The sequence below is a fragment of the Typopeltis vanoorti genome, chromosome 14 (assembly GCF_054136105.1).
Source record: "Typopeltis vanoorti isolate ZY-2024b chromosome 14, IOZ_Tvanoo_1.0, whole genome shotgun sequence".
Taxonomy (NCBI): domain Eukaryota; kingdom Metazoa; phylum Arthropoda; class Arachnida; order Uropygi; family Thelyphonidae; genus Typopeltis; species Typopeltis vanoorti.
Window position 1 is genome coordinate 68,395,522 of NC_143562.1, and position 133,177 is coordinate 68,528,698.

The window sequence follows — 133,177 nt, forward strand, 5'->3', positions numbered from 1 at the left end:
ATACGGACAGGTACAGGTGTGTTGGATTCCAGGTGAATGTGTTTTGTAGACATGGATGTCTCCACACCTGATTAGCATCCATATAGCCCTGATGTCAACCCTACTGAACATCTTTGAGATGAACTGGAGCGTCGGCTGAGGTCATCGGCACTGCAACAATCCAGGACTTCATTATATGCCTATCGGAAGAATCGTAAAATTTCCATTGATCATTATCATACACGTGTGGAAAGTTATCCCCCAAAGGATTGCTGAAGTGATGGCAGCGAAAGAAGGTCGCCATCTTATTAAGATTGGCGCCATGGCTGTTTGTTCCCAACATTACTGTGTGCGGTGACTTTTCTAAGCAGTGTACATTCCTTAATAAAAGTGTATATTCAGTGTATATTCAATAATGTTATCAAATTAATTTTATTCCAGAAGAATAATAATATACTTTTTAAAATAACTTCACCGATCATGGTCAAAATCTCTTTAAAATGTTGATGTTGTGAAATCCTATATGTAATGGGAGACACACTAACAGAGTCATTAGATTACTCTAAATAGTATCAATTACTTATATTAAGAAAACATGTGAAAAGAATTAAGAAATCAACGAATAGTAATTAGAAACTTATAAACTAATATTAAAATTAGCTTCCTATATTCACTTTATAAAGGCGGCATTATCAGTACTTGCGATATAGAGGATACTCATAAATTGCTAGAATAACCTCCCATATATGGATAGTCTAGCATCTCAGCAGCGAAAAGCAGACCACACCATAACTATTTAGTTATGAACTACCTGGACAAACTAAATTAGCAGACCGTGCTGCACACTTAAAGTTCTGCTAGATGGAGAAAACTTGTTGCCCAAAAATTACTACTGTTCAAAGTGACAGATTCTTCTGGGAATCTGCCTATTATTTACATAATACGCCTAACCTAAAGTACAACAGATGTGTAAAATGTATAGACATTTCTTGTATGGGTTTATGATCAGCAATATTATTTTGATCATTTCTAGACGGTGTTCATCGACAAAGTAGTACTGAGTGAACACAATGCGGAAAGACTCATGCGTTGCAAAAGTTGTACTTCGAACAACCTTTTTACTCTGAACGCAGTTCAACTCGAGATGAAGAAAGAATATGTTTTAAGTCAGAGTTTAGTTTATGTAAATTCTAAGTGTATATGTCTGTTAGCGAAATATATTGAAAACTTGAATCTATTTGCTTTAACTAAAATGATTACATTTGAGCATTTCAATTTTTAAAATTTATTTATTTATTTAATTTTAATGAAAATTAATCCATTTTACAAATTGAAATAAAATTTGTAAATTAAAATAAAAGTAAAATAAAATTACATATAATTAAATAAATAAATACAAATTTAAACACTGCAGATCATCGTAAATCACAAATAAATAAAAAACTAATGAAAATAATTTTAAACGCAAAATAATTCTTAAGAGCTTTTATCCCTTTGTATAATTTCACATAAGAAAATCTTCAAAAGATACCCACGAAATTTTAAAAGTGTTATGAAATATGACGAATGTAAATTCTCGTATTGAAACGATATTGCTGTAAACCAGTGTTTCCCAAACTGTGGTCTCCGGATCCCAGGGGATCCGAGAGAAATTCAAAGGGGGGATCCCCGGGATAGTTTATTTTCATTAAACTTTATCTTATCAGGTTGCTCATACCTGTTTTTTACGCCTGGCCTAATTGATATGTTCATATTCTTCCGAATATCTCCATTTATAACAGTATTTCATTGTCATAATTATTTAGTGTTGTAAAATTATAATTTATTACTTCAACTTTATGATATGTAAAATATAAAAAATTTCAATTTTGGATTTTATATGCCGAGTGAGGGTCACGGTGAATTATCATTCGCTGAAGGGATCCGCGACATCAAAAAGGTTGGGAAAGCACGGTATAAACAGCCGTATTACTTACTTCGCTGTGAAATGTTTGGCGTTAAATAATCCATTTAAAAATCTCATATGGATAGCCTGAATCGCAATGACATTCTGACTCTTCTACTGAACGGTAATCCAGAATTTTCCCCAGTCTAAGTTCAGCGGATAACTTTCGTAACTTTCGCAACACTTCTTGGAAAATGAGACGAGAGTGGTAAGCTCCAATTCTCATAGTAGCACCAACCCAAAAAATATAAGCTGCCTTATGTTATTACAATAGTAAATATATTCAATAAATTTATTGAACAGATTTCTCTCTCTCTCTCTCTGTGTGTGTGTGTGTGTGTGTGTGTGTGTGTGTGTGTGTGTGTGTGTGTGTGTGTGTGTGTGTGTGTGTGTGTGTGTGTGTGTGTGTGTGTGTGTGTGTGATATCACTGTAAACGATACCCTTCAAAGGACATGTCAAACATATTCTAAAAGACACCTTTTTTCCGGAAAAAAATAAAATTTCAAAATATTTCCTTATACTCGATTACTTGAATTGAACCTAATAGTAATATAGTGGAGACTTACTGACTATTCAGTGCACAATCCTTCTCTCTGATATACACTGCCAACATAATCTCTGCAGCTGTGCATAATGTACATAGAGATTCTGATTTGCATTAGGAGGAGGTTCTCCGAAGATTTAATGCTTTGGCTGGGATACTGAGGGATCTATAATAGGTGACAAATCCAGAACTTTATCATCTTCATTATATAAAAACTCGTTTTCCAAATAAAAAAGAAAATAAGTCAAATAATTACAGTATTAGTTTTAATAGGTATAAAAATCACACCAGTAGCAATAAAAACGCATAAAAAGGAAAACGATTTGAAACGGAAAACTACAGCAAAAACCTACAACAAACATCGAAGAACAAACAACTAAAATTATACAGAATCTTCTTGTGTTGTGTTTAAGCTTTAAAATAATGCAATTCCTAACTTTACTGCTATAGCTACTGTCCCGAATTGCTCGCAAAACATAAGTATCGTACCGTCCTTTTACATACATAATTCAGTTTACATACATAATTCATATTTCATAATTCATACATAATTCTTTACATAATTCAGTCTTACGCACACTGCGGCATCAGAAGTCTTTTGTCTTTGAACATTTAAGGAACAAAACAATTCTCGTTCCCTTTTGTTGTGGTTTCTATTCCTATAGAAAATCTGATATTCATTCCAACAGTTTCAAATGTATTTTAATGAAGCGTGATGTTATGTGATTTAATTATTAATACAATGAAGTCAACTTCCTCTACGATCTCTCTGCTAAATTCGTTTCATTTCTCCAATGATACTTCTGCATGAGTTGCCGAAGTGAGAGATATCTTCCTGAATGTTATTCATCATAGTATTTTAAGACTCTTGATCTTCTCTTAAGGAGTTTTCTTTTGAAATATACGAGTGTAGAAATCAACTATCAGCATACTATCATTAACCGTCTATCCGATTCGTCTTTCTTTGTCACAGTAACAAAGCAGTTTGTTATTCATACTCAATATTCATGTTTCAGCTGTCCAGTATTTGTGCACCTTCATTTCCATTCTGATTGCAGTCAACAAAATATACAAAAATCATAGAAATCCAAATTTTCACCTGAAAGGACCAAATGCAGAAACTTCCCTCTCTTTCAAACAATCGTCGCTCGCTACGTTACTCTGATCTTTGGCCTATTGACTTCTGACCTCTCCAAAGTAGGGTATAACATCTGGAGATTCACCTCTTCATTAGTTACAACAGGTATGAATTGTGTTGTTCTTTATACTGAGCTAAACTCCTTGTTTGTAATTTTCTTTTTTTCCCCTTTTCTTATATAAAATGTTTCTTGGTGAACTATTATCCTACATCTTATCTTCCATGCATGCTGATATTTAATAGAATAACCGTTTTGTTTTATTCTGGTAAGAATGAAATTGAAATTTCAGTTGCAGTATGAATCTCCTAAATGCAGGCTTGCTTTTGTTATTAAATAGCCTTATCTCACTGAAACACCTTTCATATACAAAACTTCCTTTACGCAATATATCGCCTGCATTTCAGCTTCATTCTACCGAATTTTAGAATCAGTTCGGGGGCTTAAATTGATGAAAATATCTGAACGAATCCTTCAGGATGCGAAAAATCTTCCAAGGGTTTTCCTTACCAAACGAAGGTGACTTAGCGGGTCTTGTATAGGTATAGCAGGCTTTCACATTCGGGAAATTCATATTATTTATCATATGAAAACCGGACACCTGCAATTAATAGCTAATACATTTGCACCGTAGATTTAATTGTTTATGCTGAAATACCGACAAATTAATTCAACTCCAGCTCTTAAACTTTAGCGATCAATCAGACTATGTTATGTACACATCTGAAACTAATCTAACTTCTTCTCTTTCTCACATTTTAGAATGATTTTTCTAAATTTTTTTCTTCAAAACAGACCATATGATTTCTGGTCTGTACTACACACGAGCGTCATACTATTACTACATACGAGCGTCATCCTATTAATATAAGCACATGAACAACAATTTAAATACTTCATCAGTCCGAAACAAATGTTGTACAATCACCATTTATAAGCATCTCTAATCGCCTATTCATCTGATAAAGGTCAGCAAATTGTTTATGAATTTTTGAAAATTACGTAGAAGCCATATTTACGTAATAGTTCTTTCTTCACTGCAGTGTGTGATTACTGGTAATTTGAACAATTTTGCCAACTTTCCTGAATCTTCTCGCATCACTTGGTAGAGTCTCTAAAGGCGACAAAAACAAGAAAGGAGTATGAGTCCCTACCCCCAAAGCAGACAAAGTATTAAAGATAAATATCTGTAAAATTATTGTAAATAAGGAGATTTAAACATAAAAATGAAAGTAAATTATATTAGAGATTGCACATTTATTAGTGAAATTTCGTCCCGAAGTTAGAATCTGTGATTCAGCACTTTGTTTATAAAATAATTTGAGGATATTATAAAGTAGTTATAGAATTCGATAAAATATTGCTTTGAATGTATGCGATCACACAGTGAATATGACTGCAACAGTTGCAGTCAAAATTTTCAGTTACTTTGCACAACAACTCTCGATTGTTACACTGAAACATAACATTCATGTGATTTTTAAATATTTTCTTTGTTTGCGTATCTCACGTCAGCGTATTTGAGAAGAATATATTTAATGCACGATGAACGTTTTTTCGTAAGCTTAAGTGTGTGCAATTTATCTCATATATTTATATTCTTTGAAGAGGTTGAACAATCTCTTTTAAATGGGACAACCATTAAAAAATTATCATATTTTTTAGCTTTCGTATGGGTTTCAGTTTTGAGAATATTCAACAGAAATTTAATGAACAGATTAATTTTTAAATTTGTTATTAAATGGATTTATGGAAAGAGAACTATAAAATACAAAACGTGCGTGGCGTTTAATACAGGATCAGTGAATTTTACAAGGATATTCAAAGATATATTTAATAGGACATCATGCGTGTAGCATTGAATGAGCTTAAGACAGAATTAGGATTGGTGGTAGGTGGATCAGTAGTATGAGGTACGCTCGGGATACAGTACGCCTTTATTAAAGAAAGATCTAGGAGCAATCCTTAGCAAAGTTAATGATATTAATGTGAAAAAGAAAATAAAGGACTTCGGCTCAATCGCAGCAGAACAAAGATTATTGTTCTCAAAGGAAATGTAATCAGAGAAGCTCTTGAGAAACAAGTGTGTCTTAATGGAGAAAAAATTGTGCAGTGTTCAAGTACCTGGAGTCTATTATTAATGTGAAGAACTGCTGTTCAGAAGACGTCAAAACGAATGGATAAAACAAAACAACAGTCAGAGAAATTCTAAAATCTGGAAGAATAGATCAATTTCTACAGAAACAAAGTTGAGGATTTTGGATGTAATTGCTTTTCGAACAGCCAATTATGGATGTTAGACTTCAAACCTGAAAACGTGTGATAGGAAACGATAGCAGATTTTGATATGTGGTGTTACAGGAGGTTGTTGAGAATATTATATGCTGAAAGGATCAAACTTACGAGTGCTAGAAAGGATTTTTCGAACGTTGAGGCTCCTTTAGGATATTGATAGAAGAAAGTTAAAATATTTTGGGCACATTGAAAGGATGGAAGGAGGACTTCTCAGAAGGTAAAGCTCCTGGAAACAGATGAAGGTAGACTCTCTTTGAGAAGGATGGATGGTGTTTGGAGTGACCGAATGTGTACGCGTCCGGAAAAGTGTACAACAGCACCACCTGATGAGGACTGTCTTACACATAATCGAGCAAAACGTGTGACCATACGGTATCTAGTTATGCCCAATGAATTGCTAGATGGATTTAAGATTACTGGTATAGCCCTCTTATTTTAATTACTATGTATTGTAGAAATAAATATTTTCTCACAAACTATAAAGGCTACTGAGAGTACTTTTGCTACGTATTATTGTGCAAAACCACATGCAAAGGAATTACCAGAATTTTCTGGCAAAGCGTAAAATTAGGAATAAAATAAACCATTACGATAATGAAGAGAGGTAACCTTGCTCCTTCTTGTATTCAGGAAAATATAATGATCTACTACACGCACACAATAGGATTACTGTTTATGATATGACGTGCAGATAATCATTTTTCAAACGATGATTTGCTGTAGAATTATTTCATGTTTCCTGATGTATGAGCCAAGAACATCATAACTGTTTTGCTAAAATGCGTCATTTGCAGATGATGGAAATATTTTACAATAAATAATTTGCAATAAATTCAAAATAAATTAGAAAAGAGAAAACAAATTAATTTTTTTACAAATAATTGAAACAAATTAGAATAAGAAGTGGAATATCAGTGGAAATCTAAATATCAATGAACTGAATATCAGGGGCACCGCTAAATGATAAGTAAGCAGTCGATATTAATAAAGTGAATTAATAAAGCAGTCATATCATGAATCGGTGAATAATATTTTTGTTTTAGATATTTTCAGTTTTCTACTATTTTCCTGATGATATTCCGAACTACATTGTTTTATAATTAGAGAAGATATTTATCGAAAAACATCTGATGGTCTGAGCTCAAAAAAAAAATTATTTATGTCCAAAAGGGTCATATTTGTGTATACACGGAATTAACATTTAAATTTATGAAGTTTTAATACGGTTGAGAATATGAAAAATATACGTGAACAATATGTTTTGGGATAAGAAAATTTACGTAACTTAAAGACATAATAACACAGCTGTTATGAAAGGTATTGTTAACAACAATGCAAGTATAGCGATAGACTCGTTAATCTGGCATTGTTGAACTTGTCGATATTGTTCTGTGTATAAATGTATGTGAAAAAAGAAAATAAATCAAAATAAAAGGAAAGAAGTGAGAGTGAGATGATAAGCTGAGTGAATTTACAGAAGATATCCCTGAAGCTAGTTTAATACGTTTATTCATCGTAGTTGATCATCATTCTATGGTTCACTTCTGTTCAAGTTTTTTCGAACATTTTTAGTCGGTTCATTTCTGGCTGTAGGATTGCTTTTTCCTTTTTAACATACACTTTGACAGATTTTGGTTTACGTTAAGTGTATATCATGATGGAAATATGAATTTATGTATTTTGGGGAAATAATTCCGTTGCCACCATAAACCTAGATGAGTCTGTCGAAGGCTGATAATTATTACTACTACTACTAATAATAATAATAATGATGATGATGATGATGATGATGATGAGCGTTAAACATTTTGTTTTGTTTGATAATATCATTCAAGAAAAGCAATCCAGTTGTAGTACATTTACTGTCCTTCCTGGAAAAGAAGGATTCATAAATACCATCAAAAGATATTCTTTCTCTGTCTCTGCTATAACCTAGTAACAATAGAGACTTTGATAAACAGATCAACGGATATGGTTGTTTCAGCAACCAGTATATTCGAATACGCATCGATAACTATAAAACATGTTGCTGTTCTTTCCTTCTCCATTTAAGAAATAGGCGCTTAGGTGTTGGAACGTACAGAGAATATTAGTGTCCAATTGATAATGCGATAGCTTTATTGCTCAGGCGAGGGTAGCATGGAAGTAATTTCATATGAATGAGAAAAAAATTCATTCCAATACAAGAAGAATATCAGCAGTTCAATACATTTGCAACAACAAAGACATGCCATAATAATATATGTTATAGCACTATGTTATAGCAGTGAGAGAAAGAGAGAGAGAGAGAGAGAGAGAGAGAGAGAAAAAGCGATTAGACAAAGAATGGAAGATAATTAATGGAAGCAAAAAAAAAAAACATTGTATCATCCTAAATAATGCTGGAAAATCCCACGTAAGCGTCAAACTAATGGGAAACAGAAATATAACCCGGTTACCAAGAGCACCGAATGCTTTTCTGTAGTGTAATTATTGCCAATGGAAAGAACAGAGTCCAATTACACTATCGAAGGATCAATGTCTCTGAAGTGAATAGAAGAAATAATATACTGAAGAATGTATTGTCTGAAATAATAAAAAGATTAGATGAAACGAATATGTAATCAATGCAGTACTTGTAAGTTTGAAGACTGAATGTCACACTTGTAATGAAGTAGAATAAATGCGAAAAATGAAATATATTAGAATGAGGGAAGGACGTGGAATAAAATACATAGAGTAGAGCACTTGAGATAAAATGGAATCAATAAAAGTGCTGTAATAAACGAAATAAGTGAATAATGGAGATTACAAAGATTACAACTATTATTTATGCACTGGGAATGAGTACGTAAAAATGCGTTTTTAAAGTCAATAGAAGAGGCAGTAGTGAAGGCCAGTGAATTAGGGGATTAAGTTGTGTAAGGGGTCTAAAGGAATTAAAAGATATCTACACCTTTGCACCTTAATGTATTGATTAATGTGCAGATGATCTGCAAGGAGGCTGATTCTTTCAGGAAATGCCCCGTATCGCTATCAGTATACAACCGTCGATAGAAGATTAGCAATCTAAGATAATATATTATATTGTACCTAATGTATGGATCTGGCGATGCAACGGAGAATAGAGGTGGAGGAAAAGAAATTATCCATATTGGTGAGATGCTAAACATTCTTCAGGAGAAACCTTGTTCAGAATATAAATGAGAAATGAAAATAATATTGCAAAATAACTGTCAATGAAGAAGAAAATACAAATTAAGTGTGAATGATAGTTAGAAGAACGATAGCTAAACAAATAATAGACCTAGAATGCTTCAAAAATTAAATGAAACGAATGAAAAAGTCTGTGGAGCAGACAGCTACTTGCAGATGTGTAGATTAAATACAGATTATTCATTGAACAACAGTCTCATCCGGAGTAGAATTTTTCTAGCATCGCTTACTTAAGCGTAGTTAAAAGTGCAGTCTTTCTCAGTTAAGAAACTTTGGTTACATAAAAGATCTTTTCAACATGAGTCTTTCAGTGGGTCCAGTTTCAACGGAGTGGAAAGAGGGTAAAATTGTTCCAATTCATAAGGCAGGTGATAAGAGTGGGCCTTTGAATTATAGTCCAGTCTGTATGTCTGGATTGTGGTTAAGGTATTAGAGAAGTTAGTTAGGGCAAAGATTTAGAATTGCGTTGAAAACATAAAAATGCTCGTTGGTGGACAGCATGAATTTACTAAAGGAAGATCCTGCTTTATCAATCTGCTTACTTTTTATAATAAAGTGACAAATGCGTTGGATAAGGGTGTTGCATATATAGTGGTATATTTAGATTTTGCAAAGGTATTTGATAAATTGCCACATGACAAGCTAGTAATTAAATTGGAACGAATGGGGCTGAACAGTAGATTAGTTCGCTCGATTAGAGATTGGCTGTCTGATAGGCATCAGCGAGTTGGATGAACAATATCCCAGAAGAGGAAAGTTACTTGTGGTGTATCCCAAGGGTCTGTTTTGAGTAAATTGCAGCTTAATGTTTATGGAAATAATATTTGGTGAGGTTTGAATGGTGATATGCAGTTGTTTGCAGATGATGCAAAGTTGGGGAGGGCTATCAGGAGTAGAGAGGATGCTGCAGTTTGCAAGAGACCTTGAATACACTGGCTGAATGGGTAAATAAGTGAGGATTTCAGTTCAATTTGGGAAGCAGAGATTGGATTACACAATCGATGGAAATATCTTGGAAGTGGTAGAGGAGATGAGAGATCTGGGAGTGATTGTAGAAAAGGACTGAAAATTTCGGGAACACATTACTAAAACTCTGAGGATAACACAGCGAATAATGTGAATAATGCGGAGGGCATTGACTTGTAGAAGTAAGGATGTAATGATTCTCTTGTATAAGATTTTGATCAGGCCACATATGGATTACTGAGCACAGATTTAATCACCTGGTATTCAAAAAGATTAAGGTGAACTGGAAAAGGTTCAGAGACGAATGATTAAGGTGGTTTCTGGTCTCTGGAATATTGATTAGGAAGAAGGTTGACAAAATACAATTTGCAGAAATTGGTGGATAGAAGAAGGACAGGGGATATGATCGAAACATATAAGCTGTTAAGACGTTATTACCAGATTAATGTTAGGGAGATTTTGCACAGATTGAAAAAGAATAAGAGGTCATCCCTGGAAGCTGTATAAGGTGCGTGTGAGCAAGGGATTGAGGTAGAGGTTTTTTTGCATGGAGAGTGGTGAGTGATTGGAATGCATTGCCCGATAGTGTGGTGAGTTCAGAAACAGTAACTATATTTAAGGCGCGGTATGATAAACTGTGTATATAACAGAGTAATAATAATAATAATAATAATAATTCCAGCTGATCTGAGCAACTCATAGGATTTTAAAGAAGGACGGCTGAAAAATAATAGCAGCAAATCAAATTGATTAACACATATAATTTGGCCAACAAAACAATTGCTGAAGTTACCGAAGAGCTAAAACAAAGAATTACAGCGACTGCACAGAAAATTAAAAGATATGAAACAAGAATAAACCAATATGTACAAAATAAGCGATTTCGACAGAACCAATGTCAGTTCTTTCAGTCTCTCCAGAGAAAAACAAATGCAAACCATAATTCACCAGGAAAAGAAGAAACACTCAAATTTTGAAAGTCAATCTGGGATAATCCTCTTGAACACAATAAAGATGCCTCATGTATTAAGGAAATAGAATCATAAATGAAACAAAAACAAAAGCAAAATGACATTATAACTAAAGATATGGTCAATGCTCAAGCTAGAAAATAAAAAAACTGGAGTGCACCTGGCAAAAACGAAGTAAATGGATTTTGGTTAAAACATCTAACCAGTCTAGATGATCGAATAGTTGAACAATTAGTTATTTGTCAGTCGAGCTCAGTGGAACACCGGATGATATCTGAGCGCACATTTCTCTTTATGGAAGATAAGGATAAGGGTGCAGACCCAAGTAACTATCGTCCGGTAACATGCCTACCAACTATGCTTAATGTGTTCACTGCAATCATAGCAAATTCCATATACCACTTCTTATCAAGTAATCAGATTTTTCCAATTGAAGAAAAAGGCAATTTTTAAAAATCTAGAGGAACAAAATACCAAATATCTATTATTAAAATGATTCTCGGAAACTCAAAAAGACGGAAAACTAACTTAAAAATGGCATGGATAGACTATAAGAAAGCATTCGATTCCCTCCCACACTCCTGGATCCTAAAATCACTAAAAATATTTGGAATTCGCAAAAAAATATGTTCGTTTCTGCCTGTGGCTATGAAATCATTGAAAACAACTTTAATAATGAATAATGAACAATTTGCAGATATCAGCATTAAACGTGGAATCTTCCAAGGTGATTCCTTGTCAAAACTGCACTTCAACATTTCTTTGATACCTTTGTCTATGATTCTGAAGAAAACAAAACTTGGATATGAAATTCCTAAATGTGATATTAAAATTTCCCATCTGATCTGTTGTATATGGATGACTTGAAGTTATATGGAAAATTGGCCCAGAAAATAGATTCTTTATCGAACACAGTTCGTATTTTCAGTCAGGACATTAGAATGGAATTTTGTTTAGATAATGCCCAATTTTATATATTAAATTAGGAAAAATTAATGACACTAGCAGTTTTAATTTTAATCAGGAGGAATATATAAAAGCAATTTCAGTTGACGAACCCTATAAATACCTAGGAATATTAGGAGCCAGTGATATTCTCCACTCGAAAGTTAAACAACAGTCGGCATCAAAATACATCAAAAGAGTTAGAAATATTCTGAAAACAAAACTAATGGATTAAACACAACTAAAGCAATGAATTCTTGGGTTATACTAGTGATCCGATACACAGATGGCATAATAGATTGTACTAAAGAAGAACTGGACAAACTAGATCGCACAACTAAAAAACTAATGACTATGCACGATGCATTACATCCACGAAGTGATGCTGACCGGTTGTACCTAACGAGGAGAATAGGTGGACGGGGTCCGCTACAAGTAAGACAGATTGTGGAAGAAGAAGAACTTAGTTTAAGAAGTTATATCTTCAATATCTCTGAGCCAATGCTTTAAGCAATTACTCAAGAGGGCCTTCTAATAAACAAATCCGATTACAACAAAGAACAGCAAACTAACTGATATGTGCGCTAGAAAAATAAAACCTTGCATAACCATTTTCTTCGAGATACTGAAGGAAAAATTGACGTGAAAAAGACATGGCAATGACTTCAACACGGATACATTAAAAAAGAAACAGAAGGATTTATTCTAGCAGCTCAAGAACAGGGCATTATAAAGTATTGCAATCAAAGCGAAACTTTTCAACATCAATAATAACAGCAAATGCAGATTATGCGATCAGAAGGATGAAACTGTAGCAAAATAGCTCAAAGTGACTATAAATACCGCTATGATCAAGTGGCCAAAAGAGTTCATTGGCATGTATGCAAAAATTATGCCTTTCCTAATTCTGATAACTGGTGGCAGCATATAATAAAGACTGTATTGGAAAACGCAAATATTCTCCAGGACTTTAGAATACAAACTGATCGGCATGTGGAACACAATAGACCTCACATCACAATTATCGAACATCGACAGGTTTAGATTGTCGATATTATAGTGCCCAGTGATGACGACATTAACAACAAAGAACTGGAAAAAAATACTAAATATCGAGATCTGGCAATCGAAGTTGGCCGACTGTGGCTTAAACACACCAAAATCATCCCGATAGTTATCGATGCACTTGGTGCAACTTCAAAGAAGCTATCCAACTATTTACAGCAATTAAACATCAAAGAAATGGTCCTATATGACCTATAAAAAGTATCATTACTTGGAACAGTTCATATTTTACCACGCTACTGACGGACTATTTTTTCATTCTTGGGTAGGATCTGAAGTTTTGCTGTTTATATGATATCCTATTTTCACTGTGTATTAATCATGTGAATGAAATAAATAATAATAATAATAATAATAATAATAATAATAATAATAATAATAATAATAATAATAATAATAATAAACTACCGTGGCCGGCTTTGAAACATTTCATGGTAGAGCACAAATAAGGAAAAACACGGTTTACAATGGTTATATATCTAAAGATGGAAATAGTAGGTAAAAGGAGAGGAAATTACATGTGACAGTAAATGGTGTTAGAAAAATATGTACTCTTGTTAAAGAAAAATTCAGAAAAAACCTTGCACTGTTATCAGAAGTGGAGAAGCACAGCCAGGGAAATTTAATGTGAAATTAAAGACCATCACTATATTTAGTCTGTCTGCAGAGAAGCATTACGAATTTGATTTCTGAGGGGCAGAGTATTTTCTCTCACCCCATCAGATAGTTAGGATTATGGTGAGAAAATGACAATGGCAAAGACGTGAACGTGTTAACTATTGTGCTTGATATTATTGGGGTTCTGACAACTGAAGAAAAGAGGAAGTTAAATTGTGGAGAATGCCTTTTATTGCTCATGGAATTCTCTTTTTGACGAGCTCGGAAACAGAGGAGAGTGTTTGAATTAGAAGACAAAGGATGAACATAAGTAGAAATGAAACAGAAACTTGCTCACAATTCATGGAGATATCCAAGGGAATCATATTCGCTTTGTTCGTATTCAGAAAGTAGTAAAGCAGTTTATTTAAATGAAACGCATCGAGTTAATATTGGAGAAAGACTGACAACTGATAAGGGAGAAGTGAGAACCAGAGTGACGTTGGCTGGATGTAAAATAGGGGAAAAAAACCATAGCTGTGTGTTCTGCAAAAGACGACTGCAGCAGAGGGTAATCTACAGTTATTCGCACAGTTGTCAAATACGAAAATAATGTGAGTGACTTTGCTAATAACAAAATTTATAAACTTAACTTAAACTGTTGTAGAAATGAAAACGTTGAAATTGGCTTTAGAGTTAGCAGAAAATTGAGGATTAATAAATAGGTTAAAACGGATTTATCTTACGCATATATTTTTTATTTATTAAAATAAAGAATTAGGAACGAAGGGTTAAAAGCAACAGAATGTTCTTAACAGATGTTAAACAAAATCGCAAAAAAAGTATTAAAGAGATTCTGAAGAACAACAAGAATTAAAATTGTGACTGAATAGGGAGGTATTATACGGAGGATAACGGAGTCACAGACGAAACAATGAAAATCAACATTTGAGATAGAATGAGCGTACAAACAACGTAGGAAGATCAAATGTGTTGTTATATTACGGAAATCTTCCATTTCTACTTGAATACGACTAAATTTGAACTACACATGAGAAAGATCTCGAACAGCTTGCCAACTTAAATAGAAGACGAAAAGGCTGAAAACTGAGTTTACGTGTTGCTAGTATATTGAAATCCACGTAAGTTACGCGCAAAAATAAAAAATACATAAAAATTAAAATTTTTATTAGTTAAAATTAAGTTCACAGAACCTAAGCAGCGACGCCAGTGTTTTATTTATCCTTATTACTTATGTCCCTGTATCTTTGTTTTGATGAGCATGACACCAAAGTTTTCAAGTCGGCAATGGATGAACACATTTAGTACTCTTCCACTTCTCCAAGATCATTCTAGGTTAAATAAGACATCACATTTTACCTACCTCTCTCTCCAGAGGAAGGTTTAAATATTGTATTTCTATGTCTGACAATATATAATCTAGCATTTTTCTCGGCATGAGTGATAATAGCTTTTTCTGTTGGTACGATAAAGAATTTATATATCCATTAATATTATTTGCCAGATTCAAAATGTATCTAAGAGTTTATGACAATATAGTGCCTGGCAGGTGATTGGAATGTTTATCATAACTTAAAAGACATAAATTCAGCTTTTGAACTTATATGTTTGCCTTATATTACTGCATTTAGGTTTCACTTGCCCGATACCTGTTTCGAAATGTTGGTTTTCAGTGGAGAACGCGCAGGAACCAAATGTTCAAAACAGTAAGTTCTATATACTGAAACGGCTACCTTTAGATAGCAGAAACTGCAAACTTATCAATGCCCCTAAAGATGTCTCAAATAGATTACTAATCATTGTACAAAAAGGGTAACTACCTGGATTCTAGGAAACTCCACCCGAAAACAGCGGGAACTCAGCTCTGCAAAACGCGAGGCAATTATCGCAACCGATATATCCCAAGCCTTGGCTAAACGGCAGACAATCCCAACGGCGTGCATGGGAACGCTATTCTTGTCAGGAAGTAGCCAATTAATTATTCAAATTGCACTTGGTAAAAATCTTTTGAGCCATCTCTCTGAATGACGACCAGATCCCTCCATCATGCACGCAGTTCAGTTCTTCTCAAAGACTAGGCAATAAGGTTGTTCAAATTACCTAAGATCCAAACGCTTGTGAGCGAGTTATAAAAATTAGTTTCTAAAGCAGCTTTAAAACTAGACCAATTATGACTCTCGGTGCTCTCTCACATAACTGAGCCGCTGCTGCCTTGAGCTCAAGTTTGACGGAGTAATGGACTTTGCCTGTGTCCATTTTAGTCCAACATGGCCACAGGCAAAGTCCGAGTTATCAGGATTATAAGACAAATCCCAGTTAGTCATAAGAGATCTAGTCTTGCAGCAACGTGAAAAACAGTGTGCGTTTCAGATCACTAACATTTTTTTTTTTTTTGGATTTCGATAATATGAAGAAACTTATTACATGGACTCTGACAAGAAGAGTTGACTCGTGCACCGAGGATTTATGGTTTATCTGCTGTTTCCCTGAGCACAGGAGTGGACCGGAAGCCTTTGGTTGTTAAGAAACTGGCTTAGTTTTCTGTTGATATTTTCCGGATTCTAGAAAGTGACCCTCTTCAGCACTAATTAGTTGTCAACATCGAGCTCATGAGGCCTTTGTAGGAAATGACAAACCGGCAGATACTTGCGGGTTGCCTTTTAGTGGTCGCTTATTTCAAGATTTTTGAACCTGGATGGCTTGAACATTTAGTTGCTGCCTGGTCTCTACAACTAACTGTTCGAAACTGCTGTCGAACTAGTGAAACCTAAATGCACTAACAACAGATAAGTTCATGGTCGTAGGAGAGTGCTTGTTTTTCAAATAGGGCTAACCAAATCAGTCAGCAAACCAAAGGTTACATTTTCATATTTTCTCAGAAAAAAATTGTCTTAAAAAATAAAATAAATAATTAAATAGTATATATACAACGTCTGTCCAAAAAGAAACCGAACTTTACTAAAATAGAAGAAACTATTGGCGCCACCTGCTGCATCTTTTTCTTGTCGAAAGCAGCAACTTTCTTTAGTTTTGTGTCACTGTTTATGATATGTGTTTCATTAGAAGCCGAGTTATAGTGACAGTTTGTTTTGACGAACGGTCGGTCGTCAGGACATTCATGTCGTACGCGACAAATTCTCGCTCTCAGTCACTTCAAAACTTCGAGATAAAATTCATAATTGATCGTTTATCCAGGTGGAAAAAATTCTTCGTGGATAATGACCTTGGAATCGTAGACACAAATCAGCATTGTCCTTACTTTTGACTTCTCCAAGCGACTTTTTTTTCGAACGCCCCTCTTCTGCTAGTCTCCACTCAGCACTCTGGCGCTTTGTTTCGGACTCATACTCAAAACGCCACGTTTCGTGGTGTTTTGAGTATGAGCCAGAGCACCAGAAACGATCTTTTCAAGGAGGTCTGAGTCCTTACGGGTGGGTTTAATGAGGTCCTTGCAGTGTTCAATTCGATACATTTTTTGGTCGTCGGTCAACTTGTGGGGAACAAATCGCGAATTCGATTTACGAAAGCCCAAACACTCGGTCAAAATATTGTGCACAGTTGATTGTGGAATATCAAATTCATCGTCAATCAATCTGTCGTGCTTTTTGAAACATTTAATGTATTTCGGTAAATCTTTTACCAAGTTTAGCACAAAAGTCAATCGCAGCTCTCTGTTTGAAACTCATTTTCCGACCGTTCGTCCAAACACACTGTCACTCTTGGCACGACAACTCGGCTTCTAATGAAACAAATGTCGTAAACAGTTGGCAGAACACTAATGCAGGTTGCCGCTTTCGACAACAAAAAGATACAACAGGTGGCCACACTAGTGTCTTCTGTTTTCGAAAAGTTCGGTTTCTTATTGGACAATGGGTATATGTAAAATATCCTTTATAAAAATAACGAAATTTATGAGAACGAAGCCTTTAGTCTTTTTATCAGTAATTCTTCCCTTAGTTTTCATTTATTTCGTTATAAGGCAGGCCCACTTTGATTAATATATTATTACACGAATCTAACTTATGTTTCTTCCAAGGTCGACTTATATCATTGGTTCATTTTTCATTGAGTTAAAATAACCTCGACAGCGTATTATATTTATTCTTGCGTGTAGATCACCTAGAGCTTTTTTCCTCATACATTGCTTCACTCGTTGTGCCGAGTTTCGCTTTGATAATGAATGAAATAACACTATTAAATTTCTTTTCGATAGCTAATTTTAAATATTTCAATCTGAGTAGTTATTTCTACTGGATATTTGTTGGATTCTTATTAGTATTTTTGTTGAAAAAATGTTTACGAATGTATAAATACCAACAAATGATCTCTAAAATACCAGGACTTCGTGAAAATCACATTCTGGGAACAGACGTCATATTGTGGCCACCCTCAGTTAAAGAGAGCATCCCTAGAAATGTATGTAAGTATAGTGCTGGTTATGTTTCTGATGACGGATATCTTGATATACATTTACACGCATTTTGACCCGAAGATAATATGTAAACTTTTGTACATGCATATACATCACGATATTTTCCGCGAAAATTAAGGAAATATTTAATTAGAGCAAAGATTTTAACATTACCGAGTTGTTAAATATAAACAAAAATGCCGAATACGAAACATTATTCACGAATCCAAAGATTGCAAGAAACGACCTCGACGGGTGGAAAGCATTTCTGTCGACGACGAAGACGATGGGGCAACGAAAACCAGCTTATAAAATAAGTTGAAATGAAGCCCTAATAACAGCTGCAGAAAGGTTACTTCAATTCGTTGACGTATAAGTAAAATAAAACAAAAAAATAACGCTACAAATTAAACAAACACAAATCACGGACATACTTTCTAAATAAAAGGTTCAGTTTTTTTTACATACATAATATAAGAATTCTTATGTAATGTGTTTATAAGTGTTTTATGTATTTAACCCAAGGAAACGTAATGTGGATTAACCATGTTTTTCAATTATCCGATATGTAGCCTCCAGTTAACACGGATTGCAAGTTTTTTGTTTTATTGTACTCACAACATTTATCAACAATCGATGTATTAATAAATATTTAATTTTCATTTTGATTTAATATTCAATCACTTCTCTGAGGATTGTTGTACTTTTTGTATGTTTGTATGTTTTATATTCATAATATTTCACACTAACATGTCTTTCAAAATAGAAAGTTCATTAAAATAAAAATTAGCTTCTAATTTAAATTGGAATCAAAAATATGTATACGTCCGTTTCACATTGAGTTCGGTTCTTTTCGCGGTCTATTGTTTTTCCGTGTTCGATAATAACTGTTAATTTTTTGCTAATTTACGTAATTATTGTTAATGATATTCTGTATCCCGTAATAATTGTTAATGTTATTCTATCTATTTTCTATAATTATTTGTAATGATGTTTTGTTTTCATAATTATTGTTAATATTCTATATTTGATAATAATTGCAACTAATTTTCAGTTTCCGAAGCGTTTTTTTTTTTTACACTAAAGCTGTTTGTTACAAATCAAATACTTAAAAAGAATATTTATGACACTCACCTTTGATTAGTAAAAAATAAATATATCAGGAAATTATAAAAATATATTATGAATAAATTGGATTTATTTTTCTATTTGTTTTAAACCGGTTTTTTAGATGTTTCCATGGTTAGATTGAAAAGCTTTGTGCAGAGTGACATATTGACTGCCTCACTCAGATTCTAACTAATCGCATTATTCAGTCAAAATAGAGTCTCGGCGATGGAGCAGGTGCATCAAAACTATATTAGTTAGTGACGATGCATTTCATTTCACATAGTATTTTGTATGTTAGAAAATTGCAAAATGAATAAAGAAGCCTATCATAATAGATTAAGCAGTAAAAGATTAAAAGATGAAATAGAATATAAAAGTATAAGAGCCCGTGGTAAAAGAGAAGTCAGAAAAAGACACAGAGAATCATGGATCAAATTTGTTTCTAATTTAGAACATGATTTATATAAAATAAGACCCAATGTATATAAGATTTTGAAACACTTAAATACAGATACTAAAGAAAACATAAAATTAAACACCCAATTGAAATTAGAAGAAATTCTAAATTTCTATACAGAATTGTGGACTGATAAATATTTTAAAAAGATAACTGGCAAACATTTAATGAAAATGAAAAGGAAATAAATAAAAAGAAGAATTAGAAAACAGCCTGAAAAAAACAAGAAACGGAAAATCGCGTGTAGAAGATAGGCTTGGTTCAGAACTATATAAATATGCAGGAACAAGATTCAAAGAAAGACTATTTTATTACTTTTAAATAAAATCTATTCCATTCTATTGGTAGCCCCCCAATAGAATTGAAAACGTAATTGTGATTCCTATCTTCCAAAAGGTAGTAGAGATGACCACAAAAACTATAGAGGTATAAGTCTAGTAAATTCCTGTTACAAAACATATAGCAGAATTTTAAATAACAAATTAATAAAGTATTCTGAAAACTTTATTTTAGATGTACAGAATGCATTTAGAAAAGGACGATCATGTATAGACCCGGCCTTTTCACTAAAATTAATCATAGAGAAAAGAAGAGAATACAATTTAGAAACACATATTACATTTATTGACTTTGGAAAAACATTTGACAAAGTTAAAAGAAGCATTTTATTTAACATATTAAAAGAAATACAAATATCAAATAATATCCTAAAAGCAAATAAGATTAAATCATGAGCAGCTATGATATTCGAGAGAGATAAACCAAGAAATCCTACAGGGATCTCCTACTCTCAGGAACTCATTTTAATATTTACGTAAATGAAATAATAATAAAATGGAATAAACAATTCCATCAAGTATTAAACTTTCTTCTGTGAACTTAAACACTTTCCTTTTTGCCGACGACCAATAATAATCACAAATTCTGAAGATGACTTACGGAAAGCTATTTTAAATCTAAATGAGATAGCCAAAGATTATGGTATGATAATATCAAAAGAAAAATAAATAAAAAAACTATGGCCTTTAATATCCAATAAGAACTAAAATAGTAATGGATAACAAGATTTTAGAACAGGTGAATTCATTTATCTACCTAGGTTGTATCATTACATTTGAAAATAAAAAAGATATAAACATAAAATTGCAAAATATTTAAAACTAACAAATGTAATTAACTCTATATTAAACCAAATCTATTTAAATAATATATTAGCCCTACCAGTCCTATTGTGTGGAAGTGAAATCTGGACAATAAAACAAAAAGATAAACAAAAATTATAGCAATTGAAATGCAGTTTATGAGAAAAACTGCAAAGTATACTCTATTTGATCACAAAATATACGAAGATAATATGAAAGAATTAAACCAGGAATAAGTAATAGAAAAATTAAAAAAACATAAACATAAATGGGTGGAACACGTTCAAAGAATGAAAACAGAAAGATTACCAAAAACGCCTTAGAGTACAAGCCATTAGGAAAATGAAAACCAGGACGTCCTCTTAAAAGGTCACCAATGATGACCTTTTAAGAGGTGATGATGATGATGCAAAATTCATAATTCAGGTTCCAAACATTTTGAACGAAAATCATTTCTTAAAAAAATGGTTATTACTGCAATAGCTTTTAACAGCTCTGAAATATCTCAATACCCAGTCGAAATGAGTTCAGTGAAATAGAGGTCTCAACAGTGGTTTTAGTTTAAAAAATTTTAAAGAAGGATAAAATTAAAACAAAAAAAAAGCCGAATGCTCCTCTAAAATATACACACCCTTATTGGACAAATATGTTATTTATTCCAACAATATGATATATAATCGTCGTAGTATTAATCATATAATGTTTTTAGATCTATTTCAGGTAATCGAAGGATTATGTTTTTTGTTTCAAGATAAAGGTATCTTCAGATTTCGTGTGGGATGGGCTTCTTCAGTTATGTTGTGTAGAGCATCAACAATTGAGGTAAGAATCTTTTTTTTTCTTTAATAAATTTTGGATTTTACGATTCAATGAATATATGAGATTATTGACTTGGTGAATGTTCACTAAAATTATTACGTTGTATAGTCACTTTCTTCCATGATGCACTGTTGCATTCAGCTCAGGAGAGAAAGTACAGAGTTTCAGAGGTTCGCCTTATACTATAAAATAAGATAGTCGTTACATAAATATCCAACCTGCACAGATGCAGACCATTTGAAAATCAAGTGAAAGTTCAGTCACTGAAAGCGCTTCGCTTCAGTGTTTGACAGTTTGATATAAATAACCTGTATTGATCCTTACGTAAAGGCTACAACGGTTTCTAAAATATCTTTTCATCGCTAGAGCATATTTCCCTGATGCACATGTATGATCTACCTGATACACAATGAACATTGAGAGTGAAACATGCCATAGCAGCCACAAAAGGTTATACGGAGACCAGAATATTATGGATAAGTAGGAAGATCTCGCTACATCACACTATTAAATGCTTTATAAATAACACGTGGGACCACATGAGTTCTACAAGTCATTCGCTAGTTTTGTCTAAGCCGATGCCTATATCAATGGCTATGTCTAATTTGATGCAGTCGATATCAATATATAGCAATTTTCATCCTGCATAGAATTAACACTTAATACTAGAGAATGAATGCATATCCAAAATCGGCTATATCAAACTAAGAGATAGACAATCGGTGTTTCGAACGTGAAGCACATTTTTAGCATAAAAGTTTTATAGCACCTAGACAAGGAGGCTTATTAACATCAAGGTTACTGATTATTTTAATATTCGTCTTACAAAAAATACGACGCGGGTTGTTGATTATTTCATGGAATAATGAGCGGATATGTGCCTTCGTCATCTGGGCAAGAGTTAATAACGATGCCAAGAAATGCACGTTATCTTTAGGCGATGTTACCTTTGTTTCATTATCTACTGTATTACTGAAATATAAGTTCCCATTATTTCCTGGATGGGAATATCATTAAAAAGTTCATACATCTAGTACATCGTATAATATATTTTTGGGAAAAAATGTACAGTTGTTAAAACCAGAAAGGTGCTGTAAGCTATTAAAACTCTGAAAAATTATATTTGATGAAAGCTAGCTACTTAAAAAGAAGTACATTATAATATATAATTATATATCTTTTTTGAAGTTTCACAGGATCAACAAAATTGAAAAATACTTATCATATGTATCCTGTCTATCTACTTACCTGTTTATCTATCTATCTACCTATCTTACATGAAATTGAATATTATGTCCAACAACGTTTTACTATGGCAACTTCTATATTTTATGGAACAGGACATGGTACATATATATATATATATATATATATATATTTGTACCATGTTGCATTTTTACATTTGTTGCCATAGTAAAACGTTGTTGGACATAATATTCAATTATGTCCAACAACGTTGTTATTAATATATATAAAAAATATATATTTTTTTTTATCATAATATGTATATATTATGATAAAAATCATAATATATATATATACTATTAAGGAAAATAACGATTGTTATTTTCTTAAATAATGCAAATGTTGTGCGATGATGTAGGCGAAGATGACATTTTTAGAAATTCCTGTTTTACAGTATATTCATCAAGTGGATGCAAGAAGTTACGTACCATTCATTTGAAAAATCCAGAAAATTCCTCAGCAGTTCTTCTTCTTCTTCCTAACATGGATTTTAGGCCATCTCTTTCTTACTCTTCTGATTCTTCTTTTTCCACTTATTGTATATCTTTATAATATTTTGGTAGTCAGTTGTTGTCCATTCGATTTAATTCTAGCCATTTTTGTTTATACTGTCTTATGTAGTAATTAACTGGTTTCATATTAAGGGATTGTAAAATTTCTTCATTTGTTTTATGGTCCCACTTGGTATATACAGCTGTTTTTTTTTTTTTTGAGAAACTTCATTTCTGCTGTTTGAATTCGTTTTTCATGTTTCCTTTTTTTATGGTCCATGTTTCGCTTCCGTATAGTAGAGTTGGTTGTGACATGACATTATATAGTCTGATTCTAGTGTGTTTTTGTACTAGGAATGGCTAAAATATTTTTTTATCACAGAAGTTGAGCTTGACATTTGTGTGGGAGAGTTATTTATTGAGCTTCAACACCCCATCCATCCCTTATCCACCAAGATATATATTATAGTAAGACCATAAGAATGCAATTAATAATATTCTAACTAATCGGGTTAATTAGCTAAAATGGGATCTCGGCGATGGAGCATTTGCATCTAAACTATATTATTTAGTTTCGATAAATTTCATTTCACATACTATTTTGTACGTTACAAAAAATACAAAATTCATAATTCAGGTTCCAAACCTTTCTAACGAAAATCATTTTCCCCATTTTTCATGTGAACACCATTTTTATAGAGGTTAATGTTTTTAGTACTTCATTGTTTAAAAAAATACGAATATCGTTTGTTCTTTCTGTGGGAGCCATTTTAGTAGGAGTGTCTGCAACCAGAACAGACCATTTGGTCGGTGGTTCATGAGCAATGACGTCGTTATTACTTCGTACATAAAGCATTGCAAGACTTCATCGGCGAATAATAACAGTGGCTGAAACCCTAAATTGAATGACAGGGGTCGTCGAACACTAACAAGGATTGCGCTACTGCAGCAATGTGACATCTGAACTCAATTCCACCTTGAAGAGCCTATTTCCATAAATTAATCCGCAGAGAACTTTACAAAGCCAACATACATGAACAATCTGCGATTGCTAAACCTTTAATCAGAGAATCAATATTACACACAGGACATCCAGAACAGTTCAGTCTTGGTTTGAGGAGCACCAAAAACTTTAACATCCGCCCTGGCCAGCGCAATCACCAGACTTGAATATCATCGAACCACTGTGGGCAATATTGGAGAGCAGAGTGAGAAGCAGATTCCCTCCACCAACATCTCTCAAGCAATTGCAGATATTCTGATCGAACGAATGGTCAAACATTATAAGAAGATTGTAAGAATCTATTCCAAGTCAGTTAGTAGCTGTATTAAAGGCAAATGGTGGTCCCACACCTTACTAATAAAGTCATGTCGCCGATTTCCTATCTGTTCACATTATTTTATCCAATCCCTGCATATAATACACTTCGGTTGTTGTTTCAGTTGTTTCGTCCTTAATCTTAAAAAATAATGTCAAAGTGACTCAGGAATGGTTCTTATAGAAAATAATAGTGCTTATGGGGATGGTTCTTATAGAAATAATAGTGCTTATAGGAATGGTTCTTATAGAAAACACTAATAGGTATCATGTCTTACAATGCAGTCCTAAGTAAATTCCCCTAAAAATATTAAAACGTTGTGTAAAGAATATATATTAATATATAATATATCATCAAATACATATAATTCGTCTGGGGAAAGGATATTTAAAGAACTATCAACTTTATAATCAAAGCTAGTGAAAAAAAAAAAAGATAAAAAGCTAAACGGGACACATAGCAAAATGCGGAATAGTTTTCAGACAATATGGAATATCTCATTGGATGTGAAGTATAAAACCTAAATAGCAGTGTATTTTAGGATGTTATTATTATATACATAAGTTATTTCATTTTCTTTTTACTCAAGTTCTGTCTCTCAGTTTTCGACTACTTACTAAATTACCATATAATATACATTGTAATTTTCATAATATTGAAAAAAAAATGTTTGTCTTCATTATAGAAAATTCTATGTCACAACAATACGCTAGAAAAGGGCAGTTTTTATAAAATTTTCCATCCGTTGGCAGAGGAAGGATTGATTACCTGGTATGTACTTCCATTTTCTGATAAAAGTACTAATCACATCAAAAAGAACAATTGGGAAAACTTAACTAAGACATCTTTAAATTTGTGACATTGCAAATTCGAAGTATTTTTATTATAAATTTAATTGTCTTTTCAATTAATTAATTTAATTTCTTGGAACTAGTAGTTAATTTGTTCTGTGTGTGTGAGAGAGAGAGAGAGAGAGAGAGAATATTAGATGAATGATCGAACTGGCCAATTTAAACAAATTTATTAAATCTTTATTAACTGATATGTATAAATATTTAGTATGAATCAAATATTATTCGGTTTTACATTTCTCATGATTATGTAAAAGCGAATTTACTTAACACATTATGAACGTGTTGATTTGTATTTACGAAAGGAATAAACGGCTAGCGAAAATTTCGAAATGTTATTAACTTTTTTTGTTTTATATTTCTTCAAATTTGTATCAAATACATACAACGTTTTATTTTAAATTCCATTTTTTGTAAAAATAAAACATAGGGTATACGTATTTCTTTATTTTTTATTTTCAAATTTTCCCAGCAAGACTTCTCACTTTTATATTTTTATTATTATTATTATTATTATTATTATTATTATTATTATTATTATTATTATTATTATTATTATTATTGTTATCTATTCATTTTTGAATAGAGAACTACATAAATATTCATATAATAACTCATGGAGATAAACTTTATTACTTGAGAGTAAGCCGAGTTGCACTGTTTTGCGCAAAATGGAAAATGTCAGATATTTCATGAGGTTCATTCATATTCAAAAGGAAGTTTGATTATGAATATTCAAAACTATTTTCTTAGCTTTATTTTCATCTGGATCCATTTCTTGGCCTGCAGAGAGCCGGAGTGTAAATTTCGATGCAGTAGGATTTTTCCTTTTTTTTTTTTTTTTTGCATCGACTTTTACAGAGGTCGCAACTCGCCAACAAGCTAAACAATTTTTGTATTAACGTTGTAAATATTATAAAAGCCCAAGTATTTAACTCTAAGAAATGATCGTACAAGTTTATGCAAAACAGTAAATGTTTAAATTGTAAGATTCAAGGTGAAAACCTTTGAAAGAAATCAGCGCAGTATTGATGGAGGAATTGTATACAATTTGAGTAATTTTAAATGTGCTTGGTTCAGCCAGATACCAGATTCAAGGACAGTGATAAAAATCAGTTTAGTTCTGAAGCAATTCCGCTTTTTGAAAACAGGATTGTGTGTGTGTGTGTGTGTGTGTGTGTGTGTGTGTGTGTGTGTGTGTGTGTGTGTGTGTGTGTGTGTGTGTGTGTGTGTGTGTGTGTGTGTGTGTGTGTGTGTGTGTGTGTGTGTGTGTGTGTGTGTGTGTGTGTGTGTGTGTGTGTGTGTGTGTGTGTGTGTGTGTGTGTGTGTGTGTGTGTGTGTGTGTCGTGAGAACTAAGAGTGAACATTAATGTGAAGATCAAGACCGCTGAAATGTTCGGGGACCTAACCCTCAGTTCAGGGTCTTCTCCGGTATCGGAAAACTACTAATTCTTAGAGTAGAGATAATAAAGGACAGAGAAATATAATTAAAGATAAACTACAGAAAGGTAAGAGAGAAATAAGAAACGATAGAAAGTACTAGAGTAAAGAGAATAAAAAATAAAAATAATTAAATATATGATACCAATAGGAAAATATTACAAAGGCGCAGAAGCAGTAACGTTTACAAGAACACTGATCGTAGGTGAAGATGGATGTCTAATTTTATCTGCCATCCACCTTAGCTGACTTTTTTAAACTGCTTCCTTTCATAATGGTAATTTGAATATCTCAGTAGGAACTAAGGAACTGAAAAATCATTTTCTTTTTCTATCCCCCCACCCCCCCCCCCCCCCACCCCCCCCCCCCCCCACCCCCCCCCCCCCCCACCCCCCCCCCCCCCCACCCCCCCCCCCCCCCACCCCCCCCCCCCCCCACCCCCCCCCCCCCCCACCCCCCCCCCCCCCCACCCCCCCCCCCCCCCACCCCCCCCCCCCCCCACCCCCCCCCCCCCCCACCCCCCCCCCCCCCCACCCCCCCCCCCCCCCACCCCCCCCCCCCCCCACCCCCCCCCCCCCCCACCCCCCCCCCCCCCCACCCCCCCCCCCCCCCACCCCCCCCCCCCCCCACCCCCCCCCCCCCCCACCCCCCCCCCCCCCCACCCCCCCCCCCCCCCACCCCCCCCCCCCCCCACCCCCCCCCCCCCCCACCCCCCCCCCCCCCCACCCCCCCCCCCCCCCACCCCCCCCCCCCCCCACCCCCCCCCCCCCCCACCCCCCCCCCCCCCCACCCCCCCCCCCCCCCACCCCCCCCCCCCCCCACCCCCCCCCCCCAATTATAGCGAGAATGAAAATTAGAGCAATTCCTGTCTCTCTCTCCTCCACCACACATGCACACACACACACACAAACCTATGACAACCCCCCCCTCTCAAAAACTATCACTACAAGAACACAAAGAAACAAACACACCACATCTAAATACAACCCTATTTGCACAAAAATAAAAATAAAAAAATAAAAAATAAAAAAAAGTTAAACTGTAATAGCAGTCGAAGTCTTTCAAGCACGTACCAACAAACAGTAAAATCAACACCTGGCTTGTGACCAGTATAGGAACACAACCATGAAACCACCACCCTCTGTCATCTATTATCTTCCTCAGATAAGCTCTGCTAAGCTTTGAGGAAGAAAATTACTAACTTGCAAGAATCTGTTATACACACTTGTAATGCTTTATAAATATTATATATATATAATTACTACAGCAACTATGTATGCAATATGTATATTCTAAAATCAAAAATTCTGTATAATCCTATAGTAATTACTGTAAATATTATTATTGTATGTAACTTATACTGAGACATAATAAATTGTTTTTTTTTCTTGTTTTTTGTTTATAAAAAAAAAAAAAAAATTATTACGAATATACTCAAGATAACTATTGTATATATGTGTGTGTAAATATTTTAGCAGTGAACAAAAATATTATTTATTTAAAAAAAAAAAAAATTATTACACTTTAAAAACATTAATAACTCGCCAGTATTTGTTATTCACAATTGTAATGTATTAAAAATATTATGTATATATATATATATATATATATATATATATATATATATACGTGTATATAAAACTATTGTTGAATCTATGTATGTAATTTATCTGAAACAATAAAATGTTTAAAATGTTAAAAAAAAAAAAAAAAATATTATTATTATTATTATTATTATTACGGGACCCCTACAAGGAGACCAAGGACTCATCGCGGGATGGCACTCATCTCTCTGCTACCTCCGTATGAGATCAACTAACTCATCTTCAAATTAAAAAAGCTCATATAAAGATTCCTCTCATAACGACAAGAATAAAATTCAGGCATTTTCAGTCGAAGGACCCAATATACCGTCTTTCTTCCAACTGCGCTACTCAGCCTTTAAAATATGGCTTCTCGCAGCCTTTAAGATATTCTATGATGTTTTTCTTATAATAATTAACGTATGCCTTCGTAATATGAAGGTAACTTTGCAGTTTGATTGTTTCCTTGTAAATTTGATGAGTGATTTTGTTTTAATTAATAATCTTTTTAATATTTTTAACTATTGGTATTTAATCTTTGATTAAAACAGTTTATTATCTCATGAACTAAGAACCAACTACGTCAGGGTAGTACTACTACTACTACTACATTTCCTCTTCTATTATTATTACTACTACGATTACTATTCTGCTTGTACTACTACGACTACGGTATTTTTACTATTACTACTATTCTTCTTGTACTATTACTGCTTCTACTAGTCATCATAATAATAATAACAAGATATCAGCAATAACAAGGTAAATTTCGTGATTAAATAATCAAGAGTTACAGTACAGTTGAAAAAGAATAGTCCAATTAATCCGTGTACTGATAAGTCGCACCACACCTGGTACATTTACATGATGTTCCTCCATCACATGCGGATTCTCAGGTGCCCAGTAAGTGCAATTGTTCTGGTTAATTGACTCATTTAATTTAAATGTGGCCTCATCACTCCCCACAAATCGTCTTGGAAATTGTGCGTCCTCTTGATATTTTTCCAAGTATACCACTCAAAAAACTGCATTCTCCTATCCGAATCATCGTCGTTGAGAGCGTGTACTCTTCTTGGATTGTAACTTTTCCAATGACTGCCCTTCAACATGCGATACACACTTGATTTTGATACTGCTATCTCACGAGACGCTTGTCACACAGATTTTCTTGAACATTGACGATACGTTTCAATCAACCTTTCTTCTTTCTTCTGCTGTTCGTGTCTTCCTGGACGTTGCTTATGGACATTTTATACAGTTCAATCTCCTTCAAGTGTATCTCTAATTCGAGTGATAGCTAGTCTTGTATGGAGATCTCGTTGAAAGTCTCTTCTAAACTGTCTTTGCACTTCCACTAAGTTTTCATACTTCCAGTAGCATTTTAGAATATATTTTCTTCCCTCGAAGCTTAGTCTGGTTTCAGCCATTATTTCAAATCCATTAAACCTGCAAAATAACGATAATTAAGTGAGTTATCAGCTGTTGAAATGTGTATACATTTTTTGAGACCCCCTTTATATGTTATCAACTGGTCGAGTCAGTGAATTTCTGAATATCATTAATTTTGTCTTATCTGAGTTTAGGTGTATGAAGTTTTTCGTGAGCTAGTCTGTGATCAGATTTATGTCATGTTGCATATTTGTTTGGGCTATGCTTGTGTTATCATGGATGGATATTATAGCTGTATCGTCTGCGTATTAGAGTATCTTATTTGATGGATAGATGATTAATATCGTGCGTGTAAAGAGTTGGGGAGAGTACAGTTCCCTGTGGCACTCAACAGGTTACTGGTAGCTCTCTACTTCAGTTTCACCCGATACGTGTGATATGCTTTCTATTTTGGAGGTAGTATGTAAACCACCTGTGCAGAGGCCCGTCTATTCCAACATGCCTTAGCCTTAATAACAAGGTTTGGTATCAAATTAAACAATGTGTGTGTATCACATGCTTTTGTTAGATCAAAAAAGACTACCATAGCAATTTTGTTTTTGTCTAAGGCGGTATTAATTACGCCTGTAAAGTCTTCCAAGAGAGATGTTGTTACCTTATTTTTCTTAAAATAATAATAATAATAATAATAATAATAATAATAATAATAATAATAATAATAATAATAATAATAATAATAATAATAATAATAATGAACTAACGCCTTTTATTCATTTTATGGAATATACGAGGCCTTTTAACTATATCTATATTTTGGAAACTGAGTGTGCCCTTCAATCTCCGTCGGTAGCTAATCAGAAATAGCTCTCCCAAGAATATTATAATGTCAACCGATGAAGAGTTTGGAAACAAGTGCTGCAATGTTTTGGTATCTAATCCTAACAGGATATTTTATTTTTTGAAATAATGTGGGTTCTGCGGTCGATTTTCTTCAGTTTACGGGACCAAAACCCGAGTTTCTGGGAGAAAAAACCTGGTTGCCAGTGCCAGAGATTTCGCTGCGGAGCCAGTTAAGGAAAGGCTTAGAAAAGTCTCTCCTTTAGACGACTAGGCTTGAACTTAAGTCTATCTTCATGCGGCCTAACGCCGAGGATGCAAGCGACACTTTCATTGAGCTGCACAGACTCTATTTTAAATATAGTAATATGATGATATCAGCTAAGTAAACGCTGATAATAAATAAACAAAAATAAATAATAAACATTTTTGCAATGTCTTTGCATATATTTCTGTGAGAGTGTCAGTAATTCATGTTTATACTTTAACAAAAGAAGGAAGGCATGCTTACCAAACTCGATATCTTCTTCAAGTTGCCTTCCAATTATTGGTACAGTGGGATATACTCGCAGCGTTTCCTTTGGAAGAGAAAATAGTTTACTACGCACTGGTTCAATGTAAACATATTTAGCATATCATATTACATAATATATTATATACAATATTAAAAACCCACACAGTGCAATAATGTTAATTTTGAGAGAATAAAATTAGGGCAAAACATCAGAACTTTACTGTTCACTTCTTTAATCAGTCAGATTTCTTTACCTTCAAACTTCTCATAAGAATATTACAGGTTTTTGAGTTTCTCAGTACTGCTTGGACCAGCATCAGCCGACTTCTACCAGATTGAGTTAATCATTTTACTACCTTTCAGAAAATGATGAACGAAATATTCACATGTGCGCATTATGATCTTTCTAACATTCTAAAGTTATTTAATATACTTATTTTAATGCAGACAGTTTCTTGTCTTTGTTAAGGTTAGATATACTCGATATGTATACTTGAAACGATAGCAGAAATATTCTAACTGTTCTATCGACTGATGACACCGTGATATCCTGTGATGACTTGTTCTCTCACTTCTCTTTAGGTGCAAATAAAACGACATTTTATTTATATTTAAACGTCTAGTGTATTCGTATAATTTCATAAATGAAGTGGAGAGGTTCCTCCCATAAATGAAATGGAAGTTTCATCCCGCAACTAGAAAATGTTTTTTCTAGTTACGGGATGAAAAACCAGTAGAATAATTTTACTTGGTTTTAGATATCTGATTAAACAAAAGACAATTTGCTGGTGAAGTAATGTAATAATTCATCATTCAATCGACTGAAAAGTATTTACCGAAATACTTCACTTTTCAGTCCTTTGTCAAAAGGGAAAAAACTTTTAGCTTACTCCAATGTACGTCTGTGTTGTCTTATTGTTAGTAATATGACAAATTCCAGAAATGAAATACTGGATAGAGAAATAATATCGATATTTTTTCGATAAAATTAAACCTAAAAATTAACCTAAATATGATACTCTCGTTTCCACAAATTAAGAAATAAAGAAAACCAAATTGCAATATTCTGTAAAAAAGCAGTATGATATGAGATGTGAAAGAAATACCCACAAAAATTGAAAATTAATAGAATTATTGGATTGTCGAGTGGATAGCGTATCCGCTCTCCAGCCAAAAGGCTGCGGGTTCGAATCACGCAGTGGGCATGGATGTTTGTGATTGTCTGGGGAAATAACAGTGGTGGTCGGCGGTAGATGGCGGTAGTGTAGTGTAGTCGCGGTCAGTTGGTGATTGAATGGTTCAGTTGGCGTTGTAGAGCACGTGCCCTCCTTCGATGAGTCCTTGAACTCCCTGGAGGTGTCAAATAATAATAATATAAAAAAAAATTAATTCAGTACCAAGTGTATTGGCACATAACGATAACTGTTAGTATGTCTCAATAACAACTAACAACGTAATAACAACTCGGAGAGGGGCTTAAGAGCAGCAACGTATCCATCTAGAGCATCCAAGACATAGGATTAAGGAGTTAAGGTCATGAGAACTGGCTAGCTAGTCGATACGTACCGCAGTCTCTTTTTTTGAAGATATTAATCCACGAGTTTGGTTACATGAAAATGAGCGTTACCGTCTATTAGAATAAATGTCTCTCCTATCGCACCGAAATACGTACGAAGACAGGTGTCTAGGTCTTCTTCTCTATAAGTTGCAGCATTCATGGTGTAAGTAGGAAGTATATACAGTAGGTGCGTCCACCCAACTAGATACTTCCCCAAACCATCACACTATCTCTACCATAAGTGTCCCTTCACTGATATTAGAGAGACAGATGATAATATATCCCAGTTTCTCTCTCTCTCTCTCTCTCTCTCTCTCTCTGCAAAGCGATATCAGGTCATGCTCTGATCTGGAGAGAACTACAGGGACGTTAACACTTCTCTAATATCCGAGAAAGGAGAACTTATGGGAGATAATGTGATGGTTTGGGGAGGAGTGCTTTCGATAGAAAACAGTATGGGATTTCCTGCGTGACTGCTGCAACTTATAGAGAAGAGATGCTGGGCCTCTATTCCATTTTCGTACCTTCTGCCATAGGAGAGACATTTATCCTACAAGACTATAATGCTCGTCTTCACGTAGCTCGTGGATCAATATCTTCAACAAGAGACTATCGTACGTATGGAATAGCTACGCTATTATCATATCGATCATCTCTGATAATGCTCTATGTAGACGTGTTGCAGAACTCAAATCCTCTCTTCAAAACCATCAGAGACTTAGAAAAAATTTGACAGAGCAACGGTTGTTATTACCGGCAGAACTGTATTATGAACAGTATAAATCATCCTTGTGAGTGCTGTATTGCAATTAAGGGTTATCGCATTCCTTTTTGAGGCACTTTGTCAAACTGACTTTCAATTCTTGTTTTTGTATTCATGTTGCCATTCGTCACTGAACTAAATTATTCATTTATAATTTTTGTGTGTATTTATTTTACATCTCATATCTTATTACTTTTTGACCGAATTCATCAAACGCTTTTTTGGTTTCCTTAATTTATGGAAACCAGTGTATTATTTTTTCAATTATGAAATTGCAAAAATTGTAAAGTGGATAAACTAACAGTTCGGTCAACTAGGAATGCATCACTGAGCACGGATATATCTGAAAAGTGCGCAACTTGCTAATAGTGTAATAAAAGTCGGGGCAGATTTAGTTTAAAATGGCATTTAAACAAATTTTTAAAATTGTAAAATTGGAAAGAAAAACTTAGCTATTTTAACAATAGAGACGTTATATATATATAAAAAAAATATCCTAACATGTTAAAATTAAATGAGGTTCGAGGTTTTAATTAAAGGGTGTTAATTTACATATCTGTGTAAAGTTTTTTAACATAAAGACATTGAAACAAGACTTGATCAGAGTATAGACGGTATATAGCCAAAAGCGAGGAGAAGAATATACCAACAATTGAGTTAAAAGCATCCAAATAAACAAAAAAACGTAAAACCATTGACGCACGAAATCAACGCCGAAATGACGATTTTCGTATATTTCAGAATTTTAAGCACCGAGAATAAAGAAAGCGAATAAAAACCCTGTTTTGAGAAATTATTGTTTAAAATTTAAAACTGCGAATATAAATAGAGTTCCGGTTATTTATATTCCAACTTTAGTTTATATTAACCATAAGTCGTTTACTAAAATTAAGAACGTAATATATAAATACAAAAATTAATGTTTTTTCCTCTAAATATTTCTTGTTTTCTCTGGCGGCACCTGGTTTCTTAAAAATTTCTTAGAGGTATTATGCCGACTTCCGATGTTATATATGTGATGACTAAAGTTTTGTTTGTCTGACATAAATTCCTACCTTTATTACACATTCCAAATAATTCATTTTTTTGTGATCGTCGAAAATGACCTCTCGATTCATATTATCCTGGAAAATGCTGTATAATTCTTCTTCAATTTTTTCTTGCACATCTGGATACAGTCCTATACAGTACAGACACCAACTGATGGAGGTTGATGTGGTCCCAGAACCCTACATAAATGAAAAAGTTTAGAAAATTAAATACTATTATATAAAGACAAAATGATTATATTTGTTTCCAGTCTGGCTCAACCTATTTATCAGATACGTTTGTAAAAATAAAATAAAATATTTTTTTTTTACAGTCGTCAGAAATGTCTGTCTTTCCTCGTTAATATCTTGAATAGTGAGAATATTTTTTTCAATATGAAGGTATAGTAAATGGTCAAGAAACAAACTACTGGACAACACGTTAGTGCTTTCATTTTGATTCAAACTATTTATTAGATAAGTTTGTAATAATAAAATAAAATAATTTTCGTTACCGCTGCCATAAATGTCTTTGTTTCCTCTATGACATCTTCAATGGCGAGGATATTTTCTTCAATATGCAGGTAAAGTAAACGGTCGAGGAAAAAATTATTAGACTTGTTCATTTCTTGAAGATCAGCTTTCTCAGTGGTCATGAGTTCCGTCTTTTGATATGCAGTCTTCTTTCCATCAATTACCTGAAAAACAAAAACCATGGAAGAAGTGTATAGTTTTATAGAAGAAGAAAAATGGAATTCTTGTCGAAATAGAGCTTTACACAGAAAACCAATGCTGTCTTTCCTTTAGTTTCTTTATTCCACACTCAACTGACAACCATAATACACTATAGAGATAGAATTAACTCCCTTATCTGAGCATTAATTATATTTCAAACACACCAAGTTACTAGACAGTGACAGGTCATTGAGCATAATACACTAAAGGAAAATGCAAATTGCGATTATTAATGAAATAAGTACGACATTAGTAACATAATGACATAATTATTAATGACTGTAAATGATATGATTACGATAATACGTATAACAAAGTTTTCCTAACTAAACCAATATCTAATTGGATGCTATAAAAGCATGAATTTATTTAATTCGTATTCCTAAATAATTATTACTAGAAAATAAAAATGTACAATAAAATATAATACTCGTGTTGTTTTATTTTTCAATAAAAATGGTTCGAGCGTTGGATAAGTATGATTTATTTATCTATTTATTGAACTGCTGTATCACTTTTTACAACTGAATATTGTTGGGTACTCTGATTAACGTAAATCATGTTATCATGCCACCTGGATGACAAGTTCGCAAGCCAAGGTCGTGAGTATATTTTATATGCATATATCTTTGAAGTATTATATAAATCTTATAGCGATATGTCATTAGTTTTAATAATTAAGAATAATATCTATATGATCTTCTATAAAAATATATTCTAGGATAGAAAGTTCAGCTAAAATTAAATTATTATTGGTTAATGGAATTTGTTTTTGTTTTATCAATTCACTTACCCGTTCCACAAACTCGAATAAAATTCTTACACTTTCGTAGTAGAGTTTTCCACTTGCAAATAACGAATAGATGAAACCATTCCAGTACATGGGTGTAAACATTCTCTCAACGGCAAGTCCTTCTAGCCTGTATACAAATGAACACATCGTGTAGAATTGCAATCAAATTATATAACATCGTAAATTAATGGAAATACTTAAATGTATTTGGACAGTTTGTGATACACTGAAAACAAATGACTTTCTTCATAACTGTACGTAATATTAATTTAATATGGATACCAAATGGAAAAGATAAGACTATGAAGCTAAATCGTGAATGGATGATGACCAGCAGCTGTCTGTGTTTGCACATGATTATAACACAGTGAATAGATGGTAGGATCCAGTTCTGTGAGGCAGCACACATGGAAATCATCCAGTTCGATTAGACAGCCTACAATATTGTGTTGAAATAGCGAGTGGAAGAAAGAGAGCGGTCAGTTATTAATATAGAATATAAACTGAAGCGTACTGAGAGAGTTGATGGGGCCTATTCAAATATAATTGGACACGAGAAATGTGATGCTATTGGTTCCTAACACAGCAGGCTGTTTTAATCTTTGACAGCAAGGTTATAGCTGCTAGATCTGTTGGAATTTATTTAGCAAAAATAAAGACAACGAAGTCACTATAATCTTACCATCTGTTAACAGTGGGATTGTTCTCTGGACAGTTTGTTTGATATTGAGAGCACTTCCAAAAGTAATCACAAGGAAGACCAACTGCGTTTGAATGGAAAGATCTGGATCTGCATTCCATATATAGTTGACCCTTGAACAATGCGGGGGATAGAGGCGCTGACGCTAATCGTTCGAAAAAGTCGTGTATAACTTTTGACTCCCCCCCAAAACTTTAGTAATAGCCTGCTGTTGACCGGAAGCCTTACCGATAACATAAACAGTCGGTTGACACATATTTTTGTATTCTGTGTGTACATGAATTATATATTCTTATAATAAAGTAATAATCTAGAGAAAAGAAAATGTTATTAAGGAAAATCATTAGGAAGTGAAAATACATTTACAAGTAGTATTGTATTTATGGACACAGTAAGTTTACATATCTGTATACAAGATGAATTGTCTGTCCATCAATAACTACATCAATATTATTTTATATGATACTAAAAATGTAGATGTTTTACGATTACATTTTTGGACGAATTAAAAATTAAAAGAAATAACGTGGAGAAAAATTCATATATATTTACAGGTAAAACGATTCATGAATTGATAAGAAAGAAGCATCAATATGATTGCTTTATGGTAGCCTAGCCTACACACCAATGAATGAATCGTTATACTATTTTTGTTTTATTCTAATTAATCAAGTAAATTTAACAAAATTCTCAATAACAGTAGATTTAACGCTAATGATTTAATACTGGATCTTTACGTTTATTTATATTTCTTTCGCTCGAATGGAGCCATATGCGGTCTGTGAGTGTTTGTGTGCGTACGTTTTGATAGATTTAAACTTTTTGTAATAGATTTGTGTATATTTATGGTAGTAAATGTTAAAATAGACTAGTAGCTACATAATGAATTCATGAAATACTTAACTCTTTCTTAATTTTTTTTTTCGATATTTCTAGTCTATGCTGTTCGTCTGCGAGTTTTTCAAATTGTAATAAATCTCTAAACCAGCTAAGTTCAAACCCAAATTTTTCAAGGTCAAATGAATGCGATTCAGATTCGGATTCAGTTATAAACTTAATTGCTCGGGCATGAAAGGAAGGGTGGGTTTCCTCATAGAAATTCCGAATCCATAAACCAAAATGGTAAGAAAAGCAAAAGCAGATTATGAAAGGAAATTAGCAATGCAAGCTAAAGTGAATCCCAAACAGTTCTTTCGATATGCTGTAAGTGAAAAAAAATATTTATATTTTCTTTCACTTGCAGAATATTTACACTTGCAGACAAAATTATTTTAAGGAATGCCGATGGCAGAGAGCTAACTGAATTCAGCTGAAATAGTAGAATTACTAAGCGGACATTGCAAGAGTGTATCATCCAGGCTGTGATATTGCAGGAATGAGAGAACGAATGGATGATACAGGAATTGAAGTGAATGAAATGGAGGTTAATAGTATATTACAGAACCTTAATGTAAATACATCTGAGGGATTGGAAAATACACCAGTTCGAGTCTTACGTGAAGTTGCAAAAGAATTATCAGTTCCTTTAACCATATTTTTTAATTTAAGTCTCAGTTCTGGGTTAGTCCCGAGGGGATGGAAAGAGAAAAAAATAGTTCCATAGCATAAAGGAGGTTTCAAGACCGCTGTTGCAAATTACCGACCGATCAGTATATCAGGAATCGTTGTCAAGGATTTGTAGATATGAGTCAAAAATGGATAGATGAAAATGGCATACTGTGTGGCGGACAGCATGGTTTGGTGAAGAGTAGATCATGCCTAAGCAACTTGCTCAAGTTTCATAAAACAGTCACGGCTGAACTGGATTAGGGTAATGGATTTACGGTGATACTACTGGACTTTGATAAAGCCTTTGACAAGATACCACATGGAATTCTAATCCGTAAACAGCAGCACAAGGGGATGGATATAGGGTCGGTGAGATGGACAGGAGTGTGGTTGATGGAGAGATATCAGAGAGTAGTTTATTCAGGAGTTGAGTCCAAAAGAAAGCCTGTTACTAGTGGTGTGCCGCAGGATTCTGTTCTTGAACCATTACTATTTAATTTGTTCATTAATGATGTAGGAAAGGATCTGAGAGGAACTGTGCATCTGTTTACGGATGATGCAAAGTTAGGTAGAGCAATAGTGAATGTACATGATGTCAAAATTTTCAGGATAATTTGGATAGACTGACAGTCTGGGATAATGAGGATGAATGTCAGTTTAATGTAGCAAAGTGTAAGGTTATTCATTTTGGAGTGACAAAAATGCAGCAGTATATAACATTGGTGGAACTGTACTCTAGGAGGTTGACGAAGCCAGAGATTTGGGTGTGTTCGTGGATAGGGAGTTTACGCTTAAGGGGCACATAGCAAAAGTGACTAAATCAGCTCATCAGATCACTTGGTTACTGAAGAATACTTTGATGAGTAGAGATAAGCAAGTTATTGTTCCTCTTTATCGAGTCTTCATAAGACCCCATCTTGAGTACTGTGCCCTGATCTGGGCCCATGGCTTTCTTCTTGATGGGGAGGAGGTACAGGGGAACCAGAGGCGAGTGACCAAGATGATAGCTGGTCTATGGAATTAACCCTACGAGAACAGGTTGATGATCTGTGGAATACGAAACTGGTTGCTAGGCGGAAAAGGGGTGATATGATTGAGACATTCAAATTACTGAAGGATTTTTACAAGATTAATTCAGAGGAAATTTTTCAGAACAGGTCTGGTGATGGGAGAAGTAGGGGCCATCCATGGAAACTGAGCAAGAGTACACTTGGCAAGGGTGTTTCAACAAGTTTTTTTTTTTTCTTAGAGTGAGGCGAATGAGTGGAATAAGCTCCCAGTGTTTATTGTGGATGCCATGACTGTAAATGAGTTCAAAGCAAAGTATGATAGATACTGTGCGAATGCTGAATAGTTTGTTCTTGATATGATGTTTAGGGCCCTCATCGATGAGTTTAAGGACTCCTTGGAATTGCCCGTAATAATAATACTATATTTTTTTAAACATTGTTATTTAATAAACATTAATATTTTCAAATAATATATATTTTTTTTCTGTGTATAATGTATTATATTTTATCTTTGGGAGGCATTTCTGATTTCTTCCTCGAAACTTAGCGGTGCTTATCCGAGAAAGATAATAGATGATAGACGGCAGCAGTTTCATGGTTATGCTTCTATACTGGTCGCAAGCCAGGTGTTGATTTTACTGTTTGTTAGTACGTGCTTGGAAGACTTTAACTGCTATTACAGTTTAACTTTTTTTCTTTTTTCTTTTTTTTTACAAGTAGGATTGGATTTAGACATGGTGTGTTTGCTTCTTTGTGTTCTTGTAGTGATGGTTTTTGAGAGAGTGTTTGTCATAGGTTGTGTGTGTGGGGGGGGGGGGGGAGAGAGAGAGAGAGAAAGAAAGAAACAGGAATTGCTCTAATTTTCATTCTCGCTGTAATGTTTATATAGTGCCTGTTTCAGCTCTCTGTATGTTCCTAGGTTTCTGTTGTCGAACGGCAGTTCGTTTATCATGTCGGGTACATAGAAGTTTCGGGTGACTTTGCCGTACTGATTGTTGTACTTATATGTTATGAAGTTTGTTGACTGTGGTCTTGTTATGTGATACGTTGTTCTGGTTACTCTATAGGTTGGGCTGTAGCAATATTTTAACATGACTGTTTAGTGGAAAAAGTGTTTGACCATAAATATTTTGTGTTTTGTCCGTGCTTCCTGCATAAGACTGGGTTGTTCCCAGAATATCAGTTTTATCATTTTATCCTGCAACCATTGTAGCCTGTTTAAGTCTGTAGTCTGTGCAGAATGCGTATGATGTGATTGCATATCTTAAAATGTTTTTACATAATGCTTTATAGATAAGTATTTTATGTGGGTTGGGGCAATGTCTTTTAATTTGTGTAGCTTGCTTGCTATTATCCTAAGCTTGGTATGTAGGTAGTTTGTATGGCTATTCAAACTTTGATCAGCATCCAAGTGAAGTCCGAGATTGCGTGTTGTTTTCACCTGTTGTGATTTAAGGTTCTGCGCTTTGTGTATAGGAGGATGAATGTCGGATAGTGAGATATTTAGTTTCTATTGGCAGTGTTTGGGGGTTTTTGAATATCATTAGTTTTGTTTCTCCAGGGTTTATATATATGCCGCTTTCGGTTAACCAATTAATGATCTGATTGTTGTCGTGGTGCATATTTGTGTACGCGATATTCGCATTGTTGTGAATGGATACTATGGCTGTGTCGTCTGCGTACTGGACGATTTAACTTTTTAGAGGGAGGTGGCTTATATCGTGTGTGAATATGTTAAATAGAATGGGAGATAGGACAGCTCCTTGCGGTACTCCACACGTCACGTGTACATCTTTGCTGTATGCTGATCCTATACGTGTGGTGTGCTTTCTGTTTTTCATGTATGCTTTAAACCTCTTTAGTAAACGACCTCCAATTCCGATATGCGTTAGTTTCGTTAACAAGGTTTTGTGTGTTAGTGTGTCAAATGCTGTTGTTAGGTTAATAAATACCACTAATCTTATTCTGTTTTTATCCAATGCAGCATTTATTAGGTCTGTGAAATCTTCCAGGAGTGTTGCTGTTCCTTTATTGTTTTGAAAGCCATATTGTGTTTTGGTTATGATTTGAAAATTTTCAACGTATGTGGAGAGTTTGTGGTGCACGATGCGCTGCATGATTTGGTTGATTACAGACAACGTGTCGATGGGTCTGTAATTACTTAGGTTTCTTTTTCCATGTTTGTGTATGGGTGTGATTAATGCAGTCTTCAGTGTTTCAGGTATGTGTCCCGTTTCGAAGATTTTATTTAACAATTTTTGTATAACTGAAAGTAGGTTGGGTTTAGTGTTTCTTGATGTCTTTTGGTCTGATCCCGTCTATCCCCGATCCTTTGTTAGGGTTCATTTGTTGAATTGCCAGTGATATTTCTTCTTTTGTTACTGTGGGGAACCACATCGACTGGGTTGCTCGTGGACCTAGTGGAGAATGTTCGTTTGTGTGAGGAAAGGTTGTTTCTTGTAGTTTTTGAACAGAGTTCACGAAGTGCTGATTAAATTTGTTTGCCAACTGTTTGAGGGATTTGGGGTCGCAAGCAAAGCTGTGTTTTATTGCTTATGAGGCACTGGTTATGTGTATATTGTCCAGCATTTCATTAATCAGGTGCCAGGTTTCCTTTATGTCATTCTGAGCTGTTGCTAATTTGTTGCTGTAATGGTCTCTTTTTGCCGTTCTAATCTGTGTTGTTAGGAGATTCCGTTTTCTTTTGTATTTAGCTTTTAAAGCGATATTGTTCGGTGACTTCTTAAGTTGTTTCCATATGGCATCGTTTCTTTGTATGTCTGTTAGTATGTTGTCTGTTATCCATGGATTTTTTTCGTTTGGGGGCGTATTTTTAATTTCTGTTAATGCGTTGTTATATATTTTGTTAAACGCAAGTTTAAGATTATTATATACAGCTTCAGCAGCATCTAAAGATGCTATCCTCATCCAGTCTGTTTTTCTGATTTCATCGTTTACTATTGTTTCGTTTAGAATGCTATAATACTGTTTTGTAGTCTCAGTGAGTTTTATGGGTTCTGGTTCAGTGTGTAACTGTAATGCTGTGAAATAAAGGTCTGCCAGTTTGCATGTTATGACGGCTGCGGTGGGGCTGTTTGGAGGGGCCCTTATATTTATGTGATCAATGCAGGTTGTGATTGTTGTATTTCCGACTATCTCTTCTCGTGTATAAGACTGTATGGATGGGGTTATGTTATATGCCGATAAGAGGTCTAGATATTGTTCTTTGTGTTGTTATTTATTTTCCTAATGTTTATATTCATGTCTCCTATTATTATCAATTATTCTGAGGCGCCTTCTTCTTTGGCTGAAAGCCATCTGTTTAGTTCATGTAGAAATTTTGTAGTGCTTAAGTTGGGTGGTCTGAATATTGCATCAAGTTTTCTTGTTTGATGTGTTTAATTTCGATGGATGTGTTTTCTGCGTATTGTAATATATAGTTTATTTCTGTTACTTCTAGTTTATGTTTGGTAAATATTATTATACTCCCCCCTCGTTTTGTTTGTCTGCAGTGTTTGTGTTGGAAGTGTGGAATTTGGTAGGTGTATGCCTCTTCGTTTGTCGTAGATACTTCAATCAGTTTTAAAATGTCGATGTAGTCTATATCTTCCTTCAGATAAGATTGCAGGGTCAGCCAGTATTTTTGAATGCTTCTGAAGTTGATGTGGAGAATAGATAGTCCTCCTTTTGTGGGGATTGTCATTTGTTTCCATTCTGTTATTGATTTCAGAATGTGGCAATTATCATGTTCCGGAGTGATTACGTCTGCTTGATGGTCTGCATTCATGTTGGTTGGTGTGCTGTTCCTTTCTTACGAGTTGTCAATATTCCTTTCAATATGGCGGCTTTTTGAGGTCGCCAAATTGAAATTTCGAGCACCAATTTTTTTGTTTAGTTGTATTGCGATGTCTCTTAGATGTTCCGTTGCAATTTCTGGGAGGCCATCAATGATTAGATCATTTTTGTGCAGCTGTTGGTTTAAGAGTTCGTACTGTTGCTTTAAAGAGTTTAGTTCTTGTCGTAGTTTCGTTGTCTCTTTTATCAGATTATTCTGTCTTTCCGTTAGCTCTTTAACGCAGTTTTTAATTTACCTAAATGTCTCCAATACATCTTCTACCGAGTTATTATTAAATTTAATAAATTCCTGATATTGGTTGAATTTTTGTGTAATTTGTGCAGTATGATTTTGAAACAGTTCTCCAACAAAATCGATTAAACAGTCTTTTAGGTTTTGTAATCTATTTTCAAATGATGCATTTAAAGTTGGTTCACCTGGTTTCTTGTTGTTTTCTTTGTTTTTAATTACCTCTGCTGTTGATAGCTGTTTACAGGCTCCGGTTGTTTTCTGCATTAGCTGTTTTCCGCCTGCAGTCGAAGGCGACATTCCTTTGTTGTCTCTGCAATGGAGACACTTCCACTCGTCACGATTCTTGTTTGATTTTCGGTGCCAAGTTACCTCGGACAATCCCGAACATAGAAAATGCATGTTTCTCTGGCAGTTCCTACATGCTATGTGGTTTTTCTTCCCCCGTTAAGTCTTCTTGGCATTTGTAGCACTTCATATTTCTTGTTTGACGATCTTGCTGTAATTTCTAATATGGCGACTTGCATTGTTCTCTTCTCGCCTGACCTATGTATACTTCAAAATTTGAATAATTGTAATTTACTTATTGCTTAACAGATACTTACAGTTTTTACATCAATATGTTCAGCTTGAAGAATGGAATTCACTGATATACATTAAATTTTAATTCACTAGAAAAAAAATCTACTTTGCAACTTAAAATATGGGAGCATCGAAATAGCGTGCTTGTGACCGCTTCCTACTAATCGCCCTCTATTGCTCTATTGCTATAACAATAATAATAATAATAAGAAGAAGAAGAAGAAGAAGAATCTTTCATTAATCATGATTTATAAGTCATATGACAATGACCTTAATTACTGATAGCATTGGTTATTTTGGCTTGCAATTTTAATCACATCAAATCAAACGTACTCTGCTGCAAATAACCCGAAACTTCTTGGAATCAAAACCAATATCTCTCAAGCGAGAGACTGCTCAAATCATCACTCATGGAAAAGTTATTATGAAAAAGTTGCTCCTGAAATAGATGGAAATCTAAATAGCTCAGATTAGACGGGACGAAATCTTATCAGAATTGAAACAACTTTTCATGGGTGTTTTTCAACTGAAAATTCTTAAAACTTAATTTTCATAATCTTACAATTTTTATTGAATATTGTTAAAACTTTGTTTTAGCAATTTTGTTTAACAAATTTAACTTCAGCTGCTTATAATTGTTGCTAATGTAATGAGAACAATATTGTCAGTATAATGATTAGCTCTTTGGTCTCATTCTATGTATATTTTGCAACTATGCCATCTCTTACTCTTGAATGACAGTGTTCCAACTCATCATCACTGTTACAGTGTAATAAACATTTTTATGTCGTGGAGAAATTTGAAGCATTCAGATTCTTCTTATCGAGATTACGGCTATTGTTTGTTTGTGTATTCTGGAATTCTGAATTGAACGCAGTTCCCAACAACCTGTTTTAATTTTCTCATTCACTCCACAACCGTTCTCTGAATTTTACTTTTAATGGCTTCCTTTTCTCTGTATACAGTTTTATGTTTACAGGATATTATGTGAAAAACTGGCAGCTATTTTTGTAAGTCACAGTTTAAGCAAACCGCATTTATTGAAGAAAGTATCAAAGAAGCAAACACATTTTAATTTCTGCACTTATATCCAATTGATTATCTCACCTTGCATATGCATAATGTGATGCGCGTGTGTGTGCATACATGTGTTTTATTATGAATAGATTACTGCTTAGTAAGGAGTGCAAGAATGAGCAACGACACAATTTGCAGATATTTACCTTTTTGCGATAGTCGTTATTTCAAATGAAGGGTTGTTCTGCACTCCAAGCTGAATTCCCATCACTGATTCTGCAGAGGAAATATACATTTTCTATTTAAAGAAACTTGTATCGACACAGCAAGTGTTATATACTAAATTTCCACTATCACTACGGCACAATATTCATCTTTACAATTATTCTTGAGATACAAATTAGGCGAATAAATACATTTCTCATGTAATGAACTAGACCAAGTAAAGGAGGAAGGAGAGGCTTAACTATTTAGAAATGATACTGTTAAACAAACAGTATTATTTCTAAATATTATAACCTACTTTACTGTAATTATTATTTTAATAATTATTGCTATTGTTATTACCATCTCTCCCTTTCAATTGAATAAAATTGCCATAATGATAAAGCACAGAACTGAGCACAGGTAAATCAGCTTGTATATTTTGGCCCACTAGTAAGTAACTAACCATAGTACTTGACTTAAGAGTTCCCTGCTTTAATTGTTGATATTACTCTGAGAATTCTATTGGTATAAAAATGACTACAGATATTGTAGAGGGAAAATATCATCGTTGGAAACAAGCTATCGATATTATCTCTATATTCCACACTGTAAAGACATACAATATTTATAGTACCGTGGAATATTGTCATTTTTTCCCCAATTATTATTAATCAACTGTGTGCCGTGGGCTTTGCGAACTTACCTCCACTTGTGAGTGCGTTGGTGTCGGTTTGAAGTGGTGTCGGAAAAAGTTTGGTTATTGTTAGTAATGAAAGTGAATGAGATACTGTGCATTTTACTGGTTCAAAGTTGAAGTAAAGTGAATTGAAAGAATGTAACAAAGGAATTATATTGCAATTGTTGAGTATACAGAGTTTTGTGAGTAACATTCTATCCCATTTACTTCAAACGTGCACTGAAAAGTTAAATTTCGATAAATGGCATTGTCACACAAAAAAAAAGAGGTATATACCCGTACCTACAGAGCGGTTTCATGACTTCGATTACTCCTTTCACTGGAAATCTATATAGTTAAGTACACATAGAATTTGTATTCATATTTTCAAGGATAACGATGATGTGTCCATCTTTTTATAAAAACAAAAACATCAAGCCTCAGCTCTATGCACAGATACTATTATCCTGTTGCAAACGTGATTATTATGTATTTTCCGGATACGCATAACAATATATGCTAAACAGAACGAAATAAAATTAAATTGCGTGACTGAAATAATTAAAAAAATCCTATATCAAAATTATACATTTAAACTCTTTAATTGTTTTTTTATAATGGAGATGAGATTAATACATCCCATGAGATGGATATTTTTGTCATCCCGTTTACATTAGGTTCAGTGACCAGCCATGACAGAGTGACTTGGCTTGTTAGAAACCGAGTGCAACATATGATGGGACATTTAATTGTATCTGTATTATCTGCCATGCGGGTTTCTTCCGCGAGCTGAAAGCTCCGAGTTTCCAGGAGAAATTTATCTCTTACCTGCATTTATCTGTGATGCCCATGGCAGAATTCAAACCTCTGGGTTGGAGAGCGAATATGTTAAGCATTCAGGCAAATTACAGGACGGTAAATACAAAATACAGGCCGGTAAATTATGAATGTGGAGTGGCTGCAACATGAACTACAGAACCCAAATTCACATATTTACTTCGATATACATGGACTTACTAACGATTATATCCAAAAGTTGTTTTATGTTTGTGGGTAAGAAACCAAAAGGAAAAGCCAAAATAATTAAAAAGGAACAGCCGGTAAATTATGAGCTGACTAACCGGCACTGCGGCCAAACATATAAGCTGATACAAAATTTTCTACCACTGTATAGACTGGGTTGCATATACAGGTAATTTCTAAAAGATGCGACCAAACTCTCGGTGTTGTCCTACCTCCTAGTCTAATGATAAAAGATCACATAAACGTAACGATAGAAACGCTTTCTAATAAGGTATGGCAATTATGACAGCGGCTACATCGCAACAAATATTCAAAATGGAATCCATGAGCAGCAATACATGATGCCCGGTGTCGGCTGAAGGATTGTCTCAGACGGTCAAGAAGTCCACAGTACTCCGTCTTATAAAACTATCCACGAGCATTCGATACATACACGCACGCACGTGTGTGCGTGCGTGCGTGCTAACTTTGGAGTGTTTCGTAAATTAACCGTAATGACAACATACATTGAATTTCAAGTTAGCAATGGTCAACAAGTATAGGGGAAGAGTAATGAGTAATACATCTGAAATAATTATTAATTAAATCAGTACCCGGTTTAACAGTTCTGTTCATTACAAACAGCGTATTACTTACCGCACACAATATCCAGAGCACATAATTCAGAATACTTTGTGATGTTCATCCATTCCAAGTGTGAAGCTGCTTCTAATTTCTTTATCAGGATATGTGATTGTTCATTGACCACCGATAGCGAATTTTTGATCATTTGATAACCGAATATCGGATTCAACATCTTCCTTCGTACTTTCCATTTATTGCCTTCGCTAAAACAACAATACATTATCATCACAGGTAAAGGTTTTATAGAATTTAAAATATTTTAAACCGTCGTAAAAAACATTCATATTAACTCCTTTACTCAATTCTTGCGTAGATAATTACCTCTAATTTCTTATTTCATCTAATTATTACTGAACATATTTAAACCGTTATAAACAAAAGAAAAAAAATCAGATTAACATGTTTCGTTAATTGTCGGTCTTGCATACAGAATAACTTCTGATTTGTTAAGAATTGTTTCCGTTACTTACTTTTTCGAAGTTTATTATTGGGATAAGAGAGACTGGATGATGGAACTCTTTGTAAAAAGCTAAAATGTAAAACTAATATAAGTAACTCTCATAAATCTTTTATAAGAATCTGAATAACTAAATATCTTTGGGATAATCTCGCTGATTCAGATATGCATGGGATATATCTCGTAAACCACGAAAGCAATGGCATTCGTTCATTTACCACTTCATCCCTTCAGTAATCGAGGTAGTGGTGATTTCAATCACTTCGAATTAAAACATAAAATCATTTAAGAAAAGACATGTAAACGGGAGGTGTTTGAACTGTTAAAAATCATCCCATCAGGAAAATCATTTTCAAATCATTTACTGCAAAAGTATTGGCTCTCACAGCAAGACATCGTTTCAGCAGATAATTGCAGGTGCGAAAGAATGAATTGTAATTTACGTTCTAATGTTTAAGCTTTAGAATACTGTGGTTATTTTGGGCATTGAAAAGGTTTCGCTAATAAAACGGCTGACCGAAGTGCAGTATCATCAGTGAAACTGTATTGGAATGGCAGTCAGCTGGTGTAGATCGTTGACACTGTATATAGAGCGTGGTGTGATTTGGGAATTAATTGCACAGTTAAACGATAAATAAGCATCCACATCACATTGAGTGCGTACAGTTAGAAAGTAGTTATCCGGGAAGGCGGAGAAAAATGACGGCAGCTTGGTAGTAGATACATGTGCTCAGTCAAAATTCATGGAGATATCAAGAGCAACCACTAGATATTCGCTAAATGTTTCAATATTATTCATCCATAGAATTACTATATCGTTCATTATCAGGAGATCTCCTTTCAGTGGTATTCAATTCATAGAGAGTGACGGTCGTTTATTACTCGAGAATCTCAAAATCAAAGTAGGTATTAAGTATCGATGGTGGATGTATTTGGACTAGATCCCAAAGTTAATGTTAAATCACAGTGGAATAAGGGAGCGTAAAAGGATTACATAAATTTGGACTCAACTCTAGTGGAATCCTTTCAACCATAATAGGAATGCCATCCCGATTCAAGAGGTGTTTTAGACCAAAGACCGGACGGGGAATTTAGTGAAGGGTGTTCGGCAAGATTCGAGAAAATTTATAGATTAAATTGTTCAAATGTAGAAAGTTGAAGAGCACATTGGAATTAATGACATCGTTTGAGACTAACATTTTCCCGTCACCAAATATAAGCGACATGAGAGAGTGAGACTGAGATAGAAATGGACTCCCACCTGCAAAATATAGATCGCAGATGAAAATGCAGGATCTTACTTCCATTGGCAAACTTTGCAATTTATTAAATACATCTGTGTCCAAAACCTATGGAACCAGTATTTCTGAAGACTAGGAATAAATTTGCAAAGTTGGATGTCCTGTAATTTCTCAACGACATGATCTAAATGATTTCACTCCGGAAGGATTATTGGAAAGCTTGAAGAATGCTTCAGAATTAGTGATATTGACAAAGAGTTTGAAATCTCACACAGCGTTGTATCTGGGCTCTGGGCAGCATTTCGTTTTTGGTTATAACAGCAAAACGTAATCGACGCAACACGGCAGGACCGCTTGCAACTCGGCTTCATTCAAGAATAGGTACGCGGATATCTCTACAAACTGTGTCAACGACAAGTAGGGCTATACGCTCGATGGCCTGTAGTTTGCGTACCTTTATCTACAGCTCATCGTAGAGCACGTTTTCTGTGGTATCCATAAAAATTAGATCAGATACCGATGTGCTAATGTACTCTTTATAGATGAGAGTCTTTACCTTTCCTCCGATTTTAGACGACACTTTATCTAGCATGAAAGTAGTAATGTTATCATCGCGAGAAAATTTACAATTGTTCTAAGAAAGAACAATTGTAAATTTAAAAAAAATTTACAAAAGAAAATTGTTCTAAGGAGATGCATACGGTGGTGCTGGGATCATGGGATTGAGAGGAATGTGTTTAACGGACGCACTGAATTACAAGTGCGGTGAAAAGAGACTATGATTGTCGAAAAATATTGCAACGAAATACTTCCACGTGAGTTGAGAGTTTTCCGTGGTGCTGCTGTAGGCGAAGAATTCATTTCTATCTGTGACAATGACACATAACATCGTCCATAAGCAGTGGGAAGACTTTTGAAGACCGAGGATACTCGAGTTGAGTTACCAGCACGCTCGCCAGATCTCAATCTCGTAGACGACGTTTAGGACGCAGTACGGGAGATGAAATGCTGCTCGAAATTTCCCATCGATAAAACAGACAAAGCCTTATTTTTGCTCAGAATGTGGATCCGGGAATTCCCGAATCTCTTCGTGCTAAGCATTACACGACCTTGTGCGACTGAATCACCGTTCGGGGTGGACATATTCCATGCTGAAATGCGTCTCCACATATTTTTCTCTAAACACTGTACGTTAATTCATTTACTACGTCCCTAGAAAATCTGTAACCTTTGCCAAAAATCGTATTGTAATTTTAATGTGCGAAATTTATGAAACATTTTTGTGTAATATAATTTATTAGTATAATGTAATAAATTTATGTCCGCATTTGTCTGTAGTCATGAAACGTTTTTACATAGTAATAATGTTGTTCTTCCTTAGCTGATGCACTCAATTATACTATCATATACACTCTTCATATATGGCCAAGAGCAAATTAGATTTAATATAATTGTTAAAATGCTGCTTAAATAGGAAAAAAAAACATCGTGCCTTTCAAGTGTTAATAAAATAAATTGACGTGAAAGAACAGTGTGGGAACAATTTACCTTTTCCAGTTATGCCGATCCAGATTTTCTGTTTTCCAGCAAAATGTTGTAGCCTTAAAAGAAGCTGAAGGCTGGTTCCCCAAACATTGTATTTTTGAGATTTAATTTTACTTCGTTGTATCATGGATATTATATCACTTATAATTTATAGTAAATTACTAAATGCTGTAAAAGGAGATAATAAGGAAATGCGGATTCCAAACATAAATTAAAGCATTTATTGAAATGCAAATTAATACCTTGTCAATAAGCCTTCGCCAAAAAAATCTTTCAAAACTTTATACAGATGGGACCTGTGAGATCGTGTTTTGGGACTGAAGAGTACCTGGAAATGAATAAATAAGTTAATATAAGTAATTATTGAATATGTTATGTTTAATCCAAGAAAAATGTTTATTTTTTTTATATTTCTCTCTATTATGTATATCCTTTTCTCAAACTTATATTGCAATCAACATAATTAATTATTTATCGAATGTCAACTTTCCTAATAGAAATTAGAACCACAGATTCAACGTAAGAAAATCACTGTCTGTCGTGATGCACCATATAATACATACCCAAGTTTTAACTTGGGTATGTATTATGTACTCAAGATACCAAGTAATTTTATAAGAACTTGGTTTTTAATCCATCCTATTTCCCAAGAAGCAAACAGAGAAGAAAGTCAAGTTTGCGCCTGCAGGTCTAAGGCAACTGATCCCTAAGGTAGTGTCAGTTGAGCCAACTCGTGGTAAATGTGGATAAAACTCCGATCATTATTCTTAGTATTTTCCCTCTAATATAAAGCACATCCTCTTGCGGAGATATATGATGCTAAACATTAAAGGTCACATTAATGGTCACTACTCATACCGGTTTCGACCTTTGTTGAGGTCTCGTCAGTGAGAGCTAGACCTGAAATGCTAAGAGTGAAGTAATGCAGTGCTAATTATGTATTTTACCAAAACCAGTTGCCACAAGGTGTTTTAACCTTATAAATAAAACCTCAGGATGAGAGATAGATGTAGAAAATTTTAACTTGGGTATATATTATGTATTATATATTTTTTCATAAAATATATGTAATACGTGGAGCATATTATAAATATAAACGTTTCTCAAAATATATCTCAACGTTTATATATATAAACCTTGAGACGTTTAATATACTCCATCTTTCTCCTGCATATGCAGGATGACAGAACAAGAATCACAGCTCATTTTGAGAAGAGGGTAACTGCAACAGGTATGGTTTATTCTATAGCAGTATAGTAATCAGAGGTCCTTGTAAGCCAATTCGTTTTATTTTCAAAATTATGGAACAAACCTTTTACTATTCGACTGAAAAGAATCGGAATCGAATGTTCTATAGCATTCACTGTGTGTGTGTGTGTGTGTGTGTGTGTGTGTGTGTGTGTGTGTGTGTGTGTGTGTGTGTGTGTGTGTGTGTGTGTGTGTGTGTGTGTGTGTGTGTGTGTGTGTGTGTGTGTGTGTGTGTGTGTGTGTGTGTGTGTGTGTGTGTGTGTGTGTGTGTGTGTGTGTGTGTGTGTGTGTGTGTGTGTGTGTGTGTGTGTGTGTGTGTGTGTGTGTGTGTGTGTGTGTTATATCAAAGTGATTTAGGAGTTGCTTCCCTCCAGAAACTCTGTATTTCAGGTGTGCAAATGTGGCTGTTAGGGATGAACATATTGTATATATACAAGTTAACAGGCATACACACACTGTCTTAAGCCAGTTTCGACCAGTGTGCGAATTTTTTCTTCTGCTGTAACAGTTCTAAATTAAATTAAAAAAAAAAAAACGAACTAAACTAAATCACTTTTTTTTCTGAAATTTCGTTTCTACCTAAATTCTGTTCCTAAACTTTATGCACAGTTAAAGCAACGATTAGCAGCTATACTTCCCTGCCTATCTAAATCATGATTATCATGTACTGTTATACAATTTAATACTGTAGACTATGCTATTATACAACACAGTATCATACTCAATTAAGACAACTTATTGCATACCTTTTCACAGTTGTATATATCCATATCACGAGTGCCCACTTATCTTAGCTATTCACTGTTCTTCCTTTAGAAACAGTCCTTTGTACTCAGTGAAAGTTCCGTCAGGATACCTCGTTCTTCTATCTTGATTTTGAGGTTTCTATTTCTCACTAGGACATCGCGGCAATGCACTTCATTCTTTATGAGTGCTCGATGCGAATTATGAGTGATGTCCCTCTTTTCCTTCCTTACAGTAGTTGACCCCTGGAATCTTTTCTATCAGGATAATTTCTGAGGAGATGTGGATTTCATTGGCGAGACGTTTCCTTCGGTTCCCGGTCATAGGTGCCGGTGATCGCTGAGAGCCTGGCAACTTCTCTACTTCCGAACTTCTTGAAACCTGGGAACGCCCGGAATCTTCAATGAACACAATTTCTACACTCTAGTTCGCTTAAATATCCTTTCCTTTCTTTGTCTTTACTTCAGTATTTTTCGCGCTTATCCTCAGGCATCTGGACGTCACTTTCGAGCGCTTTCACCAACCTCTTTGTTTTTGATTATTTATTTTTTGCCTTCGCAAGTCTCTGCAACTTTTTCCTTCAGAGCTTTCCTTTTGTTCTTTACTTTGTGTTGAGCGCAATTGTTTTACAGGGAATAATTAATCATACATATATTATATATTATAACTCATTTTTCATATATACTTTACATCAACTTTACATTATATCTCTTGCACTACTCTAACTTAAGACCCTTGTAAAACCAAGCATGAAAAGTTATAGAATAACTCTTCGTGTGAGATTTTACAGCTGCACACAAGAAATTATATTTCTCCATGTACGCCTTCTTAGGCGACGAAAATCTCATTGCTGACAGAATTTCTTAGGACCACACCTATGTCTCTCAGGCAGTCAATGTGGATTATTTTCCCGCTGATTAAACACCCATGATACCATACGTTTTGAGAGACCAGTCAGTTTTGCTCTTTCCAAAATCCTTGTTTGAGCCAGACGGACACCCACAATAGGTCCTTTAACGAACTCGGAATGATCCTGATTTTTCCCATTGTGATCAATGCTATTGACGATCACTGACCAGAAGAATTCTTCAAAAATTGCCTAGAACACGTGGTGACTCAACTGACCAAGTATTTTGCATATGTGGTGCATAAGTAACACGTACGTACATCTGCATAAAGGTTTCTAATTCAGTGGGCGGTGTGTGTAGTATATTGCCTTCAAAAATTATTCGGCACTGCTGAATTCTGCATTGCAAAGGATTATCTTAATATAAGATGAACAGGAAAGTAGTTTGTGATGTAGCATAGTAGTGCTATAGACATTACACACAAAATATGTAGCTGAGTATCGTATCTTCGTAGATTGCAACAAACATTTAGAAGCGCGTGTTGGATTCTAAATGAAGAGAAATGAAAATTGTTAATACTTCTTTTTCAGAATCCAACATAAGCCTCCATGTCAAAGGCAAGACATGTAAATATAATTTATTGTTTGTCTCTTGCTTATAGTGTTTTATTCATATAATTGCCTTGAATTTTGTTTATTAGTATTTAATAATATAATCTTAAGTAATGTAATAATTACAAAAAGGACTCTGTATAAAAATGTCATTAAATTTATTTAATTTATTCCTATAATAATATTGTAAGGAATTATATATATGTAAGTTTAATGTACCCTATATTAACTATGATATTTTTTATTTAACATTACTGAAAGAGAAAGTAATTTTATGTAGTTCTGCTGATTGAATTTGATTGGCTGTGGTCAAGGAAACGGAGTTAATTTTAGATAGCGCGTACATGGAGCGTGAGCTTTGGTATTCGAAGGGAGAAGGAGTTGATATGAGCTAAACTGGCTAGAACCGGATTTTAGCGGGAAGATTGATGGTATTTTATTGGAAAACGAAAGTAAACAGGGGAGAAGCATTCAGCACAGTAAGAAGTAAAGTAACGGGTGTCATAAATAGATTAAAAAGGAACTGGGAAATTAATAGGCAATTAGGAATATTTATACGGAATACTAAAATTACGAAGAATTCCAATTGTTTTGAGTAAGAATAGTGCAAAGCTGAATTTAATGCATAAAAGAATACAACGAATAAGTAGATTACCTAAAACGAGTGCGGGAAGAATTGTGAAGCTCTATGTTTAATATTTCAGTTATTATAGTGAAGATTTCTTTTGAATAGTGTTACTTCAAAGTGATAGTTAACTATAGTTTTAAATGTGCCTATAGTGAATCCAATGTGTAAACGATGTAACCCGGTAAGAGCAGTCCATTTTTTTTTTATATTTCAGCGTGAAGAAATAAGAGTTAACTCCTCTTGATATATCTTAACATTAACTGTGACGTTCTACTAAGAATAGCCAAATTATGGAGCTTAAAAGTGTTTCCTCCTTGAAGTGATAACTGCCTCATAATTGAATTAAGTGTTTGTTGACTAAGAGAGAATTAGAGAATTCTACTCTAAGAATATTTACTGTACGATTCTGTAACATTGAACTGTGTGAACCATTTTTAATTATTCGGAAGAATGTAGAATTGACAGCTGAATGTCTGATGCCTAATGTTTTATGTTTGTTATGGATATTTGAACTAAGTTGATTTGCATTATCTTGTTTTCAAAGTTATACTTAATGTACATGTTATATAACCGTGCATTAAATGTTTTGTTTTATTCATTCCAATTTGGTGTTTGCCTGATTCTCTTTCACTGCACTGCTCATAAAGTTTACCGAACCTTAATTAAAAATTAAGTTTTTAATTAAGTAAATGATAATATTAACCTCGGCCTGTAGAAAAGTGAGATTGCAAAAGTTAGTTGATGATTGATTCCACTATATTATGTAGACTAATCTGAATATAGGGTGGCGCAGGATAATATAAATTTCTCTATAATTGGATCAGTAAACAACCAACAATTAATAAAAAAAACGGATAATTTAAATAAGAATAATGTTCCCACAAGATGGCAGATTCAAAGCCTGGATGTACGATCCAACACACGTTTCCATGTGAAGGTAAGATAATTAGTTTCCGTGGATTTGGAGTTGAGCTGCGAGAGGATTTTGATTAGCTGTTGCATGCGTTGACCGATTTGGAAGAGAGTGTTGATATTATTGACGCTAATTTTGATGACCATTAGTCACAGAAGGTAGTTATAGAAGATGCAGGCTGCAGAGACTGAACGCTTATCTGTGGAGTGTATTCCTGAGAGAGGGGTTGTCAATCAGCTAAATCATAAATTGCCTAAAACTGAATTTTTAGGGACCTTTTACTTGCACCATCCCAGATGTGAGAGTAGTATTCAATTGATCATCATCAACATCATTAACATCATCATCAAATTCCTGCCATGTACCCTCAAGAGTTGTACAGGATATGATACTACTACATTAATACAATCACATCATTACTAACTTCATATCTATAATTTTCCTCCAAATCAGTCTGTTACTTGAAAGTTTATTTTTCACTTGGTTGGAATATAATAAATTTAGTTTAATCATTTATCCAAGTGTGAGCAAACAATGTTTGCTCCAGAAAGTATCTTCAGGACTGGGGTAAGGTGGTACAACACCAGGGTACACCTTGCAAAGGTGGAGCAAGCTACCAACACTCCTATCTCAGTATCTCCCATAATGCAAAACACATCACATTGCCGATATGTCTAACGTTTTGAAGATACTTTCAGGCGCAAACTTTGTTTGCTCACACTTGGATAAAGGATTAAACTAAATTTATTACAGTCTGTTACTTGTAAAAACTCCAACGTTATCAGATCTTATATTTCTATCGTCTAAGGCACTTTGTACCGTATCAATTCACCTATATATTTGTCTTCCTCTGGGCCGTTTTGCTGCCAACCTGGCAGAGAACACTTGTTTAGCTAATCTTTCTTCGCTCATTCTGTTTAAGTGACCATACCACCTGAGATTAGCTCTGCTAACGCATTCCTGGATACTGACAATGTCAAGTTCTTTCCTAATATCCTCGTTTTTAATATGATATTGCCATTGATGCCATCTCTTCACGCCTCTAATCTTTCTCAGAACTCTCATATCTGCGGTCGCTATTCTTTGGCCAAGTGTTTTACTTCTGACCCGGCTCTCGGATCCATAAGTTAGAACTGGTTTGAACACTGCACTGTCTTGTATACAGCTAATTTAGTGTTCTGACTAAATTCTCTCTTATTCCATATGAATTTATTCAATTGACTTCCCACCATACCAGCTTTGCTGATTCTGTTGTCTATTTCGATATTTAATTTACCATCTTCACAAAAAATCGTGCCTAAGTAGCCGAAATGTTTTACTTGTTTCACAGGTTCTCCATTTACAACACTGTTGACATTTTCAATGATTCTGCCTATTTTCCTTGTCTTTTCCTATTTAATGCTGACTTTCATACCATATCTATTACAACAGTTATTCAATATAGTCAGAGAATCTTGTAGACTTGTAGCGGAATTATTTAGAAATATAGCATCATCCGCATAAAGCAAAGAGCTGACAGTAACATCTACGATTTTGATATCATGTTTAATACCACTTTCCTTCATAATGTGATCCATATGGATAATGAATAACAGAGGGGATAGCGCATATCCTTGTCTCACACAAGATTTAACATTAAACCATCTTCCTGTACTTCCTATAATTCTAACTGCTGACTTACAACTCAAATAAAGACGAAGTATTACTTCATATAATGCCCCATTGACACCATATAACTGAAGCGTATTCAATAAGTTTTCTCTTGTCATATGCCTTTTCCAAATTGACAAAATTTAAATACTTAAATACAGATCCTTGTTATATTCCCATGCTTTCTCTACTATTTGTCGTAAAGTGAAGATCTGATCCCGACAGCCTCTATGTGGGCTGAATCCAGCTTGTTCTTCACCAAGCTTTTCTTCCACAATTCTTCTCAACCGTTTCTCAAGTATACTTGCATAGATCTTTCCAGGAACGCTCAGTAGGGAAATATCTCTGTAATTCTCACATTCAGTTTTATTTCCCTTTTTATATATGGGTACTATGAGAGCTCTACTCCAATCATCGGGAATTCGTCCAGGTTTTACATTATGAGAAAATATTAAGGATAGCGAGGAAGTTTGCTCCACCTTTGCTCCGAGTTGCCCTAGTGTTGTACTACCAGGTGTAGACTTAGCTTGGACTCGCCGAGTCCAAGTCTTCGTCTTGAAACTCTTAGATTTCGATCTCCAAGTTTCGTATCCGGTTTTAAAATAATGAAGGATGTATTATCCCCTTAACTTAATTTAGGCCTGCGAAAAAAATTGCCTCTTGGCTCTTTATCATAGTAATAACATATGAGTACACCTTTGCATGCAATTCGTATAGTAAAGGTATGTAAGTTCGGTTCACTTAAACCTTGGTATTATCTAGGTCTACCTACTCACTGATGAGACCCCAAGGAGGGTTGAAACCGGGGCGGCTTAGGCTTGGGTTCTGGAAGGCTTTGCTTGGGGATAGGTTTTTGCTTATCTCTGAGTGTGGCCACTGCTGAGATTATGGCTCTGTCTGGTGGTGGGGTGAGCCTGCCACTGGGTAGAGTCAATTCTGAGAAGTTCTTCTCTGTGACTGGATGAGCCTGTCATTGAGTGGAACAACGCTCAATTGGACGATCTTTTGGGATCGTCTTATTTTTAGAGCCCGCTTCACCTATACATAGGTTGAAACCGGTCTGGATAGTGACCTTCTCTCATAATGTAGAACAGTAATACATCTCCTGGGAGCTCCGTTTACATCATGAGAAAATATTAAGGTTAGTGAGGGAGCTTGCTCCACCTTTGCTCCGAGTTGCTATAGTGTTGTACTACCAGGTGTTGACTTACGCTAGGACTCGCCGATAATTCTTCGACATGAAACTCATAGATTTCGATCTCCGAGTTTAATATCCGGTTTTAGAATAATGAAGGATTTATTATCCCCTTAACTTAATTTACATATCACCTTCTTCAACGTGAAAAGAAGAATTACGTTGCGACGCCTTTAGATATAAAAAAGAATCGCAAAAACTGACAGATACTTGGTTGATCGAGTCTTAGCACATTCGTTGTCTAACCGACGGACTGCTGGTTCGAATGGCGCAACCTGTTGTGTGTGGTATTTTAGTTTTCTTACTTTACGAACTTGACATCACTTGATGAATGGTTTGATAAATTTCCTTGTTTGGTTTTTGTAACACGGTTTCCGCATTAGATAAAAGTAAGAAAAAAAGTTAACAAAAAAAAAAAAAAGAAGAGTAAAGAAAAAGAAGGTTCTTAACGCAGCTCTCGTGCTAATGTACTGTTAGATTGAAAATTTCTGTGGGTGGGAATCATTATTTAAATATGGTTACTTACATTAGTAACCTTTTGCGATTGGATCTGACATAGGTTATTCAAAAAAAATAAATAATTTCGACAAAATAAATAAGTAAACAAAAAATGCCTGCATAATGCTCCTGATCATTAACTCATTATTATTATCGAAGGATTGTATTTTATCTATATCAGGCTCTCTGTTGGCGTCTTTGTTCTGACCTTAATTTCCTTTGTGTACGTAAATAACATAAATACAACTTTTAGAAAATCTCTATGTGATGCTTTTGGAAACCGTATATTGTGGGTCTATTATATTATGTGATACAGCACTGATACTCTGTGATAGATGAATGATGAGCGATCTCACAAATCCCGAAAATGGTGCAATTTTTTCCGGAATTCGAAATGCAAGAAAAACAGAATTTATTACCTTAATACTTTCAGGTTTGGAGAAAATAACGAATGGACTCCAGCCTACCCACATTTTCGTGATACCGTTCTTTCCGAAATGTGCACTTAGGCCTGTTATAAGCTGGCAAATATCTGTCAGAAAAGAACATTTTTTGATAAATTACCAAAATATGCTTATATGTTTAAGATCAAAGTATTCAGTTCTAACAAATAATAATTTAAAATGAAACTCAACATGTAATTCTTTAATATATATGTATATATGTATATATATATATATATATATATATATATATATATATATATATATATATATATATATATATATATATATATATATATATATATATATATATTTGTATTTTTTTTAATTTAGACAAATAAATGCAACATCTTCTTAAAGCATTCGGAAGCACGTCTTTATCCACGGTTTAGATTACTGAGCTGCATTTATCTTTACAATGAAGAACAATTAGCAGGTATTTTCAACTGAAGATGATGTCACTCACCTCAAGCAATGATAGTAGGATTTCTTTTGTATAAATAAAACTTTTCATTCCTCATTAGTTTTGATAATAACACAACGATCAATTATCACATCAGTTAAAAAAGTTAACAAAAAAAACAAGGATGAAAATTTTTTTCATTATACTCTGCATGATTGTATCGAAATTATAAGGAAATTAATATGAATATCCGTCTATTTCGTTTATTATTTCAAAAATAAAAACGAAATAAGCCGGTTTGCGTCTCTGTATGTCAGAAGGAGAAGGAACAAAACTATAACATTTTCGTAATAGGTAGCGAAAGATTATTCTGCATATCAAAATAAATAAATAATAATTATAATATAGCGCGCGCGCACGCACACACCCACACGTAGATCTTAGTGCGTTGTTCTATTCCATTTGCTGATTACTCGATTTTTTGATATTTGTATATCGCATTTTTGCATTTTTAATTCCTGCAAAAGGAAAATCTTGATCAATATAAATATCTCATCATTTTATATTGCTCGAAGACAGTATGAAACTAACACTTGGAAATTGTTTGATCTGTGATATGTGTAGTAAATCCAATCAAAGTAAATCGCTCTTGTACTCGGACAAACTGGCTTCTCTCGTTCTCAAGCAACAGTAACATGATTGGACGTGAAATGTAAAATGAAAGCAACGCAGATCCTTTGATACCTATTGCATCCCCATATATTCGTGGAAAAAGTCAAGAAAAATGGAAAAGATATTATTGGGGATGCATAAAATCCGTACCCTCGTTTCATTTAAATGTCTTCATATATGCTACATAATTTTATTTGCATGGCGTAGAATAACTACTGGTCTGAGTTCCTAAAGACATCCCTGTGTAAGAATTTCTGATTTATCTAAATCTGATAAGTCTGCTTTGGTATGGTGCAGAAGGTTAAGTGCGTTTTCTCATTTTTAATTTCTAATATCAACTTAATCCACCCTCCCACTTTTTTTTCTTTCAAAATAAATGTTATTTCATAGCAGCAAAAACAGTTATAAAGTGGGCATTATCTCGAAAAGAAGTGAAAAAAAAACTAGTAGTTCAGAGAAAATTAGTATTTTAAAATTCAAATGTCGTTCCAATTCTTGAACACATCGACCACGTACTCTCCAGAGCAACTCGATAATTACCCGTTGGACAGATCAGAGTTTTGGTCTCTAGTCTATGAAATTTTCATAGACTAGAGACCAAAAACTCTAGTCTATGAAATTTTCATAGACTAGAGTTAGATTACAAATTTGTAAGCGCCGAGCTGTTCCCTCCATCCGCAATTGAGTCTTTATCTAAAAACAATCGATATGGCCGTAGAAAATTTTAACTCGAGCTGTAATTCTCTCAACCAACCATATCACATTTCTCTAACAAAGAGGTGTACAGCTATTTTGATTTCGACAATAGAGCCAAACTTAATATATTTCTAATAAATAATTATGCAACGATGAGAAGTCTGGATATGCATTCATTATTTTTAGCATTATTGTTCAGGAGGAATTTCTAGCATATAATAAGATTCAGCTGCGAACTCAGTGTGATTATTAAAATTCGGGTCAAATACATTGACCAGTTGAAAGCAGAGTAAAATGATCTTTTGTAAGGCCTACGAATTCAATACCCACAAAAACTGTTGACTATAAAAAGCAAGAATGATTCAAGTTATCAACCACGTTCATTAGAACAAAATACGAAGAAAGACAGCTGGTCTACATAATCAAATAAAAGTGAATTGAGATTATCATCTTAGTTTTATTTTCTAATTATATTAAATATCATATTTTCTGTAACTGAAATAAAGAGCCCAGAGGCTTCGCTTCGGCGAAGCAAAATTATACAAATTAAGTGGATATTGAATCCAATATTATTTCAAAGCCGAATAGAGAAACTACAAGAGTTTCGTAACGAATATGGAAACTAAATGTTTCGGCTGATCCAAGCGTATGCAACCTTTTAGGACAGAGGCAACTTGAGGCAAAGGGGAACTGAGTTCTGATCACTTTCCTTAGAATTTTCCCTACTGCAAAACACATCTTCTTGCGGACATGAATGATGCTATGCATTATGGGAAGGGGTCACTACCCAGACCGGTTTCGGGTGAGAAAGTGAAGGTGCCATCATCGGCCTATTGAAAATAAATGGGGTCAGAGTGTTCCCGAAGAGAAGAAAAAGAAGGGCAAGGAAGGGACAGAGAGGTTGATGTGGGATTCTGTGGGGTTTCTTACCCGAAACCGGTCTGGGTAGTGACCCCTTCTAATAATGACCCCTTCCAAGGTATTTATAATATTATTATTATAAATATCCTCTGGCTATTACCTGGATATTTTAGTAGATCATCACATAAGTTGAGACAAATTGTAACAGCAAGTCTCCACGAAATATTAGTTATTATTATTATTATTATTATTACATTTTGTTCACTACAAATACTCAGTACATAATGTAAGTGAATATCTTATTTCAATGTGTAAAAAAAATAATACTAACAATGTATTTTACATTTTTTCCATTATATTTAAAATGATTCATGTTATGTGTTAAGTTACAGATATTTTTCATATTATCGATATTAGATGTGGAATGATTTTATATAAATATACATAATTCCTTTCTGCATTTTGCTATTTACAATTATATTTCGATCTGCACTTTATTTTAATTCACAAATTTTCTTTACAGTTTCTTTTTTTGTTATCAGCAGGGAAGACTGAATAGATTCATTCAGCATTCCCTACTAGTTCACGCGTCCACAGACTAATATAAATTATAAATAACACTGGTTCCAGCACATAATCTTGAAGCACAATATATTTTAGCTGAAGATATTCGCTATACCGTTTCTTTATTTATTTTACGTCTCCATTATGGCTTGTGAGTAATAGCCAGATCAGAGTGCCGATAGTGCTAAGTATAACACGCGGTATGTCCCAGACACCGAAGGTTATTCCCCGTTCAGGCTTCCATCTTGCTTTCGAACACCTGTACGACAAATGTAAATATTGTGTGGAGTTGGAGGGAGATTATTTTGAAACACTGTAATTGACAATTGCAAATATAGTTCTTTGTTTTCATATAATAACTGTTGTCGCATTACTTAACAAACACAATGTGTATTGTTTAATACAATGCATAGTTAATTAGTCAATGTAATCCAGAGAACAACGGTTGTTGCTTATTGATCTGAAAATATGTTTAACACGTTCCTTTCCAAAAATATTATTCCCGAAACATTAAATAAGACAGAATAAATAAGATACAATAAATGTGAAACTTTAGAGGAAAATGAAAAATATATATATGTGTCACAATATTTCTACAGACTTCGATGTGTGGAGGAAATTAAAGAAAGATGTCGTTTAAATTAATTAGCTCAATAGGTATTTTATTGTTGATTTTAACGGATGTAGAATGAAAGGTGGGGAAACGACACATTTATTAACAGAAGGGCATCTACAAATTAGTTGACGGATAATTATCTGAAAATGCCTGAATATCCTTATAAATACCCTCTAGCTATTTCCTGGATATTTTAGTAGATCATCACATAAGTCGAGATAAATTGTAACATCGAGTCTCCACGGAATATTAATTAGTGTTATTACTCCATACAGACTCTCAGTGTGTCCGAAATGCATCGATTTAGGCTCGTATTACAAACACATCAGATATGATACTTATTCTGGAATTTATTCTCCCTACTTGCACTGAAAACCTCCAAAGCTAGTCCGTCTCAATCGCGCATAGTTGTATAGGAGAAAATTCTCTCTCTGTCTGTCTCTCTCTCTCTCCATTATTGATGTAAAAATGAAATATAAAATGTGTTTTTTACCCTCTTGGTATACTGTAAGACTCTTTCAGGAGTTTTTCGGTTTCTCCCTTATCACTTCTCTTTCTCCTGTTTGATCATGAATGCAGTTAACAAATTCTCAATCTCTTCTCATAACTGACATTCAGCAGTGCGATATTATTTACGAGTATAACAGTCTACTATATACTTTTCTGCATATACATCACCTCCTAAAGCAGGAGACCAGATCTTCGCATAAAAGATCTGATCTGAGCTTTGGTTGCAATCCTTGCTATATGATCCTTGATTTTTATTTATAAAAATTCCAAGATCTGCAGAATGATCAATTTTTCACTCATATTGTTATCTTCATGACACTCCATCGGATATCTCTTTACAACAAACTGATTAACTTTACGTTTATATAAATTAAAATGACTTTTAACTTGGCCACAGTTCCTGCCTTTTCAAATACATTTGACAGAGCTACATGCCATTAGCATTCTCGATTAACTTGTTTAACTTGATTGCCTTGATCTTGATTACCTTGCTCACCTTGATCTTGGTTACCTTGATCTTGATTACCTTGAACACTTTTGCATCATCAGCAAACGGCTGTATGTCACCTGCCAATTCCTACAGAATGTCATTATTGTAAAAACTGAATAACAATGGATCAAGAACTGATCCACGTGGTACAAGAGTTACTTAAAATCTTGCAGATTCATATCCCTCCGTACACGAATTTTTGATGTTTATCAGTCACTCGTACTCTTATTCACGAAACAGACTTTGGCGCTGTCGTTTCAAAAGAATTATTAATTAAAATATTATAATGGTCAATAATACTGTGTATTATACACCATTCTATATTGTATATTTTAACGGTGTATATTATTCCCTGTTATAATATTGTATATTATACTTCCCAAAATATAAGGGTGTATCCATTTTCCCTGTCTATCATAACCGTAATATTATTATAAAATGAGAACAGTTCAAACAACCATTACTTTTACTCAGTAAACTCATGCCGTTCTTTCAAAATATAGGTTCAATGTCAAAATCCATTTCTGCATGCGAACTCTTATAAAACTTTCCTACAATCATCAATACCACTTCCCGTCTACCAATGGATACCATTGGACAGAACTTAAAATACTTCTCTGGTAATATTTATTGCTTTGTAGTTCAGCATGGATATGGAGGTTCTTTGGAGGTTCTATTCAGCACCTTTCTGAATAGAACCTCCATATGGTTAACTAACTCTCAGGTCAATATAGCATGGTAACTTTCAAAAACTGGAGGAAGATCAGTCACACCATCAGGAAAAACCTCATTTGATGTAATAATCGTATCTGGTACTCTTCAACTTCTATGAGGAAAATATCTAGCAGTAGCTGATTAAATTCAGTTTCTTTCTTTTAATTTCAGCAACTTATAAACTAGGGCGTCTGCAACATTACCTTTCCAAAAACGTATTGCAATTTAATTTGTTGAAAATATATAATACATATTTTGTGTAGTATAATTTTTCAGTATGCTTGCAATAAGTTATGGCAACATTTGGCTTTACTCATAAAATCTTTTCACATACTGGAAAAAATATAGTTTTTCCTTAGCTTTTGGACACCAGTGTATTTCACATCTGTTTTAAGTTTGTATGATAAATTTTCTTTCAATTTCTTCCATTTTTAGTCTTTTAAGACAAAATGTTTTCTTGGCGTGTAAGGTGTAGATAAGGCAGATAGTATACAATATCTCTTTTGTACATTATGTGCATTATCCTACAACGAATTTAAGCATTTGTTACAATCTTAATTTAAGAATGAGATTGCTAATAAAAATATCGAAGGAGGAACTCACAGGTAGTTACGTTAATTGAATCAATCGCATGAATAGAAAATTATTAGCGTAAAATAGATACAAATTTAGTACTTACGAACAGTGAAAGGAACTTTGTGCCTTTGAAGCCAGAAGGAAAAAAATATATCCAAGTTGCCAAACAAAAAAGATCCGCCAAGTCCTGAGATCCTTGACAGAATATTTAGCCACTGCCGAATTCTGATTAACTTCACAACGAGCCACATGCAAGTGAGTATTGCAATGATGAGGCAAAGTAGAAAGTCGTACGAATTCATCTTTGGATATCTTCTTCAATAAGAAATGAGAGACAAAATTATGATCCGTATGTGATGATTCACCAATGAGCTTATCACATGATCGATTTTCTGAGTGCTCATTTGTTATTTATACTCAAAATCGCTGTTTAGTATGAAGAATAACATTAATGACGCCAAAATGAATACAACCAATAGCATCTATAGAGGTTTTAAGCTCACACTCATAAAACGTTACTTAACTAAGTAGTCGTCTTTCTGCTTACGAGAAATATTAAGTTTTGAGACGATCCCGAGTTTTTCTATTTAATTGGAAGATCAAGGTAATCCACTTTTCTTCATCTGTTTATATCTTTATTTAAACCTTTATATAATATCTAGCTCTAGAAACTTCCCCTTTGATACGATGATTAAGGAATTCTGAAGGAGAAGAATTAAACTTGGGAAAACTTCAATTAATCCTCATTTGGCTAGTCCTTTTAATTCAGCCATTAACAGGTTATAAATATTCTGTACACAACCTCTTCCAATTAAGGTGACTCGAGGTCGAATGATAGGCTTAGTTCGAGGTTATGTGATCCCGTACGCAAGTATTGATGTCAGGGGAAACGAAAAGTAATCACGCTTCTTGGAGACGACTTTCATCTCCTAATGAAACACCGACGTCTGATTATTGGATGCATGAAATGGCTATCGAATATTTCGTCTACAGAGCAGGTACCTCGTTATCTATCTCCCCCCCCCCCCCCACACACACACATTTTTCTCATGCGGATGATGCCTTGCGGGATATATCCAATACACACATTTATTAACAAATTATGCAGCCGATCTTCTTTTTCCGGTTACAGTTTTTAAAACGATTTCTGCTGGTCGAACGCTAAATAGTAAAATGGAAAGAAATGGATGTTTAGAGAATTTCAGCCGTACTACCAATAATATTGTTTTGAGTTCTGCTCGTGTTTGGAGGGAGACCAGATAGAGTAGCGAGCAGTGGATAATGCCAAGTTAATGATTAGTTTGCAGGCTACGTATTTCTTATGTAGGATTATAAGATCTTGAACTATAAGTCAAAGCATGAACTGAATCATGAAAAATAATCATACAGGGGTCCCTACGATATACACCAATTCCTATAAATTAAAGATCAAAGAGAAAAATGACGATAACATAACAACTGTATGATGAATTGTTATGCAATTCGGCGCAACCTAATCAGTACGATAGAATATTTGAAAGAAACACACAAAAATTCTGAATAGCTTAATCAGTAATAAACGGATACATGAACAGAACGGTCAAAATTAAGGAGTCAAAATGATAATTTTTTTTTTTAAATAACGAAACCTGTGGTGCGATCATAATTAAAAGAAACTCAGGTATTAACCACAGTGAAAATTATTTAATTGTTAATATTTCATCCTAACCTAAGTATGTTAGGACATCTTCAGTACAGTAGTTTAAAACAATAATAGGAATAACATACAGTTAGGGCTCATGTTTACAATAGAATCTCATTAAACGTGCGAAACGTGTTTCAGAAATAAAAAATAAAATAAAATGAAATTTTAAAATTTCTTTTCAACTGAATGGCTTTATATGCGGCAGCATAATTTTGCATACGGGAAACTCTGGTTTTCTCTCCCAAAATAAACAAACTGGCCACAAGAATATCCTATTAATGGGTAAAGAATACTTCTCATATTGCAACAGTTGCTTCTGAACAAATCCAGATAGAATAAATATGTGGGTTTTGTAGTGATGCTTTTTCTTGTAAAAGCTGTGCTCTTGATTTTAAGTTTCAATATGTGTGCGTGTGTGTGTGAGTGGGTGGGTGCGTTTGGGTGAGAGAGAGAGAAAGAGAGAGAGAGAGAGAGAGAAACCGACACTGAATATGGAAATATTCATAGTTGATGGTACATATTTGCCAATGATCATGACATAAATTTTAGGTTTCCCTCTGCATTACCATATTGTAGTGATCAGAATTGCAGTGCCTTCTTTTTTTGGATAAACATTAATAATCTGAATGAAGGAAATATTAATTCTGCATGGACATCAACTTTTTCTTTACTTTTCATTTGTAATTATTTTAAATTCTTGCGTAATTACTAAAATATCACCTTCACTAATTTTGCGTATGTGTCCTGCATCGTTTTGTTCGCTTGTCTTCCTCAATAATTCATCTTGGCTTAGATTTTATAATTTATATTTGATTACTACTATTGCATTTTAATCTTAATTACTATTTAATAGAGCGATGATTAATATGAGTTCATTATTTACAGAAGGCATGATACTTTGTGACTTTCACAAAGATCTCTAGGAGAGAGAGAGAGAGAGAGAGAGAGACCGACGATGAATATAAAAATGTCCATAGCTGATGGTGCTGTATTTGCCAATAACCATGACATAAATTTTAGATTTTCCTCTGTAGTAGTAACATACTGTAGTGATCGAGGTATCGTAATGCCTTCCTTTTAGGATTAACATCATTACTCTGAATGAAGAAAATATTATTTCTGCAATGACATGTATTTTCCTGTACTGTCATCTGCAATTTTAAATCCTTACTTAGTTACTTAAATATCACATGCACTGGGTGTGTGTATGTTTCCTGAGTAGTTTTGTTCGCTTGTCTTCCTCAATAATAATTCACCTTGGCTTAGATTTTAAAATTTATAATTTATATTTAATTAATACTATTGCATTTTAATCTTAAGTACTATGGTCAATATGAATCCGTTCCTTACAGAAGGTAAGATACCCGTGTAGAAATTTACATGGACATGTTTTGGATATATATATATATATATATATATATAATGAGTGAACGTTTCTACATCAATCAAGTATTGATATATAGTTCTCATTTCATTTATATTTGGTGTTTTCTACCTTAGTACTCTTTTTAATGCTCTGAGTGAACAATCTTTGAAAGTAATTTAATCCAGACAATCAGAGAGTCTTTATTATCCCTTTATATTTCCTAATCTTTAATTCCGATTCCTTTTAACTATTTGGAGCATTTTAAGGTTTACTTTTCGTAGACTCAAAAACAGTGGGGTATCCCGTTGATATTTATTTCCATGTTCTTAAATAAGTCTTCCCCATAATTTGTGTTTAGCTATCTTTACACAAAATTTAGCTTTGTTACAGTTCCATATCTGTTATGAAGAACGCTTTATATTCTTTGTTAGGATCTTTAGTTCAGATTCCTTTTGTTTTTTTGGAATGTCTCTATTGGTTAACAAACTTACGGCATATCGCCTTTTAAAATCTGTAGACGTTACTTGCAGATTTTTCACTATATTTACACCTACCTTATTCATACCTTACTCAGATAATAATGTCTGAATGTCAGATAACCTGAAACCTATCGAGAGAGGTCATGCAATTAGCACCAGCTACCACATCTGTTCTGAATCCATTCACGTTACTTGCACAAAGATCATTCAATGGCAATCCAGTCCAATCACGAATCACTCCATGAAATAAAAATCTAGTTCTTATACCCATCTTGATAGCATTCATTTTCCATTTTCAAGGATTCCCTCGTCCTTTCTCCACCCTCCATAATGCGAAAAATGCCATTTACAGAAATTCTGTTAAACCCTTTCAGAAATTTGTAAGTCCCAATCATATTACCCCCTATTTCCTGGTGTCTTCAGCCTAAAAATTTTCCTTCTGTCTTCATAATCAGTATTCTATAATCCTGATATCATTATGACACTCTTCTTTGCACTTTTCTTTCACTGTATCCGAATCAATACTGTAACCAGGAGAACACATCTGCGCGCAGCAGTCCAAGTGCGGTCTTACCAAGTGCTTGTAAAGAGGAAAAATGACTTCTTTGGCTTTAATTATTATCTTTCATTTCAGTATTGCAATTATATTTTAGTTGTGTTTACAATTTTCGCTATATGACCCTTGAACGTCAGTTTCCTGTATACTAAAAATCCAAGATTTCTAGCCTGATCAGTTTCTTCTAGCACAATCCCACCAATATATTAAGGCATTCGATATCTAATCACACTAACGTTATTACATTTATTTACATTTAAATGACACCATTTTCACATGCCCACAATTTTAACCTGTCCAAGTCATTCTGCAAGTACTGCATATCACAGCATTCCTGATTACTCTATCTATCTTTTCATCACCAGCAGAGAGCTGTACGTTGCCTGTCAAATCCTTCCCAATATTATTAATGTAGAGATGGAAAAAACAGTGCACCAAGGACTGAACCTTCTGGTACACCACTAGTTACTTAAATCTTACAGATTCACATTCCCCGTATACTACTATTCGATATTTGTCAGTTCGCCATACTGTTATCCACCCCAATAGTTCATATTCCAATTCATGTTCTCCAATTAATGCAATAATCTTCTATGGTGTATTCTGTCAAAAGCCTCAGCAAAATTCAACAGTATCGGGGTGTATCCATTCCGCTTATCTAGTTTAATGGTAACATTATTATAGAATGTGAGCCAGCTGCTAAAGCATGACTTTCCCTTAGTAAACGCACGCTGTTCATTGCAAAGTAGAGATTCTCTGTCAACTCATTTAAGAATGCAAGTCCTGACCAAGGGTTTAAATCTTCACCACAACTTATGAGGTATTAATTGCTGGACAGTTGGATATATCAGTCTTTACACCTTCTTTCTGCAATATGTTTACCATATTGTAATCCCGTTGTACCTTTCCTTTTGGAATCTTTCTTGTTTTGATTTAAATTATATAACCTGGTCAGAGTAATATCCACTTCAACTGAAAGCTGTGTAGCATCTGTAATCAGATCTAATACTCTTTGACCAGTAGTTACTTTTTTCATATGCTGCTTGAGAAAGTTGTTTCGTATCAGCTCAAAAAATTCCGTTTCACTGTTCTCCTGCGATTTCACGGTGCCCAATCAATGTCAGGAACAGTCAAGTCCCCCATTATATTACTCTTTTCGCAGCCATCGTATTTATTTCGTGATGCATTTCACATATGATCCACCTGGTGTGTGACAACACTAGTGCGGTGTTGTTACAGACCAACATTTAATTTTGTTACGGAATAACATTTAATCTTTTTAGACTTTACGTCAGAGCTGAATCGTTTTCATATGTGAGGTCGAATTATGAATCATGTAAAAATAACACTTATCAAGAATGACAATTTTTAGTACACGTAAATCTTCTATTTTTCCTCTATATGTCATTGATGTTCATGTACGCTAAAAAACAGAGTAATCGCTAATCAATATCCATGAATAAATATCAATATTTATTCATTTCTTGCTTTGCTGTTTACATCTCTGAAAGAGGATGGAGAGGCTGAGAAGGAAGTGGGATGCAGCATACAAGCTGGATGGAGGAATTGAAGAGAGATGGCTGGAGTGCTATGTGATAATATTGTGCCGGTCAATCTAAACAGAAAAATCTACAGGACAGTGGTGGGACCAGTTATGACATATGCTATGGAAACTGTGGCCCTGAAAAAAGTATCATCAGCAGAGACTCATTAGGAACAGCGATCCTACTTGAGTGGGACAAGCTAGGGGAAGAAGAAGAGACTACATGAGTAAATGACTCTTGCTCCTTCCTATAATCCAACTGCAATGCCAAAAAATTAAACACAGTGCAACATCATCAGGTATTAATTGCTGGAAAAAATATAATGTCACTCAGTATTTACACAGCAACTAACACAATATTAATGCGGTTCTACGTAACAATGCCAAAATTGAAAACTGTCTGGAATCAGCATTGCTTGATGAACGAGATCATGCAAACTCTTTTAGTAGGTCCCAAGTACTCTTGCTATGGACCCTTAACTAGATGGATACAAAATTGCTGTTCATTGCAAAGAATTGAATTTGGATGTTTTGAAAAAATGTAAAGTGCACAAGAGTCGCATTCTGTTACACGTTTTCAACTCAGAACATTCTCATAATTTGCACTTGTAATTTTGCTGTCGAACAGTCAATACTATTATTCCCATTCACAATTACTCTTTCGCATTTTGCGTATTGTTTTGTAGCAAATTTACAGTGTTTACATCTCTTAGGTAATTCATATTCGTATGTTGGAAAATAGTCAACTTTTAAGGGATTCAATGCAGAGATAATAATAGCATTATAACTGATGTACTTCTTTAACATTATGGTTACTGGCCGTGTATTTCGTTAATGTTTTGATGAAAATTATCGGTATTTGTTTTGCACTTCGAAGTTTGGTTATTCTTTGATTTCTTGAGCATATAATATTTAGAGCTGAGTATTGTTGAATGACTTTTTAATTTCTTTCTTAGTATAAATGTGATTATTTTAATCCTTTCTCGTATCCATCTCTGATTATTTTTGTTTGTACATATAGTCATTAGGAGCTTAATTTATTTCCACTTATTAGTAGTTTTTACTTTACGTTACTTTATGAACATACAAATTATGAACATACAAATGTACGAATTCCGCAGAATAAGAACGTTTAGTGACTATACGTTCTTATTCTGCTTAAAGAGATCTGTGCAATAGATTTTTGTCATTTATTATTTATTTAAAATCTAATCAATTGTTAACTCTGTTATATTCACCACGATTATTTTCCTTCTTCGCATCTTTATGTACAACTAATGATATTTGGGTAATGTTATGAAAATTCCTTTAAATAGCAACCACCGTTGCATTAACGAGCTCTTGGATGAAAGCGTTTATTGCGTTTTGCATTTAAGTATATTGACGTAATAATCATCTATCTGTTTTCAGATAAAACAAGGATCATTAGGGGTTTGTGAAAGAGCTTTTTAAATCTGAAATATCTATTAATTAATTCGAGACTGCGTATAAAATTAAAATGTGAGAACTCGAAACAGATATATTACATTGATTAAGAAATCTGAATTAGCAAGAATAATGGAACAGCGTCCACCCTTCCTACCCTAAATCCCAAACGAAGACTTGAAGTAATTAAAAACACTAATTGATGACGGATATGGCGTAGAAAATCTCGGAAACGTTTTTTTTATCATGTTTTGTCCATACACAAGAGGTTGGTTGATCAACATTTAGTACATTAGTACTGTGTATGAGTAGCGGGTTGGGAAAGGAGGAACTTGTCATTTGATTTAAATGACTGTAAATTGTATTCCTTGGGAAACACAGCCCGTGGGAGACTGTTCCACAATGCAGCAGTTGCAGGGATGAAGGAGGAGGGAACGAAACTTGTTCTGTTTGTTTCTAGGTGTACTGTGAAGGGATGTTGAGCAGCAGATGCACGTGTTCCAACGAGCTTAGTTCTGAGTGGACGAATTATTGATGTTATTTCAGATTAGCATTTCCCATGGAAATATTTGTAGAATATATATACTGCAGAAATTATTCGCCTGTGCGAAAGTGGGGAGAGAGGGTTGGTAAGAGATGGGTCATTAATAAATCTGATTGCTATCCTCTGTATTAAGTCAAGCATTTTGAGAGAGCTTTTAGGGGCCCCACCCTATATGTCAGAGAAGTATTCAATAGCTGGGCGTATTTGTGATTTGTATAATGTTAACAGCTGTGCAGGGTGAAGTAAGGTCTTGAGCGAAAGAGAAATCCTAATTTTTTTGAAGCTAAAGATGCAATGGTTGTGATGTGTTTATGCTAGGATAGGTTTGATATGAGGGTAATTCCAAAAAGAGAGATCTTAAACTGTCTGGAAATTTGGGTATCGTCAAGAAGGATACTTGGAAAAAATTTTTCTTTTTTATGGGAAATAGTACAGAACTGGGTTTTATTAGCATTGAAATTGATGAGATTATCAGAACCCCATTGTAGGATGGCTTGGAGATCAAAATTTAGGGTGATGGTTCTGGTTGATGTTCTGTAGGTTGAGGTGAGTTGTGTAGGGTAAGGACTATCAATTGAAAGCGAGGTGTGTAGTGTGCTTTCTTCAGAAAAACTGTGTATTGGGTTGGCGTTCAACTGAATTAGGTCGTTGATATATAGCAGGAAGAGGATTGGTGAGAAGACAGAACCTTGGAATCCCAGCATTAATTGAATGATGAGAGGATGTCATCCACCATCACACATAGTTTGTGTCCAGAGAGAAAGCTAGCAATCCAACTACAGAATTCCTGGGTCAGACCGAATGATCATAGTTTGCTTAGTAAGCCTTTCTGCCATACCCTGTCAAAGGCTTTGGAGATATCAAGTGCAACCACATGAGATTCACCAAACTTCTCCATGGCATTTATCCAGAGATGGGTAACATATGTGAGCAGATCTCCTGTTGATCGACAGCGAGGGAATCCATACTGGCGGTGATTTATTAGCTTGGTGTCTTCAAGGTAGAGTAGGAGTTAGGAATTGATGATTTTTTCCATTATTTTTGACAGAACCGAGTTAAGGGAGATAGGGCGGTAGTTGGATGGCAGTGACTTGTCACACTTCTTGGGAATGAACTGAATATAGGCTAATTTCCAGTTTATGGGATAGATTCCAGTGGAGTAAGAATGTATATATGTAGGCGACATAGGATAGGAGTCGGTTCTAATGCGCAAACTTTCAGGACAATTGCGGAAATGCCATCAGGGCCAGGAGACGTTTTTGGGTCTAATTTGTACAGTATGTTTCTGATATCATCCTGGCAAAAGGATATAGTATGCTGGGGGCTGTACGATGTATGCTGTACGTCTGGAACGGCTGGAGGATATTTATCATCGTCAGTTATGCATGCATTGGAAGCAAAGTGTGAAGCCAGAAGATTGGCTTTTTCTATGGGTGATGATGTAATAGAGCCATGGTATCATAAGGGCAGGAATAATGTTGGGCAGAAGTTACGGCGAATTGCTTTGGCGAGAGACCAAAAGGCTGCCGTTTGGGCAGGCTGCTAATTTTCTGCTTATTTTCTGATCTTTCGAACTCTGTTTTGGAAGCATTGATCTTTTTTTTGCATCTATTTTGAGCTTCGGTTTAAGATTTAAAGCAGGATGAGGTTCTTGATTTCAGTCGCTTTTAGTATGTCTAGTGTTTCGTATGTACAGACTTGGCACAATTTTGGAGAATCAGCATTTAGTTAGGGGATGGTAGTTCAGAAGTTCAGAGTACTGTGTGGAATGTATGTTTCCATGACGGTCAGGATTACTTTGGTAATAGGTTCGGTGCATATGTTTGGGTTGGAAGTTCGGAAGCAATAATCCAACCATGGGAATGTGGCATAGAAATTGCAGAGGCTGTCCCACTTGGCACTGTTATAATGCGAATCTACAGATATATTACATTGATTAAGAAATCTGAATTAGCAAGAATAATGGAACAAGGTCCACCCTTCCTACCCTAAATCCCAAACTAAGACTTGAAGTAATTAAAAACACTAATTGATGACGGATATGGCGTAGAAAATCTTGGAAATGTTTTTTTTTTATCATGTTTTGCCCATACACAAGAGGTTGGTTGATCAACATTTAGTACATTAGTACTGTGTATGAGTAGTGGGTTGGGAAAGGAGGAACTTGTCATTTGATTTAAATGACTGTAAATTGTATTCCTTGGGAAACACAGCCCGTGGGAGACTGTTCCACAATGCAGCAGTTGCAGGGATGAAGGAGGAAGGAACGAAACTTGTTCTGTTTGTTTCTAGGTGTACTGTGAAGGGATGTTGAGCAGCAGATGCACGTGTTCCAACGAGCTTAGTGCTGAGTGGAGGAATTATTGATGTTATTTCAGATTAGCATTTCCCATGGAAATATTTGTAGAATATATATACTGCAGAAATTATTCGCCTGTGTGAAAGCGGGGAGAGAGGGTTGGTAAGAGATGGGTCATTAATAAATTTAATTGCGATGCTCTGTATTAAGTCAAGCATTTTGAGAGAGCCTTTAGGGGCCCCACCCTATATGTCGGAGAGGTATTCAATAGCTGGCCGTATTTGTGATTTATATAATGTTAACAGCTGTGCAGGGTGAAGTAAGGTCTTGAGCGAAAGAGAAATCCTAATTTTTTTGAAGATAAAGATGCAATGGTTGTGATGTGTTTATGCCAGGATAGGTTTGATATGAGGGTAATTCCAAAAAGAGAGATCTCAAACTGTCTGGAAATTTGGGTATCGTCAAGAAGGATACTTGGAAAAAATTTTTCTTTTTTATGGGAAATAGTACAGAACTGGATTTTATTAGCATTGAAATTGATGAGGTTATCAGAACCCCATTGTAGGATGGCTTGGAGATCAAAATTTAGGGTGGTGGTTCTGGTTGATGTTCTGTAGGTTGAGGTGAGTTGTGCAGGGTAAGGTTTATCAAATGGGAGCGAGGAGTGTAGTGTGCTTTCTTGAGAAGAGGCTGTCCCACTTGGCCCTGTTATAATGCGAATCTACAGATATATTACATTGATTAAGAAATCTGAATTAGCAAGAATAATGGAACAAGGTTCACCCTTCCTATCCTAAATCCAAACTAAGTCTTGAAGTAATTAAATTGAAATGTAATTAATTAAATTAAATATTAATTAAATTAAAATTTGGTTAAATTTTAATTAAAAATACATCGATATGATGGATATGGCGTTGAAAACCATCGAAACGTTTGCATTGATGGGAATCACTATGCGATACTAAGCATTTGTTCTAGTATTATAAAATGGGATGGATATACCTCGAAAGTTGTGGATAAATTCAGATAGTAAATTAGAAAGAAAATCAATAAATTTCTACTGGGATTTCTGATTATTATAATTTTTAAATCATATACGAAGTAATATTGGTATTAAAATGTAACATTGCAGGACAAGGAGAGGATCGGATACATTACGGTTGTGAAATATACCTGAGAATAATAAGAATGATAAAAAATCCCGTGAGTGTATTTCCCTCTGTTGCACACGGAAAATCAAGTTCATGATACTATGTTATTATTTTGAAAAACGGAATGGTATTTTTATCTTATTTGATTGAGAGAATGAAGAGTTTATCAGAGGGTTTAAATGTATACTCTACATAAGTGGCATTGCAAAGAGACTGAAATTGAAAACATTAAACCCGCCTTATATTATTACAATGTATTTTACTGTATGTATATTATTTTACTCCTAAGAATATTTCATAACTTTTAATGTAACAATTTTATTAAGTTGAATATTTAAATTTTATTTCGGGAAAAAATATTTTGAGCTATTTCAGTTTCAGATTCAATAGCACCATGTATAGCAAAATGAAACATAGCACAACTGTATGTACGGTAAAATTTCTCTTACCATTATTATTATTATTATTATTATTATTATTATTATTATTATGAACGAAGTTATTTGCACCATTTTGGCATTTTTTTTCAAAGATGTTTAATTTCCGTCTAAAGCATTTTAATCAATATAGATATTTTACTTTTATCTTGAAAAAATCATACACATTTTCTTATGAGGAAAGTTTTTATTTTCTTCAATTACTGTCACAGCGATGATTGAAACATTTATTGTTTACAAATGTTTCGGAAAGGAATGTGCAGAAGTAAAGTACAGTATATATATAAATAAACTTTTATAGAAAAAGAAACACTGTTTGATAAATGCCTTAAATTTATTTTGAACTACACTATTGAAAACATTGGAAGACGAAATGATGAAATTTGGAACTCCCGTTTGGAAAATAGGATGATACTCATCCTGTTGGAGGACATTAAAATGATTAAAAAGTTTTAACATTAAAATGATCACACATGTGCACGCTCGCGCGCGCACACACACACACACACAAACAACATACACACTGCTTAATGTCATTCTTTCGGTGTAATTTGTCTTCGTGTAATCTGTAGTCGAAGTGGCACTGAAGGATTTAGTTCTATTTCCGTTTTCGTCGGTATTTTGTCACGCTGATCCAGAGAACGCACTCTGAAGTGTCGAATGATGTTGACGATCACTGTTTTGATTTCCATCATAGCAAACTTTGGCCTGTTAACGAAAAAATACGTATTGGGGGAGAATTTTCATTGTGTTATTATTTCATAAATAAATAAAAGACAAAATAAACAATAAATAAAACAAATAAAATAAACAATAAACAAAACAAAGAAAAAAATCATCTAACGCCTTTGATTCCTCAAATGGATTAGGCAGGGATCCATTAGCACCTTAACTAACTTTTTGAAGAGAGGTGGGTAGCCATCTCCATCCTGCATGACTTCACCGGTAAACTCATGCTATCAGGAACATATACAGTTAAACACAATTAAACCAGAAAATTAAATGATATGAAGTAATAATCAATCAACACGTACAAAGTATTCAATTTAGACTGAATCAACGTCCGTCACTTCTTTCAATATCTGCAAGGAGATATAAATGCAAACATTCTTTCAGCACTGGCTAAAAAAAAATGTGGAGCGCACCTTGGAAAGATGAATTACATGGATTTTAGTTAAAGCATCTCACCAGTATACAAGGTTCAGTTGCAGAACAATTTGATTATTTGGTGCAGTCGAAGACTTGATGTTATCTGATCTTGCATTTCACTTCTTGAAAAATAACGAAACGAATTCGGACCCATGCAATAACATGCATACCTTAAGTTGTTCAATGCAATCATAACAAATTCTACATACCAGTACTTATCAGATAATCTAACTTATCCTATTGAAGAGAACGGTAATTTAAAATAATCTACAGGAACAAAAAAAGACCAGATCCTTATTGAAAATAATGATCTTGAGAAATTCAAGAAGACGTTAAACAAACTTAATGGCATGGATACAAGAACGCATTCGACTACTTCCCACTATGTTGCATTTTGCCTGCTGCTGTGAAATCATGGGAAAAAACTTTACTAGTCAATAATTAACGATTTGGAGATATTAACATTAGACATGGAATTTTCTGAGGTTATTCGCTGTCATCTGTATTCGTCATGATATTCGATACTTTAATCTATGATTTTGAAGAAATAAAACTTGGATATGAAGTTACTAAAAAATACTATCAAAATCTTCTATCTGCTCTATATGGATGACTTGAAGTTATATAGAAAATCGGCACAACAAATAGGCATTATCGAAAAGGGTGCGTATTTTCAGTCAGGACAAGAAAATGAAATTCGGCATAGATAAATATTCAATATTATCTATTAAATGAGGAAATATTAATGACACTTGAACTTTTAATTTTGATCAGTAGGAATATATAAAAGCACTTTCAACTAACGAGCACTAGAAATACCCAGGAATATTAGAAGTCAGGTGGTATTCTCGACTCAAACATTAAACAGCATGCAGCAGCGGAACACATCAAAAGCGTCGGGAACATTCTGAGAACAAAATCTAATGGTTTGAACACAACCTTTATCGGTCACGCGCTACAGCAGTACCCGGTGGCCTTCCTTCAATGTATTTCCAGGAAGGTGTTTGTAACTATTGAAATTGGTTGCGTAGTCTGTGAACCATGGAACGATTCACATGCAACGAAACGGTTGCGTTTGCCTGACATTAGCCGATATCCAGTCTTACAGTCGCCACCTGAATCCCTCGTTCTCACTTGAGACACAAAAATGAAAAACCACTCTAATACTCTAAAATATCCTGTTTTATTCCAAGGCTGATTTTCATATACCTCTGACTACGCCACTCGTTTGCATATGATAATTAGACTCATCATCACTTTTCACATAATATACTGTCCAACCACAGATCCGACACCCTAGTCTGGCAACCTGCCAAGAAGAGTCAATTCATGCTGAAAGGGAAAAATAAATAAAGGATGTCACCAACACACGAAATCACTTGCTTTATAACTACAATTTTCCAACTGTGATTCAAGCAAAATAGTTACCACTTTAAAATCTACAATGTTCATAAAAGAAAAGTTAATATTCCGACGTGTAATAATAAACAACTCATCCCACAACACTGATTACATCCCACAGATTGATTACCCTATTATCGGAATGGATTCTCCTTCTTCTGACATGCGCAGAAGTGTCGAAGGGTCTCGCATCTGTGGGCATACAGTACCTGACTTTCGTATTTCTTCCCTTTTTCCCCCGAGTTATCACGATTTTTCTTAATTTATGGAAACCAGTGTATTATAGACAGGAAACGTCTTCGTATCAAAAGAACATCAGAAAACAAAGGCTGTCTTTCTCTAAAAGGACAGTGTAATTCTATATAATTTCTTTACTAAATAACGTATATATATGAAATTTAAGGATAATATCTGTTCCAAATGGAATAAGAATTGAATATTAAGAAGGAGAAAGTGCATGAATGAAATGACCTCTTTCTAATCTGTTTCTCCTTTTTTTTTGTCTCTCCTTTAAGTGCAGTTCCATTTTACGTAAAACAATTATATCTGTCATACTATAATCAGAATAGAGGCTAATCATTTTACTTCTGGTGAAATGAACATTAAAACATGAATTCTTCCTAAAACACAGATTTGATCGTAACCAGTGGCTGTCCATACTCTGGCATGATGACAAACCGCAATACTCTGTATTTAGTTGATGAACTACATAATTAAACAGTTTTAGAATATAAGGTTATTAATATTGCAGAAGAATCTTTATAGATTTACTCTGTGGCATAAGTTCTCTTTCACATAACATGTTCTACAGTTAACTTGTCGTACTTCAGGTGTTCGGGAAGAAAAAGGCAACTTTTGTATTTATACTGTAATAAAGTTCAAAATCTATGGTTAAATAAAATGATGAAATCATATAGGTATTTAATTTAAGTATTTGTGATGATTATCGCAATTGTTTAAAAAATATTAACATATTACTCAGGAAATAAATTTTGTACTTGGTAAAAAAAAAGTAAAATTTACCAATGCAGATTCTCGGTCCAGAAGAAAATGATATGTATGAGTACGGAAGACGGCCTTTGCTGTTTTCAGGAAAGAATCTAGTTGGATCGAATAATTCAGGATTTGGAAACGTGGTTGGATCCCGATGAAGGGAATAAATAGCAACTATGCATTCTTTGCCTTTAGGGATTATGTAGCTATCTTAAAACAAAAAAGGCATGAATAAAATAATTATTGCGATGGAGCATAGGAAATAGTTTCTTGTCAACTTTTATACAGCTTCACTATTTTTTTAAAGTATTCAAAGACATAATAATATGTAATGTAAACGGTGGTTACTAAATCACGATCAATTCTTGAAATAAAAGCAACAATTTTAAAGATTTTATTTAAAGAATTTAAGCGATTATCTACGCATTACAGGGCTCAAACCCTATAACACAGTACTGCAGTATTAATGGGGAAAAAAAAGAAAATCACCTCGTGATTTATTTCATTACAAACTTGAACTGATTGGAATCATTCAAGGAAACGAAACGAGGAAAGCCGTTCCAGTGGAATGAGGTTGATGGAAAGACAGAGAGAGGGAAAAAAGTTAGCTTCCATAAACTTGATTGAAACTGCATCAGATAAATGTTTACCAGAAGCTGATAATGATTTTCATACTTAGATAAAAGTGAAAAATCGTGGTTACTAGTAACCACGTAAATTACTAGAGGAAAGAAATAAGGAAGAAAAAAGCTTCTGTGAGAAGGACAATGAAGTGGTTTAGTGTTAGATAGCTTCGTATTAATAGAATGGCATTTCTGGATATATTCAAGCATTCTGAGATTTTGAAACACCGTTCGAATCTAATGGAGCATCCTTTGGCTGGAAGGAGGAGCCGAAAAGGTTTAGATTATGAAGTTCATATGTGGGAATGACATGAAAACGCAGTGAGAGAGCGTTGACATTCTACATGAGTTTACATGACACTGTCTAGTACGCTGATATTCGTGGTTAAATTCGGGGTAAATTTCCTACAATAAAACATCTCGATTCATTTTTTTGTTTTAATCTGCTTTAGACGTTAAGGTGTCAGCTACGATTTTTTTCTTATAATATGCATCATAGATCAATATTGGTAATATTAAGGTTATTTTACAGTTGAGTTGTTTTCTTTCAAATTTAATGCTTGATTTTGGTTAAATTATTGGCTATTTCAATTTTTTTGCTATTGGCATTTAATTTTTAATGAATCCGTTTATCGTGCCATTAATTAAGAAATAAATACATTAGGGTACTAGTACTTCTATCAATACAACTATTTTTCACCTCTGCTATCTTTCTACTATTACCGTTATTGCTGCTACTGCTCATAATATTAAGAGACATCATCAATAATTGGATGACGTCATTACCATATTCTTTGTATAGTAAAACGATGACTTATTTAAGTAAGCCAAAACTAAAAATCGAACAGTGCATTGGATTGAGTTTTACACGCAAGAAAAAAATAAATAAATGCTTTTTTTCTGCCGAATTTTCTCATGTATTCCCATGCGAGTATCAGAAATAAAGAATTCAGAAATATGAACATATTGTACTGCAACTTTTTATTATTATTATTATTTTATGTTAGACCCATGCATAAGAGACTGTTGGTCAACGTATGGTATCATAGTGCCCTATACCGTGTATTAATAAGAAGAAATCTGTGCACATTAGATTTGAAGATCTGTATGTTGTATTTCTTGAAAACACATAGGAGAGGCTTAAGTATAAAGAGCTAATAAGCTTCATTTCGGCAATGAAAACATTACTAAAATTAGTTTATAGTTTACTATATTCGGCAAGAGACTCTCTGATTCCTATCTTTGAGTTTCTTATTCGGTTTTAAAACTATGTGGGATTTAATATCCCCTTAATTTTAGTAATACATAGGAGAGGACCTGTTCCACAGTGCACCGGGTAGCCTTCTTCTGTTTAATTCTTACTGAGGACTTACCTGATGCGAGTAACATTTACTTCTCGCTTTCTTTATATAGTGGAAGCAAAAACCTAAACACTAAACCACAGATATTAATATGTTTTGATAATCTAGAATGTCAATTATGATATATATGTATTTCTCTTATATACTAATAATCAAAAGCAGTCTATCAAAAATATTAGATTGTCGGTATATTAATACTTAATTTTTTTTTTCAAACAATCAAACTAATGTTTGATTGTTTGAAAACTCATACATAATTACAAAACTGAGGTTGAAACAATACCTGTTTCAAACTCAGTGATGTTTCAACCTTGCAATTTACCTAGATACAGATATGAATTTACACACTTACAAACAAATTTAATGAAATACATTATATCAGTTTATGGCATTCCAAATTATCGTGTGTATGTGGATGTGAATTTCTCTTATCCTGCGGCTGTCGTAGATATCAGACGTATCAAGTTTCAGCCTACTTCCATTTAAAATAAATAAAAAAAAAGACATTTATCACTACTGCAGAACTTAAATGCATTCAATCAAGAATTGTAAATATATATATATATATATATATATATATATATATATATATATTTACAATAGACTGTCATTCTGCTGTGATCACATACTGGCGCTCAAGAGATGCTATACGTACGCACTCACCTAACAATGTGGGCAACGATGGAACAGCTTTAAATACGTTAATTACAACTTTTTCACGTTAAATATGTATAGTGATTTCCTATACAGTTCACAGTTTTTATATTCAATGTTTAATATCTTTTCTTTTCTTTTATCTCGGTTTATGTCATTCAATTCTTTTAAAACATATGTTTAACAACCGAGTAAATCAATCTCAGTGCATCTATAGCCTTCATGTCGAGGCCTCTCTTAATAATAACAATATAAACCTCAACAAAACACTGAACAATATAGGACTGAACATCAACAGGTTAGTCTTTCTGAAACGCTGTAAATTCCATGCAGTCTTTCCTAAGTTTATATCTTTTAAAGAGAATATTACTTCGGACGTACCAAAAGAATCTATCACAAAGCAAAGTTAGACCTTCCTGCTGAAAGAACATTCAACACAAAACGTACTCGCTTTTTTTTGTTTGCAAAAAAAGTACATTATCTCAAATACTTGAAGAATCTCTAGACACAGAAAGTTGGCATCTCTTAATATGCGTAGTGAGTCTCAAGCAGCCGAAATCCAATACAACAACAAATTAAAACTTATTAGGAAATTTGAAACACTAAAAAGAGTAGAAAATAACCTGAACTTCTCGAAACCCCACATCAACCCTGATAACGTTGTAATTAATAAATTATCTCACAACCTTTCAGATGCAGAAAAAAGTATCCTCAGCAAAGGTTTAAATTTTATTCCTTATCCAATATCTATCCCAAGAGAATCACTCCTCATCAAGATAGAAAAAGACGCTTCCTTCCTCCCTTCACAAGATTCAAAACTTCTCCGTATTGAATCTATCTTCATAATTAACAATGCAAAACCACCGACAGATAATATTTATTCGTCGGAACGACAGGCTCTTAAGAGTTTGAAAAACAACAGAAATATTATTATCCTTCCCGCAGATAAAGGCAATGCCACAGCTGTGCTTAACATTGAAGATTATAAAAATAAGATGCTAGAATTACTACAGAGTAACACTTACTCAATTCCTGAGAGAGATCCCACTCGTGAACTTCAAAATCGTACCAATAATTTATTAAAAACAACTTCTGAACTGTCTGGATACACTCTCCTTTATCTTCGCTCCCTCCATCCGCTCATGACACGCATATATGGAGATCCCAATATCCACAAGGAAAATAACTCACTTCGTCCCATTGTTGAAGGCATTGATTCATCGACATACAACCTTTCAAAGTATCTCGCAAAATACCTTAAATGTTTTTCTGGCAAGCCTTCGTCTTTTATTAACAACTCTGCGGATTTTGTATCATAAATCAAGAATAGTACTGTTGAGAAAAATGAAATCATGGCTAACGTTGGCATAGTATCCTTGTCTACAAATGTTCCTACAGATGAAATCCTGACACTACTCAAAGATAAGTTATCTAAAAAAATGTTAGCCTTACTTACTCATTGCATCAAGTCTGAATACTTTAGATTTCAGCACATCATGTACAAGCAAAATCATGGTCTAGCATTGGGTATTCCTTTATCTCCTGTACTTCCCAACATTTATCTGGAAGATTTTGAAGTAAAAGCTATCTATTCCTATTCCTTAGCAGCAATATAATGTGGAATTTGGAAACGATATGCAGACGACATTTTCCTCATTTGGAGCCATGGACATGATTCTCTTCTGGATTTCCTTGAACATCTCAACAGTCAACACCCGAATATCCAATTCACGGCTGAGTTTGAAACTAATGGTTCCCTGCCTTTCCTGGATGTGAAACTGATCCGTTCTTCCGAAAAACTTAAAATTTCGATGTACAGAAAACCTACACACACCAATAGATATCTCCATAGTCAGTCCCATCATTTCCCTCCTCAGAAACCTAGAATTATTTCCACTTTGGGGCATAGAGCTCGCTCTGTTCTTGACGACCCAGATGAATTTCATAAAGAAATCAATTTTCTTAGATCTACTTTCACACTGAATGGTTATTCTCAAAAAATTACTAAAAATACCTTTCTAATTCTCCTAGTCGCCATATTGAAGAAATTAATAATGTTAAAGGCAATATATCTATACCATACATAATCTCAGTCTCTCAAAAATTAGCTAAGGTTCTCAAAAAATATAAATTATAACTTTTTCATTCCGCATATTTATTCATTCCGCTTCCTAAGATACGCTCTCTAGTGAGCCGTCCAAAGCCCAGCCATCACAACCTAAATTATCCCGGTGTACACAAGATATTGTGTGACTACGACATTCCTTACTTTGTCCAGACAGATAAATCTACTGAAATGCGTATGGAAGAGCATAGGAGGGACATCACTTACAAGAGAACACGTGCCAGTGCTTTATCCAGCCATACCCTTTTTCCGGCCGATTCTGATGAAGAAACCATAGTCATACAATCCTTTGGGATAGATCTAACAACATTTTCCGTTGCCTTGACGAATTGGGGAGAAAAATAGTAGAATCTAGAGAAATCATCCTCAACCCTGTACATTTAAATAATAATTTAAGCTACACCCTCCCAGACTGTTATTCTTCTGTGATTACATAATGGCGCTCACGAGATGCTATACTCAAGCACTCACACAATAATGTCGACAATGAAGGAACAGCCTTGAATAATGACAATTATGGATTAATTGTCATTATTCAAGTATGACAAGTATGACAATCATTATTCAAGTTGAATAATTGTCATTATTCAACTTGAATAATGATTAATTACAACGTTTTCATTAATATGTATAGTGACTTTCCTGTACTGTTCACAGTTTTTATCTTCAATGTTTAATATTTTTTCTTTTCTTTTATGAAAACACCTGAAGAAGTCTGTAAAAAGCCGAAACTAGTCGTGTGATTCCAAGAAAACTTTTTCTTTCACTCTCGGTTTATGTCATTCAATTCTTTAAAAATATATATATAAATATATATTTATATATATTATTATTTAAATATATAAATATTTTAGATAAAAATAAAAAATATATATAAATATTTTAGAGATCAATTCAAATATTATTATTATTATTCTATTCCATGCTATCTACTTTTTCTCCTGCCATAACCTGTGCACAGGGAAAACGAGTTACTTTAAATGTAGAGTCATCGATGTCATTCAAACATGATACGTGTCAACATCTGTTCAACATCAAAACGATATTCGTAAGACAAGTTTATGAATACAGTTTCCGTTTTCCTTACCAGGAAGGTCTTCTTCCTCAATGTGACTTTGATGAACATGCGTCATCAAATACTTTGTTCTTACGTCAATATGAAAAACAAAAATGCTCATGAATTATTATTGTAGAACTAATTATATTTTGTTTTTAGCTAACCCGAAGAAATCGCATTATGTAAATAAATATTAATGATTATTAAATGGAATATGATGAGTTTTGCGATTATCACTTTTATCTATACGTCATCTTACATTGTAAAACTTCCTTGTAAAATAGAAAATATTAAAACGGTATGTTATATTTTAAAATCTTTTCCGCATTACAGACTGGTTACAGCTTTGATAAGTCTGCAATACGAAAAGAAATAAAAATAACAATGACCTCAACAAGGTGATTATAAAGCTTTGGTTAGCAAAGATTAGTTTGTTATTTGTGTCTGCAATGTACACCACGTACTATGATTAATGATTATACCTCTGTCGTGACCAACAAGTGTATTTTTATTAAGGAATTTAGCCGAACTGTTTTTAGCCTTGACGTTTTTCGATCCGTCTCAATCCTATTGCCTCCATACTACCGTATCCTAACCTTCACTAATATACCAATCTGTAAATGAAATTCTCAATTTAATTTTAATAAATATTGCAAAAGTGCAACAAAAAAGTTTACAGGTACTCTACGATATAAGCGCGTAGTCAGTCATCTTGCAGCATAGCAATATTACAGAATAGAAACATGAATTTAAATTTCTTTTTTGATATACCATGGTTTTCATTTATGAGTCTTATATGTGACATTTAAACGTTTGTTAAAATAGTGAATTGAACTTATTATGTTTATCTCTTAAATTAATAATAATCAAAATTTAGAAATTAAGTGTACGGATTTCTTATTTAGAAAAGAGAAATATTAAAATAACGAAAACAGAATTCAAGTAATTCTTCATCACCAAAGTAAAATTGTAAACTTGACAAATTTAAGAAAGAGAAGCAACTGTCATCATGCTATTCTGAGAACAGAATACATGAATATGATTTTAGCTCCTATTTGAATTTAATTTAACAGTTTGGTATTTTGTTAAATCGAGATTTTCGTGAAAATGTTATTATATTATTATTATAGATGATTACAAGAATGCACACAAAGTTTGTGTATTTTACATTTCAGTGAAAGAAGAAAGACATGCTTACCATACTCGTATCTTCTTCAAGGTCCCTTGCAACCAGTGGTAAAGTGGGATACACTCGCATTGTTTCCTTTTGAACAGACAAATCATAGTTAATAACTTGCATTGGGGAGTAAAGTGTTTTGTATATAAACTTATAACATATAGTAATGTTAGCATTGTAAGAATGAAATTAGCTGTGAAAGTCAAAACTGTGCAGTTCTCTTATTTGTTAGCATGCAATAATACATTCCTGCTATATAACTTCATAAATCAGCATGCGACAGAAGGAACTAGAGGTCAAAGAGTGCAAGATCTGATTATACTCTTGGTGGGGATTTCAGTTAAAGACGTATCTATTATGTTCCAGGTTGTTGACAATGATCAAGCGGTAAAGACTGGAGAAGTGACCAAGTATTTAATGTTACATTCAGAGAAGTTTACATGCTGAACTACAAACGAAGAAGCCATGAGCAGCTCAGGAGTATGCTGGATTCTGAGCGATGAGAATCGGTTGTTGGAAGGGAAGAAATTGACATTACATGCAGAGCCTTTAAGAAATACTTAACTTGGTGTAATGCATCAGAATGCGTCACTATAGTTCGAAAAATAAACAGAGTTCGAATGAAGTGGTATGAATAAGAAAAGAAACTGAATCTCTCGGTATGCTTCAAGTAAAAGAAAGCATGAATATAAAAGAGACCTCTACTGAATATAGATGGTATCCGGATGGCAGAAGAAGAACTTTTCCAACTAATGAGCACTCAGTTTGTTGATGGCTATCAGGTTGTCGTTTGCAACACTGAGCTCACCGCTGACTGCTATCTCTTCATTGTATAAATAAACTCAGCTGTGTGAAAAGGAGGTACAAGAACTGTTGTACAAGCTGAATAAGAATTTGGCATTTGGCAATATGGACTAATGGGACAACAGCGTGGATGCTAAAAGAATGTTCAAATGAACTGGCTCTTCTTTTGACCATGTGATTTGAGTCTCAAAATAGGGAATGTTCAAGAGGAGTGGGAAAATGTATGGTAATTCCATTGGACAGGGTGGTGCAAAGACTGATATATCGAACGGACTATCTCTCAGTAGTATGTCTGGAGCGGTGGTAAAAGTTTTGGCAAAGTTGGTTAGCTCTCATAGAGAATTAGATTTGATAGAAAATCTCTACCTTGAAATTAAAGATTGGATTTAACAAGGGAAGATCTTGTTTCAGCAACTTGTACATATTCTACAATAATGATGCAATTGAGTTAGTCGAGGGAATACACCAGGATACTTTTGGATTTTACTAAGGCTTTTGACAGAATACAGCATGGAAGGCTCTTGTATAAACTGTAGAGTTTGGGATTGGCCCCTAATATTAGCGTGATAAGAGGATGTCTAACTGACAAATATCAAAAACTGTTTTTTGGGGAAGGAAGGTCTCATGATTTATAGTAACCATTGCTGTACCCCAAGGATCAGCCCATAACAATTGTTATTCAATCTGTACATGACATTGGAAAGGATTTGACAGAGGACACAACTATTTGCGGATGATACCAAATTAAGCAGTGTAGTCTTGGTTCTGCCTGATATGCAACACTCGAAAGAATGATTGTAAGGTTTGGAATTGTGGGCATCAGTTCAATGTTAGTAAACGTAATGCCATGTCTTTATTGTGATATGATATCTAATATCACATAATATTGGTAGGATTATTCTAGATCAAAGTAATCGCGCTAGGGCTCTTGGAGTTTTGGTAGGTAGGACGTTCAAGGGTTATATAGCATGGATTTCAAATACAATTCAGAGTACAATCGCAATGCTGAAACGAAATATATAAAGATAAGGAATCAATTTTACTTCTTTACAAGGCCTTCAGAAGAACTCTGACTATTGTTCGCATTTCTGGTCTACTGGTGTTTCTGATAGAGTGAAGAGAGAGAGAGAGAGAAAGAGAGAGAATGCAAAGGGGATTGTTAAAATGATATATCAGGATTGTGGAATACAGATTGAAAATTTGTGGAATCGAGACACTACCGAAAAGGAGAAAGAGGTGTAATATGAGATTGACTTACAAACGTATGAAAAGGGGCATATCGTATTTAGCAGATGGATTTTTCTTTAATTTATAGACAGTAGGAAAAGGACGAGAGTGCATCTATAGAATTTAGAATAAATGTAAAGAAGAAGGGGAGTTTTTTTTTTTTTCACTCGTGGTGTGTAATTGGAGTGAAATGATGTTAGAGGTGCTCACAGCATGTGGTGTGAATGAGTTCAACAACAGGTGTGATGGGCGGTAACATGCCCTTACGAGGTGGATCTATGAATCCGTGGAAGTGTATCTTAACAACACGAATTCAATCACATTTCTTAAATTTTAACATCGGTTTTTATTCTCCACGTCTGTAGAATAAATCCCTACATGAGTTGATTGACCTCTGACTCTGAATTAACTAGAGTGTGGATATTTAATATACTTGATATGTATGAATACTTGAAAGTATTGCAGAAATATTGTAACTGCTGGGTCAACTGACGACGTTGTTATGATCTCCTGAAAAGTATACGCTCTCCTCTTTATAGGAAAATAAAATTATGTTTATTTTTCTTTTTTGTATTTACATGTCTAGATGAATATGGTTTTCTTTTATAATTTTGTAACTGAAACGGACTATATTTATATCCGATCCAATATATCTTAAATTTATGCTCAAAAGAAGAAATAGCTATTTCTAATTCCATGATATATTAAATATATCATGCAACTGACAGAGTTAAATAAAAAATAATCCGTTCTGTTTACAGATCTAAGATCTTTGTTTTGATATCTATATTCTTCTGGCCTAGTTAAGGGATAAGTAAACCGGTTTTTGGGAGAAAATCCTGCAACTACTACCACATGAGATAGATTAACTCAGCTTCTAGAGAAAAGTTCTCATTAAATGTCTTTGAGTTCTCGACAGGTTTCGAACACTCAGACCTTCTAAACTGAAGAAAGTCTTCGAAACTGACTGACACGCGGATGATCCGTTTGTCAGAATTATCCATTAAAATTTTAGAACTTATTCTATACTAGTATGGCTGAGTGTTAGAGGTTTTGGTCAAAGAAGTAACTTTTTGATAAAATTGAAAAGGAGTATTTTGGAAGCATTACAATAACCTGTATGGTTATTAGCAAGATTTCGCATGTTGTTTATTTTAAAAAATAGGGGCGTATTATAAATCATTTCTAATTATTTAGAAATGTCGGTAGTAGGACTTATAGTAATGATATAACGGAAGGAAAAATTGTATGTTGAAGAGAACTGAGTTCAGTTGCGGCCCAGAACGTAGAGGTACTCCTGCAAAAGCTGGAGAATTTTTCTCTCAGAAATGCGCTTTTTTTTTACTCAAATTGACGTATCAGCCAAAGTAAAACCCGCAAAGAATATCTATAATATAATGACCTCAGAGCTATAGTTGATTCGGTAGTAAATCCTAACCAGCTGACCAAACATAAATACTTAAAAACTAAGCGAACGATTGCATCTAATGTAAAAATAAAATTTAGGAGTTTTAGTTAGAATTTCTGCTTTTAAAATACTTTTAAAATGTTGATTTCTGAATAGCAATAGACTCCGATCTATTTACATTTCAATTTTTTTTTTGCTTTACTACATAATGGACCTATATCGCTAAGTTGAACTGAATGACAATAAATTAACGAAGAAAAATGAAGGTTGATATCTCAGATTACTTGCTTTTGTAGCGCCAGCTGGTTTCTTAAAATTTCTCTGAGTGCCTAGGGCGCACGCAGTGAATTTTAATGTTAAAATGATAACTACAGATTTTTTTTTTGGCATAAATGTCTACCTTTATTATGCATTCTATATACTTCATTTTTCTGAGATCGTCAAAAATTATCTTTATAGTCATGTTATCCTGAATATTATGCTCCGTAATTCTTCTTCAAGTCTGTCCTGCACATCTGGATACAGTCCTATACAGTAGAGGCACCAGCCGATACTAATTGATGTTGTCGCGAAACCCTGAATAATGGAAAAATTGAAAAGTTAAATTTGTTACAAGAATAAAAGATATTGTTATATATAAGCAAAATTATTACATTACTTCAATTAATCTATTAGTAATAATGGATTATTAACCCCCTCTAATAAGAGACAACTTATTGCGTCTAACTCATCTTATTTATCAGATACTTATGTTAATAATAAAATAAGATAATATATATACCGCGGACATAAACGTATGAGTTTCTTCAGAACATTTTGTTTGATATGTAGGTTCAATAAATAGTCCAGAAAAACGTTTTGGTTTGTATTGGTCAGTTCTGGAAAATCGCATTTCTCCGCGATCGTCAGTTCCGTTTTCTGATACGCCCTCTTTTTTTTTATCGATCAATTACCTGAAAAACGAAAACCACAAAAGAAATGTAAAGTTACACGGAAATAAAGTTGAGATTATACACAGGGTTGCCAGATTGGCTATTTCATGGCCAAATTGCAAACATTTGGTACTTTTTTAAACTCTGGGACCATGAAAAAATCAGTTTGGTCATTTATGCAAATGTGGCCACTAATTTGGCCATTTGTACAAAGATTTCAAATCATATGCATTATTATATGGAATATTTTGCATAAATTTTACCCGCATTGTGACAATATGCAAGTAATATGTTCAATTTCGAAACACCAATATCAATCTCCTAGTACATCACAAACAACTCTACATAAAGTTATCAAATCGTCCATGAATGTCCGGGAAAAATAAGCAGAAATAGAACTTAGCCTTGCAATAGCATGTCATTCCTCATTTCGTGCTGTAGATAATATAAGTGAAGTAGTTAATAAACATTGCCAAAATAGTGTTCTTGATGGCATTAAACTGCACAGAACCAAATGTATTGCAATTATAGAAAATGTATTTGCTGATTCATTGAGAAAGCAACTGAAGCATGATTTAGACGGTAAAAAGTATCTATTACAAGTAGATGAATCTACAGATATTGCAATACAAAGCATTTGTGCACAGTTCTTAGATTTTTTTGCAATGAAACAAATAAAATTCACACAGCTTTCTTGGGTCTTATACCTGTTGTAGAGACAACAGCGGAGGTTTTATTTAATAAAATTTCGGAAGTGTTAGCTTCATATAATCAAACTCTTAAGAACTGAATTGGGTTTGCTAGTGATGGTGCTTCTGCTATCGTTGGAAGTAACAATTCCCTGTGGACTAGGATTAGAAATGAAAATCCGAACTGTATTCAAATGAAGTGCGTTTGCCCCTCTCTGGCAATTTGTATACAGCATGCATTTTCAAAGCTGCCATCCAATGTTGGATTCATTTTGACTGAAATTCCTTCGTGGTTTTCATATAGAAGTATGAGAAGAGGAAATTTTAAGGCTCGTTTTAAAGTGATGAATTCAGCAGTTGAAGATAACCAGGAACGAGATGCTCCCCTTTCATTTATGAAATTGTTCAAGACAAGGTGGTTAGAGAGAGGTAAATTCTTTAATAATATACTGCTAAATTGGGAAGAATTAATTATCTACTTCACCTGCTGTAAACAATCTGGAGGTCAGAATACAAGGTATAAGGCATTGTTTGAAAAAGAGATGTTACAAGATAGGATGAATTATTTTTACTTTGTATTTACTACTCCCATTGTTAAAGAGTTCGAAAGGCTTAATGTTTCGTTCCACCAAACGTATGCTGATCTTTACGATCTTGCCAAAGAACTGCGCGCACACAGAGATAGTCTTTATCAAAGGCTGTACAACGAAAATGGAACATGCAAAATATTGGAAATGTAGACTTTGGAATTAAATGTGATCAAGAAATTAGGACGTACTTGATCAGCTTTAGCACTTCTCCTAATATGGAACAAGAAAATAATAAAATAAAGTCTATGAAATTTAGGTGCCAATCCATGCTTCAAGAATCGATGAATCAAGTGAACAAGCAGCTCCCTGCGTAAGCTGATATATTTAAAGGTCTGTCACTTATAAATCCTGCTGTTATTCTAAGCCAAACAGAAAAGGGAAAATTTTCTGATCTGCCAATTTTCCACCTAATAAACGATGTTGATGTAGTCGAAGACCAATACAGAAAATTAGCGTTGTTGTGTGGAATGAAGAAGAAAACTTCAAACAAGATGGAATCCCTAAGGAAGCTTTAGAATTTTGGCAAGCAGTATCGAAACACAACAATTTTAAAGAACTGTCGAATTATGCCCTAACATGCCTTATCGTGCCAACAAGTGACGCAATACTTGAAAGAATTTTTTCTTATGTAACATCTATCAAAACTAAACCCAGAAACAGGATGCAAATTAAGCTGCTGGATTCAGCAGCTTAATTTGCATCCTGTTGCGAAGTGAGATATGTATAAACTACAGCATTCATTAAATGCTTCGATCAATTACTGCACAAGTAAGTTCTGTTTGTCAGGACAAGCCTTCTCACAGGATGGTTATCTTGTTCCTGGCAGAGTTTCTGTCAGAGAGAGCTCACTGCTCTCTCTCAGATGAGAGAGAGCAGTCAGCTCTCCTGTTTTCAGATTCCTGGTTCCAGCCAGATGGGCACCGACAACTAGCCATTTATCGATCTGTGAAAAATAATTTTTCCCATTGTGATCAACACTGTTGTTGATTACTAACCAGCAGCATTCTTAAATAGGTACCTAGAACACTAGGCGACGCACATGACCAAGTATTTTGTATATTCGGTGCGTATGGGGCGTTTACGTACATCTGCATAAAGGTTCCTAATTCCGAGGGCGGTATGGGTATCAACTTAGTTGCTATAAGGAACATCAGTTCCACTTTTATTCAAGCTTTATCTTGAATTTGATCAAATTAAGGAATACATTAATTATGGCAAAAAAAAAAAAACCACTCTGAGTAATTTGGGCCTTCTCCTTACTGATTCGAGTGGGACTGTGACTGTGAGTAATGGAACCTCTATATAGAATTGTATGTAAGAAAAAAAAAAGTTAATTTTCTAAGTTGAACTTTATACATCACAACAATCATCTTTTTTTTTTATTTTAATTCTTAAAAATATTTTTAAGAATTAGAAAAGAATTGTGTAATTTCTCATTTATCATTACGGTTTAAACTGATAGCGTTAAAAAATTTATGTATTTTTATAACTATTTCTAAATAATTAATAAAAGCAAATTAAAATACATGATGCAATATAATATTCATGCCATTCTATTTTTTACAGTAATAATGAATATTGCCTGGAATAAGGTTTTTTTTACATTTATTTATTTTATTTTTATAAATAATAAATCGGAACATACCACAATTACAAAATACAAGACCACAATATCAGCACGGCCATGTTTCTTTAACTGCTCTGTCTCGTTTCGCAAATGAATATTGTTGTGCCTTGTAAATGATGTAAAATCATATTATGCTTAAATCCTGGTAATAGGCTTGTTAGCCGATATATACGTATGTATGCATGTATGTATAAACCCGGATTTTTGTTCGCAGGAAGGGAATTTAGCCAGGAGAACACACGCACTTTGCCGCCAACAGCATTCTTATTGGCGTAGAGCTTAACCACCTTATTCTGGAATTATGGTTATGAAATCCATGGATACTTGGAAGGTCTTGGGAGATTAAGTCCCTGTAGGAATGAGAGAATAAATTGCACCAGCTTTCTGTATCTCGTGGACGTATCTCCTGATTGGGGAATATTTTAGGCGTTTTTCAAAATGAAAGTGAGATAGGTCTAATACCAAGGTTATGAGATTATTATTTTTTTCGGTTCATTGCGTGTATTCTTCTGTCTATTTTTCCTGTTTTGGGGGATTAAAACTCCAAGTTTCCGAGAGGATAATTCCTTGCATCCCCGTATAAGACCTGCTAACCTATCTTCTGATGCTTTCCAATAACCTGATTCTGCAGTCAGTTTGCTTTTTCAGATATATGCAATTTTACTTAATGTGAAAGCATCATGAAAATATTTTATAAATCTAGCAGCGATGAAATTAGCTTTAAAACTTAATAAATATTTCTATATGAAGTTATATAATAATTATATTCCAGAATAGAAAGTTCAGTTAAAATGAAATTATTATTAGTTAATGGGCTTTATTTTTGTTTTATCAATTCACTTACCCCTTTTACAAACTCGTCTGAAATTCTTAGACTTTCGTAGTAACGTTTTCCAGTAGAAAACAGCGAATAGATAAATTCATTCCAGTACATCGGTGTGAACATTCTCTCAATCACAAATCCTTCTAACCTGCATGCAAATGAACACATTACTGTTAGTGTAGATTTGCAGAGAAATGATCTAATATCAAAACTTAATGGAGAAAATTTTTTGAACAGTTTGTGATACAATGAAAACAAATCACTTTCTTCATACTTTTACGTAATATTTATTTTATATATGGAGCTTTCCTTTTTCAGCTATTCGTTGTTAATATCTGACATACATCGTAAATTTTAATGCAAATTAAAAAATCAAGGTCTCAAAGTTGAGATATTGAGTAAAGATTCATCTCTTTCATTCATATCAAGTTAATAACCTTTAGTCTATTTTACTGAAACGAAATCATGAACAAACTCGAGAAATTGAATAATATTTGGCATCATGGGAAAAACTGAAGTGTTTTTTTTTTTTTCAAGAGTTTTCATTATGTGATCTCCTGGAAATCCTTGAAGTTCAATACGGTATAAAATGCCTAGAAGTATTTTTATGTATCCCACGCCAAAGCTAAAAAACTTAAAATACCGATCGCTGTAATGCGAAGAAAAATGGATAGAATGAGAAAAAAAATCTGATAACGTGTATGCTGAAGATCTAGGATTATATAAACCTATGCAGAAGGATGTTTCAAAGATAAGAATAAGACGGAATTATATGTCTGCTGACTGATGCACTTTCCTCTTACCAGTTTGTCCCATATGAGGGGCACTTTCAAAATTCTTCCTATGAAAGCACAAAGCTGATTTTCGATTTGAAAGACTTGGATCTGAATGCCCATATACGGATCTTGACTTTTTACGTACATTGTTTTCTTGTTTCTCCCACAGGTTTCCTTGTGTAAATTGTGGAATCTGCAAAACAAGCAAATCATCTAGTCGTGCATGAGTTTAAAGTCATATGAAAAAGATATTAAATACTCTTATCATACGTTATTTTGGTAGGACTCAAATCAAATCAAACCAAATGTGTTTTGCGGGAAGGCAACCCAAAGATCTTTGAATTGCAAATTCAATTTCTGAGATAAGACGGTTTCGAATCTTTTTTTACGAAGGAAACAACCTTCATGATGGCTGTTCAACTGTAAATTGTTAAAACGCTGTTTCTTCAGCTGCTTATGTTTATTGATAAAGTAATGAAAGCAATACGTAAACAACATATTGATTAGATCCCTGTCGCGATGTGTATTTTGCTGTAGACATAATTCTATCTCATTTCCTTCTCTTGAGTGTCAGTATGATAACTCATCTTCCTTGTTACAGTATGATGAACATTTTATGCCGTGGACAAACTTGAAGCTTTAAAATTCCTTCCTTATCGATATCCAGTAAAATACCGATCTTGGCTTTTTACGTATACTGTTTCCTTGTTTCTTCCAGAGTCCTGATCTCAACGGTGGGCCGAATTATCTCAATATTTTGACTTAATATCCATAAGCTTCTTATTCATTCGAGAAACGTACTCAGCATTTTGTCTCTTAATGACTTCCTCATTTGTGTGGACAATGTTTTATTTAGAGGAAGTAATGCAGAGAGAGAGAATGCCATTTGTTTCCGCAAGTAGTAATTTAAGCAAAACTCATTTATTGAAGAGGATATTTGAAGGAAACCCATTTTTCATTCTGCACTCCGTTGGTTATTCCATTCCACTTTGTGAAAATCCATATTGCGTTGTGCTGACACTAACATATTCATTTGAAAGCCAAATTATTTCCTCAGTTGTTCTTATATTCTGTATTAAGCATAATTTATGGAATCCTAATGCTATGCATGCGTTTTACTATAAATATATTTATTAAGGTGTGTAAGAATGAGAAGTTGTATACTTTGGACACATTTACCTCTTTATGTTAACTGCGTGATTGCTTGAAGGATTCTTCTGTGCTTCAAGTTGAATTCCCATCGCAGACAGAAGAAAAATCTGTTTATTTCTTGAAGAAAATTGTATCGACATAATAATCATTAGCTACAACAATTAGTGCAGTACAATTCATCATTGCAATAATTATTGAAATATAATATTAAATATCTAATAAATATATTTTATATGTAATAAAGTGGACCAATTAAAGATGGAAGAGGATTTATATAGTAATTTTGCATTCTAACTAACGTGTCTGGACTGGCAGAGTGGAGAGTACTTCCTCTTCAAACTTCTGGCTTCGTGGTTTATTGGTTCGAATTCCCCTGAGGTCATCGATGGTTGTCAGTAACATTTTAACGAGTAGACGAGTTTTTTTATTAACAAGTAGACGAGTTGAATCAGTCGGTGTAAGACCAACACCAAGCCTGAAATGGCTTGAAGATAATTACTATGTTCGGTCTCTAGAGGAAGATTTACAGATTATCTAATTTAGTTGAAAAACATGTATAATGGGTTTACAGGATTTATTTCGTGGGTGGGATATACACTGAAAAAAATATATTTAATGCCAGACAAGCGGTTCATTTTACGTTGCAAAAATATATAATTCTCTTGAATTTGGAAAAAGTTATACTTTGGCTGGATTGTTTTAATAATGCGATGATTTTAGGAGGCATCAATGATATTCAGATAAAGCAAATAAAATATTCCCTAAAGGACTATCGAAGTCTGTTAAATGATGAAATTTGTAATAGTATTTGTTTCAATTTCTCTCTCTCTCTCTCTCTCTCTCTCTCTCTCTCTCTCTTAAGTGAATGAAACCAGTATAATGAGAAAGTATAGCTTTGAAACGTTGTACAGCAGTAAAGTAACTGACCATAATACTTGACTTACGAATCACTGTTTTGATTGTTGATATTACCCTGAGTAACGTACTGAGAGAGAAATGTCTGACAGTATTGTAGCAGGAAAAATCCACATAGTAAATTTCTCATCCATATTATCTCTATATTCCGCACTGCAATAAACACAAAGAACAGTTTATGATATTTTAAAATTCCGCATGCATAATCACATTATACATAGGGAATACTGTCACATGTTTCTTGTAATTATTAACAAGGGGCTGCATCCCCTGGGCCTTGCGAACCTGTCTATCTGTGCGTGCATTAAAGTCGCGTTGAAGGGGGGACAGGTTGTAATTGATGGAAACCCAGTGACTAAGACGCTGTTCAATTTGCTAAACTAAAGGATTTATAAAGGATTAATACCTCTTTTTCGGATAAGCATAAAAATGAACTCGTGCAAAGCAGGATGAAACAAAATGAAATTAAATACCGGAAATAATTAAAAAAATATCATGTATGAAAGCAAATAGCAAATATATAGTTAAACTGTAATTTATTTGAACTGAATTTATCAGCTTACAATTATCAGTTAATTACACTGAATTAAATCAGGATACATCTGAAGTAAACGAATTCTACACCTCTTCCAGATGGTTCGTTCTAGAATTAGTAAATTCAAGCCAAGTGTTATCAGTGTTATCACCTTGTCACCAAGCTCTAAGGAATTTGGCACAAAAGAAAGCAAAACCATTTATGGTATAAGTACATAAATATATGGAGAGAGAGAGAGAAAGAAAGAGAGAGAGAGAGAGAGAGAGAGAGAGTGCTATATTGTTTGTTCTCAGTGACTACTTATGAAGACGTCACGTTATCATTAAAAGTTTGCGTAGTTTGAAATTAATAAACCGATCATCTTATGTTATGAAAGCAAATAATGAACATTCAACTAAAAGAAAACTCAACTGGTTATTACCCATGATGTTTTCAGTTGACTCAGTTCGATTCAACATCATATTATCATTACGAGAGCATCACATATAGTGTGATCGAGCCATTTTCGCATGTAAAGCATTCCATCATCGTTTACTCGAGTAAAACATGGTTTAGGAAATCGTCATTTCTTCTTTCTTTGCACCAGAATACACAACAAATAGACTTCGTATATCTGACATTGAATATAATGCTACATTATTAGGTTTTCTCCTTTTTTTATGTCGCATACACCCACGGAAAGTTTTTCTATTTTTATTAATTTTGCATTTTTTTTATTTTTTCGTAGTCCGGAAATCCTTATCTAGAGACCAAACATGTTACTTTTCCAAGCTACTTACGGACTAGAATAAGCGGACTGTGGCCTCACACAGGGAAATAAAATTCATCCATGCCCACATCGAAATTCGAACTACAGTCTCTTGGTTTGATAGGGGATCCGCTAACCAGACTGGGGGATTAAATATCCCCATAATTTAAATAATTTTTACATCGCCGAAGTGAAGCCTTTTGGCTCTTTATTTCATTAATTTATTTGTGCACCTTTTGACAACTCATACTGTAAAGTATTAAAGCTATTATCACTACAATCTTGGTATTATTTGGTCTACCTACTCACTGCTGAGACCTCAATAAAGGTTGAAACCGGTCTAGGCAGTGACCTGTCCCTTAATGTAAAACAACATACATCTCCTAGGGGATGTGTTTTATATTAGGGCTCATACCAAGAACAGTGATCGTAGCTTTATCCACTTTTATTGCGAGTTTCCCGATATTGTACTACCAGGTATTTACTTACACTTGGACTTGCCGAACTTTTATAGTTTGCTATATTCGGAATGAAACTCTTTTATTTCTATCTTAGAGTTTCTTATTCGCTTTGAAATAATGTGGGATTAAATATCTCCTTAATTTAAATGGAGTAAACTAGTAATATTTAAATAATAAATCTTGATTAATTATCATTTAGATGTGTATAAAAAAACTAATGGAGTATATGCAAAATACAGCATATGAAGTAATCAAATTTAGAAAATATAAATGAAACTGCATGTGTAAAGTGCAGTTGTTGTGGTCAAAAATTTCTCGGAAGAAATTATCATCATGAAGTAAGGGCATTGCTTGTCCCGAGTCTAAGGTGTAAAATGTGGCGCTTTTTCTCTTTTTGCCTATTGTAAACTCTGTTGTTGCTCTTTTGTAAACTTTATATATATTTATAATCTTTGATCTTTATTCTTATATCTTTAATTTTACTGCTTTAATCGGGTGCTATCTTATAATGTTTATTTATTTTTCCTATCCTTGCTAAATTTTTATTCTATCTTATGGATCCTTTAGTGATTTACGCAGTTTATCCACCTTTTGCATTCTTAGGTATACTTGTCGTATACCTAAGAATACTGGAAAGTTCATTTGTTTTGACTGAGAGACCAGTATTCCTTTCTCGGCATAAGACTCAGTAGTACGGCAGCTAAATCTCTCTCTCTCTCTCTCTCTCTAGCATACATTCCTTCAAATAAAATAGAATAAACAGTTGTGGTCTACAAGCACTTAAATTACACTTCTAATAACTTATTATTTACTCGCATTCTGGTCCATTTATTTAGGAACAGTGCATTGTAAACAAACGATGGGGGGGGGGCACTCTATTGACTAATAATAAAAACATTTATTTACACTCAAGAAAAAATTACATTAGTTAAACGATAGGGAAGTTACTCTCTCTCCTTCTCTCTCTCTACCTATCGACTAAAATTTAGAGTTAAAAAAACTGCAATTTCTAAACAAACAATACTCCTTCCAGTTCCTCTTGAAGACGAATTTTTAAGTTGATTTTTAACAGACAGAATGACATATTATTCCTGAGTGGCTTAGAGTATATTTTCGAATGAATAAGATAAAAATAAGGATAACTATTGGGAGTATTTCATGCCTTCTCTCTGCAAACGTTTTTTATGTCAACAACCGCAAAACTTTGGTATCAATACACGTTACTATTATGTGTAGGGAAATTAACATCACAGATGAGACTAAGTGTGTTTTTTCAAGCCTCCAGCAAACTGAGTGATGGCGTTGCAGTGTGCTTTATTGCAGAACCAAATAATAATTATATCAAATCTTATAATGGCAAAAATAGTAAGAAAATATAATTTGTACTTCTTTTTAAAATACGAAGAAAGAACATTGCAAATTCACTACATATTTTTCTTCTGTTATCTGATTTTTTTCTTGTAGTACAAAGAAGAAATCACTACGTATAACATGGGGTAGGCATGAGGACAAAAATCTGGAAATTCATTAAATTATAACGAATACAGAAATCATGGCAGAAAAAATTATTCACGTAAGAGTTACAATATCAGCAGACATGACGATATTTTCTTCTAGGTTAGATGCATGGTATTATTAAAGTAGCTGTACCTTTGGTAGCAGTTTACACTACAATGAATGGGCATGTTCCGCAAGTGATTTACGTTCATAACATTTGTCTTGCGAATGATTTATGAAATAAATTCTCTGAAATATCTGCAGATTGATTAGGTATTTACCCCCCCCCCAAAAAAATAAGAAGATTATGCAGCTTTTCTTTTAAAATAATTCAAATCCTTTTTTTCAAGATAACTGTATCAAATAATTTATAATTTTTCGATAATAAAATTAAAACTGATCATAATAAATTACGAAATTAATTTGGCACAAATAATTTATCAGTATGTAAAAAAATGTCAGTATTTCTGATAGGATATCTGGTAATCAACAATTGAAAAGGAAACAAGACATTCTTGATATATTCTGCATTACAGCTTGAGGAACTTTAGTGTTCTCTCTTTTCTTTTTTAATAGCAGTGAGAGTAATAAGCCTTTAGCTTTTCCTCCAGCTAAGAGGATATTATGAATTATTTCTAAGACGTAGATTATTTCAAAAATAGCAACCAAACCAGCAGCAGCAGTAGAAGTAGCAATATTGAGATTTTTTTAAGAAAAACAAACAAAAATATTACTACTGAACTTTCTTTTGTGTGGTATGCATATAAATAATTTTGCATGGCGAAAATATAGCACATTATTTCTGAAATTTCAAATAATTTCACCTGGCAGTAGAACATCCGATTTTAGATCTCAAAGGAATAGTACAGAATTTTTTATCCAATAACTTCCATAATTGTTTAAATGCCACTTACTTAAGAAAAAATCATTTGTACTTTTCAAGTGTTGTTAAACGAAGTTTACATAAAAGAACATTGTGGGAACAATTTACCTTTTCCAGTGATACCGTTCCATATTTACTGTTTTCCCATTAAAATGTCTTTGCCTTAAAAGAAGGGGAATGCTATTTCTAGAAAAAACCCTGCATTTTGCAAATTCATTTTACCTTGTTATTATCATTGATTACTATATCACCTACAATTTATAGTACATTACTGAATGCTCTAAAATGAGTTAATAACGAAAATTAAAGCTAAAAAATTAATCGCAATCTAAATTAATACCTCGCAATCAAGCTTTTACGTAATACGTCATTGAAAACTATATATAGATGGGACTTGTGAGATCGTTGGTTCGGGTCAGAAGAGTACCTAATTCAATAAATAAACAGATCATAATAACAGGTAAATAATGAAGGAAATCTAAACGACAATAATCAATATATTATATTTAACCGAAGAAAAATATTTATTTGTTTAATATTTCACTCTATTGTGTACATTCTTTTTTCAATCTTATAATGCAATTAATATAAGTAATCATTTATCGAATCTCACCGAATATGCTAATAGAAATTATGACCACAGATTCAATAGCAGAAAACTTTTCTCAGTAATTATGCATTATATTATATAAACATAAATGTATAAGCCATATTTTGTTCAGAGATGTGAGAAATCCACCGAGATTGTCTTCTGCTCGTAAACTTGAGTTTAAACGTGTGATATACTCCACTGTTCTATTTTATGCAGCATGACGCAACAAGAACCATGACTCAATTTGAGTAGAGAGGAACTGCACCAGCTATGGAATATTCTAAACCAATAGAACGAGCTGAGTTCTATGAAAGCCAATTCGTTTTTTGTTGAAAAGTATAGTACAAAATTTTACTCTTCGGTTGGAAAGAATCGGATTTGAATGCTGCAGACGATCTATTTCGAGATAATTCCATTTCGACGTTATCTCAAAACGTGCGAATTTAGCAGGAGATTCCTTCCAGAAATTTGCATATCAGTTGTGCGAAAGAAGCAACCAGGCATGAATAGATGTAGATATACAAGCAGTTATCAGACATAACGAACAATAGATCCAAAGCAGATGAGACTAGAGTGTGTTTTATATTTCTTCTGTTGTAACAGTTCAGTAGTACGGTAGGCACTTCTGACCTTTGTTTCATTTATTTATTTATTTATTTTATATAGAGGGTGGCCATAAAATAACTTTCCCCTCTTTGGAGGCATCTGTAGCTAAAGCCAATAAACAGAATGAGACCAAATTTTATATTGAGACTTTTGAAGGCATGGGAAAATGATTTCCACGAAAAAATATTTAGTACCAAAAGTCGCCTATAGGGGAAATTTTGGTGCTGCAGGAGCCGAAAAATAAAATGGAATGATAACATTTTGACGGTGTAAGCCACAGCCACGTTACTCATTTAAGCTGGATATGTGGCGCGATACAATGATAATAATAAGAATAATAATTAAACTAAAACAACAACTTGCGAGAGAGACAGAAATTAATGTAGTGATTGGACTCACAGAAAATAATGTTTTATTCATCAGAATCAGGCTCCCCTGGACCACATGGACGATTTTGAATGTGCTGACCTTTCTTGTGTACAACAAATTGCATCTGGTGTGCACCATGCTTTATAGCTGAGCGTAAGGAGTCGGATTGGATGTTTATAAGCCCATTTTTTTAATAAATTAATATATAATTTAATTTTATAAATTTCCATGTTCGGTTTATAGAGCACATTTTACTGATTAGGGGAAAAAAAGAGATAATTCTTAACCCAGCCCTCATGCTAGTGTTTTCTAACACTAGCATGAGGGCTGGTGTTTTCTACCGTTACAATTAGTATGGGGGAGAATTTAAATTATTTATTTAAATTTTTTAATTTAAATACTTTTTTTAAAGATGGTTATTTACATTAGTAAGCTTTTGCGATCGTATCTGACATAGGTTATTCAGAAAACAAATAACTTATGATAACAAATAAATGAGCAAACGTAAAAAAGGGACGCTTAACACTCCTGATCATTGTAACTCATTATTATTTTGGTAGGATTGTATTTAACCTGCATCAATCTCTCTGTTAGCATCTTTACTCTGGTCTTAATTACCTTTGTGTACATAAACAAACATAAATGAAACAAATTTTAAATAAACTCTATATATGTAATGATTTGGTAGACCCTCACTCACCATTAGTGAGGGTCTATCATGTTATGTAATGCTCAACTGATATTCTGTGACAGATGAATGATGAGCGATCTTACAAATCCCGAAAATCGTGTTATGCAATTTTTTCAGGAATTCTAAATGTAAGAGAAACAACATTTATTATCTTAATACTTTCAGGTTTGCAGAAAAATAACGATTGGAGTCCAGCCTACTCAGAATTTCGTGATACCGTTGCTTTCGAAATTTTCACTCAGTCTTGCTATGAACTGAAAAATATCTGTGAAATAAGTTTTCGATAAATTAATAAATTTTGATATTAAACACACAGGAATAAGAAAATATTCCTGTGTGTTTAATATCAAAATATTAGGGTTCTATCAAACAATAATTAAAATCAAAATCTTATTGAAAGGTTTTAAAAATTATTTTTTTGCAATATTTAATATTAAATTTTGCAACCCCTTCTTAGAGCATTAATAAGCATGATCATATCCATGGTTCAGATGAACCATGGATATGATCATGCATTATTTTTATAATGCAAGAACGCTTAGCTGGTATATTCAACTGAAACGATGTAGATCGCTTCAAACAGAGATTTTGGGAACTCCTATGTAGATATACAACTGTTTTATTCCTCATTAATTTTAGTAATATCACAACCATTAGTCATCCCATCAGTATACAGTATAGATAAAAGAAAACAAGGAAGAAATTTTCTCATTATGTTCTGCATGATTGTATGCTATATGGAATTGAAATGAAGTCATTAATGAAAGAATAACTTTGTTAATGAAAGAAATAGCATGAATATAACGAAATTAATATGAGTGTTGATTCGAGAATTTGGATTTCCCAGATTAAATTATATCTTAAAAGACATTAGGCTGGATATATGGATATATATTATGCTGGATAATAAAGCTGGACCAAACATCCACTTTACATACATAATTTTACAACTCCGTATTGAAGCCTTTTGGTTCTTTATTTAGTAAATACTTTACGCACCGACTGAGAGTTTACTTAGGAAAAATACACTTCTTCGGCATTTAGTTCCTTTTTTGGAACTACAGTTTTTGCTCTTTACGTTTCTTCCGGCATTTTGCTCCCGGTTAGGGGGGGGGGGGATTTGAATTTCTGAGGGTTTGCCTGAGAGAGCATTTTGAGGCTCCGGAGGGGAAGTGCTTTCCGGCGTGGTCAGTGAAGGGGCTATGTCGGTGGCTGCTTTTCCTTGGAATATGAGCGGTTCTGCTCAGTGGTGGGGTGAGCCCCTGTCACTGGATGGAACCAACCTTAACGTGAACGATTTTTCGGTTTCTCGTAGGGAGTGGTCTAGGAAATTGCCTAATTTTTAGAGAGACCTTTACTTAAACAGTGTCTCTGAGAGGAACCAACCATTTCGAAACAGCTGTCAGGCCAGTGGTACCCTATGAAAATAGAATAATAGAAAGCGCATATCTATACTCTTCTGTAGCCTTTCTGTTTTCTAAGCAGTCCGCGTTTAGGCAACTCGTGAATGCCGTGGAGTGCATTCCCTGGAAACTTTGATAGTGTTTCGAAATTCGGCTTTGAAATAATACAGAATCTAATATTCACTTGGTTTATATAATTTTGCATAGATTTTACATTTTACATTTTAGCATCAACAGCCTCCGTATCACTAAGTGCACTGTTTCTATTCAATACATTAATCACCAATGCAGCTCTTGATACCGAATAAATAAACAGTCGACCACTCTCTGAATAATAATCTCCCCTTTCAGGTTGTGCAGGAAATACTTCCTTAACACTGCATTCATACAGAAGAGAAAAATATTTCTTTGTGTTTAACTTTTATGTTCTATACTGACTCAGTCACTTTCCAAGAGGTCCTGTTCCTGCTTGCTTCAATCCTCTTTAGAGGCATTTTATTACGGATGTCTGTCAAACTGATTCTACATATTCATAATTGTATTTCCTTTCATTAAACATTTAAAAGTCAAAGGAATAGTTGATGTTCAACATTCATAGGTCAGACTTGCTGAATCAACTTATCAGTCTCCTCTTTCATTCCACCTACATTTTTTTATTGTTCGTATTTATTCCTCCAAAAGACTTCAAGCTTCTGCTGCTAACGATGTACATCCATTGTAACTTATAGACTGGTGTTTGTGGGTTTTTATTATTGGATACATTTGGGGAGATATTGGCTATCAGCCTCATGAAGAGGATAACTCTTTATGAATATCAATATAGTACATTCTAGAGGCGTACCCAGAGGCGAAGAATATTTTTTTATTCATTTGAATCATGTTAGCCGGTATGTGCTGCCATCTAGGAACTAATTGAAACACCATTATTTTCCTTACCAATAATGGTTAAATTTACTGAGTAAATTTTAAATTTACTGTATTACCATACTCCGCAATGATTCATGATTGCTCTTTTTTTATATAGTTCACAGAAATATAGTTGGACATTTAATTCAAAGCATACTGCTTTGTACTTTCCCGAATAAGAATGAAAACGAGTTCATTTTTCGTATTTGATGTAAGCATGACGACGGTTATTACTCCTTCGAAGCAAAACAAAATATTTTTACAATACTTTATCTATGTCAAGTTGATTTTATTTGAGAATGAAGCGTCGATCGCAACGCAGCATAACATTTGCTTTTCTTTTTTCTTTCTTTCTTTTTCCTGAAAAAGAGTGAACCTAATCTTGGGTGAGAAAGGAAGATTTTCAGTCAACGGGGAATTACAAGGGTGAGTCCAATATTTTCACGCCGAAGAGATTTGGAATATAAATTTTTGAAATATTATATATTTCAAATTAATATCAGACAATTTCTTAGTATCTTACATTCTTACATTATCTTACAGCTTCTTAATATCTGACATTAGTCGCTTCTTCATACCCCAGAGTAGTTTCAATTTGTGATATGACGATGATAATTAAATTTCTCTTAAAATCTCTAAATAATAATAATATTAATAATTAAATGAATATATTGGAAATTTTCATCGAAGAAAGCGTAACTTCGATATAAGGGAACGTGCTGCCATCTAGGAAATAATTGAAAAACTATTGATCTTCTCACCAATAAAAGCTTTATTTTATTGGGTAATGTTTAATTTTACTGTGATACCATACTCCGAAATAATGGATGATTATTGTTTCATTGTAGTTCACAGGACAGTCAGACATTTAAATAGACTCCTATTGTTGATAAGGTTTCATTTACGATTTTACTCCATTGATTGAAAACTTTTTTTCCTACTACTAGATATTTGTCGTGTTGGTTTTTCGAATGACGTGTAGGTGGCGGTTTTTGTCCTACAGTTATCATCCATGATGCAGCAACGCAGCATAACATTTGTTGTCCTTATTTATATTTTTTTCCGAAAAAAAGCAATCTAAATCATCTTGGCAGACAAGAGGATATTCAGTTAACGAGATATTACGAGACCAGTATTCAGAGGCTAAGGAATTTTGGGTTATAAAATGGAAATATTAACAGGATATATATTTTTTTCTAATCGAGATGAGAATGAATGGACAAACGATTCTCTACAGTTTTCGTACACTCTTCTAATTTTGATACCTTTGTAGTCGATTCCTGTTTAGCTCTGTTTTTACTGACGTGTAACCACCATCTCGCAGCACATCCTTACATCTACAGGAAACACATCGAAATAACTGCCTCCCACCCACCCCGCACCTGGGGTCACATACCAGGAACGAAATCTGGAGACAACAAAAAATTTCATGAAGATTTGAATCCAGATCCTTTGTACAGCATGGAGCAAAAAGAAATACTAATAACTACAACAATATACATTATGGAGTAGAAGCGTTTATTATTGCATCAGTCAAATTCAGATCTCGAGAAACTTTCATTTAATTAAAAAGCAGTCATTTAATTCGTCTGTTAAATGACTGCTTATATGGAAATTCGCTTTTGTCCGCCAACCAGACAATATGACGGAAGGATGGATCGTCTTAGACATTGGCCAGCACGCGTGCACAGTATTCCCGCCGTGCTCCACCTCTCTCTCTCTCTCTCTCTCTCTAACCAAAGAGTTTCACTCTTTGGTTAGAGAGAGAGAGAATACGCTATTCACTCAGCTAATCAGGTTAGCAATATTTGCACAGTGAGCTCACTCTTCTTGAGCATTATTAAACACAGCGAAATGCTCAAGAAGAATGCCACTCACTGCTTTGATTTAGTATGGCTTCTGCCATACTAATCTGCCAACACCAACCAGTCATGCCATAGTGGCATGACTGGTTGATGTTGGCAGATTCAAGGTAGAGAACCTGCCACCTTCAACGAAGCTCATAAAGGACACGATGCGATATCAGAGCGCTGCATCAGAACTGATCAGAAAATGAATAAGAAACGACCATGGGAGGAGATATGCTGAGGAATGGAATATTTATCTGCAGAGATTGACAAATATGGCTGTAAAATTTCTTTCAATATCAGTGACAAAGAAATCAGTTTAATAGCCAAATTCGTGCAGGCGAATGTTTAAACAGCCACAAATAGGTATAATGTTATTTTTCGTATTTTTGTCTTACTATTCCTACATTTGGATAAGATATTCCTTACCTAAATGGAGGAGGTATGTCTATCCATTTAAATTTCATTTAGGTAATTCCTACTCACGAAAGACTACAGTATATTACCTATATTCCATTAGTACCGCTTCTGTTTTAAAGGTTGTTTTATATTTGTTCATTAATTCTTATATATCCGTGGGTAGTTTGGTGTCTCGAATATAGATGGCAATACTATCGGCAGGATTTTTTTTCCAAGTTGCAACATTTGTCATGAGCATCCATGCGAAATTACAAGTCATACTATCAAGTAGTTTGTTTTATACAGCTGCGTGAATCAAAAGTGTTGTCTTTATCCCTTGAAATAGATAAAATTGATTACCGTGCGGTTATAACATTCTTTGTAAAAGATGGTTTAACGCCAAACGAAATCCATTTGAAGTTCAAAAAATTAATAGGCACTCTTCGCCTTCATTTTTGACAATTCATAAATGGGCTGCCGAGTTTAAACGTGGCCGTAACAGACTTGAAGGTGATCCACGTGAAGGACGTCCAGAAAGTGTAACAACACCAGAGATCATTGATCAAGTACACAACATGGTATTGGATGTCCAGCTAGTCAAAATACGTCAAATTGCTGAGATTATAGGCATTAAAAAAAAAACGTGTAGGATATATTTTGCATAAAGAATTGCAAATGAAAAAGATTTGCGCAAGATGGTTGCCGCGCTTGCTCACAGCACATCAAAAACGCACTCACATGAAAATGAAAAACAAATTTATAATTGAAAAATTATTTTTATTTTTCAACATAATCTCCCTTAAGACTAATACGTTTATTCCAGCGATGCTCCAACGCCATTATACAGCCCCTGTAGTGGTTCTCAGTAAGATCTGCAAAATACCCCTCTTCAGCTGCAATCACCTCTTGATTCGAAGAAAAACACTGACCAGCGAGGAAGAGTTTTAGCTTTTGGGAAGAGATAGAAGTCAGAGGAAGACAAATCTGATCTGGGGAGTAGGGTGGATGTTCAAACAATTGCATAGCGCACATCCCTTAATATTTTCCCATTGCGTAAACACTTGATTTTTGCCAAAAAAAGATTATTTTGTTATTCTGCAAACCGGTCCTTTTCTCACTAATTTTTTCGTCTAGTCTTTTTTAAAGATCGGAATAATATTTTCCGTTATTTTACCCTTTTCAAGATAACTAATAAACAAAATGCCTTTAGCATCCCAAAACACAAATGCCATGACCTTTGCTGCTAATGGAACCGACTTTGTCTTCTTCGGCGCTGAAGAACCGGCATGTCTCTCTCTCTCAACTACTTTGACTCGGTTTGGATTTTGGTGTGTAATTGTGAATCCAAGTCTCATCCATAGTAATAAATCGAAGCACAAAATCAGTTTTATTCTTGTCAAAACGCAATCAGCACTGTTAAGAGATTTTCACACGAGTGCGTTTTTGATCGGATGGGAGCAAACGCAGCGCTGCACTCATCTTGCGCAAAGCTTTTTCATTTGCAATTTTTCATGCAAAATATATCCTGCACATTATTTTGAAATGCCTGTAGTCTCAGCAATTTCACGCAATTTGACTCGCCGGTCAACCAAAACATACCGTGCACTTGATCAATGATTTCTGGTGTTGTTACACTTTCTGCATGTCCTTCACGTGGATCATCTTCAAGTCTGTTACGGCCACGTTTAAACTCGCAGACCATTTATGAATTGTCGAAAACGAAGACAAAGAGTGCCCATAAACTTTTATGAACTTCGAATGAATTTCTTTTGGCGTTAAACCTTCTTTTACAAAGAAGTTTATAACCCCACGATGCTCAATTTTATTCTTTTCAAGGGATAAAGACAACATTTCAGCATGCGACAGCTGTATAAAACAAATTACTTTATACAATGACTTGCAATTTCACATGGATGATTATGACAGATTATGTTGCCATCTATGGTCGTGACCGAGAACCTTTCACAATACCCTCATATTTGGTGTGTTTATTCATTTTATTAATTGATGGTGTCTCACACGAAGGAATGAAATTCTCTAGTACCGAAACGCAATCACATATATCCATGCTTCTCGTGTTTTACAAAGGCCCAGGCTATCAATCTGAAAGTGGATACTCTACGTACTCGACCAAGCGTGCAGGCAATGTGTGCGCAGTTAATTACCCTGGGTTTAGAATGATCACGAAGAGTGTCACTCGCGACTTATGTAGAAACGTCTACGACCCTATTCTAGAGAATTTCCTGATAATAGTTAATTAACCCTCTCATGCATAAATTTTAATATTCGTTTATAAAAACAATTATAATGATGATACAGTACCATTTAATCTTACAGTATTATCATGAATTCATTAATTTTGCTAAATTTGTACCCTGTGTATGTTAAAAATGATATCCTCATCTGAGGACATCATTTTTATGTGTCCTCATATGTGGCCCTTATGCTTGTGTGTGATGATGTTTTATGTGAAAGCAATACTCACCCATTCCGGTTGTGGAAATAGTCTACTCCACCGATGATGAAGTGGATTTGTCTTGAAGCAGCTATATACTGCACATCATTTGCAGCGGTCCACAACTGCCTATATCTCTTCGCATTTGCCATTAACTAAACTTCATTAAACTCGATTAACCCCGTGATGTTGTGCACGTACTTGTTGGTGTGATTGATTTTATAAAATGTGATATCAAAAATTGAAAAGATGATATATTTTTCTTATCTAAATATCACTCTTGATAACTGTAAATCTATAGTATTACTGGTATTATTGAGATTTCAAATCCTCCTAGTGGCGATGGTCTTTTATACAGGAAACGAAGTTTGTCACCACCAGAATTCATTCACAAATATCTATGCAAACAATGGCATTTAAACTCCTCGTCTAATCTTTGGATTGCGGAGCATTATCCTTTGGGAAAGCAAGTGAACTGAACTGTTAAGTTTTTCAATTTTTCAGTAAGATTTGAAATAATACCTACATCAGTGACCACTAATCCAATGCACAAATTACTTTCAAAGTCTACCAGCATATCAGTACCATTTTGCACGATAGTAATTGTATCTATTTTTACTTGAAAAACTGTTACGTACAAAATAGATTTAAGCTTCAGGATGTAGTTGATATTCTTCAGTGAATAGAGAATAACATTTTGAAATTCAATGCTACCAAAACAATCATAGTTTATTTTTCTGAAGAAGATTTTACTTCACTTTATCTCTTATGATAATCGGTACATCCTCAGAGAACTTTATGCTTCTCTCCTTTGGCTGCTTTATACCTCAAGCTCAAGAAGATACTCACCACTACAACTGATGACGCTGAATAGTTACAGAAATCGCCTAATCTTGGAATATTATTCTCATATTTGGGTGGTGCTCGAAATGCTTCCTTTAGCGATGCATCTTATCCTCCAAAAGGGAGAAATCCTCGTTGGGTTTAACTTTCGTCTCTCAGACCGACTTCAATACTTTCTCAAAATATCCTGTTCCTGCCTTGATCCTTTTCTGGAGGCAGTGTTATTACGGATATCTGCTGAACTGAGCCCCATAACACATACTTCTTGTTCCTTCCATTATGCCTTTAAAAGCCTGGAATTTCTGCTCAATAGGCCTTTCATCTGCAAACTGAATCTACCTCATACTCTTCGTTTTTATTCCAACTTCTAGGCTAGTATATATTTTTGGGGGGATTACTCGAGTTTATTTTCTTCAAGAGATTAAACGCTACTGCTAATCACGATACACATCGACAGATTCCTACTTTCATCTTATTCTCTTTCTTCATATACTGTACTATTAAATGTAACTAAAATGTACCATTTTTAGTTACATTTCTCATTCCAGGGTGCAAATTATTCAAAGGAAAGATAATTACTAATGAATATTTATTCATGCGTCCGATATAATCTTATTTGATATTTTTATCTAATTCCTGATCCTAATCCTAATTTATTCTCACGTGTAAACATTAGGAACCGAAATCTTACGGAATAGGTTGGTTACTCCTTATTTCTAGAGGAGTCCTCTGTAGAAGCGAGTTTTCAGGAAAATTCCGAGTTTCCGGGTAAATAAAAATATATAAAAAAAGAATAATGTCTACCTCCACCGGCTAACTCACCTTTAGTCGAAAGAGACCAGATAAACGGTCCTTACGTCACTTGCGGGAATCAAACACACGGCGTTCCGATCAAAGGACTTCGTATAAGAAAAGCTGAGGCAGAGGAAGCACCGGAGCTACACGAGGTGGAATTAGCCCTAAAGAGAGTGAAAAATAATAAACCACCTGTTGAAGATGAAATAACAGTCGATCTATTAAAATATGGTTGGCAATCAGTATTAATTAAAATCCATGAACGCTTGTCAGAATTATGGGACACTGAGTCCATGCCTACTGAATGGGATACTGCTTTACCCTCCCTATCCATAAGAAAAGTGACAAGTCTCTGTGCCAAAATTTTCTGTGAGCAGTGATTTACAAAATATTTGCAGGGATACTGGCAGCTAGATTGCAGCCTTTAATAGAAGAAACGCTGGGTGACTATCATTGTGGATTTAGATATGGTAGATGATCTACATATGAACTTTGCATCTACATATTCTTTTGAATCATTCTTCTCAGTGATGGACTTTTTTAAGCCTCGTAACAGGAGAAGCCTTACTGATGAAACTGGTAGCGCATGCACATCTCTAAAGGTTAGAAAATTTAAATCTGATATAAATTATATGTCATTAGCGATGCAGCAGCAGAAGTGTCACTGATGCTAAATAAATAAAATGTTCAATATTTTTCTTTCTCTAGTTTTAATTTGATGTTTTCTGCTAAAAAGTAAAGATTAACTCCTATTTAATATACTATGCAAGTAAAATAACAATTTATCAATTTATTTTATCTGTAATGTTTATGTATTACTCGTCAAGGATTAAGAATTAATAAAATTATATCTTTCATTTTATTTTCTTTTATTGTGCTTTAGTCAAGTAAAACGATTATGAGATTGTGCACTGAAATATATTGCAAAAACTTGAAAAAAAACGTATGTCTGACTGATCTTTATATAAACAAAATCAGAAATGTTCCTTACTCCACTGCTGGTCTTACAAATTGCGTCTTTAAATTGTGCAGCTTTATATGGCAGCTAGAATTACACTTTAATACAAATAAAAAAATACTCACGTTATGAACGTGGTAGAAGGACTTTTAAGTAAAACTTGCGTCACTAATTTTTACATTCATTCAATCTTAGATGACTTACAACGATCACTCTTACAATATTCTTTGGTTTACCATTCTAGTATCATTTTTGATTATTTGAAAAGGTCTTCCCAGTACTTAAAAGACACCAAATAATCATATGTTCGGTAAAATTTCGGTTGACATGTGAGAAAACCTTGCATCAAAGATTTGGCGATTTTGGCACGTACACTTCAAAAGTTGCTCATCCCTGGGTCTAGAGTCTAAATTTAAACAAATCTATCATACTGCTGCGCGTTTGAGAGTTTACGGCGATCAAGGAGCTGGGTCGAAAACGCCCGTCAGTCTGACGGTGCTTAAGCTTCAGATTGTTATAATCTGATCTCGTTAAGTGCATGTAATATCTTTGTGATTTTACATCGTTCTTCTTTATTTTTCTGAAGTGAGGTGAGAATTACCTAAGATCAATAATGAGTACCTTGTGTTTTAAGAAATCCTGCCATACTGTCTATAGAACAGCAACCGACTGATGAAATACACTTCGACAATGTTATCGACGATTTTGCTAACAGACAAATAAGAAAAATAACATTTTAGAATGTTGGAATTAAAGTTTTACTTCAAAATAAACAGAGTGTTTTAATTTGTTTCCTTATATGTCATTCTGACTTTTTTGTAGTATTTTTGGCGTGTATTGAGAGGGTCGGCAAACTCAGAGACTGCACCATGCGCAAAAGCTCTAGCTACGTCACTGGTGGATCCCCTTAAACATTAGACAATATGTTAGAAATGTTAATGACCTTTCAGTAGCTTGAAAATATAATAGAAGTTTCGATATTATTACCGTATGCAACTAAAATTTACGTTGTATTACTATTTTAATAAAAATAATAATAATAAAATCATTTTTCGAGGATACTTTATATTTAAGAATATAATAAATAATTCTGAAAAAATAATTCTGATTCGGGTTATGTGAGGCCGACGTATACGTTATATACGCTCGGATCTTTAATATTGCGACTATGCAATGAAGCTTAGTCGTTACAATCCCAGCCTGGAATCGTGACGTACAGCTGGAGTCAACTTTTTATCGAGCTATTGCATATATTTCAAAGACATCAAATATTTCTCATTGCGTCGGCCCCAGTCTGAGTGTGCTTTGTCAGCTCTTAACCTCGTGCTTGCTGTGTTTTACGTGTTTTATAAAAAGTAGGTATTTAATTAACATTTTTTATATATTGTAGCCCTATGCCCTTTAATTTAAATATAACGTATTTTCTTTCATTATACAAAATTAGTATAAAAATACGAGATAGTAAATATATTTAAACTGCAGTTTCAAATAATAATTATAATATATGCCCATAATGCAAATTCAATAAATACTGATACATTTTATTTACTCTACAATTAAAACTACTGTGATTGTTTAAATTGTTATTAATAATAGATGCATCTATAAAGCACATTTCAATTGATGTATCCTTGCGGCGAGGTCCATTATGTATTTCTAGCAGAAATACATAATAGACTTCGCTCCCGTACTGTAGAAATTTACCTACAGTTTGCAGTGTGGCGTTGTTTTTCATGTGGCATTGGAAAGCAACAGTTTCTGAAAACTCATCGCGCTGGTTGTGAAAATAGTCTACATGGAGTAATATCCAACCTGGAGAGGTTAGATATTGGTCAACATTAGCCAAGCAGGAGTACATTGGCCCTCTGATTCCCGTATCGCGTGTATGTTGCACCATAATAATTTCTATTAAATGTGTTTCCAAAACTAAAAGGTTATATTTTTATCTAAATACCACGCACTAATGTACTCTGCAATACCACATTAATGTTGTAGACGGGTTTAGCTGTAGATAACCACAAACCTTGCAACGAATATGGAAAGTTTTGAACTCACATCGCGGCTTCGAAATCATAGTTATGATGGAGTAATTTAGTATCCGATGAAACTTGACTCTGAAGTAAATTATTTCGAGAATATCAATGCCAAAAAGGCATTTGAACCCCATTAATAACAACGAAGGGGGAGCATTATCCTCTGAGCATCTGCAAAGAACTCTTTTCTCTTCTATGCTCTTGTTCTAACTGTCTTTCACTTCTAGCCTTTTCTGGAACATTTTAGCATCAACAGCCTCCGTATCACTAAGTGTACGTTTTCTATTTAATACATTAATCACCACTGCAGCTCTTGATACCAAAGAAATCTACAATCGACCCCTCTCGGAATAATAATCTCCCCTTTAAGGTTGTGCAGGAAATACCTCCTTAATAATGCATTCGTACAGAAGAGAAAAATGTTTCTTTTTGTTTAACTTTTATGTTCTATATTGACTCAGTCACTTTCCAAGAGGTCCTGTTCCTGCTTGCTTCAATCCGCTTTAGAGGCATTTTACCACGGATGTCTGTCAAACTGATTCTAAATATTCAAAATCGTATTTCCTTTCATTAAACATTTAAAAGTCAAAGGAATAATTGATGTTCAATATTCATAGGTCAGACTTGCAGAATCAACTTATCAGTCTCCTCTTTCATTCCACCTACATTTTTTTATTGTTCTTATTTATTCCTCCAAATGACTTCAAGCTTCTGCTGCTAACGATTTATATCCATTGTAGCTTATAGACTGGTGTTTGTGCGTTTTTATTATTGGATGCATTTTGGGAGATATTGGCTATCAGCCTCATGAAAAGGATAACTCTTTATGAATATCAATATAGTACATCCTAGAGGCGTACCCAGAGGCGAAGATCATTTTTTTTATTTATTTGAATCATGTTAGCCAGTATGTGCTGCCATCTAGGAACTAATCGAAACACCATTATTTTCCTTACCAATACGTGGTTATATTTACTGAGTAAATTTTAAATTTACTGTATTAACATACTCCGCAATGATCCATGATTGCTCTCTTTTATATAGTTAACAGAAACATAGTTGGACATTTAATTCAAAGCATACTGCTTTGTACTTTCCCGAATAAGAATGAAAACGAGTTCATTTTTCGTTTTTGATGTAAACATGACGAAGTTTATTACTCCTTTGAAGCAAAACAAAATATTTTTACAATAGAGTATCTATGTCAAGTTGCTTTAATTTGAGAATGACGCTTCGATGGAAACGCAGCATAACATTTGCTTTTCTTCATTCTTTCTTTCTTTTCCTGAAAAAGAGTGAACCTAATCTTGGGTGAGAAAGGAAGATCTTCAGTGAACGGGGAATTAAAAGGGTGAGTCCAATATTCTCACGCCGAAAAGATTTGGAATATAAATTTTTGAAATATTTAATATTTCAAATTAATATCTGATAGCATTAGTCGCTCTTCATACCCCAAAATAGTTTAAATATATGATATGATGATGAAGAAATTTCTCTTAAAATCTCTAAATAATAATGATAGTAACTTCGATATAAGGGAAAGTGCTGCCATCTAGGAAATAATTGAAAAACTATTGATCTCCTTCACCAATAAAAGCTTCATTTTATTGGGTAATATTTATTTTTACTGTGATACCATATTCCGAAATAATGGAGGATTATTGTTTCATTGTTGTTCACAAATCATAGTCAGACATTTAAATAGACTCCTATTGTTGATAAGATTTCACTTAGGATTTTACTCCATTGAGCGAATTTTTTTTTCTAGTACTAGATATTTGTCATGTTGATTTTTCGAATGACGTGCAGGTGACGATTTTTGTCCTATAGTTATCATTAACTACCATGATGCAGCAACGCAGCATAACATTTGTTGTCCTTATTTCTTTGTTTTTCCTAAAAAAAGGCAATTTAAATAATCTTGGCAGACAAGAGGTTATTCAGTTAGCGAGGTATTATAAGATTAGACCAGTATTCACAGGCCAAGGAATTTTGGGTTATAAAATGGAAATATTAACAGGATATTTTTTTTTCTACTCGAGATGAGAATGAATGGACCAACAATTCTCTACAGTTTTCGTACAATCTTCTATTGTTGATACCTTTGTAGTCGATTCCTGTTTAGCCCTGTTTTTACTGACGAGTAACCACAATCTCGCAGCACGTCCTTACATCTACAGTAAATACATCGAAATAACGGCCTCCCACCTCCCCGCACCTGGGGTCACTTACCTGGAACGAAATTTGGAGACGACAAAAAGTTTCATGAAGATTTGAATCCAGATCCTTTGTACAGTATGGTGCAAAAAGAAATACTAATAACTACAACGGTATACGTTATGGAGTAGAAGGATTTATTGTTTCGGACAAATTCAGATCTCGAGAACTCTGTAAGTTCGTCTGTATAAATGACTGCTTAGATGGAAATTCGCTTTGTCCGCGAACCAGACAATATGACTGAAGGTTGGATCGTCATAGACATTGGCCAGCACGCGTGCACAGTATTCACGTCGTGCTGCTAAACACTGACCCACATGGAGGAACGTACGAAAAGCACCCAGCTCCTTAAGGATAATCTGCAGTGACTGCCTCGTATCCCAAATTTTGCTGCTGTTCGACGTTGACTGCACTTCGAAGACTGTAACATTTGCTCAGCAGATGCCCGTGATTATCATTTGTGTTAACAGTTCTTTGTCTCCTCGAATGCCCTTTTTGTTGGGGCAGAACATTCCCTATATGTCGGAACCTCTCGATTAAGGCAATGTAGCGCGAATGCTTGGGGTATGCTTACAGAACCGACGGACAAACTGCTCACAAACATGTCATAGGCGTGGATTAATTGCTCTACCAACCTCGCATGAACAAAAATAATGCTCATCAATAAACATCTTTTCTTCCAACGTCAAACACCATTGCTACACCTAAATGTAATGGCGTAGACAAGTGTTTCACAACGTGGGGCGTACGCCCCACAGGGGGGCAATTTGAATATTTTGGGGGCAATTAGTTGCAGATGTGTATTTTTAGTATGGCGCGTGTATAATAATAATAATAATAGAGAAAAACAACCAATCAGATTGAAACAAAAATGAATTTTTAGAAGCATATCAAAAGCCCGTATCGAGTGATGCGAATTTTCGTGTTGCAGTATTCCAAATGACGAAAACAAATGGTGTGAATGTCAAAACTTTGAAAAGCTGATGAATTGCTTGTTTGCTGTGATCATAAATATTTATGGTCGACATTGATGGTGCACATTATTTTCAAGAAATATGGTAACCCTACTTTCAGACACTTGTTAAGTTTAAAGTGTTAATTTCTGTTTAGTTATGAATGCGGGAAAAAAAAATCGAATGCAAATTACCAAGTCTTAGTCAATCTGCCACACTACAGTGTGAAAATTAACAGAATCTGATAGCGGTGACTTTACTTAGCCTTATTTGTCTCATTTCTTTTCAGTCAACACTTATTAAAGCAAAAAAAAAAAATAATAAGGGAATCTAAAGTATAATCTTTGGAAGTTGTAACAGAGGAATTAAGTTGAAAATTATAGTACCAGACCTAATATTCAGTTGAAATAAGAATAAATAATTATTTATTTGTGTTGGAAAAGATAGCTAACATAATAAATGAGCTAAAGAAATCATTACTGTGAAATTAACGCTGGGAACAGAAAAAACCATAATGCCACTCACAGACAAAAAACAAAACAAAAAAAACTCATCACACTTGTCAGAATTCCATTACCCAGGATTCCATACTCTAACCATTACCCAGAATTCTACACACAGTAAGTCACACATACCCACGACAATAACGTCCATTCCCATTTCAACTCAATGACCTCACATTGGGCAGAAAAGTAGAGGAACAACAATCGAGTGAATTTTGAGTTTATTTACTGCAATTCGTTCTTTCAGGCCACAGCTCGTGTTGTGCATGTGGTGTGTTGTACTGTGCTGTTTTGTATATCCCATAAAGTAAAAAAAAAGAGCTAACCCAAAACCCTTTGGAATTTTTCTGTCTTCAGGAAAATAGCAAGAGATGCAAATTTTGTGAAATATTTCTAGGTAAGAATTATGTTTTATTTTTTTATTGTAAATATACTTTTAAATAATATTTAAGTCAAATAAATGTGTACTTGTAAACTTAAATACACAATTAAGGTGTTGATGTGTTCTTCATGTTTAAGAATATTTATTCCACATAGAATTTGTAAGAAATCTATCTATCTATCCCAATGGCTTTAGCAGGCCTTTAAGGCCCACAACCTTCCAAGCATGCTTGGATTTCGTAACCGAAATACGAGGATAGAATGGTCACTCCTATGCCTCAAAGTATTCTTGGCTGTATCCCTGTGTGTTCACGAGCCGGTTTGCCTACTTGCAGGATGAAAAACACCAGATAAACTCGGAAAAAACCCTACTGCCCGCGCCCAAGACTGGCTAACTTGGCTATGGCTGAGGAAGATCCTTCAGCTCCTCACGTCTCCGACGGGAATCGAACCTAGGACACTCATTCCCCAGGCATATGATTGCGAAGCGCAAAGCCACTAGGCTAACCGCGTGGACGAATTTGTAAGAAAGGTAACATTTAATTAGTTTTAGAAATGTAAACATCAAAGAAAAAAATATGTGTGTGTGTTTGAGGGGGATGCAAGGAACACCACTGAAAGCCTGTCATTAATTATTTTAGAAAATGCGATCTCGAGAGAAAATAAAAGTGTATGTGCCTGTTTGATTGGGAGTGAGGGGAACACCACTGATATCCTGCAATTAATTATTTCAGAAATGTAAACATGAAAAAAGTGTTTGTCTGTGTGCTTGAGGGTGGGAGAAGACACTACTGATATCCAATCCCTAATTATTTTAGAAAATATAAACATGAAAGAAAAAAATGTGTTTGTGAGGTTGAGGTGGGTAAGGAGGACACTGGTGATATGGTAATATCCAGTAACTATTTATTTTAAGAAAATGCCTACCAATTTATTAACAACAGCTGCATCACTCATTCCAGCTGGTTCCCAACTTGCATGCCTTGAAAGAGAACATAAAATCAGCTGTTATGAACCAATCCAACTCCTTATGCTCAGCTGTAGAGCATGTTGCACACTAAGTGCGATTTGTTGTACAGAAGAAAGGTCAGGACATTGAAAATCGTGTATGTGGTCGTTTTGATGAATAAAACATTATTTCCTGTGAGTTCAATCACTACATTAATTTCTGTGTCTCTTTCAAGTTGTTGTTTTAGTTTAAGTATTATTATCATTCTTATTATCATTGTAACACGCCATATATACAGCTGGAATGAGTGATTTGGCTGTCACTTACAATGTCGAAATATTATTATTCCATTTTGTCTGCCTTTATCGTTATTATCCACTTCTTTTCGGATTCACCAGCGCCAAAATGTCCCCATCGGCGACTTTTGGTACTAAACCTTTTTTTTTTTTGCGAAATTCATCTCCCGATGCCTTCAAAAGTCTCAATATAAAATTTGGTCTCATTCTGTTTATTGGTTTTAGCTTCAGATGCCTCCGAAGATGGAAGGTTATTTTATGACCATCGTCTACATCTCAATCTTGTCAGAATTCCATACTCTAATCATTACCCAGGATGCCATACTCTAACCATCACCCACAAATCTGCACGCGAACACAAACACACAACGTGACGTTAGTGACAGATGTGTCACCCTGGGAAATTCCAAGGATTCCATACTCTTTCTTATCTCTAACCATTACCCACAATTCCATACGCGAACAATTACCCAGAATTCCATACACAAACCAAACACACAACGTGACGTCACTGACAGATGGATTCCCCAGCGAAATTCCAAACATTCAATACTCATGACGTCACTGATCTTATCAAACGATGACGTCACGAAGCCTTCTCTTATTTGATCTTGATCTTGTTATTAGTGCTCCTACTAATACTACTAAGATTAAACTTGATTATATGATTTTCATTTAAAGTATAAATAAAAATCATGTATTTCTGAAGGATTTTTGGAGATACATGCAGCAATTATATCTTAAACGAATATATTTCACTTTCCATTTACGACAAATCTCAAAAACAGGTATTTTAAGATCAATTCCTATAAAAATCGTGTAAAGTACGTTTTTGGCCTAACTCTGAAAATCAACAAAATTGAACTTTTGTTTTCTGTCCATTTGCAATTTTGCACTTATAACCAATATGAGTTCTTGTTTTACTATGAAAATTGGTACTGTCATTTAAGATGATAGTTGGAAATACAGCGAAATGTCAGCACCCATATAAATAAGCTTCGATCCAGTATTTATTTTGATCCAAACACAATGCGACTTCTAAGCCAAATTTGAAGCTAAAAAGAGAAACAAAAAACATCATCTAGACCTTTTATGCCCGACAGTTACTAACAAGTTATTATACCCCACAGTTAGTTATTCTCCACTTATTTATCACTGATAACTTGCTCGAGGCTATCAATGATTTCGTAGGAATTTTGAGAGTGCAGTGAGGATGATTAGTTGCTACATATCATTATTGAAATAGTATGGGTTCTACTGTTGATATGACAGTTCTAAGGGATTAAAAATCAGAGTATGCAAACGAAGAGAATCTACTTGTAAGAGTTTCTTCTAGATAAGGACTAGAATCTAACATATAATAATTTTCTTTAGTCATTTAGCACTTCGGATGCAAGGAGCATTCGCACATCTCTGCAGAACCTGAGATGAACACAACGTTATGTGCTTCCTCTCTGTAAGTGATTATGGCTGTATCAGTATATTAAATATGGGCATTGGTTCATAGAAGCGAGGGGGGGTAACGACCCCACTTCGAAGTGAGTTATGAAATCCAAATAGATAATATGCACATTTCCAGAAAACCTCATGTATCTCTCGTCGGGCAGTCTTATACCTGAAGCCTTTTCTTACGTAAACCTTCGAGTATGACTCAATTACTTTCTCAAGATATCCCCCTTCCTCCCTTAATAATTTTATAGAGGCATTTTCACCATGGATGTCTGCGAATTGGGTCCCTTCATTCATACTTCTTATTTCTTTTCTTTTCCCTTTAAGCATTTAAAAGCCTGACAGTGTTCCTCCCGACAATCACAGGCTGCACACTTGAGGAATCAACTACTCATTCTTCTATTTCATTCTAACTACTCGAACTTTCTTCCATACCTTTCTTAATCTTCAAATTTCAAATCTTCAAATTTTAATATAAGATCCTGTTTTAATATCCTCATCTCGTGATTATTATGTTAAAGCCCAATGAGATCCATATAACCCCTGTTAGGTCTGAATCCAGATTGTTCTTCCAATATTTACTCTTGTACAATATTTCTTAACCTCTTCACATGAATCTTTACTCTGACAATTAGTATGGAAAATTCTTTGTAATTCTCTCACTGTTTTAATTTCAATTTGATACCAGGGATGTATAAGTATAATGGATATACACCTACACGCGCGCCCTTCTGTTCAACTCTTTGAATTTTACATTATGAATTATATATAATGGAATTGATAAGATTATTCTCAATTTCTAATCGAATATCATCTATTCTAGATTAATTTCTTTCTATATTTTAAGTGCATTTTCTACTTAAAATCAAGTATTGAAATGTAGTTTTGATTTCATTCATATTGGGGATTTTTACTACCGCAGTGTTCCGACTAATTTTCCAGTTCTGTTCTGTTCTGTAACATATTGAACAATTTGTCAAAATAACTTGATATAGCGTAAGCAGAATATCGTTTTCATCAATTTTTATTTCTTTATCGTTAAGAGGTATTCCTTTTTACTCTTGGACCACTCTAAGTTGTTGTTTTTTTCTGTAGACTCCAATCCAGTTCGTCACCCTCTTCATATTTATATATCTGTTCCTAACAAGTATTCTTAAAATTTTTGAATCCCTACTTTTACCACACGTTATCTTTTTTTTACTTTTTAGAATGTTATATGGTGAAAAAACTGCAGAATCATTTGCCAGTAGATTTCGTTGTAGATACTTCTATTTCAGACACCTTTCTATTAAATTAATTAAAGTATACGTCCTTTCTTAAATCATACAGATTCACCTCCTTCAGATTTTGCTACTAAGTTTATTTCTAACTTATCCTTGTGTTTGAACGTTTATAGTTTTCGTAAATAACTTTTGTGTATTTTGAATCTGCAGTTCGTCTCTTAGAGTTACGTGACTTTCATTCTTTTTTACAACTTCTGCGCTTATTTTCTTAACATCTGTTATGATATTCTTCAGTATCACATGAGAAAATCATTTATTAATAACAGTCAATCATATTTTATAGCTTCTTATTTTTCTTTATTTTGCGTAGTGTTATCAACGTGTAACTTATAATTAATATAAAATTATTATGGAAAGAGAATAATGTATTTGAAATTTCCATTTTATATCTTTCGTTATATGCATTTTACTATTAAAATTTTCCGTTACCATAAAATACTTCGATCATTTCATTCGTTAATATTATAATAACGGAAGAAATGACTGCAAGTATTTTCAAAAGCCTGTTCAAAAATTAATAACGAATCAATAATGCTTACAAGCTACTGTATATCGGGAAAATAACAATCAGTGGAAGGGAACAAATAACTACTGCTCATTCTCATAACTCAACTGCAATGTCAACAGAATACAATCAAACAGGATGCAGCATTGCCAGCAGGTTGTTACACAAGTTCGTCCAGCACAACTAACAGAATCTTTAAGCAATGTTTCAACGCAACTAACACAATGTTAATACAGTTTTACACCATACTGTCAATATTCAAAAATGTAGTATACCACTAATGTGTTTTGTAATCAATTTTTGTTGTTACTTGGTTAGTTGCTTCTATACCACTCATCTCGCGCTGATCAAAATATCGTATAACGCTATTCACGCTATCAATCACTTTAAACCTTTCTTAACTATCTATTCTTCGATATATATATATCAACGATGTTAGTTCTCTTCTTGATAACTGGGGCCATTGATATTACTAAATATTCGATTAATACAAACGTCTTTCACCCCGTCAACCAGCCAATACGTATGGCTTTGATAACCTTTTGCATTAAAATGGAACAATCCTAATGAATACTGTATATAAAGCTTTTCGTTTACGTAAATATAATGGGTGTCAGTTTAATGTGGCGAAATGTAAAGTTCTGGGAACTTATTACTATGCTCAAGTACTATGCTCAAGTCTGGTTCCCAGACTTGAGCATAGTAATCAAGTTTCTTGGTGATGAGGAAGGTGTTGAGAGGATTCAGAGGCGAATGACCAAGATGACGAGTGGTGTCTGTCGAATGTACCGGATGAGGACAGATTTAAGGTGTGTGGATTGCAGAAGTTGATTGATAAGAGAAGAAGTGGGTCATGATTGAAACATCTAAGTTGCTTAAAGGATTTTATAGGATAGATGCAGGGGAAATGTTTCAGCACTTGGGTAGAGGGACTAGAACAAGGGGTCATCCATGGAAGTTGAACAGAGGTGCGTTAGTAGGAGTGTGAGGATTAGAAGTTTTGCTTAGAGAGTTATGAATGAGCGGAATAGGTTGCCAGAGTCAGTGGTAAGGGCTTTGTCTGTTAACGGGTTCAAGGAAAGGTATGATATATTCTGTTAATAGTTTGGGTCTCCCGCGTTGAGCCTTAGGTCTCCATGGGAATACCCGTATAATTTTTTTTATTGTTCTTTCAAATATTTTCATATGTACAATGATCATCTATTCAGTATATTATTTTACAAGGTTCAGCACTTTGTGCTACATATAATGAGATTTAAATAGTAATGATGATAACAGTTTGTTTTATATACCAATCATAATAATAATTTACAATTATATTGTTCAGAGTTACATAAGTTGTATAATATTACATGTTGCGATTTACTATTTTTTTTTAAGTTTGAAAAGGTGTGATTATACAACAGTATTCACACATATGCAATCTAAATATTATGTTTCCTTATTCTCACAAACATACAGTGTAAACTCATGATTTACTTTTAAAATATTTTTTTTACATTGCATATATTTGTTACAGTTATTATATACATTACATACATTTCTTTACATATGTTACATTAATTACATTTGTTTACATGTGATATTTACATTACGTACATTGGTTTACATATAATACATACATTACATACATTGGTTTTCATGTGTTACGTATATTACATGCATTTGGTTACATATGATACATCTCGGATGAGAACTAATTTTTTTTGCTTTCATCCTCGAAGCTTATATGTATGTACGCTTATCTGAGGATGACACCAGTTGGTTATTAAGTTTTTTTTTTTTTTTTTTTTTTTTTACTGTGTTGGGAAGCTACGAAATCTATGATTGAGAAATTCGCGCGCGCACGCACCCACGCACACACGCACGCACGCACGCACGCACACACACACACACACACACACACACACACACACACACACACACACACACACACACACACACACACACACACACACACACACACAAAATAACTTGGAATGTATTGATGCGTCGCCGAACTGGAAGCCTGAACGAATATATTGTTTCATTAAGTTTGTATGGTATTTTGGGTGCGTGTTTCTTGTTCGTAGTATGTCCTTAGAGCTCTTTTCAGGCTATTGTAGTTTGTAAGGTTTCTGTATTCAAAAGGTAATTTGTTTATCATGTCTGGGATGTAGAAGTTTCGCGTGGCCTTTCCGTAGTGATTATTGTATTTATATGTGATATAATTAGTAGTCTGAGGTCTTGTTATACGGTATGTATTTCTAACTGTCCTGTAGTTGGCATCAAAATAATGTTTTAGCATGGCCGCATAGTGACATAAATGTTTTGCTGTCAATATTTTGTGTTCTGACATTGCGATGACATTGTAAAGCAAACGATCTAATGATTGCAAACACATTGTTCTATCAACGCCATAATAATAAATATACATGGACATCCCCAGATGGTAATATAAAGAACTGCATAGACTATATCATCATAAACATACAATGGATAAGATCAGTAAATAATGTACGAACATTAAGAATTTTTGATTTTGACACTGACCACGAAATATTAACTGCCAAAATGAAGATAAATTTCAACAGGAAAAATAATATCAGAAAAGAAGAAAACATCAACCTATCAAAACTAAAGATAGCTCAGGCAGAAGTCGATTTTTAGAACAGATGTGCTTGAAATTAAACCCTCCATCTTACAGGACAGCGGAAAATACTGGGAAGAAGGAAAAGAAACAGTGTCATCAATTGCAAAAGGCACGCTAGGTTCTAAACTCAAAATAAACAAACAGGGGATAACCCAAGAAATCGTAGCTATCATAGAAGAGAAAAGAGTGGCCAAGATACTTGTAAACCAACAAAACAATGAAGAGAATAGAGAAAAATACAGAGCATTAAAAAATAAAGTTGATAACCTATGCAAAAAAGCCAAAGAAAAATGGTTAGAAAAAAAAACCAAGAAATGCCAAGAAGCATACCAACAAAACAACCTAAAAGTCTTCCATGATACTGTAAGAAAAATTACAAAAGAATTCTCAGCAAAAGCAGTAACAATGATAAACAACAAGATTACTGAAACCGGGAGTATTGAATATATAAGAAAAATCTGGTCAAACCATTTTAAGGCTATCTTCCACCAAGGAAATAAAACTAACTACACTGCCAACAATAGAAGAACATAATGATCACCCAAACATTTTAGAAGAAGAAGTTAGCTACGCAATAAAATAGATGAAAAACAATAAAGCACCAGGCATTGATACTATCCCTACTGAACTGTGGTCATATGGAGGCAGCATATCAATAGAATATTTAACAACCCTATTCAATAAAATACTACAAGCAGGAGAGATCCCAGATGACTGGAGAACTGGAAAGATAATCCCAATATACAAGAAAGGAGACAAAAGAGACTGTAGAAATTACAGACCAATTAATTTACTGCCTCACACCTATAAAATATTCATAAGAATTATACAAAATAGATTAAAAAACACCTACGAAGAAGTGATAGGCATAGAACAAGCTGGTGTCCAAGGAAACTATTCAACAATAGACCAAATATTCACATTGCACCAACTAGCAGAGCTCAGCTGGAAAGACCATAAAGAACTATATTGTTGTTTTGTGGACTTTAAACAAGCTTTCAATAACATCAACAGAGAAATCCTTAAAATTCTACTAGAAAAAGCAATAGACAAATATATAATACAGTTTCTGATAAAATATTACTTTAAGACAAATGCAATAATTAAAAAGGACACACTCATAACAGAACCCATAGAGATCCAAAAAGGAGTAATGCAAGGATGCCCATTAACCCCATGCCTATTCAACATATATCTAGAAGAAGTTGTAAAGAAAGCAATAGACAATGAGCCTGGAATCAATGTCAACGGTTTAAACATAAATAATATCAAATATGCAGATGATCTCGTCCTTCTTGCAAGAACCCAAAATGAACTACAAAAGTTGATCAACAAGCTAAATGAAACCTGTAAAACATATGACATGACAATAAATATACAAAAGACAAAGTGATGAAAATAGGGAGGAACAGAACTACCATCTCAGCCACCCTAAAAGGAGAACAATTAGAACAAGTAGACAACTTCATATACCTTGGATCAAAACTAACAGAAATAATAGATGAACTCAAAACAATCAAACACAGAATAACGATAGGATGGACCACCATGCGAAAATTACAGAAAATCTGGAAAACAAAAAAAATATCTAAACAAGCCAAAATCAAATTATATGAAGCAATAATTATACCAACAGTCTATGGAGTCTATAAAAAATCTATGGAGCAGAAGCGTGGACAGTTAAAAAAAGAGAGGAGAGGAGAAAAAACTGCTGGCATTTGAAATGAAATGCTTAAGAAAAATAAATAGAACAAGTTGGATAGAAAAGAAACCAAACATCACAGTCAGACAAGAACTATTGTATAAAAAGACAATAATAGAAAAAATTAGAAAACAACAACTGAGATGGTTTGGACACACTGTATGCATGGATGAAAACAGACTTCCTAACGTCCTAATCAATCCTTATCCAACTGAAAAAAGAAGACCTGAAAGACCAAGAATTACCTGGCTGAAATTAATAAACAACATCTCGGGATGCAGAACATATAAGGAACTTTTTCGAACAGCAAGGAATAGAGAAGACTGGAAGATCCTGCTCAAGAGAAGACTCAACCCGTCTTAGACGGAAGAGAAGAAGAGGAGAAGAAGAGGAGAAGAAGAGGAGAAGAAGAAGAAGAAGAAGAAGAAGAAGAAGAAGAATTATCATCTTTGTTATGTTATAAATAATTTAAATTTTGAATACACAGCATCCCATAATGCTAAATGCTATTTACAGGCCACCAAACCTAAACATGATAAAATTCTTGCACAAACTCAATTGCTGGCTTTCAAGCCAAGAAATATGTTCAACCGAATACCTAATGATAATTGGCGACATAAACATAAATATTGCAAACGAAAACCAGAACAACACTGTACAATACCTAGACACCCTATCCATGTATAATCTAATACCAACAATAATATCATGTACTAGAGAAGAAATATTCGGAAATACTATCACTGCCTCCTGTCTAGATCATATAAACGTCCGAGTACCACCAAATAGTTACACTGCATCAGTCTTAAAGTGCAAAGTAGCAGACCATTACTTCACCGCTCTAAACCTGCACACCAAGACAATATCCATGCAATGTCCCAAAGAAGAAAAGTGACAGAAAACAATAATAGACAAAGAAATATTCAACCACGAAATAGGAAAAACAGACTGGAAACACCTGGCATCAGATTCAGCAGATATTTTATACAACAATAAATTTATATATATATATATATATATATATATATATAAATTTATTATGTCTCAGTATAAGTTACAATAATAATATTTACAGTAATTACTATAAGGATTATACAGAATTTTTGATTTTAGAATATACATCTATATATACATAATAATAATAATAATAATAATAATAATAATAATAATAATAATAATTTATTTATTTTATTCATTTATTTATTATTATCATTATTTATTTATTTATTTTTTTTTTTATGTCTCAGATGAATTGCATACATAGTTGCTGTAGTAATTATATATATATAATATTTATAACGCATTACAAGTGTGTATAACAGATTCTTGCAAGTTGGTAATTTTCTTCCTCGAAGCTTAGCAGAGCTTATCTGAGGAAGATAATAGATGACAGAGGGTGGTGGTTTCATGGTTGTGTTCCTATACTGGTCACAAGCCAGGTGTTGATTTTACTGTTTGTTGGTATGTGCTTGTAAGACTTCGACTGCTATTACAGTTTAACTTTTTTTTTTATTTTCGTGCAAATAGGGTTGGATATAAACGTGGTGTGTTTGTTTCTTTGTGTTCTTTTAGTGATATTTTTTGAAAGGGGGGGTTGTCATAGGTTTGTGTGTGTGTACGTGCGCATGTGTGGAGGGGGAGAGAGAAACAGGAATTGCTCTAATTTTCATTCTCGTTACAATATTTATATAGTGCCTGTTTCAGCTCTCTGTATGTTCCTAGGTTTCTGTTGTCGAACGGCAGTTTGTTTATCATGTCAGGTATATAGAAGTTTCGGGTGACTTTGCTGTAGTGATTGTTGTATTTATATGTTATGTAGTTTGTTGACTGTGGTCTTGTTATTTGATATATTGTTCTAGTTACTCTATATGTTGGGCTGTAGTAGTGTTTTAACATGACTGTGTAGTGGCATAAGTGTTTCACCTTAAATATTTTGTGTTTTGTCTTTGCTTCCGGCATAAGAGTGGGTTGTTCCCAGAATATCATTTTATCTTGCAACCATTGTAGCCTGTTAAGTCTGTAGTCTGTGCAGAATGCGTATGATGTGATTGCATATCTTAAAGTGTTTTCACATAATGCTTTATAGATTAGTATTTTTCTGTGGGTTGGGGCAATCTCTTTTAATCTGTATAGTTTGCTTGCTATTATCCTAAGCTTGGTATGTAGGTAGTTTGTATGGCTATTCCAACTTTGATCAGCATCGAAGTGAAGTCCAAGGTAGCGTGTTGTTTTCACCTGTGTGATGGTTGTGATTTTAGGTTCTGCACTTTGTGTATATGATGATGAATGTTTGATATGCATGTTGGGCACATTCTGCTGTGATTTGACTAATTGTCTTGCGGGGTAACACACACACACACACACACACACACACACACACACACACACACACACACACACACACACACACACACACACACACACACACACACACACACAAACCAATCATTAATGGACCCTCCCATATATAAAATCGCAAATTCCTGAACATAAAAATATAAGACGCTATATTTATTATTAAAAATATATATAAATTAATAACTCTAAAAAACAAAGCTACTTACAGATAAGTGCACATAGCTGTGAGAAAACATCTCGTACCAACCTTATTCAGTAGCATCCCATACAATCTAGAATATTTAAATAGGTAAAGAACGTTAATAAAATTTGCACTGTGGATATTCTATCAACACACTTAGTCCGCTTAGCGCAACAAGAAATCCGTATCATAAACAACACAAAAACCACAATAACAAATGCTAACATAAAAAAAGAGAGAACTTAGTTGCGCTAATCTCACGTCTTCAAAATCACAAACTCTGAAGTCATTTCCCTTCTTTTACATTATACTATACCAAAAACTACACACGCACGCAGTTCCCTATCGGTGAATTTCGCATTCTTGCGATGACCACACATAAATAACAGAAGAAATAAATCATCAATGTGCAGGATTATGCATTATGGCTACACATCTCATTCAACAAAATTTCTACCTATTTTGTATAACTAATTCTTGTATCTAGAAAATACGACTTACGTAGTTTGTCTTTTTTATGGAGAATCCATTCAAGAGAGGTTAGTCAACTTATAGTACACTTGTTGAGTGATAGAAATAAATAAAACAAAACCCTGTGATGACTCTTTCGTCCCCCCAGGAGAAAAAACTACCACGATCTTAGATAGGATTCAAACGCAGTATCCGTAGCATTTTAGACAATAAGCTCTATTTTTTTAGGCAGGATATCAATCCGATTTGTAAAGAGAAAGCATATACGAAAGGGCGAGACGATATAGCTTAGTTGACTGTATTTTCTTCTTTCTATTCCTGAGTAGTTTATTTGTTTGGAACCGAGTGATTTCCAGAATCGATTTTTCTTATTTCCAAGATTAATAATTAGTTCTTGAAACAAAAAAAAAGAAAAGAAAATACTTCGATTGTTATCTGGAATCGAACTCTACGTTTATTCTTCTGCCGAACTGATGTTATGCATGTTACCCTGTACTCTTGATAGAGTTCTGTTGAAACGACGATGATTTCACAGATGAACTACAAACGTTTTGACTTCAGTAATGTGTC

At 34.1% G+C, this 133,177-nt stretch overlaps 1 protein-coding gene across 1 annotated transcript; it reads right to left on the minus strand.

Annotated features, from left to right (window-relative positions):
* Nucleotides 1-34,611: 34,611 nt before the first annotated feature.
* Nucleotides 34,612-97,880, minus strand: LOC150099574 (cytochrome P450 4V2-like). Its single transcript, XM_090403464.1, has 8 exons — nucleotides 97,819-97,880; nucleotides 95,885-96,011; nucleotides 51,102-51,187; nucleotides 47,629-47,819; nucleotides 45,293-45,362; nucleotides 36,146-36,272; nucleotides 35,133-35,315; nucleotides 34,612-34,818 (listed from the first exon to the last, which is right to left on the minus strand). Exons 1-8 carry the CDS (start codon nucleotides 97,878-97,880, stop codon nucleotides 34,612-34,614), a joined length of 1,053 nt encoding a protein of 350 aa, XP_090259590.1.
* Nucleotides 97,881-133,177: the final 35,297 nt, after the last annotated feature.

Coding starts and splice junctions, on each gene's coding strand:
- LOC150099574 (XM_090403464.1), bottom strand. CDS start 97,880: ATGGGAATTCAACTTGAAGCACAGAAGAATCCTTCAAGCAATCACGCA. Junction 96,012..97,818: donor CACGCAGTTAACATAAAGAG/GTAAATGTGTCC, acceptor ATTTGCATGCAG/GTTAGAAGGATTTGTGATTG. Junction 47,820..51,101: donor GGCGAAGGCTTATTGACAAG/GTATTAATTTGC, acceptor TTGTTGTTTTAG/CGAAGGCAATAAATGGAAAG.